The 144,179-nt window shown below is 48.7% G+C and overlaps 2 protein-coding genes across 8 annotated transcripts; both read left to right on the top strand.

Moving 5' to 3' along the window:
* Positions 1-67,549: 67,549 nt before the first annotated feature.
* Positions 67,550-73,891, top strand: LOC100272491 (uncharacterized). 2 transcript variants are annotated; one of them, XM_008674123.2, is made up of 8 exons: positions 67,550-67,992; positions 68,439-68,650; positions 68,802-68,880; positions 69,751-70,020; positions 70,790-70,947; positions 71,227-71,343; positions 73,019-73,204; positions 73,316-73,891. In XM_008674123.2, exons 1-8 carry the CDS (start codon positions 67,917-67,919, stop codon positions 73,493-73,495), a joined length of 1,278 nt encoding a protein of 425 aa, XP_008672345.1. In that variant the 5' UTR covers positions 67,550-67,916; the 3' UTR covers positions 73,496-73,891. The 2 variants fall into 2 exon arrangements, with proteins under 2 accessions (XP_008672345.1, NP_001140432.1); NM_001146960.1 differs by having other exon boundaries at positions 67,670-67,992; positions 69,751-70,053; positions 73,316-73,890.
* A 2,981-nt stretch (positions 73,892-76,872) lies between these two features.
* Positions 76,873-137,449, top strand: LOC103651144 (insulin-degrading enzyme-like 1, peroxisomal). Of its 6 annotated transcripts, none has more exons than XR_004857338.1 (26): positions 76,873-77,282; positions 77,449-77,524; positions 79,133-79,200; positions 87,838-87,929; positions 88,051-88,124; positions 88,591-88,636; positions 102,349-102,428; positions 102,964-103,083; positions 103,151-103,263; positions 103,360-103,522; positions 103,767-103,859; positions 103,966-104,051; positions 104,279-104,365; positions 104,726-104,829; positions 116,994-117,096; positions 117,214-117,309; positions 117,455-117,644; positions 117,756-117,817; positions 118,195-118,299; positions 126,018-126,219; positions 126,314-126,522; positions 135,729-135,853; positions 135,951-136,035; positions 136,135-136,221; positions 136,571-136,693; positions 136,904-137,449. XR_004857338.1 is itself a non-coding variant. In XM_008676742.4 (26 exons), exons 1-26 carry the CDS (start codon positions 77,142-77,144, stop codon positions 137,156-137,158), a joined length of 2,922 nt encoding a protein of 973 aa, XP_008674964.1. In that variant the 5' UTR covers positions 76,873-77,141; the 3' UTR covers positions 137,159-137,449. The 6 variants fall into 6 exon arrangements, 5 of the variants coding, with proteins under 5 accessions (XP_008674964.1, XP_008674963.1, XP_020406034.1 ...); XM_008676742.4 differs by having other exon boundaries at positions 88,593-88,636; positions 102,377-102,428; positions 135,984-136,035; XM_008676741.4 differs by having other exon boundaries at positions 135,984-136,035.
* Positions 137,450-144,179: the final 6,730 nt, after the last annotated feature.

The raw sequence follows: 144,179 nt of genomic DNA, 5'->3' as shown, positions 1-144,179 counted from the left end.
CATCAGTCATGCTGCGTTCAAGCAGCTGCAGATCCCAGGATCCCGACTGGGACCCTCTCACCCATTCTCCGGAGTGGGCCCTCAACTGGTGTATCCTCTTGGGAGCATCGCACTCCCGGTTACATTCGGGACTGAGGAGAACTTCCGCACTGAGAACGTCCAGTTCGACATTGCGGAGGTTAACCTCCCTTTCAATGCCATCATTGGCAGGACGACCCTGTACCGGTTCATGGCCATTGCCCATTACGGGTACTTGGTCCTCAAGATGCCGTCCCCTGCTGGGGTACTCAACGTGCGGGGCGACCGCCCCACCGCACTTGCAGCTGTCGAGAAGTTGCACGCCCTGGCGGCAGAAACCGCTCGCCCGGATGACGGAGGGAAGGACCCCTCGACTTCCTGTACCAAGGCGCCTACCAAGGTGCCTAAGGTGCAACCATCTGGAGCAGACGGCGGTCCCGTCAAGACTATCTAGCTCAGCGGGGATTCCTCCTAGACCACTCGCATCGCGGGCAATCTGGAGGAGAAATAAGAAATCGCGCTCGTCGCCTTCCTCCATGCAAATGCCGACGTATTCGCATGGGAACCGTCACAGATGCCTGGGATCCCCAGGGAGGTGATCGAGCACCATCTGAAGATCCACCCTGACGCCAAACCGGTGAGTCAGAAGCCTCAGAGATAGTTCATTGAGTGACAGGATTTCATCCGTGAGGAGGTCCGGAAGTTGCTGCGCGCTGGCTTCATCGAAGAGGTCCATCACCCAGTATGGCTGGCCAATCCAGTCATCGTTCCCAAGGCTAACGGGAAGCTTCGGATGTGCATCGACTACACCAACCTCAATAAAGGCATGTCCCAAGGACCCATATCCACTTCCACGAATAGATAAAATCGTGGATTCTACCTCTGGGTGCGACCTCCTGTCCTTCCTAGATGCTTATTCTGGTTTCCATCAGATCCATATGTCTAGGCAAGATAGGAAGCATACCGCTTTTGTAATTGTGGATGGGCTTTACTGTTATGTTGTAATGCCTTACTTTCTGAAAAACGCCTTGCCAACATTTGTACGGGCGATGAGTAAGACTTTTGGTGACCTGATTAGGGACAGGGTAGAGGTATACGTTGATGACATCGTGGTCAAGACTAAGAGAGGGTCGACCCTAGTGGAAGACTTAACCCTGGTCTTTGACAAGTTGCGGGCAACACGCACGAAGCTTAACCCGGAAAAGTGTGTCTTTGGTGTCTCCGTAGGGAAGTTGCTGGGATTCCTGGTTTCGCACCGGGGCATTGAAGCAAACCCAGAGAAGATCAAAGCAATTGAGACAATGAGGCCTCCGGCCCGAATCAAGGACGTCCAGAAGATTATGGGGTCACTGGCCACCCTTAGCCGCTTCATCTCAAGACTAGCTGAGAGGGCGCTACCTTTATTCAAGCTATTACAGAAGTCTGGCCCATTGAGGAGGCAGAACGAGCCTTTCAAGAGTTGAAACAACACCTTGTGTCCCTACCAATACTGGTAGCTCCAGAGCCAGGGGAGCCGTTGTACTTATACATTGCAGCGGCTACAGAAGTGGAGAGCATGGTGCTGGTCGCCGAAAGGACGACACAACATCCCCAGGGGAGTCAGAAAGTTCCCCTAGGAGAAGGTGGTGGTCCGACCACCACGATGGTGATGGAAGGTCAAGAGTTTGAGGGCTCAGGACCAACCGCATGGGTCCGAACCATCCAGAAGTCAGTCTACTACGTCAGCGAAGTCCTCCATGAGGCAAAGGCTAGGTACCTTGAGACGCACAAGCTTATCTATGCTATACTTGTTGTGTCGAGGAAGTTGCGCCACTATTTTTAGGCACATAGGTTGTGGTGGTGACCTACTTCCCGTTAAGGGCCATTCTCCACAACTCTAACGCCATAGGCAACATCGCCAAGTAGGGCCGCGGAGCTTGCTGAGTTCCAACTGGACTTCCAACCTCGCCACACTGTCAAGAGCCAGGTTCTAGCTGACTTCATCGTGGAATGGACCCCTTCCCCGAGCGCTCCTGGGGGTCCGGATCATGATTTGGACCCCACACCTGCAGAGCCTAGGGCTTCGGTCTTCATTGAGCCCCACTAGACGCTCTTCTTCGACGGATCCGCCCGACAGCAGGGTGGCGGTGCTGGAGTGGTCCTCATCGACCCAATCGGAGATCAAGTGAAGTACATGGTGCACCTTGAGTTCAAGGCCACCAACAACATGGCAGAGTATGAAGCACTGATTTTCGGCTTGACTGTGGGCCTATCCTTAGGGATCCGCCAGCTCCTTGTGAAGGGGTACTCCCAGCTGATTATCAAGAAGGTCCGCAGAGAATGTAGCTGCAACGAGCCCAGGCTCGCAGCTTACCTCCTCCATGTAAGGAAGCTGGAAAAGGATTTCATTGTCCTGGAACTGTAACATGTTTCTCGGGCTAACAACTCAGCAGCAGATGAACTCTCCACGAGAGCATCAACTTGGGCACTCATGCCCGAGGGTGTCTTTGAAAGACGGCTGCTGAGGCCTACCTCCCAGCCTGCCGAACCAGGCGAAGGGGCAAGATTAGCACCTCGAAGCTAGCGGTCCCGGTGGCGTTGCGCCTGCAGAACCCACCAAGGATTGTGTGTGCTACAGAGGGTCCTGCCAACCTCTTAGCGCCACAACCAGTAGCTCAGAGTGGTCCCGATGCATGGATCTCTGAGATTCGGGACTACCTGAAAGAAAATATCCTTCCTGGAGATCATGTGTCCGCAGAGCGTATAGTGCGGTTGGCTAAACGATACACGGTGGTAGAAGGGGATCTATACCGCCGTGGCGCCAACGACATTCTCATGCGGTGCATCACCCAGGAGGAAGGCCGTGAGTTGCTCACGGAGATCCATGGAGGTGATTGCGGAAGTCATTCATTATCCCGCACACTGGTTGGTAAGGCCTTCCGGCATGGTTTCTATTGGCCAACCGCTCTCTAGGATGCAGCTGAGTTGGTAAAGTCCTGCAAAGCATGTCAGTTCCATGCAAAGCAGATACACACACCGGCTCAGGCTCTGCAAATGATTCCACCCTCCTGGCCATTCGCCGTATGGGGGTGGATACCCTGGGACCATTCCCCAAGGCTGTCGGCGGGTACCGTTTCCTCTTTGTCGCTATCGACAAAATCACAAAGTGGCCAGAGGCCACCCCTGTGGTCAGTATCACCTAGGGTGTTGCTGTTGCCTTCCTCAAGTCGATTATTTGTAGATTTGGGGTCCCAAGCCGTATCATTATGGACAATGGGACCCAGTTCAAAACCTGGCTCTTCTAAGAGTATTGCGAGGGCATCGGCACCTAGCTCTGCTTTGCGTATGTGGCTCATCCCAAGAGCAACGGCCAAGCTGAGAGGGCAAACGCAGAAATCCTCAGGGGACTCAAGACATGCACGTATGACTTCTTAAAAAAGCATGGTGCAAATTGGGTCAACGAGTTGCCGTGTGTACTATGGGGGAACCAGACCACACCTAGCCGAGCTACCAGGGAGACCCCATTCTTCCTGGTCTACGGGGCTGAAGCCTGTCTTCCCCCGGAAATCATTATGGGCTCGCCACGGGTCCAGGCTTTTGATGAATCTATGCAGGAACAACCGCGGCGTGAGGACGTGGACTTCATCGACGAACGTAGATGGCGAACGGCGATCCGGAATGCACGATAGAACCAAGCGCTCAGGCGCTACCACCAGCGGTTTGTGCATAGTAGGGAGCTCAAGGTCAAGGACCTAGTCCTAAGGCGAGTACTGAACCGAGAAGGGCTCCACAAACTCTCCCCCAGTTGGGAAGGACCCTTCAAGGTGATGGAAATATGTCGATCCGGGTGTGTCCGCCTTGCCACAACAGAAGGAGTACCTCTTCCCAATCCCTGGAATATAGAGCATCTCCATAAGTTCTATCCATAGAAGCAAAACTGGGGGGTTGAGTTTTCTTCCTTTGTAACTAGGTTGCGCATATGTGTACGTCAATCTGGTGAGGCCCGCCCTCGTAAGCCCGGTCTGTTGGTCCACACCCATGTATATCAAGTTATAAGGAAAAGATTTACCCCCTAGATGTGCTTTTGTGATGGTTTTATTCTACTTCAGTTTACGAGCATTATTTTTTATCTAACCCACCCATACAGTTTCCCACCCTTGCTGGTATGATGACACCCGAATTGAGTAGCTAGGCTTGCAGTTCAGGACCCCTCTACTGTTGTAGGGGGTCCGGCAACCTGGGGTCCAGTTCTAGAGAATGGGCACTCGTCTCCTGGAGTGGTCTAGAGCTGTGTAGCTGCTTAGCATGGTTCCGTACCCTAAGCCTGCACGCTCCACCACTCTGCAACGGGTACCCTAGTATTTGGAATTGTGATCCTGTGGGTCCGGGCATACGGCTTGGCTTCCCAAGCTAAATCCTACAAGTCCTATTGCATGAACCAAAGGATGAAAGATACCAGATGAAGGGCCCTATGGGTGTGCTCCTAAAACTTCAAAGTCGAAGCTGTGTGCAGGTCCAGGTCCCAGTCCAGTGGTAGGTAGTCTCAAACTATAGAGACTACCTCCTAGGGATCGGACCACAAATTTTATCTTTGGTATACTGGTATCCAGCCTCGACACTTCGAGCCTACCTCCCAGGGGGCCAAGTACCAGGGGGAAGTTGATGACGCTACACACAGCAAGGACAAATAACATACATATAAGTTTAAATTCCAGTGCTACCTGATTAACGGTTCCTAGAATACGTTACATAACCAAAAGTTATTACAGCCGCCCCCAGCGGGACCCTCGCCTTGTCTCTATAGGTTTAGCTATTCGGCGTCGGTAGGATCACGCTGAAAGCGAGCGGCCGCCGTCTCCACGACATCTTGTACACTCTCCTAGGCAGCATCTTTTGTGGCGGCTACCGGACCATCGATCACCGGCAGCAAGGATATGGCAGGGTCGTGACTCCGGAAGCACGTCAGGACGTATTCAACCACCGCCCGACAGAGCTTGCTGTCCTCTGCCTCCAGGCAGGCACCGAGGATCTGATCCAGGCGCCGAAGGCGATCGGCGGCTGAGTCCAGCACCGGGAGGGCATCGAAGATTGACACTGGCAGCTTCGACACTGGGATGGGGCTCATCCCTAGTGGCACCAGTGCCGTGCTTGCCTCGCTGGCCCACTCGGCGATGCGCTAGACCCCGGCGTGGTGTTCTGCCTGGAGATCCTCGAGGGCCTTTCTGGTGGCCTTCATTGCCTAGGGGCCCGGCGCCGCCTGCGCCGCATTGAACTGGCGGATCTGCTCCTCCAGCTTCCTCTCTTTTTCCTCTACTTCGAGCTCGTGCTCGGCTAGCAACTCACCTCGCCGGGTGAGCATTTCTTCCATGAAGGCGAGATATGTCTCTCGCTTGGCGAGGTCCGTCTCCCGCCTGTCCAAGGACAACTCCTTCTCCTTAAGGTTTTCCTCAGCGAGGGCGGCGTCGCTGGCCTTGCCCTCGAGCTCTTGATGCCATTTCTGCAGCCTTTCCACGGCCTTCACCTGCTGGGCCCGCTGGGCTTCCAGAGTTTGGTCCAGAGCGCTTAGCTTGGCCTGGTACTCCATCGTGACGGCCTCCCTCTGGGTCACGGCTTCCTCCCTCCTAGCCACCTTCTTCTCCCTCTGGGTCGCCTCCATCTCCCTGGCACACACCCTCTGGAGGTATTTCTTGTACTCCTTGCGGTCCCGCTCGAGTTGGGACCGCTCGGAGGTGAACTGTCAGGACGTCGTCTTGGTGCGCTCCTCCAATTGGGTGCGCCAATCATTGAGGCGCTGGTGCTCAGCTTCAAGCGCCTCCCACTCCCACAAGATTGTTGCCTCAGTTTCACTGAGAACCTGGTGGGCGCGGGACAGCATGCAGGGGAGGGGGACTGGCGCCGCTTCTTGCTCGGCACCCGACTGGAATCGCCGCCCAAACACCACCTCCATCTCCTCTAGAGCAGGCAGGGGGTTGGAGCTAGATGCGCCTCCTGTGTCACCCCCAGTGTGGGGAGTGGGCACGAATCCCCCATCTGGGACCTCCTCCGCCACTGCGACGCTGCCTGACGCTGGCGCCGCCGCGCCGGACCCTCGGGTGGGGCATGGGAAGCCGCTGGCGCTGTCCTGGCAGCAGTTGGGAGTGGACCGCCGGCACCACCCTCAGCAAATTCCTGCTGCTGAGAGCCAGACCCGTCGGTGGGCCTGGTATCTGGCGGAGGAGGCGTGGCCTTGGGAGCATCGGAGGAAGAAGCCCTGGCAAACAAATGATGGGTTAAGACTTGTCGACATGATGATTAGGCTCGAAGAAAAAGGGACTACACTTACATAGGGCCCTGGACTTTCTAGTGACCCTAGAAGCGAGGCGATCACCGCTCTTGCTGCTGCTGTTGTTGCTGTTGCTACTGCTGGTGCTCCTGGTGGTGATCACCCCCGGATGGTGGTGGTGGTGGTGGGGCCGGAGGGCTGATGCGCCTCTGCGCGTCGTGGGCCTGGGAGCTGGCCTCCTTGGTCCCACCTGCAGCCCTCTGGCACTTCTGGGGGGCTTCGAAACGAGCGACCCATCAGCGCGATGCAGCCTGCGTCGCCTCTCCTCCTCTGACCCCCCGGAGCTACCTGGGGCGGAGGCACTGCTTGCAGCCCCTTTGCCCTTATCCAAGGGGCTGGGGGCCATGGCAGGATTGGCGCTGGGAGCCACACCGGCGGGCTAGGGACCCCCAGCCGGTGCATGAGAGATCCGGATCCCGCGGAGGGGTCCCGGCCGCCGGTCTGGCGAACCGCCACGCCACTATCGTCGAGGGTCAGCAACGTGGCCAAGATCGCCGTCCTCAGGCCTGGGTCATCACAGAGCGCCGGGATGTCCTGGGGGAGTATCAGGGATTCAGGGACAAAAGTCTCCCTAGTAATCCCTCCCACCAGGAGTTCCAGCTCGTCCCAGGACAGATCGGTACCTGGCCCGCTCTGGATCCTACCGATGTCGTTTGAGCCGGTGAACCAGCAGGACAGGCGTGGCCTCCTCTACAGCGGCGCGATCCGGTGCTTCAGGAGATCGCCGACGACGTGCATCGATGTTAGGCCGCCCGTGGCCAAGACCTTGATCCTGTCCAATATGGGTAGGAACTCTAGCGAGAGGGATGGCTTGGTCCTCCATTGCTTGCGGTTGAGGGCTGGCCCATTGCTCGGTAGGATGAGGCGGTCGTGGCCTCGGTGCTAGCAATCACCCAATCGATGCGCCAGTTTTCCCACCTCACACCACCAAAGGTGGGGATGTAGACTACGGGCGGATCTGGCCTTGTCTGAAAGTAGTAGGCACTGATGTGGTCCCTAGTCTTCCCAGACCTGACCAACATGAAGAAGTAGTGGAAGAGGGAAGTGCAGGGGGCCACACCTACGAACATCTCGTAGAGGTGGACGAAGATTGCTGCCTGGAGGATGGAGTGGGGCGTGAGGTGTTGAAGCTGAAGCCCGAACTCCTCCAGCAGTAGCAGGAAGAAGGGCGAAATCAGTAGCGCCAACCCGCAAGAGATGTAGGAGGTGAATAGCACAAACTCCTCGGCGGCGAGATCGCCAAGGGGGGCAGCGCCGGCACGGATTCTTCTGGCGAGCCCTAGCGCGCTCCACCCAAGCAGGCCACACACCAGATTAAGCGCTTCCTCAGCTTGAAAGCGATCAGGATGACCGAGCGAAGCCATGGCGTGTGCGGCGGCGCGGGCGTGGAACAGAGGAGCACGAAGGCAAAGGGGTGCAGCCGATTGGGAGAGAATGCGAAATTTGGGAGAGAATGCGAAAAGGTAACTGCTGCATGCGGGGTGAATCCTTTTTCAAGGAAACCTGAATCCTTTCTCAGGGAAACTCTACCGCGCGCCCCTGAAACACCGCAAGAAATCTCGTTCGACGAGCACATAGGACCCAGGCAGCCTAGTGTCTGACACGGGGGCCCGGGTCCATAAGTCATACAGTTCATGTGCCGGATTTTGGGTGCGGAAAGAGCGGGACACAAACCACCGCACACGATAGCGTGCCTCCTTGGGGCCGCTGCAGAAGACAAAATGTTATTTTAAACCAGTGTAGCGACAACGAGGCGCCCCGCTCGTGGCCCGATGAAACCACCAGGCGTGGGGACCGTGGGTCAGTCAGCCACGGGGACAGATATGGCAGTTGACGTGACTGAAGGTGGATTGACAACGGGCGCATCAGCAGACGTGCTAAAACATCGCACCAATCACCGATCAGGCCATGTTGAGGCAAAGTATAAGCTTTGGCCTCACCTGCAGGCTTGCATCCTCCCCTGAGGTGGGCCCGGGGGCCACTTTCGGTACCCTAAAACTAGGGTACCCCTTACTACTGTATAAAGATACAGTACCCACGCAACTATTCTTAGTTGCGTGGTAAAAGAGTTGTATGTGGGACCAGGCCATGATTCGCCCCAAGCCTTGGGCGACTACTCTGGGCCAGCAATAGCACCTGACCCCACCACATGGGCAGGTTCGATGCCACCACGTGTCCAGAGAAAGTGACATACTCTGAGGCATCACCAGTGAGTCCGGACCCCATGGGAAGGTGCCGGACCCCTGCATATACGGTCCGGGCCTCCAAGTTTGGTCTAGGGCCTCCACGTGTGCGAACCGGACCCCTGGAATAGGATCCAGACCCCCTGTATGGGGTCTAGGTCATCCACAGTGGGGTCCCAGGGCCCTAGGACAGGGCATACCTGGGCCTTAATCAGGATCCAGGCGGGGGTCCGGTGCCGACACGTGTCCAGACCTGATCTGGTGGGATCCGGACCTTATCACATACACTCCTGCTCCCCGCCCAGGCGGAGACCCGATGCTGCCACATGGCCTACTACGCGTGGCGTAAGCCAACGGGCGGAGCCTGACATAAAGCCTCTGGGCTACGCGCGTCTTTGCATTCATTACGGATAAGACATGTGTCTGTCCATTCCAGTGACAGGCGGCGCGCCCAGTCCATGTTGCGTGGGCCGAGCAGTTACTCACACGTTACCATAACAAGGGCAATGACTCACCATTACTCGTGCGTTTCCAAGAAAAGGGTTACTACCTATCAATGCTGCATGGACTGCAGTCATCATGACTCCCGCTGATTACTCATGTGTTACTAAGATAGAGGGAGCAACACAACGTCAAGTAAAGATCTTGGTGTGCTGTCAGCATTAATTATTCACATAATGTATTCCTTCCATTATGCTCCTGGGCCCGCATGTCGGAGCTCAGCATCCTTGTATGTACCTCCCTTAAACTATAAAATGGAAGGGACACAACGTTACAAGGGACACACTCAATACAACTTACAGACAGTGGAGGTAGGGTATTATGCTCTGGCGACCTGAACCACTATAAACCCTCGAGTGTTCATGTGTTCATCCAGAATTCACCAAACAGGCAACTGCTTAGGCCCCCTCCTCATCTTAGGATTAGGGCGGGTGCATTCCGCCACCCGGCCGGAGGATTTTACCACTGACAATAACCTTCTTTATCTCTAGGATAACCTTCTTACTCTCCAAGTCATGCACTACTAGTACTATATATTCTCCCTAGAGGCTAAATGCAATACATCCCACACATTATACACAATTCCTTCCTTCCTATATGGTATTACGAGTGTAGATTCAAACCTTGGCCTTCGTCTTCCGCTACCACCTCGGGTAGATCACTCTCCGCCGGGGATAGCGCCCTCGTAGGATGCGCCACGGATCCATCTGATCCACTGTGTTCGTCGTCGTGTTGCCAAGCACAACACCAGATTGGAACTTGCCATCAAGGCCCCGTCGGTGACCTTTGTCCATGTGATATCCTAGCCCCTAGGATGGTGATTTCCTGGCCCAAGGCTTAATAGAATTAATAGAGTATCCATACCAACAAGATGCATCTTCTTTTTCGGAAGCCTATCTCGAAAGAACCTCCACGTTAAGCGTGTTTGGCTTGGAGCAATTTAGGATGGGTGACCGACCGGGAAGTTTTCTCGGGTGCGCATGAGTGAGGACAAAGTGCGCACAAAAGACTCGTCTTGGTCTATGGGGACAATATATGATCCTAGAGAGCTGCCAAGAGTAAGTACCGTCGGTCCAGGGATTGGACGGGGTGTTACAAGTGGTATCAGAGCCGACCCTCGCGGTTTCACGGGCATGTGTGGGTTAGGGGGTTCGGGTATATGGCGCATGGCACATGTGGTCCCGAAGTGTTCACATGGCATGTCATATGACAACACTAGACACACAAACGTGGCTAAGAGGGGAGGTTCATGGATTGGGGTTGATCGACGAGGACGTCGGTCTTCTAAGGGGGTGGATTGTGATATCCTAGCCCCTGTGATGGTGATTTCCTGGCCCAAGGCTTAATAGAATTAATATAGTATCCATAGCAACAAGGTACATCTTCTTTTTCGGAAGCAAATCTCGAAAGAACCTCCAAGTTAAGCGTGCTTGGCTTGGAGCAATTTGGGATGAGTGAGGACAAAGTGCGCACAAAAGACTCGTGTTGGTCTGTGGGGACAATATATGATCCTAGAGAGCTGCCAGGAGTAAGTACCGCCGGTCCAGGGATAGGACGGGGTGTTACAGTCCACCTTTACATCGACTACCCCAAATGGATCTGACCCGTTGCACATCGTCGTGGTGGCGATTGTGATGGATAGTATCCCTATTGTCGGCAACATCACATGCAGCCATGGAGGCAGATGCGACCTCCGCTGTCGATCGGATCGCGACTTGGGTAGTCCTCGAGATCGACACATCGTGGGGAGGATGGGCCGGGCCTCGCTCCGCCCTGGTTCCACGTTGCGATCCGCTCGAGATGGCCTTGGCGCCGCGCCGCCCTTCGTCTTCTTCCCGCGCTGGTGGTCATCCCTCCACTAGGGTACCCGATGATGTACCATATCTATTATTGTTGCATCTTTTCATTTTTCCTAGTCAGAGATTGGGCTTGCATCTCCATCGCCATCGTTCGTTGGCTCGCGCGTCATCGACATAGGCTTCGACAACCCCGACTCCTTCATCTTCTCTGACTGTGCCACATGGCGTGGCTAGCGACGTGCCAGGGGGCGCCTGAGAGCACCTAGAGGGGGGTGAATACGTGATCCTGCAAAATTCAATACTAATAACACAAACTTGGTTTATAATATGTTGGTTAGATTAAATCAAGTGGTTATAAAGCGAGTTCTTAAGGTGGAATCAATCACACAGAAAAGCAACACAAGAGACACAATTTTTATCTCATGGTTCGGCCAAGTAACACTTGCCTACTTCCACGTTGTGGCGTCCCAATGGACGAGGGTTGCACTCAACCCCTTTCAAGTGATCCAATGATGAACTTGAATACCACGATCTTTTCTTTTTGAGTACTCTCCCCGTTTGCGAGGAATCTCCACAAGTTGGAGCCTCTCGCCCTTACAATGATGATCACACAAGAAGCACAGAAGTAAGGGAGGGAAAAAGCAACACACGCAAGACTTAATCCACAGCACACACACGCACACTAGCCAAGACTTGAGCTCAAAACACGGCGCAGGGAGTTCTCAACTCAAACGGAGCTCAAATCACTAACACAGCAATCCAAATGCGCGGACGCGCAGTCTAGGAGTCTTAAGATGCTTAGAGAATGCTTGGTGTTATGCTCCATGCGCCTAGGGGTCCCTTTTATAGCCCCAAGGCAGCTAGGAGCCGTTGGAGATCAACTTGGAAGGCAAATCTTGCCTTCTGTCGAGTGGTGCACCGTACAGTCCGGTGCACCACCGGACATGAATAGTACCTGTCCGGTGCATGATTTCCTTCCATATCGAGTGCAGCCGACCGTTGGGCCCTAGGACTATTTGGCGCACTGTACACTGTCCGGTGCACACCGGACAGTTCGGTGTTCCCAACCGACCGTTTGCACGGGCCACGCGTCGCTCGCTGATTGCGCAGCCGACCATTGGCCGTGAGCGCCTTTGGCTCACCAGACATTCCGGTGATTTTTAGCCGCGGCGCCTCCTCCTTTTCTCGAGAGCGACGAGTTCGTCGCCGAAGACTTGGGCACGGGCGCTGATGACTCACCGGACAGTCCAGTGATTTATAGCCATGTCGCCCCGTCGATTCCCGAGAGCAGCCACTTTGCCGCCGGGCCAGCCTAGGCACTGGTCACTGTCCGGTGTACCATCGGACAGTCCGGTGTGCTAGGCTGGTGCTGGTTTGGCTGATCACAGACACTTCTTCTTCAATCCTTTTTCTCTTTTCTTGGCCATGTCTCTAGTACTTGAATAAACATGTTAGTATCCAAAAACAATTTACTAAGTCTGGAGACATTCCTTGTTCCTTGATATAAACTTAAAACAATGTGTTGGGCATCTAATCACCAAAACAATTATAGAAATGGCCCAAGGGCACATTTCCCTTTCAGTGCTTGTATGTTGTTTCCGCGCCTCTTCATCGGCACATCGATCTTCGTTGGTCCATCGTCGCCACTACTGATTGGGACGTTCTGCCATCGGCATTGACATCACCATCGTCATCCTTGCCTCACATGCCGTCGGTTTGGCCAACAAATCGCGCGCGCGACCTCAACCTCCGATGACATATGTCGTGTGTCGCGAGTTTCTTCACCGAGCACGAGGGTTTTCGTGGCATCGCCTCCTGGGGCAACATTGCAGCCTGTTGTCGACTCTGCCGCTACAGCGCATCCTTAGCAGCAGTGCAGCTTGTTGTCATCCATGTCGTTGTGTCGCCTCTTTGGGTAGGAGTGTCGTTGTTCGTCGACGACCCCCACCGTTGCATCTACATCGTTGTTGACTCTGTCGGTACGCGTCTCATGCGCATAGTCTGTGAGTTGTTCGACACCTATGAGCTGCATTGGCAAACCTGTCGCTGGTCTGCACCACGTTCGTCTTCGAGTCCTTCGCCGACTTCAAGCACCACCGTCGCACTACAGTTGCGTTGTCGAGGACCTTCGTGGCTCTCCCGCCGCGGCAACCTCAGGATCCTCGATGCATCGCCGCACCTACCTCTTCGCCTTCTTCCAGCACAACCTTGTTGCCAGCATCGCCATCTCATCCCTCGACTACTTCGTCTACTCCACTCTGACAACTGTGAGCTGCAACGACACTCCCGCCATACCGTACCACAACCACTGTGGAGGTCTTCTCTGCTAGTCCCTTCAAACGCTGACACTTGGTTGGGGCCTTCCTGGCAACAACGACACATGCATTCGTGTACGAAACGCTTTTATAGGTGTGGCAAACCTGGACCACGCCTCGTTCACGGCGGTTTGACAACATCGTCATCAGCATAGACTTCATCCTCTACGAATGCCTCGACTGCGTCGCCGTCTTCGTCTATGGCGCCCTCCTTCTGTGCCACCATCAACCTGGCACCTCCTGGCGCGCCGCGGGCCTTCTCGTGTGCTGCGTCTATGCCCGCAACTAGTGTGGTTTGTCTTCTTCGGCGTCATCAACAACTACATCGACCACAACTACCCGATGCACGTTGACAACGGCTCGACGCCCTTGCACTCGACTATCTCGACATTATCGATACAAAGGGCTATCATATGCATGGGCTACTCCAGTCGTAGCATTCGCACCGTTGCTCCGACTGTGGAGGATATCTCCGTTGTTCTCCCGTCCGTTCGTGTTGCTAACGCTATGGCTGCAGGGGATGTTAGAGTATATTAGGTAATTTATGGTATGGTTGGTTTAGGATTGATTGTAATCTCGAGATAACCTTCCTTATATCTAGGATAATCTTCCTTATCACTAAGATAACTTTTTTATCCTCCAAATCATATACTACTATATATTCTTTTTAGTGACTCAATGCAATACATCCTATACGTTATACACAACCCTTTTCAACATATGGATCTGCTTATAAACTAATAACAAGTCTGCGTCGTAAAAGAGATCCGCTGAACAAGTTTTTTTTCTTGATTTAACACGCATGATTACCTGAGTGGGCTTCCAGGATCCTCTGATGTGATGTGATTGATCCCTTCGGCCAATAAAATATGTTACATGCGTTTGATCTGCTAGCATGGTCAGTAGCTGAGCCATCAGCAGCTCTGTACATGGAGAATTTGACGCTGTACCTTACGTTGGTTGGGTTGGAACTCGAAGCAGCCAGTGCTCAAAAGACGGCCGTCCCTACCACTCAATACATACACGTGTGCAACATGTGAGCATTCACGTGCACCTATGCATTGGACATCACCATTCACCAAGAACAAAAGGATGTAATGGTGATTCGTTGTGAGAGAATGATTTCTGAAGCAACAAATTGATAAAACCGATGCTCGATGAGACGATAAACCTAGTCTCCCGGAAGGACGACCGAACGAACAGGTTCTGGTGGTAGCAACCGACTCGGGCTAAGGGAAAACGCTTTAGGCCTTGTTCGTTTCTGCCGGATTGATGGGTCGGAACGATTTCTAACCGAATTGCTTTTCTAATTTATATAAACTTTATTTAGGGGCCGTTCGTTTTATCCGGAACGGAGGCACGGAATAATTTCTAGCTTATTTGTTTCTCTAATTTATATAAGTTTTGATCAGCTGGAATAATTCTTGGTCCATTCCTGGACAAACGAACAAGGCCTTAGGCGGAACGATTCCGGGTGCAATCCGACACAAACGACAGTGCCTTAGATTGAATTGGTTCCTTCACTTATGTCTGTTTCCATTGTTGAAAATAATAGCAATTTAAAGATATACAAATTGTGTCGGGGACCATAATTAGGGGTACCCTCAAGGCGCCTAATTCTCAGCTGGTAACCCCCATCAGCATAAAGCTGCAAAGGCCTGATGGGTGCGATTAAGTCAGGGATCAGTCCATACGAGTGACTCGATCACACTTCGCCCGAGCCTAGCCTCGGACAAGGGCAGCCGACCTCGAGGGACTTCCGTCTCGCCCGAGGCCCCCCTTTTAACGGCGGACACATCTCCGGCTCGCCCGAGGCCTTGGCTTCGCTAAGAAGCAACCCTGACTAAATCGCCGCACCGACTGACCGAGTTGCAGGAGCATTTAACGCAAAGGCGGCCTGACACCTCTATCCTGACGCGCGCCCCCCGGCAGAGCCGAAGTGACCGCCGTCATTTCACTGCTCCACTGACCGGTCTGACAGAAGGACAGCGCCGCCTGCGCCACTCCGACTGCAGTGCCACTCGACAGAGTGAGTCTGACAGGCTGTCAGGTCTTGCCAAAGGCGCCATAGGAAACTCCGCTCCGCCCGACCCCAGGGCTCGGACTCGGGCTAAGACCCGGAAGACGGCGAATTCCGCTCCGCCCGACCCCAGGGCTCGGACTCGGGCTAAGACCCGGAAGACGGCGAACTCCGCTCCGCCCGACCCCAGGGCTCGGACTCGGGCTAAGACCCGGAAGACGGCGAACTCCGCTCCGCCCGACCCCAGGGCTCGGACTCGGGCTAAGACCCGGAAGACGGCGAACTCCGCTCCGCCCGACCCCAGGGCTCGGACTCGGGCTAAGACCCGGAAGACGGCGAACTCCGCTCCGCCCGACCCCAGGGCTCGGACTCGGGCTAAGACCCGGAAGACGGCGAACTCCGCTCCGCCCGACCCAGGGCTCGGACTCGGGCTCAGCCCCAGAAGACGACGAACTCCGCTTCGCCCGACCCCAGGGCTCGGACTCCGCCCTGGCCTCTGCCGAACGATCTCCGCCTCGCCCGACCCGGGGGCTCGGGCTCGGCCTCGGCCACGGAAGACAGACTCGACCTCGGCTTCGGAGGAGCCCCCACGTCGCCCGACCTAGGGCGCAGGCCCGCCACGTCAACGGGAAGCGCCATCATCATCCTACCCCAAGCCGACTCGGGTCACGGAGAACAAGACCGGTGTCCCATCTGGCTAGCTCCGCCAGATGGGCAATGATGGCGCCCCACAAGCTCTGTGACGACGGCGGCTCTCAGCTCTCTTACGGAAGCAGGGTGACGTCAGCAAGGACTCGACCGCTCCGACAGCTGTCCCTCCGCCAAGCTCCGTTGCTCCTCCGATAGCCACGACATCACACCAGCAGGGTGCCAAGATCTCTCCGGCTGCCACATTGGCATGTACTTAGGGCGCTAGCTCTCCCTCCGCTAGACACGTAGTGCTCTGCTACACCCTCCATTGTACACCTGGATCCTCTCCTTACGACTATAAAAGGAAGGACCAGGGCCTTCTTAGAGAAGGTTGGCCGCGCGGGGATGAGGACGGGACAGGCGCTCTCTTGGGGCCGCTCGCTTCCCTCACCCGCGTGGACGCTTGTAACCCCCTACTGCAAGCGCACCCGACCTGGGCGCGGGACGAACACGAAGGCCGCAGGATCTCCACCTCTCTCACGCCCGTCTCCGGCCACCTCGCTTCTCCCCTCTTCGCGCTCGCCCACGCGCTCGACCCATCTGGGCTGGGGCACGCGACACACTCACTCGTCGGCTCGGGGACCCCCGGTCTCGAAACGCCGACAGTTGGCGCGCCAGGTAGGGGCCTGCTGCGTGCTGACGAACAGCTTCCCGTCAAGCTCCAGATGGGCAGTCTCCAGCAACCTCTCCGGCCCGGGACGGTGCTCCGTTTCGGGAGTCTTGAGTTCATGTCCTTCGACGGCAGCTACGACATGATACTCCTTCCACCGCCGCGCGACAACGACAATGGCGGCCGACGTCCCGCCCGCCGGCGGCGGAACCGACGACATCTTCCCCGCGCGGTGGAAGAACAACATTCGAGCTCGCCCCGTCCTCTCCCCCGCCGACGGAGGAGGAGGCGGGGCAACCAAGGCCAAGCGGGAGGCCGCGCTTCGTCGGCTGTCGAGCGAATCGACATCCCCAGCGCCCCGACGGAAGGCACGCCGGGCGTCGACCTCGCGTTCGAGACGAAGGCGAGCGCCGTCCCCCCGCGACACGCCAATCCCGAGCAAGTGGACGACGCCGGCGCACTCGCGGAGAGCTTGCAGGACGTCGCCCTCGTACCTGAGATGAAGGTGCAACCAGTCCCCGATGTGACTACGTCGCTCCGCGTCGACCAAAAGGTACCGACTAATTCCCATCCTACGTCTTTTCGACTCGGCCTCAACCCGCCAAGCGACCTCGCTTTGGCGGGCGCTCTCATTGAGGCGAGTGCAACCCCACTGGGGTTTCGTATGCGGTCGCCTTGGGACCGATTGACGGACGTCTCGACCTACAGGCCCTCTGGGTCCGAGGAAGATGACGATCCCAGCATCCGTTGGGATTTCTCTGGATTTGGCAACCCCAGTGCCATGCGGGACTTCATGACCGCATGTGACTACTGCCTCTCCGACTGTTCCGACGGAAGCCGCAGCCTTGACGACGAGGACTGCGGCCCAAGCCGCGAATGTTTCCACGTCGAGCTAGGGGATCCCTCCGAAGGCAACCATCTTGGCATGCCGGAGGATGGTGGTTTTCCTAGGCCGGTGCCTCGCGCCGACATCCCGCGGGAGCTAGCTGTGGTCCCCGTTCCGGCGGGGGGTCACGACCCACAGCTCGAGCAAGTCCGCGGGGCGCAGGCCAGGCTCGACGAGGGAACAGGAGCGCTTGAGACGGTCCGCCGGGACGTCGGGCAGGTATGGGCGGGCCAACCCCCGGCCAGAGAAATACGTCACCTGCCCCAGGGTCTCCAGCACCGCGTCGCCAACGATGTCAGGGTCAGGCCGCCGCCCGCATCCAGCGGGGTTGGTCAGAACCTGGCAGCCGCAGCGATGCTCCTCCGCGCGATGCCGGAGCCATCAACCACCGAGGGTCGGCGAATCCAGGGAGAGCTCAAGAATCTCCTGGAAGGCGCTGCGGCCCGACGGGCCGAGAGCACTGCCTCCCGAAGGCAGGGATATCCCTCGGAACCTCACGCCGCGACTTCCCGATTCATGCGGGAAGCCTCGGTCTACACCGGGCGCACGCGCAACACCGCGCCTGCGGCCCCGGGCCACCTCGGCAACGAGCACCACCGTCGCGACCGTCGGGCCCACCTCGATGAAAGGGTGCGCCGAGGCTACCACCCCAGGCGTGGGGGGCGCTACGACAGCGGGGAGGATCGGAGTCCCTCGCCCGAACCACCCGGTCCACAGGCCTTCAGTCGGGCCATCCGACGAGCGCCGTTCCCGACCCGGTTCCGACCCCCGACTACTATCACGAAGTACTCGGGGGAAACGAGGCCAGAACTGTGGCTCGCGGACTACCGCCTGGCCTGCCAACTGGGTGGAACGGACGACGACAACCTCATCATCCGCAACCTTCCCCTGTTCCTCTCCGACACTGCTCGCGCCTGGTTGGAGCACCTGCCTCCGGGACAGATCTCCAACTGGGACGACTTGGTCCAAGCCTTCACCGGCAATTTCCAGGGCACTTACGTGCGCCCCGGGAATTCCTGGGACCTCCGGAGCTGCCGGCAACAGCCGAGAGAGTCTCTCCGGGACTACATCCGGCGATTCTCGAAGCAGCGCACCGAGCTGCCCAACATCACCGACTCGGATGTCATCGGCACGTTCCTCGCCGGCACCACCTGCCGCGACCTGGTGAGTAAGTTGGGTCGCAAGACCCCCACCAGGGCGAGCGAGCTGATGGACATCGCCACCAAGTTCGCCTCTGGCCAGGAGGCGGTCGAGGCTATCTTCCGAAAGGACAAGCAGCCCCAGGGCCGCCTATCGGAAGAGGCTCCCGAGGCGTCTACTCCGCGCGGCGCCAAGAAGAAAGGCAAGAAGAAGTCGCAATCGAAACGCGACGCCGCCGACGCGGACCTTGTCGCCGCCGACGCGGACCTTGTCGCCGCCGCCGAGTACAAGAACCCTCGGAAGCCCCCCGGAGGTGCTAACCTCTTCGACAAGATGCTCAAGGAGCCGTGCCCCTACCACCAGGGGCCCGTCAAGCACACTCTCGAGGAGTGCGTCATGCTTCGACGCCACTTCCACAGGGCCGGGCCACCCGCAGAGGGTGGCAGGGCTCGTGGCGACGACAAGAGGGAAGATCACCAAGCAGGAGAGTACCCCGAGGTTCGCGACTGCTTCATGATCTACGGTGGGCATACGGCGAATGCCTCGGCTCGGCATCGCAAGCAAGAGCGCCGGGAGGTCTGCTCGGTGAAGGTGGCGGCGCCAGTCTACCTAGACTGGTCCGACAAGCCCATCACCTTCGACCAGGCCGACCACCCCGACCACGTGCCGAGCCCGGGGAAATACCCGCTCGTCGTCGACCCCATCATCGGCGACGTCAGGCTCACCAAGGTCCTGATGGATGGGGGCAGCTGCCTCAACATCATCTACGCCGAGACCCTCAGGCTCCTGCGCGTTGATTTGTCCTCCGTCCGGGCAGGCGCTGCGCCGTTCCACGGGATCATCCCTGGGAAGCGCATCCAGCCCCTCGGACGACTCGACCTTCCCGTCTGCTTCGGAACGCCTCCAACTTCCGAAGGGAGACCTTGACGTTCGAGGTGGTCGGGTTCCGAGGAACCTACCACGCGGTACTGGGGAGGCCATGCTACGCGAAGTTCATGGTCGTCCCCAACTACACCTATCTGAAGCTCAAGATGCCGGGCCCCAACGGGGTCATCACCGTCGGCCCCACGTACAAACACGCGTTCGAATGCAACGTGGAGTGCGTGGAGTACGCCGAGGCCCTCGCCGAGTCCGAGGCCCTCATCGCCGACCTGGAGAACCTCTCCAAAGAGGTGCCAGACGTGAAGCGTCATGCCGGCAACTTCGAGCCAGCGGAGACTGTTAAGGCCGTCCCTCTCGACCCCAGTGGCGACACCTCCAAGCAGATCCGGATTGGTTCCGGGCTCGACCCCAAATAGGAAGCAGTGCTCGTCGACTTTCTCCGCGCAAACGCCGACGTCTTTGCGTGGAGTCCCTCGGACATGCCCGGCATACCGAGGGATGTCGCCGAGCACTCGCTGGATATTCGGGCCGGAGCCCGACCCGTCAGGCAGCCTCTGCGCTGATTCGACGAGGAGAAGCGCAGAGTGATAGGCGAGGAGATCCACAAGCTAATGGCAGCAGGGTTCATCAAAGAGGTATTCCATCCTGAATGGCTTGCCAACCCTGTGCTTGTGAGGAAGAAAGGGGGGAAATGGCGGATGTGTGTAGACTACACTGGTCTCAACAAAGCATGTCCGAAGGTTCCCTACCCTCTGCCTCGCATCGATCAAATCGTGGATTCCACTGCTGGGTGCGAAACCCTGTCCTTCCTCGATGCCTACTCAGGGTATCACCAGATTCGGATGAAAGAGTCCGACCAACTCGCGACTTCTTTCATCACGCCGTTCGGCATGTACTGCTATGTCACCATGCCGTTCGGTTTGAGGAATGCGGGCGCGACGTACCAGCGGTGCATGAACCATGTGTTCGGCGAACACATCGGTCGCACAGTCGAGGCCTACGTCGATGACATCGTAGTCAAGACAAGGAAGGCTTCCGACCTCCTCTCCGACCTTGAAGTGACATTCCGATGTCTCAAGGCGAAAGGAGTCAAGCTCAATCCTGAGAAGTGTGTCTTCGGGGTGCCCCGGGGCATGCTCCTGGGGTTCATCGTCTCCGAGCGAGGCATCGAAGCCAACCCGGAGAAGATCGCAGCCATCACCAGCATGGGACCCATCAAGGACTTAAAGGGCGTACAGAGGGTCATGGGATGCCTCGCGGCCCTGAGCCGCTTCATCTCACGCCTCGGCGAAAGAGGTCTGCCTCTGTACCGCCTCTTAAGGAAGACCGAGTGTTTCGCTTGGACCCCTGAGGCCGAGGAAGCCCTCAGGAACCTGAAGGCGCTCCTTACAAAGGCGCCTGTCTTGGTGCCCCCAGCTGATGGAGAAGCCCTCTTGGTCTACGTCGCCGCTACCACTCAGGTGGTTAGCGTCGCGATTGTGGTCGAGAGGCAAGAGGAAGGGCATGCACTGCCCGTTCAGAGGCCAGTCTACTTCGTCAGCGAGGTACTGTCCGAGACCAAGATCCGCTACCCACAAGTTCAGAAGCTGCTGTATGCTGTGATCCTTACGAGGCGGAAGTTACGACACTACTTCGAGTCTCATCCGGTAACTGTGGTGTCATCCTTCCCCCTCGGGGAGATCATCCAGTGCCGAGAGGCCTCGGGCAGGATCGCAAGGTGGGCGGTGGAAATCATGGGCGAAACAATCTCGTTCGCCCCTCGGAAGGCCATCAAGTCCCAGGTGTTGGCGGACTTCGTGGCCGAATGGGTCGACACCCAGCTACCGACGGCTCCGATCCAACCGGAGCTCTGGACCATGTTTTTCGACGGGTCGCTGATGAAGACGGGAGCCGGCGCGGGCCTGCTCTTCATCTCGCCCCTCGGGAAGCACCTGCGCTACGTGCTACGCCTCCATTTCCCGGTGTCCAACAATGTGTCCGAGTACGAAGCTCTGGTCAACGGGTTGCGGATCGCCATCGAGCTAGGGGTCAGACGCCTCGACGCCCGCGGTGATTCGCAGCTCGTCATCGACCAAGTCATGAAGAACTCCCACTGCCGCGACCCGAAGATGGAGCCCTACTGCGATGAGGTTCGGTGCCTGGAAGACAAGTTCTTCGGGCTCGAGCTTAACCACATCGCTCGGCGCTACAACGAGACTGCGGACGAGCTGGCTAAAATAGCCTCGGGGCGAACGACGGTCCCCCCGGACGTCTTCTCCCGGGATCTGCATCAACCCTCCGTCAAGATCAACGACACGCCCGAGCCCGAGGCACCCTCGGCTCAGCCCGAGGCGCCCTCGGCTCGGCCCGAGGCGTCCTCGGTTTAGCCCGAGGTACCCTCGGCCCCCGAAGCCGAGGCACTGAACGTCGAGGAGGAGCAGAGCGGGGCCACGCCTGATCGAAATTGGCAGGCCCCGTACCTGCGATATCTCCGCCAGGGAGAGCTACCCTCGACCAAGCCGAGGCTCGGCGGGTAGCTCGACGCGCCAAGTCGTTCGTCTTGCTGGGCGATGAGGAGGAGCTCTACCACCGGAGCCCCTCGGGCATCCTCCAGCGATGCATCTCCATCGCCGAAGGTCAGGAACTCCTGCAAGAAATACACTCGGGGGCTTGCGGCCATCCTGCAGCGCCTCGAGCCCTTGTCGGGAATGCTTTCCGGCAAGGCTTCTACTGGCCAACGGCGGTGGCTGACGCCACTAGAATTGTCCGCACCTGCGAAGGGTGCCAATTCTATGCGAAGCAGACCCACCAGCCCGCTCAGGCTCTGCAGACGATACCCATCGCCTGACCCTTTGCTGTATGGGGTCTGGACCTCGTCGGACCTTTGCAGAAGGCGCCCGGGGGCTACACGCACCTGCTGGTCGCCATCGACAAATTCTCCAAGTGGATCGAGGTCCGACCCCTGAACAGCATCAGGTCCGAGCAGGCGGTGGCGTTCTTCACCAACATCATCCATCGCTTCGGGGTCCCAAACTCCATCATCACCGACAACGGTACCCAGTTCACCGGCAAAAAAATTCTTGGATTTTTGCGAGGATCACCACATCCGGGTGGACTGGGCCGCCGTGGCTCATCCCATGTCGAATGGGCAAGTAGAACGTGCCAACGGCATGATTCTACAAGGGCTCAAGCCTCGGATTTACAACGGCCTCAACAAGTTCGGCAAGCGATGGATGAAGGAGCTCCCGTCGGTGGTCTGGAGCCTGAGGACGACGCCGAGCCGAGCCACGGGTTTCACGCCGTTCTTCCTGGTCTACGGGGCCGAGGCCATCTTGCCCACTGACCTGGAATACGGCTCCCCGAGGACGAGGGCCTACACCGATCAAAGCAACCAAGCTAGCCGAGAAGAATCGCTGGACCAGCTGGAAGAGGCTCGGGACAAGGCCTTACTACACTCGGCGCGGTACCAGTAGTCCCTGCGACGCTACCACGCCCGAGGGGTCCGGCCCCGAGACCTCCAGGTGGGCGACCTGGTGCTTCGGCTGCGGCAAGACGCCCGAGGGAGGCACAAACTCACGCCCCCCTGGGAGGGGCCATTCGTCATCGCCAAAGTTCTGAAGCCCGGAACATACAAGCTGGCCAACAATCAAGGCGAGATCTACGGCAACGCTTGGAACATCAAACAGCTACGTCGCTTCTACCCTTAAGATGTTTTCAAGTTGTTCATATACCTCGCACCCACGCAAAGTTTAGTCATCAAGGAAGGGTCGGCCTCGCCTCGGCAAAGCCCGACCCTCCCTCGGGGGCTAAAAGGGGGGGAGACCCCCTCTGCGTCGAAATTTTCCTCGAAAAAGGATCTCTTTTTAGCAGAACTTCTTTCGTGCTTTTTGACTACTTCGAAAAGCGGATCCTGGAAACGACGGAGTACACGTAAGCAGCCAAGGCTGACCGAGCCGAGGGACTCCTACGCCTCCGGGATACGGATACCTCACTCATCACCTTCTGCGATAAGTAACTCGCGTTCGGATAAAGTGATTCCGCGGATCGAACAAGTCTTCACGTTCGGAAGCTCTTCTGCCGAGGCGGTCCTTCAAGCCTTCTCGACTGAATCGGTGACAGGGCCTCATGGACGGGCGAAAGTACGCGTAAGCGGCAAGGCCGACCGAGCCGAGGGACTCCCATGCCTCTGGGATACGGATACCTCACTCATCACCTTCCGCGAGAAGCAACTCTCGCCCACGCAAACATCCCTGTTACCGACGGAAAGTCCAGATGCTCGAAATAAGAGGAAACGAGACGCGGCTTTACAACGGAGCGAGGGTGTGTTTTCTGGCCTCGACGGCCGCAGAAGGCACACGCTACAAGACAATCTGATCCTGCAGGCTCGGGTCTTCACGCTGAAGGGGGTTGTAGCACCCTCGGCATCGACGACGCCTTCAGCGAGGACCGACCCAGCCTCGGACAGCGACGCGGTCCAGGGACTTCTTCGGGAATCCGGCCCGAGTAGGCGGCTCGGCCGGTTACCCCTGGGGCCTCGGCCAACCATCTTCCAAGGGCGCCAGCCCGACCCGAGGCCTCGGCTGATCGACTCCGACGTCGACCCCCGCTGACGGGCAACCCGGCTAGGCTCCGGCCAACCAGGGACAGCAAGATAGCCTCCTCCCACGGCGTGAAGACGGTGCGCCCGTGATCCGTCCCTCGAACGGCTCGCGCACGCGCAACGGCCGCCCCGCCAACCACCCGCCCCGTCGCATTAACTCCGCGGCGGGACAGGCGGCGCCTCTGGCAGGAGAAGCGGGCGACGCTTCGCCTTCGCCGTAATAACCGCGCCAAAAAAGGTACGCCACGTCGTTCGATTTCGTATCCTTTTCCTTTTTTCCTCTTTCTCTATCTCTTGCAACAGGGACCGGGAAAGGGGGATACCCCGAAAAGGATCCTTCTCTGTGAAGGAACCGGGCTCCGAGCCCCCCCTACTGGTCAGAGGTTCGAAGGCTGGCCCTCCGAAGGGTTCAACAGTCGCCTCAGATCGCGTGGGCCCGACACCCACTACTGGTCAGGGGTTCGAAGGCCAGCCCCCCGAAGGGCTCCATGGCCGCCTCAGGCTACTCGGGCTCCGCGCCCATTACTGATCAGTGGTTCGAAGGCTGGCCCCCGAAGGATTCACAGTCGCCTCAGACGCCGAGCGAGGGATGACCAGGGGTACGTTCGATACATAACCGAGGCTCGGGCTGCGCTCCCGAGGTACCCTAGGACATTTCCGAGACCAGCGGGAACGATCTTGTAACGGAATCCCATCGGAGGGAGGCATCGAGCCCTCGGACCCCGTCGCCAGGGGACCGGGTCCGGCAGATCACCCGCAGGTACTTTTGGGCGTGCCTCCGGGCCCCTAGCCGACCCCCAACGAACGGGGCACGGACGTCCACTCGGATCACCCGCTTGCAGCTCACCGGAGACACCATGTTCGGTGCCCATCGAGGGTAACATGGCGCTCTCCCCCCCTCCTCCTTGCGAAAAGGCGACGCAGGGGCGTATGTAAAAAAGCCGAGTCTGTCCCTGATCGTCCTCTCGCCCTGTGCGGAGGCTCGGGGGCTGCTCTCGCAAACCCGGCTCCGGCCAAACCGTTGACAGCGTCAACATACCAGCCCGAGAGCTTGGGCCCCGATCGTGCACCCGGGCTACGACCAGTTCGCATGAGGGAACAACCAGACCAGCCGAAGCATTACGCAAGGCATTAAGACCTCGAAGGAGTGAAACCACTCCTCCGAGGCCTCGGGGGCTACACCCGGCGGGTGCGCTCGCGCGCACCCACCGGAACAAAATGCAACCGAGAAAGGCTGGTCCCCTTGCAAAAAAGTGCGACGAAAGCCTCCAAACGAGTGCTAACACTCCCTTCGAGGCTCAGGGGCTACTGTCGGGGACCATAATTAGGGGTACCCTCAAGGCGCCTAATTCTCAGCTGGTAACCCCCATCAGCATAAAGCTGCAAAGGCCTGATGGGTGCGATTAAGTCAGGGATCAGTCCATACGAGTGACTCGATCACGCTTCGCCCGAGCCTAGCCTCGGACAAGGGCAGCCGACCTCGAGGGACTTCCGTCTCGCCCGAGGCCCCCCTTTTAACGGCGGACACATCTCCGGCTCGCCCGAGGCCTTGGCTTCGCTAAGAAGCAACCCTGACTAAATCGCCGCACCGACTGACCGAGTTGCAGGAGCATTTAACGCAAAGGCGGCCTGACACCTCTATCCTGACGCGCGCCCCCCGGCAGAGCCGAAGTGACCGCCGTCATTTCACTGCTCCACTGACCGGTCTGACAGAAGGACAGCGCCGCCTGCGCCACTCCGACTGCAGTGCCACTCGACAGAGTGAGTCTGACAGGCTGTCAGGTCTTGCCAAAGGCGCCATAGGAAACTCCGATCCGCCCGACCCCAGGGCTCGGACTCGGGCTAAGACCCGGAAGACGGCGAACTCCGCTCCGCCCGACCCCAGGGCTCGGACTCGGGCTAAGACCCGGAAGACGGTGAACTCCGCTCCGCCCGACCCCAGGGCTCGGACTCGGGCTAAGACCCGGAAGACGGCGAACTCCGCTCCGCCCGACCCCAGGGCTCGGACTCGGGCTAAGACCCGGAAGACGGCGAACTCCGCTCCGCCCGACCCCAGGGCTCGGACTCGGGCTAAGACCCGGAAGACGGCGAACTCCGCTCCGCCCGACCCCAGGGCTCGGACTCAGGCTAAGACCCGGAAGACGGCGAACTCCGCTCCGCCCGACCCCAGGGCTCGGACTCGGGCTAAGACCCGGAAGACGGCGAACTCCGCTCCGCCCGACCCCAGGGCTCGGACTCGGGCTAAGACCCGGAAGACGGCGAACTCCGCTCCGCCCGACCCAGGGCTCGGACTCGGGGTCAGCCCCAGAAGACGACGAACTCCGCTTCGCCCGACCCCAGGGCTCGGACTCCGCCCTGGCCTCTGCCGAACGATCTCCGCCTCGCCCGACCCGGGGGCTCGGGCTCGGCCTCGGCCACGGAAGACAGACTCGACCTCGGCTTCGGAGGAGCCCCCACGTCGCCCGACCTAGGGCGCAGGCCCGCCACGTCAACGGGAAGCGCCATCATCATCCTACCCCAAGCCGACTCGGGTCACGGAGAACAAGACCGGTGTCCCATCTGGCTAGCTCCGCCAGATGGGCAATGATGGCGCCCCACAAGCTCTGTGACGACGACGGCTCTCAGCTCTCTTACGGAAGCAGAGTGACGTCAGCAAGGACTCGACCGCTCCGACAGCTGTCCCTCCGCCAAGCTCCGTTGCTCCTCCGATAGCCACGACATCACACCAGCAGGGTGCCAAGATCTCTCCGGCTGCCACATTGGCATGTACTTAGGGCGCTAGCTCTCCCTCCGCTAGACACGTAGTGCTCTGCTACACCCCCCATTGTACACCTGGATCCTCTCCTTACGACTATAAAAGGAAGGACCAGGGCCTTCTTAGAGAAGGTTGTCCGTGCGGGGACGAGGACGGGACAGGCGCTCTCTTGGGGCCGCTCGCTTCCCTCACCCGCGTGGACGCTTGTAACCCCCTACTGCAAGCGCACCCGACCTGGGCGCGGGACGAACACGAAGGCCGCGGGATCTCCACCTCTCTCACGCCCGTCTCCAGCCACCTCGCTTCTCCCCCCTTCGCGCTCGCCCACGCGCTCGACCCATCTGGGCTGGGGCACGCGGCACACTCACTCGTCGGCTCGGGGACCCCCCGGTCTCAAAACGCCGACAAATTGATTCCGATAATAATAATATATGAAACAGCAGCATGTTTCATATATATACAACTCACTAGCAGTTCATATATTAATACTAGTGACATAATAAATATACGCATAAATATCATTACAGTGGGGTTGTCGGTGCTAGAACAACCAAGAGTAGACGTAGCAGACCGACGAGGACAACGACGTCGACATAGAGGAAGCAGATGAACAACGAGCAGTCGCGACGGCGCTTCCCAAAAACTTGATACGACACTTACCCTGTGCAAGGACACGAGGGAACGTAGGCTTCAGAGATCATGCTCTCCCAAAGGGCAGCGCAATGCTCTGGTGTAAGGAGGAGAAAGTCTGTGTTAAGGGACGATGTCTCACCATCAGTATGTACACACGACGCGGCCAAATCAGACAAGTAATCAGCCGCGTAATCACAACACTAATGTGACAATCAATCACAATTAATGCGTAGCAAAAGGAAGTCGCGCACCGCAAGGTCGGAAGCGAGAAATCGACGGAGCATTCCTGCGCATGCTGTGAGCCCGTGCCCATTGCCCCGCCCGGTCCGGCGAGGTAGGCGAGTGAGCGTGCGCGTGGGTTCTCCTTTTCCTCTCATCAATGGCTTCAACCACGTAGAGACAACTCAACTATTTAAGTTGGTCTTACTCCACCTAGAGTAGCAAGATGGTACTAAAGTTCCCACCATACCATGCATGTGTGAGTGGGCCTGGAATTTACAGAAATTATTATTTGAGCCAAGCCCAAATTCTCTAACAATCCCCCACTAGATCCCAGAGGCACATTTTATCCTCCATGTACCAAAGTACTGTTAATATACCAGTTTTTCGGTAGAGACCGACTAAGGTTGAACATCCACTTAGAACAACTAGCTAGGCTCATCCACGACTGCACAATGGACTAAGCCTTGAATTGGAAGTTTGGTGTGAACAAGTTTCACTTGGCATCTGGACTGATACTAGACTACCATTTGCCTACCCCTCGGGTGGAGCATATAAGTCATACTCTTGACTCTCTTCATGAGCTTCTTAAAAAATTAGCAAATCCTACGAACTGCGACCAACAGTTGAGCTCACATAGGTGTATTCTTACAAGAATACTCTGTAGGACAATATCATGCTATAAAGCCTCAAAACACATTATGATCAAGTCAACATACTTTACAGAGATGAGAGTACTGCATCTCCAATGGAGTGGGTTTGAAGTAAGGTGTACTCCCTCGTTGACTAATAACTTGTTCTTCCCATATCCTAATTCACGGGATCTCCGATCACATAGGTTGGGTTACCACTAAGGTTAACTCACATGAGCCTCAGTCCCATATCCTTAGATGCATTATCAATCACAGTATCTGATAGTCCTTTGGTGAAGGGATCTGCTAGGTTCTTAGCTGTCTGGATATAATCTACATCTATTACTCTGAAGCTTCTCAGTTTCCTGACAGACTTCAGTCCACATTTTACATGTTTGTTGGACTTCATATTATTCTGACTATTCTTCACCTTTGTGACCATCATTTGATTGTTATAATTTATAAGAATGACAGTAATTGGTTTCTCAACCACAAGTAAGTCCATCAACAGTTCTCTTAACCACTTAACTTCTGTAGAGGCTGTGTCTAGAGCAGCGAGCTCTGCCTGCATGGTAGATTTTGTAAGTATTATCTGCTTACATGATCTCCAAGAGACAATGCCACCACCTAATGTGAATATATATCCACTAGTGGCCTTCATCTCATCAGCATTTGTAATCCAATTTGAATCACTATATACTTCAAGTACACTTGGGTACACTGAATAGTGAATTCCATGACTCATTGTACCCTTCAGATAGCGCATTACACAGTCAATACCACACCAATGATCATTTCCTGAATTAGCTGAGAATCTACTCAGCTTACTTACAACAAATGAAATGTCAGGGTGGGTTGCGCTAGATAGATACATCAACGAACCAACAATTTGGGAGTATCTCAGATGATCTTTTCCTAGTCTTTTATTCTTTCGAAGTACCAGACTAGGATCATAGGGTGTTGGAGAAGGATTGCTATCGATATAGCCAAAGCGGTTCAACACCTTCTGTAAAGCCCAAAATTGGTTGAAAAAAAATAAATAAAATAGTAAAATAAAGAAATAAAGGTATCTATAATAGTGTCTCTAGAATTTTTGAAACTTTGGAATTTAGTAAGACATTTTTCTTTTCATAATCAATTAATGGTATTAAATTAGTTAAGTAACCAATAAATAAATAAAAGAAGGTACATCTCTTACTGATGACTTTGTTGTGATGTATTTTATCGAAAACATAAAGTTGACCACCAAAATGTTAAATGAAAATATAAAATAGGAAATGAGAAATGAAATTTTAATGAAGTCATTTATTCTTGTATAAATAAATAATAAAAAAAATATAATAATAATAATAATATTGTAAACTGTGGAGTTATATTCACATTAGTGTTATTTTATACACTTGAAAATTTGAAGTTCAAAACTTGAATTTGAATTTGAAGTTGAGAAGTAAATAGAATAAGAAAATAGAAAAGGAAAATGCCAGAACTAGTTTGGGCCGAATCCACACCTGTGGCCCAGTACCTGTTTTCCCTGCGCCTCGGCCCACTTTGCGTTTTCCCTTACCGAGTCACAGACACATGGGGCCCACTCTTCAGCTAGCTCCACCTCGTGCGCCTACCTCCGCGTGGCCTTGAAGCTTTTAACACACGGACTCGCTGGCAGACCGGGCCCTCTCGCCAGTTGCTCAGCGCGCGTCTACGCCTTTGACTTGAGTCACCGTTCTATGGGCCAGCCCTCTCAGCTGTCTCGCTCAGCTCAAATTCGTTGGACGCCACCGGATCCGGCGTCGCCGCACCGAACACACCGCGATAACAGGAAGTCCCCCGACCAATTCGCCGGGTTGTTTTGCGTCTCTGCACGCGGGACCCACGTGGTCAGGCGCTTCGTCCCCGCGGACAGAGCGCGTCCTGGAACAGAGTCCGCGCGGAGCTCACGCAGGCGGCCAACAGAATCCGCGGGTGAACGCCGTGATCGTCGGGTTCTGGATCTTCCTCGCTTGGGATAAATACAGAACGCCTACGCCGTTGCCCATCCAACGAGTTGTCGTGGGATTCCAAATTTTGCCTCTGTGTGATCCATGCGGGCAGATGGTGGAGCAAGGCAGATCCCGCCGCAGTCTACCTCCGTCCATATCGTCGGTCAGGCCTCGGTGGGCGACCCTGGAGGATCATCGGCGCACGAGGAATCTGGGCGGAGCTTCCTGGGGCCCGTTGTGGGTCTCGTTGATAGATAATTGCTCGCCATCGCTTAGCCCCGTCGTGGACCCGCCTCAAGCCGTGGGCAGGACTGCAGCCACCACCATGTGCGGTAAGAAGACCCCCGTTGTGTTCGCTTTTAACCCTTCTTCGAATTAGCGCTAGGGAATCGAAGCCTGTGCGCTTGTGCGCGGGGATGACCAACTCCGGCCATGGCGCGCCGCCGTGTTATCCCTGTGCGCCGCCGCTCGGCGGGATTTGGGATGGGGGAAATCACGCGGGCCACGGTGTCCGTCGATCCGACCGGGAGCGGCTAGGATTAGATCACACTTTACCCCTTCGCGGATCTGATTCCCTGCCGTCCGATTGTGGATGGGCGTATGTGATGGGATCGTATAGCATTGAACTCGCGGCCGTTAGATCGAGATCCGATGGTCGCGGGTTTGTATCGGTTCGTGCCTCGCATTTAATCGTGACCGTTGAAATTAGATCTGGCGGCTCAGATGCCCTCATACCCCTTCGCGGGTATATTTTGTTAAAGAGACCTCGTCAAACTTTAAAAACAACCCGCGGTCCTCGGGTACTATTTTCTGTGTCTTAGGAATCTTGCACCGAGACCCCTGAACTTTCCAGAAAATGAGGCCCAGTCCAGAGAGTAGTAAAATTAGAGAATTAATTTTGGAAATTGATTTTTAATATATAAATAATTCCAGAAACTTGTATAATTGATATTAAATTCATTTTAACTCCAAATTAATTCATTCTAGTGGCATTAATTTTGTTTTAATATTGTTTATCACTTAGTAAATTTGTTTAGTCATGAAACTTGAACTAAAATTATTCACATGAGTTATGCTATTCCAAGTACTTGATAACTTCAGAAATTCATAACTTAAAATCTATAACTCCAAAATTAATAATTCATGTTCCTGTGATCTTATTTTAATATATAGATTATTAATATGTATTTTGTTCTTATGTTTAGTGTAATGTTAATTTTGCCTATACATTGTTTGTTTGTATTGCTACGACTAGTGTGAGGTCACGAGTCATCTGAAGATCATCCTGGTACCTGGAATCTCAAGTCCCAGGCAAGTTGTGCCCTTGATCACTTCTTTTACCCACTCATGTTCTAATTAATCATAATGATCTGCATAGGTTAATTTTGATGGGACCTAATAGGTTACCCTAGTTTGTTTATCTTTATGCCTTGTTTACCACTGAACTTTTTGGGTAGTACTTGCTAGTGCTATATGTGGCTTTGGGCATTGAGATACACATTATTCATGGTTATACTTTTGTTATCCGTTGTTATTTACTGTTCATGTCAAGATCATTAATGTTAATTGGAACATAGAGCTTAACTTGAGAAACACGTGCCACCACAAGGGTTTATGGACGCCCTTGGCTGATTAATTAGGAAAGCTAGTGGAGGACTACCTTACCCGAAAGGGGCAAGGGCAGTAGGGGAGTGGTCAGTGTAGGGAGGTCCTTGGTTGATTTTGCTGTGATGGCGGTCAGGCAAGAACCCTGCATTGGAGCTTCCTATAAACTGTAGCGGGTTTTCTGAAGCTAGTGGAACTTTGTAAAGGCCTCGTAATGTTACCCTGCCTCGCCTCCTCGGTAGAGGTGTATGGGAAGTCACGATCCCTTGGCAGATGGGTAACATGACTTGTGGGTAAAGGGTACCACCTCTGCAGAGTGTAAAACTGGTATACTAGCCGAGCTCACGGTCATGAGCAGCTCAGGACTCTCTGATGATTAACTTATGGAACTAAATTCAATTTGTCATATGCATTGCATCGCAGGTGATGTTGTTACTTTTGTTCTACTATTTAATTGGGTTGGTATTTACTTATACTTAGTAATTGCTAATAAAATTTTGACCAACTTTAAAAGCAATGCTCATCTTCAACCATCCTCTTTGGTAAGCCTTACACTTCACGTGAGCTCCCACCTTTGGCGAGTTCATGCACATTATTCCCCACAACTTGTTGAGCGATGAACGTATGTGAGCTCACTCTTGCTGTCTCACACCCCCACAGGTCAAGAACAGGTACCGCAGGATGAGGCGCATGGAGGATGCTGTGGCGAGTTCGTGAGAGGTCAAGGCCGTCGTCTCCCAGTCAACTTTGGGTTGTTGGACCATTGTATCCTTATAATGTAATTATTTATTTATTTTGTACAGAACTCCTGTTATGTAGTAAAGATGTGCCATTCGATCCTGTGCCATGAATCATCATATGTGTGAGACTTGGTCCCAACACACCTGGTGATTATGTTCGCGCCCGGGTTTTGGACCCCTAAAATCCGGGTGTGACAGAAGTGGTATCAGAGGAATGTTGACTGTAGGACGAAACCTAGATAGAGATGAACATAACCATTACCTAGCTACTTACCTTACTCTGATTCTTTTCTAAACTTATCTTAATCTTTTCTCATCTATTTCCGCTTCACTCTGATTATTCTTACCTTTTATTTCTAAAGACAAATGTGGATTTCACACTTTGAAATCCTGTGCCTAAAGTGACTTTAGGAATAGGAGACCTATTCATAGGAACCACAACAAAACTATTTTTTTATATAAATATTTGTATGCTTGAATGTTTGTTCTTATGATACTTGTCTGATTTGGATCTTTGATTGAGTGTGATGAGTTGTGGAGTAATGTCCACAATACCATCTGCATATACATATAGGCAAAAAAAATTGTTTATAAAATAATTAAACAACCTATATTATCTCTTCATTAAAAAAATATAGCTAGTATCCCATATCTATCTTATCTTGGCAGATTCTATTTTACCTTTTGAGATTCATCTTATCTCAAAAGATCCTAACTTATCCAAATTAAAATATATCTAGCCTAATAGATCCATCATATCTTAAAAGACCCTCTCTTACCTTAATAAGATTCATCTTATCTTGAAAATATTTTATCTCATCCTAATAGATCTAACTGACCTCAAAAGATTCTACCTTATCCTTATGGATTCATCTTGCCCTAATAAGCATATTTATCCCACACTAGTGTAACAACCATGATCTAATCCAAAGTAATTAGATATTGTCTAGTCTAATCTGGTGATTCCGATCTAATCTAGATCCATCTAATCTAATATGATCCAATCTAAACTGAGTTATCTAACATGTTAGTTAATCTTGGTGAAATAGATTAGGCTCTACTTTTATAGTCATGTTTTAACCTAAAATTGGTGCCCTGTACTAACTTGGTCGTATACAACCAACCTGACCTACATGTTGGGTTGCATAACCTACCTAACCCGACCTATAAGCAAAACAACAAGACAGATTCTGCTTAAACTTATTTAACTCATAACCACCTACTAACCTATTTTGTTTACCTACGAAACTGCCTTAACCACATATCCCTAATTTGGATAACCACATCAAGAACGAAGACCAAAGAGGATCAACGTCATCAAGAAAGGATAAGCACCAACTCAAGTCTTCAAAGATCAAGTTGAATCGCCAGCAGAATCAAGATCCACAGTTCTGGATGAAGTATTTCCTTATTATACTCTACCTTGCCACAACCTATACTTGTCGTAACCGTACCTCATCTGACATAATAAATGGCTAGACATACATATCCATATAAAAAAACTTTAAACAAAACTTTGATTCCCAAAATCAAATGAGAAACTAAAATTCTAGACCAAACTTATTGTATCCCTTTTCTTACAAATCTCGAGGACGAGATTTCTGTTAAGGGGGGTAGGATTTGTAAAGCCCAAAATTGGTTGAAAAAAATAAATAAAATAGTAAAATAAAGAAATAAAGGTATCTATAATAGTGTCTCTAGAATTTTTGAAACTTTGGAATTTAGTAAGACATTTTTCTTTTCATAATCAATTAATGGTATTAAATTAGTTAAGTAACCAATAAATAAATAAAAGAAGGTACATCTCTTACTAATGACTTTGTTGTGATGTATTTTATCGAAAACATAAAGTTGACCACCAAAATGTTAAATGAAACATAAAATAGGAAATGAGAAATGAAGTTTTAATGAAGTCATTTATTCTTGTATAAATAAATAATAATAAAAAAATATAATAATAATAATATTGTAAACTGTGGAGTTATATTCACATTAGTGTTATTTTATACACTTGAAAATTTGAAGTTCAAAACTTGAATTTGAATTTGAAGTTGAGAAGTAAATAGAATAAGAAAATAGAAAAGGAAAATGCCAGAACTAGCTTGGGCCGAATCCACACCTGTGGCCCAGTACCTGTTTTCATTGCGCCTCGGCCCACTTCGCGTTTTCCCTTACCGAGTCACAGACACATGGGGCCCACTCTTCAGCTAGCTCCACCTCGTGCGCCTACCTCCGCGCGGCCTTGAAGATTTCAACGCACGGACTCGCTGGCAGACCGGGCCCTCTCGCCAGTTGCTCAGCGCGCGTCTATGCCTTTGCCTTGAGTCACCGTTCTATGGGCCAGCCCTCTCAGCCGTCTCGCTCAGCTCAAATCCGTTGGATGCCACCGGATCTGGCGTCGCCGCACCGAACACACCGCGATGACAGGAAGTCCCACGACCAATTCGCCGGGTTGTTTTGCGTCTCTGCACGCGGGACCCACGTGGTCAGGCGCTTCGTCCCCGCGGACAGAGCGCGTCCTGGAACAGAGTCCGCGCGGAGCTCACGCAGGCGGCCAACGGAATCCGCGGGTGAACGCCGTGATCGTCGGGTTCTGGATCTTCCTCGCTTGGGATAAATACAGAACGCCTACGCCGTTGCCCATCCAACGAGTTGCCGTGGGATTCCAAATTTCGCCTCCGTGTGATCCATGCGGGCAGATGGTGGAGCAAGGCAGATCTCGCCGCAGTCTACCTCCGTCCATATTGTCGGTCAGGCCTCGGTGGGCGACCCTGGAGGATCATCGGCGCACGAGGAATCTGGGCGGAGCTTCCTGGGGCCCGTTGTGGGTCTCGTTGATAGATAATTGCTCGCCGTCGCTTAGCCCCGCCGTGGACCCGCCTCAAGCCGTGGGCAGGACTGCAGCCACCACCATGTGCGGTAAGAAGACCCCCGTTGTGTTCGCTTTTAACCCTTCTTCGAATTAACGCTAGGGAATCGAAGCCTGTGCGCTTGTGCGCGGGGATGACCAACTCCGGCCATGGCGCGCCGCCGTGTTATCCATGTGCGTCGCCGCTCGGCGGGATTTGGGATGGGGGAAATCGCGCGGGCCACGGTGTCCGTCGATCCGACCGGGAGCGGCTAGGATTAGATCACACTTTACCCCTTCGCGGATCTGATTCCCTGCCGTCCGATTGTGGATGGGCGTATGTGATGGGATCGTATAGCATTGAACTCGCGGCCGTTAGATCGAGATCCGATGGTCGCGGGTTTGTACCGGTTCGTGCCTCGCATTTAATCGTGACCGTTGAAATTAGATCTGGCGGCTCAGATGCCCTCATACCCCTTCGCGGGTATATTTTGTTAAAGAGACCTCGTCAAACTTTAAAAACAACCCGCGGTCCTCGGGTACTATTTTCTGTGTCTTAGGAATCTTGCACCGAGACCCCTGAACTTTCCAGAAAATGAGGCCCAGCCCAGAGAGTAGTAAAATTAGAGAATTAATTTTGGAAATTGATTTTTAATATATAAATAATTCCAGAAACTTGTATAATTGATATTAAATTCATTTTAACTCCAAATTAATTCATTCCAGTGGCATTAATTTTGTTTTAATATTGTTTATCACTTAGTAAATTTGTTTAGTCATGAAACTTGAACTAAAATTATTCACATGAGTTATGCTATTCCAAGTACTTGATAACTTCAGAAATTCATAACTTAAAATCTATAACTCCAAAATTAATAATTCTTGTTCCTGTGATCTTATTTTAATATATAGATTATTAATATGTATTTTGTTCTTATGTTTGGTGTAATGTTAATTTTGCCTATACACTGTTTGTTTGTATTGCTACGACTAGTGCGAGGTCACGAGTCATCTGAAGATCATCCTGGTACCTGGAATCTCAAGTCCCAGGCAAGTTGTGCCCTTGATCACTTCTTTTACCCACTCATGTTCTAATTAATCATAATGATCTGTATAGGTTAATTTTGATGGGACCTAATAGGTTACCCTAGTTTGTCTATCTTTACGCCTTGTTTACCACTGAACTTTTTGGGTAGTACTTGCTAGTGCTATATGTGGCTTTGGGCATTGAGATACACATTATTCATGGTTATACTTTTGTTATCCGTTGTTATTTACTGTTCATGTCAAGATCATTAATGTTAATTGGAACATAGAGCTTAACTTGAGAAACACGTGCCACCACAAGGGTTTATGGACGCCCTTGGCTGATTAATTAGGAAAGCTAGTGGAGGACTACCTTACCCGAAAGGGGCAAGGGCAGTAGGGGAGTGGTCAGTGTAGGGAGGTCCTTGGTTGATTTTGCTGCGATGGCGGTCAGGCAAGAACCCTGCATTGGAGCTTCCTATAAACTGTAGCGGGTTTTCTGAAGCTAGTGGAACTTTGTAAAGGCCCCGTAATGTTACCCTGCCTCGCCTCCTCGGTAGAGGTGTATGGGAAGTCGCGATCCCTTGGCAGATGGGTAACATGACTTGTGGGTAAAGGGTACCACCTCTGCAGAGTGTAAAACTGGTATACTAGCCGAGCTCACGGTCATGAGCAGCTCAGGACGCTCTAATGATTAACTTATGGAACTAAATTCAATTTGTCATATGCATTGCATCGCAGGTGATGTTGTTACTTTTGTTCTACTATTTAATTGGGTTGGTATTTACTTATACTTAGTAATTGCTAATAAAATTTTGACCAACTTTAAAAGCAATGCTCAGCTTCAACCATCCTCTTTGGTAAGCCTTACACTTCACGTGAGCTCCCACCTTTGGCGAGTTCATGCACATTATTCCCCACAACTTGTTGAGCGATGAACGTATGTGAGCTCACTCTTGCTGTCTCAACCCCCCCCCACAGGTCAAGAACAGGTACCGCAGGATGAGGCGCATGGAGGATGCTGTGGCGAGTTCGTGAGAGGTCTAGGCCGTCGTCTCCCAGTCAACTTTGGGTTGTTGGACCATTGTCTCCTTATAATGTAATTATTTATTTATTTTGTACAGAACTCCTGTTATGTAGTAAAGATGTGCCATTCGATCCTGTGCCATGAATCATCATATGTGTGAGACTTGGTCCCAGCACACCTGGTGATTATGTTCGCGCCCGGGTTTTGGACCCCTAAAATCCGGGTGTGACACCTTCCCTCCACAAAATTAATGATACTGTAAAAGAGTAATCCCATTCTCACCCTTAATAAGTTTAATATTAAGAATCACATCATCTTCCCCCAAATCTTTCAAGTCAAAATTTTGTGATAAGAATAACGTTACATCATTTATCTCATCGAGAGTTGTCCCAAAAATCAATATGTCATTGACATACAAGCATAGGATTACTCCTTTGCCCCCACCATAGAGATAGTACACACAAGTGAGAGCACCTAGAGGGGGGTGAATAGGTGATCCTGCAAAATTAACTATAAACAACACAAACTTGGTTATAATAGGTGTTAGTAAGAACTAAAACCAAGTTAGGATGAGAAGAGAGATGGAGAGAGAACTCTTCTCTTGATTGATCTTTAAGATGAGTATTAAACTTAGGAGCAACATTAATTGAAGAGAGTGGAGAACTCAAGAAGACGATAATCACAATAAGTAAATGGACAAGTAACACAATGATTTTTTACTATGGGTTGGCCCATGCCTACTCCACGTTGTGGTGACCACCTTTGGTCAAGGGTTGCACTCAACCCGTCTCAAGTGATCCAAAGATCAAACTTGAGTGCCACAGATGTCTTCCTCGTATCAAAATCCCATTGTGAGGAATCTCCACAAATTGGAGTCTCTCACGCCTTACAAAAGTGTATATACTCAAAACCGGAGTAAGGAGGGGAGTAGAAATGCACACAAGAGCACAACACAAGAACAACACACACACAAACGAAAAGAGAGCGCACAAATCAAAACGACAGAGTTACAACTCACGAACGCGTCTAAATCTCTCTCTAACAAGTCAACATCATGGTCACAAAGATTCAGAGTTGTAAGGGTGCTTGGGTTCTATTCCATGGCGCCTAAGGGGTCCTTTCATAGCCCTAAGGGACCTAGGAGCTGTTGGAGTTCCATTTGGAAGGACCTGATTGCCTTCTGTCCGCGGGTGCACCGGACACTGCACAGTGCAACGGTCACAAAATATCTAATTGGCTACTTTCTTCTTCTAGGGGCACCGTACTATTCGGTGCGCCTCCTGACCGTTAGCTTCGGCTGACGTGTCTTGTAGCCATTGGCTGGCTCTCACACCAGACAGTCCGGTGCTCCGCATGGACCGTCCGATGAATTATAGTCGAGGAAGCCTTGTTTTCCCGAGAGCTGCCCGTTCGGCCGGACAGTCACCGGACTTTATGGTGGTTGGCACCAGACCGTCCAGTGCTACTCAGAACAGTCCAGATGCTCCTTTTTCGTGCCAACTTTTCTTTGCTCTTTTTGGCTCGACTTCATATAGTCCCTATAGCACTTAGACAAACATGATTAGTACCTAAAACAATTTACTAAGTTATATAAGCATACCTTTTTCACCCGAAACCATATAATTTTGTGGTATGCCCATTTTCAAGTCTAAGAGTGCTTTTTTCTCAATTTTCTTTAACTACATGTGCTCGTGCTCATACAAGAAGATGTCAGTCCAAAACAATGTGTTGAGCATTTAATCACGAAAACAGAATAGAAATTGCCCAAGGGCACATTTCCCTTTCAACAAGTGTCGACTTCATTTACACCAAACCCTACAAATGTTAATGTTCTATTGAACTTCTCATGCCATCGCTTGGGCGCCTGCTTTAGTCGTACAAGGATTTAATTAACCTGCAGACCTTGCCTCTTGTCCTTGTGCTATAAATCCATCAGGCTAGTCTATATAAATCTCTTCCTCTAGCTCTCCATTAAGGAAAGTCATTTTCACATCCATCTGATGGACAAGAAGACCATGGGAAGCAGACAAGGATAGTAGCACTTGGATTTTAGTTAATCTAGCAACAAGTGAGTAGGTATTAAAGAAATCCTCACCCTCCTTTTGTGTATACCCTTTAGCCACAAGCCTTGTATTGTACTTTTCAATAATACCATCTGGCCTGAGCTTCTTCTTAAATATCCACTTATCGAGAGCACCTAGGGGGTGAATAGGTGATCCTGTAAAAACTTAAATCTTAAAGCCACAAAAATTGATTGAGAGTTAGCACAATGAAATCAAGTGGCTAAGGAGAGCTCTTGTAAAACACAATAGACACAGTGAGAACCAGCACAAGAGACACGAGGATTTATCCCGTGGTTCGGCCAAGTATAACACTTGCCTATTCCATGTTGTGGCGTCCCAATGGACGAGAGTTGCACTCAACTCCTCTCAAGTGATCCAATGATCAACTTGAATACCACGGTGTTCTTCTTTCTTTACTCTTTCCCGTTTGCGAGGAATCTCCACGACTTGGAGTCTCTCGCCCTTACAATAAGGATCAAAGTGAAAGCACTAGAGTAAGGGAGGGAAGCAACACACACAAATCCACAGCAATACGCACACACACAGTCAAGACTTGAGCTCAAATGAATAGCATAAAGTTCACCACTAGAACGGAGCTCAAATCACTAAGAATGTCAATTGAGTGCGCAAAGACGGAGTGTGAATGATCAAGAATGCTCAAGGTATGCTTGGTTGTCTTCCTCCATGCGCCTAGGGGTCCCTTTTATAGCACCAAGGCAGCTAGGAGCCGTTTGAAGCAATCCAGGAAGGCAATTCTTGCCTTCTGTCGGGTGGCGCACCGGACAGTCCGGTGCACCACCGGACAGGTACTGTAGCATGTCCGGTGCTGATTGCTTTCCTATTCTGGCACAGCCGACCGTTGAAGATTTGGAGCCGTTGGCGCACCGGACACTGTTCGGTGCACACCGGACAGTCCGGTGCCCCCTTCTGATCGTTGGCTCGGCCACGCATCACGCGCGGATTGCGCGGTCGACCGTTGGCTCACCGGACAGTCCGGTGCACCACCGGACAGTCTGGTGCACCACCGGACAGTCCGGTGAATTTTAGTCGTACACCGCCGACGAATTCCCGAGAGCAGCCTTTTCGCCAGAGCCAGCCTGGCGCACCGGACAGTCCGGTGCACCACCGGACAGTCCGGTGCACCCAGACTGAGCAGTAGTTGGCTGTACACATCCAACTCTTTTTCCTTTTTGTCTTTTGTCTGATTCTAGCACTTAGACAAATATGTTAGTACACAAAAACCAATGTACTAAGTCTAGAATCATACCTTTGTGTTGATTTGCACTTTATCCACCATCTGACATAGTTTAACACTTAAACCATTTGTGTTGGCACTTAATCACCAAAATACTTAGAAATGGCCCAAGGGCACATTTCCCTTTCAATCTCCCCCTTTTTGGTGATTTATGCCAACACAACAAAAGCAACACATAGAAGTGCAACATCAATGCAAATGAGAACAAGAATTGTTTTTTATTCAAATTTAGCATATTTGGATCATTCTTTGCCACCACTTGGTTTGTTTTTGCAAATTAAACTTCAATTTCCTATCTCTAAGTCAAACACACTTGATGAGGCATAACAAGAGGTATTCCAAGAGAAGTTGATCAAAGATTCAAAAAACTCCCCCTTTTTCCCATAATCAAACATTCTCCCCACAAGAAACCAACTTTTGTCAAAAAGAGACACTTAGAGTATTTTGACAAAACAAAAGCTCTAACTCTTCTTTTTCAAAATTCTCAAGTGGTAGCTGATCCAGTTCTTGCTTTGGCCTTAATTTCTCCCCCTTTGGCATCAAGCACCAAAACAGGATCATTTTTTGCCCTATAACCTCATTGCTTCACCAAAATTGTCAATTAAGAGCAAAAGGCAATAAGACCACGGAGATGAACTTGGAGTAAGTTACCCTCTCATCGGAGTGCAGTGGAAGTCTTTCATGGTCCAAGTCCACCTTTCCCTTTCAATACACCTTTGAGACTAATTTAAGAAAAACTCAAGCACATGGTTAGTCTCAAAGGGTCAAGTTGTAGCACATCTCCCCCTATATATGTGCATCACTCACACATGGACTTTTGATGTCCGGGGATTGCTTGTACAGCTTGAGCACCGTAATCAACAAAACGCATAAAAGAACATGATCAAAGGCATAAAACACATGTATGCTATAAATCAATCCAAGTTCCGCGAATCTAAGACATTTAGCTCACTACTCGGCCTGCAAAAGGTTGACTGATCTAGAGGCTTGGTAAAGATATAGGCTAGTTGGTTCTCGGTGCTAACATAAAACACTTCGATATCTCCCTTTTGCTGGTGGTCTCTCAAAAAGTGATGCCGGGTGTCTATGTGCTTAGTGCGGCTGTGTTCAACAGGATTATCCGCCATGCGGATAGCACTCTCATTATCACATAGGAGTGGGACTTTGCTCAGATTGTAGCCAAAGTCCCTGAGGGTTTGCCTCATCCAAAGTAGTTGCGCGCAACACTGTCCTGCGGCAACATACTCGGCCTCAGCGGTGGATAGGGCATCGGAAGTTTGTTTCTTAGAACTCCAAGACACCAGGGACCTTCCTAAGAATTGGCACGTCTCTGATGTACTCTTCCTATCAACCTTACATCCAGCATAATCGGAGTCTGAATATCCAATCAAGTCAAAAGTAGACCCCTTTGGATACCAGATCCCAAAGCAAGACATATCGACTAAATATCTAAGAATTCGCTTAACGGCCACAAGGTGACACTCAGCGATCGGATTGAAATCTAGCACACATGCATACGCTTAGCATAATATCCGGTCTACTAGCACATAAATAAAGTAAAGACCCTATCATAGACCGGTATGCCTTTTGATCAACGGACTTACCTCCTTTGTTGAGGTCGACATGTCCGTCGGTTCCCATTAGAGTCTTTGCGGGCTTGGCGTCCTTCATCCCAAACCGCTTGATCAAATCTTGCGTGTACTTCGTTTGGGAGATGAAAGTGTCATCCTTGAGTTGCTTCACTTGGAACCCAAGGAAGTAGCTTAACTCGCCCATCATCGACATCTCAAATTTTTGAGTCATCACCCTGCTAAACTCTTCACAAGACTTTTGGTTAGTAGAACCAAATATTATGTCATCGACATAAATTTGGCATACAAATAAGTCACCATCACATGTCTTAGTGAATAAAGTTGGATCGGCATTCCCAACCTTGAAAGCATTTGCAATTAAAAAGTCTCTAAGGCATTCATACCATGCTCTTGGAGCTTGCTTAAGTCCATAGAGCGCCTTAGAGAGCTTACACACGTGGTCGGGGTATCGTTCATCCTCAAAGCCAGGGGGTTGCTCTACGTACACCTCCTCCTTGATTGGCCCGTTGAGGAAAGCACTCTTCACATCCATTTGGAACAACCTGAAAGAATGGTGAGCGGCGTAGGCTAACAAAATACGAATGGACTCTAGCCTAGCCACAGGAGCAAAAGTCTCCTCAAAGTCCAAACCTGCGACTTGGTGAAAGGGAATTAGGCTTACACCTAGTTCCTAAATAATTTTGGTGGTTGAATTGCCCAACACAAATAATTGGACTAACTAGTTTGCTCTAGTATATAAGTTATACAGGTGTAAAAGGTTCACACTTAGCCAATAAAAAGATCAAGTTATGGATCCAACAAAGGAGCAAAAAGGCAACCGAAGGCACCTCTGGTCTGGGGCACCGGACTGTCCGGTGTACACCGGACAGTGTCCGGTGCACCACCGGACAGTGTCCGGTGCACCAGAGGACTCCAACTCAAACTTGCCACCTTCGGGAATTTCCAGAGGCACTCCGCTATAATTCACCGGACTGTCCGGTGTACACCGGACAGTGTCCGGTGCTCCAAGGAAGAGCGGCCTCCGGAACTCGCCAGCCTCGGGAAAACGCAGCGGCTGCTCCGCTATAATTCACCGGACTGTCCGGTGTACACCGGACTGTCCGGTGAACCAGCAGAGCAAAGGCTACTTCGCGCCAACGGTCACCTGCAGGCGCATTCAATGCGCGCCAGAAGCGCGCAGAAGTCAGGCACGCCCATACTGGCGCACCGGACATTGAACAGTACATGTCCGGTGTGCACCGGACATCCAGGCGGGCCCAGAAGACAGAAGCTCCAACGATCAGAATCCAACGGCATTGGTGACGTGGCTGGCGCACCGGACATGTTCGGTGTGCACCGGACTGTCCGGTGCGCCATTCGACAGTCAGCCCCACCAACGGTCAAGTTTGGTGGTTGGGGCTATAAATACCCCAACCACCCCACCATTCATAGCATCCAAGTTTTCCAGCTTCCAACCACTATACAAGAGCTAGCATTCATTGCAAAGCACACCAAAAGAGATCAAATCCTCTCCCAACTCCACACAAAGCATTAGTGTTCATTTGAGCTCTTGCGCTTGGATCGCTTCTTTTCTTTCGCATTCTTTCTTGTGATCAAACACTCACTTGTAATTGAGGCAAGAGGAACCAATTGTGTGGTGGCCCTTGCGGGAAGTTTGATTCCCAAGTGATTTGAGAAGAGAAGCTCACTCGGTCCGAGGGACCGTTTGAGAGAGGGAAAGGGTTGAAAAAGACCCGGCCTTTGTGGCCTCCTCAACGGGGAGTAGGTTTGCAAGAACCGAACCTCGGTAAAACAAATCCGTGTGTCTCACTTCTTATTTGCTTGAGATTTGTTTTCCACCCTCTCTCGCGGACTCGTTTTTATTTCTAACGCTAACCCGGCTTGTAGTTGTGTTTATATTTGTAAATTTCAGTTTCGCCCTGTTCACCCCCCCCTCTAGGCGACTATCAATTGGTATCAGAGCCCGGTTCTTTATTAGAGCCTAACCGCTCGAAGTGATGTCGGGAGATCACGCCAAGAAGGAGATGGAGACCGGCGAAAAGCCCACTACAAGCCACGGGAGCACTTCATCGGAAGAGTCCCGCACCAAGAGGAAGGAGAAGAAAGTCTCCTCAAAAGGGAAGGAGAAGAAGAAGGACTCCTCCAAGGGGAAGGAGAAGAAATCTTCTTCACACAAAGAAAAGAAGGAGAAGTCTTCTTCCCACAAGCCGCATCGGAGTGATGACAAGAAAAAGAGGATGAGGAAGGTGGTCTACTACGAGACCGATTCTTCATCGGCATCCACCTCCGGCTCCGACGCGGCATCCGTTACTTCTAAGCGCCAAGAGCGCAAGAAGTATAGTAAGATTCCCCTACGCTACCCTCTCATTTCTAAACATACACCTTTACTTTCCGTCCCATTAGGCAAACCACCAACATTTGATGGTGAAGATTACGCTAGGTGGAGTGATTTAATGCGATTTCATCTAACCTCACTCCACAAAAGTATATGGGATGTTGTTGAGTTTGGTGCACAGGTACCATCCGTAGGGGATGATGATTATGATGAGGACGAGGTTGCCCAAATCGAGCACTTCAACTCTCAAGCAACAACAATACTCCTCGCTTCTCTAAGTAGAGAGGAGTACAACAAAGTACAAGGGTTGAAGAGCGCCAAGGAGGTTTGGGATGTGCTCAAAACCGCACATGAAGGAGATGAGCTTACAAAGATCACCAAGCGGGAGACGATCGAGGGGGAGCTCGGTCGGTTCCGGCTTCGCAAAGGGGAAGAGCCACAAAATATGTACAACCGGCTCAAGACCTTGGTGAATCAAGTACGCAACCTCGGGAGCAAGAAATGGGATGACCACGAAATGGTTAAGGTTATTTTAAGATCACTTATTTTTCTTAATCCTACTCAAGTTCAATTAATTCGTGGCAACCCTAGATATACACTAATGACTCCCGAGGAAGTAATCGGGAATTTTGTAAGTTTTGAGTGCATGATCGAAGGCTCGAGGAAGATCAACGAGCTTGATGATCCCTCCACGTCCGAAGCTCAACCCGTCGCATTCAAGGCGACGGAGGAAAAGAAGGAGGAGTCTACACCAAGTAGACAACCAATCGACGCCTCCAAGCTCGACAATGAGGAAATGGCGCTCGTCATCAAGAGCTTCCGCCAAATCCTCAAACAAAGGAGGGGGAAAGACTACAAGTCCCGCTCCAAGAAGGTTTGCTACAAGTGTGGTAAGCCCGTTCACTTTATTGCTAAATGTCCATTATCAAGTGACAATGACAGGGATAACGACAAGAAGGGCAAGAGGAGAGAAAAGAAGAAGTACCATAAGAAGAGGGGCGGCGATGCTCACGTGTGCCGCGAATGGGACTCCGATGAGAGCTCCACCGACTCCTCCGACGACGAGGACGCCGCCAACATCGCCGTCACCAAGGGACTCCTCTTCCCCAACGTCGGTCACAAGAGCCTCATGGCAAAGGACGGCAAAAAGAAGAAGGTTAAATCTAAATCCTCCACTAGATATGAATCCTCTAGTGATGAAAATATTAGTGATGAGGAAGATAACTTGGAATCCCTTTTTGCCAACCTTAACATGGAACAAAAAGAAAAATTAAATGAATTGATTAGTGCTATTCATGAAAAGGATGACCTTTTGGATTCCCAAGAGGACTTCCTAATTAAGGAAAACAAGAAACATGTTAAGGTTAAAAATGCTTATGCTCTAGAAATTGAGAAATGTGAAAAATTATCTAGTGAGCTAAGCACTTGCCATGAGACAATAGACAACCTTAGAAATGAAAATGCTAATTTGTTAGCTAAGGTTGATTCTCACGTTTGTAATGTCTCAACTTCCAATTCTAGATATGATAATGTTGATTTACTTGCTAGGATTGATGAGTTGAATGTTTCTCTTGCTAGCCTTAAATTTGAAAATGAAAAATTGCTTGCTAAGGCTAAAGATTTTGATGTTTGCAATGCTACTATTTCCGACCTTAGAACTAAGAATGACATGTTACATGCTAAGGTCGTAGAATTAAAATCTTGCAAACCCTCTACATCTATCGTTGAGCATGTATCTATTTGTACTAGATGTAGAGATGTTGATATCAATGCTATTCATGATCACATGTCTTTAATTAAACAACAAAATGATCATATAGCAAAATTAGATGCTAAAATTGCCGAGCATAACTTAGAAAATGAAAATTTTAAATTTGCTAGAAGTATGCTCTATAGTGGGAGCGCCCTGGCATCAAGGATGACATTGGCTTCCAAAGGGGGGGACAATGTCAAACTTAATGCCCCTCCTAAGAGATTGTCCAACTTTGTTAAGGGCAAGGCTCCCATGCCTCAGGATAACGAGGGTTACATTTTATACCCTGCCGGTTATCCCGAGGACAAAATTAGGAAAATTCATTCTAGGAAGTCTCACTCTGGTTCTAACCATGCTTTTATGTATAAGAGTGAGACATCTAGCTTCAGGCAACCAACCCGTGCTAAGTTGCCTAAGAAGAAAATTCCTAATGCATCAAATGAACATAGTCTTTCATTTAAAACTTTTGATGCTTCTTATGTTTTGACTAACAAATCCGGCAAGGTAGTTGCCAAGTTTGTTGGGGGCAAACACAAGGGCTCCAAGACTTGTGTTTGGGTACCCAAAGTTCTTGTTTCTAATGCCAAAGGACCCAAAACCGTTTGGGTACCTAAAGTCAAGAACTAAAATTGTTTTGTAGGTTTATGCATCCGGGGGCTCAAGTTGGATACTCGATAGCGGGTGCACAAACCATATGACAGGGGAGAAAAGGATGTTCTCCTCCTACGAGAAAAACCAAGATCCCCAACGAGCCATCACATTCGGGGATGGAAATCAAGGTTTGGTCAAATGTCTTGGTAAAATAGCTATATCTCCTGACCATTCTATTTCCAATGTTTTTCTTGTAGATTCATTAGACTACAATTTGCTTTCTGTATCTCAATTATGCAAAATGGGCTACAACTGTCTATTCACTGATATAGGTGTCACTGTCTTTAGAAGAAGTGATGATTCAATAGCACTTAAGGGTGTGTTAGAGGGTCAGCTATACTTAGTAGATTTTGATAGAGCTGAACTCGACACATGCTTAATTGCTAAGACTAACATGGGTTGGCTCTGGCACCGCCGACTAGCCCATGTTGGGATGAAGAATCCTCACAAGCTTCTAAAGGGAGAACACATTTTAGGATTAACAAATGTTCATTTTGAGAAAGACAGGATTTGTAGCGCATGCCAGACAGGAAAGCAAGTTGGAGCCCATCATCCACACAAGAACATCATGACGACCGACAGGCCGCTTGAGCTACTCCACATGGATCTATTTGGCCCGATTGCTTACATAAGCATCGGCGGGAGTAAGTATTGTCTTGTAATAGTGGATGATTATTCTCGCTTCACTTGGGTATTCTTTTTGCAGGAAAAATCTCAAACCCAATAGACCTTAAAGGGATTCTTGAGACGGGCTCAAAATGAGTTCGGCTTAAGGATCAAGAAAATAAGAAGCGACAACGGGACGGAGTTCAAGAACTCTCAAATTGAAGGCTTCCTTGAGGAGGAGGGCATCAAGCATGAGTTCTCTTCTCCCTACACGCCACAACAAAATGGTGTAGTGGAAAGGAAGAATCGAACTCTATTGGACATGGCAAGGACCATGCTTGATGAGTACAAGACTTCGGATCGGTTTTGGGCCGAGGCGGTCAACACCGCTTGCTACGCCATCAACCAGTTATATCTACACCGAATCCTCAAGAAGACATCCTATGAACTCCTAACCGGTAGAAAGCCCAACATTTCATATTTTAGAGTCTTTGGTAGCAAATGTTTTATTCTTGTTAAAAGAGGTAGAAAATCTAAATTTGCTCCTAAGACTGTAGAAGGCTTTTTACTAGGATATGATTCAAACACAAGGGCATATAGAGTCTTTAACAAGTCCACTGGACAAGTTGAAGTTTCTTGTGACGTTGTGTTTGATGAGACTAACGGCTCTCAAGTAGAGCAAGTTGATCTTGATGAGATAGGTATTGAAGAGGCTCCGTGCATCGCGCTAAGGAACATGTCCATTGGGAATGTGTGTCCTAAGGAATCCGAAGAGCCTCCAAATGCACAAGATCAACCATCCTCCTCCACGCAAGCATCCCCACCGACTCAAAATGAGGATGAAGCTCAAGTTGATGAAGTAGAAGATCAAGCAAATGAGCCACCTCAAGATGATGGCAATGATCAAGGGGGAGATGCAAATGAGGAAGACAAGGAGGATGAAGAGCAAATGCCGCCACACCCAAGAGTCCACCAAGCAATTCAACGAGATCACCCCATCGACACCATCCTCGGCGACATTCATAAGGGGGTAACTACTAGATCTCGTATTGCACATTTTTGTGAGCATTACTCTTTTGTTTCCTCTATTGAGCCACACAGGGTAGAGGAAGCACTACAAGATTCGGATTGGGTGGTGGCGATGCAAGAGGAGCTCAACAACTTCACTAGGAATGAGGTATGACATTTAGTTCCACGTCCTAACCAAAATGTTGTAGGAACCAAATGGGTCTTCCGCAACAAGCAAGATGAGCATGGTGTGGTGACAAGGAACAAAGCTCGACTTGTGGCCAAGGGATACTCTCAAGTCGAAGGTTTGGATTTCGGTGAAACCTATGCACCCGTAGCTAGGCTTGAGTCAATTCGTATATTATTAGCCTATGCTACTTACCATGGCTTTAAGCTTTATCAAATGGACGTGAAAAGTGCCTTCCTCAATGGACCAATCAAGGAAGAGGTCTATGTTGAGCAACCTCCCGGCTTTGAAGATAGTGAGTACCCTAACCATGTTTACAAACTCTCTAAGGCGCTTTATGGGCTCAAGCAAGCCCCAAGAGCATGGTATGAATGCCTTAGAGATTTCCTTATCGCTAATGGCTTCAAAGTCGGAAAGGTCGATCCTACTCTATTCACTAAAACTCTTGAAAATGACTTGTTTGTATGCCAAATTTATGTTGATGATATTATATTTGGGTCTACTAACGAGTCTACATGTGAAGAATTTAGTAGGATCATGACACAAAAATTCGAGATGTCGATGATGGGGGAGTTGAAGTACTTCTTGGAATTTCAAGTGAAGCAACTCCAAGAGGGCACCTTCATTATCCAAACGAAGTATACTCAAGACATTCTAAACAAGTTTGGGATGAAGGATGCCAAGCCCATCAAGACACCCATGGGAACTAATGGGCATCTCGACCTCGACACGGGAGGTAAGTCCGTGGATCAAAAGGTATATCGGTCGATGATAGGTTCCTTGCTATACTTATGTGCATCTCGACCGGACATTATGCTTTCCGTATGCATGTGTGCAAGATTCCAAGCCGACCCTAAGGAAGCTCACCTTACAGCCGTAAAACGAATCTTGAGATATTTGGCTTATACTCCTAAGTTTGGGCTTTGGTATCCTAAGGGATCCACATTTGATTTGATTGGTTATTCAGATGCCGACTGGGCGGGGTGCAAAATCAATAGGAAGAGCACATCGGGGACTTGCCAGTTCTTGGGAAGATCCTTGGTGTCTTGGGCTTCAAAGAAGCAAAATTCGGTCGCTCTTTCCACCGTCGAAGCCGAGTACATTGCCGCAGGCCATTGTTGCGCGCAATTGCTTTGGATGAGGCAAACCCTGCGGGACTACGGTTACAAATTAACCAAAGTCCCTTTGCTATGTGATAATGAGAGTGCAATCAAGATGGCGGATAACCCCGTCGAACATAGCCGCACTAAACACATAGCCATTCGGTATCATTTTCTTAGAGATCACCAACAAAAGGGAGATATCGAGATTTCTTACATTAATACTAAAGATCAATTAGCCGATATCTTTACCAAGCCTCTTGATGAACAAACTTTTAACAAACTTAGGCATGAGCTAAATATTCTTGATTCTAGGAACTTCTTTTGCTAACCTGCTCACATAGCTCATTTATATACCTTTGATCATATCTCTTTCATATGCTATGACTAATGTGTTCTCAAGTCCATTTCAAACCAAGTCATAGGTGTATTGAAAGGGAATTGGAGTCTTCGGCGACGACACAGGCTTCCACTCCATAACTCATCTTTCGCCGTCACTCCAAGCATCTCTCCATTTTTGGGGAGAAAGCATGAGCACCAAGCAAAAGGACTTCGTCTTTGGTATAATCTAAACTCATTTATTTTATGACCAAAGGGGAAGAAAGTACTTCGAGGGCTCTAATGCCTCCGTTTTTGGCGATTCATGCCAAAGGGGGATAAAGTATGGGCCCAAAGCAAAAGGACCGCACCACCACCAATTTCAAAAATCTAGTTTTTCAAAGAGTATTTTTCAATTGGTATCCTTTTGTGTTAAAAAGGGGGAGAAAGCAGTATTCCAAAAATGGTATATCAAAACCCTCTTGAACACTAAGAGGAGGATCTCATTTAGGGGGAGTTTTGTTTAGTCAAAGGAAAAGCATTTGAAACAGGGGGAGAAAATTTCAAATCTTGAAAATGCTTTGCAAAATCTCATTCATTTACCTTTGACTATTTGCAAAAGAACCTTGAAAAGGATTTACAAAATAGTTTGCAAAAACAAAATATGTGGTGCAAGCGTGGTCCAAAATATTAAACAATGAAGAAGCAATCCATGCAAGAATTTACATTGGCTCAATTCCAAGCAACCTTTGCACCTACATTATGCAAACTAGTTCAATTATGCACTTCTATATTTGCTTTGGTTTGTGTTGGCATCAATCAACAAAAAGGGGGAGATTGAAAGGGAATTAGGCTTACACCTAGTTCCTAAATAATTTTGGTGGTTGAATTGCCCAACACAAATAATTGGACTAACTAGTTTGCTCTAGTATATAAGTTATACAGGTGTAAAAGGTTCACACTTAGCCAATAAAAAGATCAAGTTATGGATCCAACAAAGGAGCAAAAAGGCAACCGAAGGCACCTCTGGTCTGGGGCACCGGACTGTCCGGTGTACACCGGACAGTGTCCGGTGCACCACCGGACAGTGTCCGGTGCACCAGAGGACTCCAACTCAAACTTGCCACCTTCGGGAATTTCCAGAGGCACTCCGCTATAATTCACCGGACTGTCCGGTGTACACTGGACAGTGTCCGGTGCTCCAAGGAAGAGCGGCCTCCAGAACTCGCCAGCCTCGGGAAAACGTAGCGGCTGCTCCGCTATAATTCACCGGACTGTCCGGTGAACCAGCAGAGCAACGGCTACTTCGCGCCAACGGTCACCTGCAGGCGCATTCAATGCGCGCCAGAAGCGCGCAGAAGTCAGGCACGCCCATACTGGCGCACCGGACATTGAACAGTACATGTCCGGTGTGCACCAGACATCCAGGCGGGCCCAGAAGACAGAAGCTCCAACGGTCAGAATCCAACGGCATTGGTGACGTGGCTGGCGCACCGGACATGTCCGGTGCGCCATTCGACAGTCAGCCCCACCAACGGTCAAGTTTGGTGGTTGGGGCTATAAATACCCCAACCACCCCACCATTCATAGCATCCAAGTTTTCCAGCTTCCAACCACTATACAAGAGCTAGCATTCATTGCAAAGCACACCAAAAGAGATCAAATCCTCTCCCAACTCCACACAAAGCATTAGTGTTCATTTGAGCTCTTGCGCTTGGATCGCTTCTTTTCTTTCGCATTCTTTCTTGTGATCAAACACTCACTTGTAATTGAGGCAAGAGGCACCAATTGTGTGGTGGCCCTTGCGGGAAGTTTGATTCCCAAGTGATTTGAGAAGAGAAGCTCACTCGGTCCGAGGGACCGTTTGAGAGAGGGAAAGGGTTGAAAAAGACCCGGCCTTTGTGGCCTCCTCAACGGGGAGTAGGTTTGCGAGAACCGAACCTCGGTAAAACAAATCCGTGTGTCTCACTTCTTATTTACTTGAGATTTGTTTTCCACCCTCTCTCGCGGACTCGTTTTTATTTCTAACGCTAACCCGGCTTGTAGTTGTGTTTATATTTGTAAATTTCAGTTTCGCCCTATTCACCCCCCCTCTAGGCGACTATCACTTGGGCATAACCTTTTGCCACAAGTCTAGCCTTGTTCCTTGTCACCACTCCGTGCTCGTCTTGTTTGTTGCGGAACACCCACTTGGTTCCGACAACGTTTTGCTTTGGACGTGGCACCAGGGTCCAAACTTCATTCCGCTTGAAGTTATTGAGCTCTTCCTGCATGGCCAACACCCAGTCCGGATCTAGCAAGGCCTCTTCTACCCTGAAAGGCTCAATAGAAGAGATAAAAGAGTAATGCTCACAAAAATTAACTAATCTAGAGCGAGTAGTTACTCCCTTGCTTATATCACCCAAAATCTGGTCGACAGGATGATTCCTTTGAATCGTCGATCGGACTTGAGTTGGAGGGGCTTGAGGTGCTTGTTCCTCCATAACATGATCATCTTGTGCTCCCCCTTGATCGCACGCCTCTTGATGAACTTGTTCATCAGTTTGAGTTGGGGGATGCACCATTGTTGAGGAAGAAGGTTGATCTTGCTCCTTTTGTTCCTGTGGTCGCACATCTCTAATCGCCATGGTGCGTATGGCGGCCGTTGGAACATCTTCTTCATCTGCATCATCAAGATCAACTTGCTCTCTTGGAGAGCCATTAGTCTCATCAAATACAACATCGCTAGAGACTTCAACCAAACCCGATGATTTGTTGAAGACTCTATACGCCTTTGTATTTGAGTCATAACCTAACAAAAACCCTTCTACAGCTTTAGGAGCAAATTTAGAATTTCTACCTTTCTTCACTAGAATGTAGCATTTACTCCCAAATACACGAAAATATGAAACATTGGGTTTGTTACCGGTTAGGAGTTCGTACGACGTTTTCTTGAGGAGGCGATGAAGGTAGACCCGGTTTATGGCGTGGCAAACCGTGTTCACGGCTTCTGACCAAAACCGCTCGGGCGTCTTGAACTCTCCAAGCATCGTCCTCTCCATGTCTATGAGCGTCCTGTTCTTCCTCTCTACCACACCGTTTTGCTGTGGTGTGTAGGGAGCGGAGAACTCATGCTTGATTCCTTCCTCCTCAAGGTACTCCTCCACTTGAAGGTTCTTGAACTCGAACCCGTTGTCGCTCCTTATCTTTTTCACCTTGAGCTCAAATTCATTTTGAGCTCTCCTTAGAAAGCGTTTAAGGGTCCCTTGGGTTTCTGTTTTTTCCTGCAAGAAGAATACCCAAGTGAAGCGGGAAAAATCATCAACTATAACAAGACCATACTTACTTCCCCCGATGCTGAGGTAGGCGACGGGTCCGAAGAGGTCCATATGCAACAGCTCCAGGGGTCTTGATGTGGTCATCATGTTCTTGCTGTGATGAGCATTTCCCACTTGTTTACCTGCTTGACAAGCTGCACAAGGTCTATCTTTTTCGAAAGTTACATTTGTTAGCCCTAACACATGTTCTCCCTTTAGAAGTTTGTGAAGGTTCTTCATCCCCACATGTGCTAAACGGCGATGCCACAGCCAGCCCATGCTAGTCTTAGCAATTAAGCATGCATCTAGACCGACCTCTTCCTTTGCAAAATCAACTAAATAGAGTTTGTTGTCTAGTACACCCTTAAAAGCTAATGAACCATCACTCCTTCTAAAGACAGACACATCTACATTTGTGAATAAGAAATTATAACCCATATTACAAAGTTGACTAATGGACAACAAGTTATATCCGAGCGACTCAACTAAAAACACATTAGAAATGGAGTGCTCGGATGAAATAGCAATCTTTCCTAGTCCTTTAACCTTGCCTTGATTCCCGTCACCGAATATGATTGAATCTTGGGAATCTTTGTTCTTGACGTAGGAAGTGAACATCTTCTTCTCCCCCGTCATGTGGTTTGTGCACCCGCTGTCGATAATCCAGCTTGAGCCCCCGGATGCATAAACCTGCAAGGCAATTTAGGCTTGGGTTTTAGGTACCCAACTCTTGTTGGGTCCTACAAGGTTAGTGACAATAGCCTTAGGGATCCAAATGCAAGTTTTATCTCCCTTGAATTTTGCCCCTAATTTCCTAGCAATCACTTTCTTATTCTTTCTACAAATTTCAAAGGAAGCATTGCAAGCATGGTAAATTGTAGAAGGTTCATTAATTACTTTCCTAGGAACATGAACAACATTTCTCCTAGGCATATGATGAATAATATTTTTCTTAGGCATATCTCTACCATGCACAAAGGAAGAACTTGAAGCAATCATGGCATGTGAATCATAAGCATTACAACTCCTATCATGATGAATATTTCTAGAAAATTTCCTATCATAAATAAATGCATGATTCTTTTGAGCACTATTAGCCATAGGGGCCTTCCCTTTCTCCTTTGTGAAAGTGGGAGCCCTTTGGCTTGTTAAGTTCTTGGCTTCCCTTTTAAAGCCAAGCCCATCCTTAATTGAGGGGTGTCTACCAATAGTGTAGACATCCCTTGCAAATTTTAGTTTGTCAAATTCATTCTTGCTAGTCTTAAGTTGGGCATTAAGACTAGCCACTTCATCATTTAATTTGGAAATGGAAATTAAGTGTTCGCTACAAGCATCAACATTAAAATCCTTACACCTATTGCAAATCACAACATGTTCTACATAAGAGCTTGATTTATTAGCTATTTCTAACTTAGTATTTAAATCAACATTAATAATCTTTAAGCTAGAAATAGATTTATGGCATGTAGATAATTCACATGAAAGCATTTCATTTCTTTTAACTTCTAAAACAAGAGAATTCTGCGCACTAACAAATTTATCATGCTCTTCATATAAAAGATCCTCTTGCTTCTCTAACAATCTATTCTTCTCATTCAAAGCATCAATTAATTCATTGATCTTGTCAATTTTAGTTCTATCTAAACCTTTGAATAAACTAGCGTAGTCTACTTCATCATCACTAGACTCATCATCACATGAAGAAGCATACGTAATGGTACTTCGAGTACTTACCTTCTTCTCCTTTGCCATGAGGCAGGTGTGATGCTCGTTGGGGAAGGGAGCCGACTTGTTGAAGGCTGAGGCGGCGAGCCCTTCGTTGTCGGAGTCGGACGAGGAGCAATCTGAATCCCACTCCTTTCCAAGGTGTGCCTCGCCCTTCTTTTTTTGTAGGTCTTCTTCTTTTCCCACTTTCCGCTCTTTCCTTGTTCCTGGTCACTATCATTATCGGGACAGTTAGCAATAAAGTGACCAATCTTACCACACTTGAAGCAGGAGCGCTTTCCCTTCGTCTTGCTCTTGTTGGGATGCTCCTTGCGACCTTTAAGCGTCGTCTTGAAGCGCTTGATGATGAGGGCCATTTCATCCTCATTTAGCCCGGTCGCTTCAACTTGTGCCACCTTGCTAGGTAGCGTCTCCCCGCTACTTGTTGCTTTGAGAGCAACAGTTTGAGGCTCGTAGATCGGCATTGGGCCATTCAATGCATCATCAACATATCTTGCCTCCTTAATCATCATTCGCCCGCTTACGAACTTTCCGAGTATTTCCTCGGGCGTCATCTTGATGTACCTAGGATTCTCACGAATAGAGTTTACAAGATGAGGATCAAGGACAGTGAAGGACCTTAGCATAAGTCGGACGACGTCGTGGTCCGTCCATCTCGTGCTCCCATAGCTCCTTATCTTGTTGACCATGGTCTTGAGCCTATTGTACGTTTGAGTTGGCTCCTCTCCCCTGATCATCGCGAACCTTCCTAGTTCGCCTTCCACCAACTCCATCTTGGTGAGCATGGTGGCGTCGTTCCCCTCATGCGAGATCTTGAGGGTGTCCCAGATCTGCTTGGCATTATCCAAGCCGCTCACCTTATTGTATTCTTCCCTGCACAAGGATGCTAAAACAATAGTAGTAGCTTGTGCATTTTTATGGATTTGTTCATTGATAAACATAGAATTATCCGAACTATCAAATTGCATTCCATTTTCTACTATCTCCCATATACTTGGATGAAGAGAGAACAAATGAGTACGCATTTTGTGACTCCAAAATCCATAGTCCTCTCCATCAAAGTGTGGAGGTTTACCAAGTGGAATGGAAAGCAAATGAGCATTGGAATTATGCGGAATACGAGAATAATCGAAAGAAAAGTTCAAGTTAACCGTTTTCTTTTTCTCCTCGTATTCGTCGTCCTTTTGAGAAGAGGAAGATTCGTCGCTGTCGTAGTAGACAATCTTCTTGATGCGCCTCTTCTTCTTTCCATCCTTCTTCTTTTGACTTGAGCCCGAGTCAGTGGGCTTGCCGTCTTTTGGCTCAATGATGAAGGATTCTTTCTCATTGTCGTTGACCACCATCCCCTTTCCCTTAGGATCCATCTCTTCGGGCGATTAGTCCCTTTCTTGAAGAGAACGACTCCGATACCAATTGAGAGCACCTAGGGGGGTGAATAGGTGATCCTGTAAAAACTTAAACCTTAAAGCCACAAAACTTGATTGAGAGTTAGCACAATGAAATCAAGTGGCTAAGGAGAGCTCTTGTGAAACACAATAGACACAGTGAGAACCAGCACAAGAGACACGAGGATTTATCCCGTGGTTCGGCCAAGTATAACACTTGCCTATTCCACGTTGTGGCGTCCCAATGGACGAGAGTTGCACTCAACTCCTCTCAAGTGATCCAATGATCAACTTGAATACCACGATGTTCTTCTTTATTTACTCTTTCCCGTTTGCGAGGAATCTCCACAACTTGGAGTCTCTCGCCCTTACAATAAGGATCAAAGTGAAAGCACTAGAGTAAGGGAGGGAAGCAACACACACAAATCCACAGCAATACGCACACACACACAGTCAAGACTTGAGCTCAAATGAATAGCACAAAGTTCACCACTAGAACGGAGCTCAAATCACTAAGAATGTCAATCGAGTGCGCAAAGACGGAGTGTGAATGATCAAGAATGCTCAAGGTATGCTTGGTTGTCTTCCTCCATGCGCCTAGGGGTCCCTTTTATAGCCCCAAGGCAGCTCGAGCCGTTTGAAGCAATCTAGGAAGGCAAATCTTGCCTTCTGTCGGGTGGCGCACCGGACAGTCCGGTGCACCACCGGACAGGTACTGTAGCATGTCCGATGCTGATTGCTTTCCTATTCTGGCGCAGCCGACCGTTGAAGATTTGGAGCCGTTGGCGCACCGGACACTGTCCGATGCACACCGGACAGTCCGGTGCCCCCTTCTGACCGTTGGCTCACCGGACAGTCTGGTGTACCACCGGACAGTCCGATGAATTTTAGCCGTATGTCGCCGACGAATTCCCGAGAGCAGCCTTTTCGCCAGAGCCAGCCTGCACCACCGGACACTGTCCGGTGCACCCAGACTGAGCAGTAGTTGGTTGTACACATCCAACTCTTTTTCCTTTTTGTCTTTTCTCTGATTCTAGCACTTAGACAAATATGTTAGTATACAAAAACCAATGTACTAAGTCTAGAATCATACCTTTGTGTTGATTTGCACTTTATCCACCATCTGACATAGTTTAACACTTAAACCATTTGTGTTGGCACTTAATCACCAAAATACTTAGAAATGGCCCAAGGGCACATTTCACTTTTACTTACAGCCGACTGACTTACAACCCATAGGTTGATCTATAACCTCCCATGTTCCATTTGCAGTAATGGAGTCCATCTCACTAGGGACTGCATCCTTCCAATATTCTGCATCGGGCGATGCATATGCCTCTGCCATGGTTGTGGGGTTATCCTCCACAAGGAACACAATGAAGTCTTCCCCAAAGGACTTTGCAATCCTCGGTCTCTTACTCCTTCTAGGAGCTAACTCACTATCACCTTTTTTGTCTTCAAGGGGATTTTCAATTGGCTCAATTGTAAGTGTGGGTTCAGGAATAAATTCATTTGCAATGCTAGGCAAATAGTAAGTTTCTTTCATTGGGAATATGTTCTCAAAGAAAGCGACATCCCACGACTCCATGAGTGAATCCACTGAAATATCAGACATATCTGATTTATCACCAAGAACTTAGAAGTCATGATATGGTGTGCATAACCCAAAAGGATACAACCAACTATTTTAGGTCCAAGCTTGCGTTTCTTATTAATTGGTACACTAACCATGGCCAAACAGCCACACATACGCATGTAATGGAGTGATGGTTTCCTTCCTTTCCATTCTTCATACGAAGTTATCTCACTATTTTTAGTGGAAACTCTATTTAGAACATGACATGTTGTCAAAACACTCTCCCCCACCATGCCTTTGCCATACCAGACATTCCTAACATGGCATTCACCAAGTCTATTAACATACGGTTCTTACTTTTGGCAACCCCATTAGATGAGGCGAATATGGAGGTATCCGTTCGTGAATTATTCCATTCTACGAACAGAAAAGATCAAACTCATTGGAAAAATACTCCCCACCACAGTCAGACCTAACACATTTTATTTTCTTTTCCAATTGATTTTCCACCTCACCTTTATATGTCTTAAAACATTCTAGCGCCTCATCTTTAGTTTTTACTAGAAACACATAACAATACTTAGTTGCACCATCAATTAAAGTCATGAAGTATCTTTTACCTCCTTTTGTCAAAACACCATTCATCTCACAAAGATTAGAGCGTATGAGCTCTAATAGTGTCGTGTGCCTCTTGTCTATAGCCTTGTGTGGCTTACGAGGTTGCTTTGCTTGCACACACTCTTGACATTTAGAGCCTTTGACAGTATTAAAATTCGGAATCAAACTCATACTTGATAGACGCGACATACAACCAAATTTAATGTGACACAAACGAGAATGCAATATATCAGCCACAGAATTGTTTGAATCACACACATGGTTTAGAACTTTATTACAAAAATCGGATAGAGAAAAACGAAACAAGCCTTCGCTATCATAGCCCTTGCAAATGAAGTGGCCATATCTTGAAATTACTACTTTATTCGACATGAATACTAGCTTGAACCCATCTCGGCATAGGCGAGATCCACTAACGAGGTTCTTATTTATTGAGGGCGCATGTTGCACGTTCTTTAGACGTACGATCTTCCCTGAAGTAAACTCCAGATTGACCATACCAACACCAAGAACATTAACATGTGAGCCATTCCCCATCATGACAGTTAAACCTCGCTTGACTTGGTAAGATGAAAACATGGAGATATCAGTACCAACATGAATATTGGCTACTGTATCTATCCACCAATCATTAGATTGCATATAGAAAATACATACAGTAAATTACCGTACATAGATCCGTTAGGATTGCCAATAGTTACGTTGGCAGACTTCTGCCTCGACTGATTCTTTTTGCCCTTGCGGTTCTTGCACTTCTTAGTAAAATGTCCATTCTCATCGCAAACGATGCACACAATCTCAGCCATGTTCATCTTCTTCTTATTGAATTGAGTAGTCTGATTGGGCTTATTATTCTTCTTTCCAGCATGCTGCATCATGTTGACGCTAGACTGCCTTTCGGGTGCTTTGTAGCATCCTTCACCCAAGACTTCTCTTCCACATCAAGACCAACCAACAAATCCTCAATGGAAATTTGTTGTTTTTTATGTTTTAGAGTTGTAGCAAAGTTCCTCCACGATAAAGGCAACTTTGAAATTATGCCACATGATACAAACTTATCAGGCAAGATGTGTCCGTGTTGTTCGAGTTCTCTCACAATAAGTTGGAACTCATGGACTTGTTCCACGACAAAACAGTCATCAACCATTCTAAAGTCATGGTATTGCTCCATCACATATAGCTTGTGCCCAGCGTGTGAGGCAGAGAACTTGTATTCGAGCGCTTATCATTGTTCGACAACACTCTTGATGTTCATATAAACATCACACGACTGGTCAGAGAGAACGATGAGAACACATATGACGAAAACCGTCGTAGCCACAGTAAACTGCTATACCTTTTTCTTAGATCTGAGAGGTAGTGTAGGAGGATTACTCACGACCGAAAAGATGCCATAGCTGAGATCCATAACTGGGCTTTCGTCTGCCATCTCTTGAAATTCACAACAATGAACTTATCTGGTTTCATCGCATCAGAGTAATTAGCCATCACTAAATGCCTATCATGTTTTTGGATTGTTGGAAATAATAGCAATTTATTGATGAACAAATTGATTCCGATAATAATAATACAAGGAACAACAACATGCTTCGTATATGTATAACTCATTAGCAGTTCATATACTAGTGCTAGTGACAGAATAAATATACGCATAAACATCCTTATAGTGGGGTTGTCGGTGCTAGAACGGCGCAAGAGTAGACGTGCCAGACCAGCGAGGACGATGACGTCGGTGTAGAGGAAGCAGACAAACAACGAGCAGTCCTGACGACAATTCTCAAAAACCTGATACGGTCTCTATCCCGTGCAAGGACCCGAGGGGATGTCGGCTTCAGAGATCCTGCTCTCCCAACCTCGATGGCACGTTGGCGGCGGAATGGGAAAGACGTGGGCAGCATAATGCTATGGTGTATGGAGGAGAAAGTCTGTGTTGAGTGACGACGTCTCACCCTCAATATGTACACACGACGCGACCAAAACAGACAAGTAACCAGTCACTTAATCACAACACTAATGTGACAATCAGTCACAGTTAATGCGAGAATAATTGTTTACCAAAATAGGCCATCACAATTTTATCCATGGATGCAAAAATATCAAGTAGCAAAAGGAAGTCGCGCACCCACAAGGTCAGAACCGAGAAATCATCGGACCTTCACGCGCATATGGCATATTGTGTGCCCGCGCCCATTGCCCCGCCCGGCCCGACGAGACGTGGCAAGGCGAGTGAGCGCACGCGTGGGTTCTCCCTTTTCCTCTCCTAAATGGCTTCAACAGGTGGAGACGACTCACTATTTAAGTTGGTCTCACTCCACCTAGAGTAGCAAGGTGGTACTAAAGTTTCCACCATACCATGTATGTGTGAGTGGGCTTTTGGGATTTACATGAGTTATTATTTGGGCCAAGCCCAAGTTCTCTAACATCCAACAGATTGTGCATGTGCATATAGTCATGTGAAACACTGTTTTGCACCGTACTCATCACACAGTGAAGTTTGAAATAGAAGATAAGATATAAGATAGGACGGGTAAGCTACTGGAGTCTCCAATAGACCATGCATATATTCGTGCAAAACATTGTTTTGCACTATATATTATACTATCTACAAAATGAAGTTTAAAATAAAAGATGGATTAGAAGATAGGATGGGTAAGCCATTGAAAACAGTCTAACAAAGTTCTCGACCTTTTCGAACTCTCAAATACTTTTATTAGGATCCGACAGAGCTATTTTTTAGGAAGTGACCGGCCCGGCCCTGTGAAGACCACCGCCAAAGAGGATGTCACGAAGGTGGTGATAGAGGAGGTGTGCATCGAGCTGCTCCCCATGATGCTATCGAAGATCAGGCAAGGTGCCCACGCGTGCAACGTGGGATAATAAGGCTATCTCCAGTAGCTTACACATCATCATCCCTATATTCATACTCTACTCTGCGAACAATGCAGTCTATAGTGCAAAACAGTGTTTTTGGTGATCATACGGTGAACTGTTGCACACGGTCTAAGGAGCAGGAGCACGCTGCATCCAGGCATCGGTGACGCCATTGCCAGCCTTGAGAGGTTGGGAGCATGCGATCCAATGACAAGGTTATTGAGACAATGCATTTGAAGAGGTACATTGACGGCATGGGCCTCAACAAAACGGAAAAGGGATTACTAAACCTGTGGAGGTCACCAAGCGTCATAGTAACGCTGACCTTGGCTACGACGAGGAACCTATGCCCGAGTTAGCCACGGAAAACCTGTCATGCCCAATTTTAAGCAAGGAGCGCCCACTCGGTGGTTGAAGAAGTCGAGGGCTAGCAAAGCTTCCCGTCTTGGCAAAGAATGTGTTGTCAGCAATGCGTGCCGAGCAGGTGCTATTGGAGGTCGAGGGGCACCCCACCGTCGTCTAGGAGGTGATCAACAAACGATGGCGAGAGGAGTGCGTGTTGACGGACCTAAGTGGGCTCAATGATGAGTAGGGGCAGGAAATGCATGCCGACTACGCTCCGATGACAAAGCTACAACACAACCTGCAGCTATTTGTTGACGACGATGACAATGTCAGCGATCCAGTGCAGGAAGGTGTCAGGAACGAAGGAGTCGCAAAGGATACATATATTGTGCCAGGGTTGGGCCGTTGCTCACTTGCTTGTCTAGGCCTAGTGGGCGTTATCTAGTTAATGTGTGGTCTAAGTTTGCAATATGGACTGATGTATAAATACGTGTAAACAACAATGCAAGGGATAACATTCAGATGCCTATCAGCTTGGCTCATTCAATCTCTATTTTGTTCCTTGTCGTTCTTCTTCTTCACACAACAACGGTGGTAGGACCCAACAATTGGTATCGTAGAAACTTCCTGGGCTGACTGACAACATTTGGCGAGCGACGATGGACACCACTACGGAGTCCAGTGTCATGGGGGCGTTGGAGGCTCAATCGAAGACACTAGCAACGCAGTCCAAGTTGCTGTCATAGATCTGCGATTGCATGGTGTCCCGCCCGGTTTTAGAGGCAAAACCGATTGCATAGCATATGTGTGCTAGGATTCATTTTCCACATATATTGACTTAACAAGTGTAATATATCAAAAGACAATGTAATAAAGGCGTAAAGAGAGTATAATAACATTATTACATCATCCAAACATAAATGTCTTAAATAGTTTCATCATCAAAGTACAGCGGATATAACATATGCGATCTTTCATAGGAAGATGACTGACGCATCGTTAGACTCAGTATTCGTCAACATCTTCGACAAAGTCTTCCTCATCATTTCTGATCAAAATATTAGCAAGAGGTGAGCTCATTTATGGTGAGGGCTAAGCAAGTGGGAGGAATTATGCAAGTTTAACAAGGTAGACTATGGTTAAACGGTAAGTATTTTAGTTGGTCAATATTTTATTATCAACGCCTAACATACTAATTGTAAGCGTATCCCAAAATTAACCCAATTTAAACATAAGCATATGTTTATATCAAAAACACTTAAGTGAAACTATTTAAGCAAACCATTTATAAATCATCGGATCACGGTTTATTTTTCATCTTTAAGTTTAATTATCATGTCAGGGTCTAGGTTGCTCTTAACCGTGAGCACATCTGACATATCAATTTTACATTCTGTAAAGGTGGTACAACTTTACTCTCAAGCCATGTATCCCATCTAACTTGGATTGTTCGGACCCGTAAACACTGCCGAGATGAATGGCCAGGGACCCATTATGAGGCTTTCACAAAATATCCTTAGTACAAAGCCACCCGCTAAGGTTTCCACGTTAGTATTGATGGCCTTCTGGGCGAGGTAACTTAGCCAAGACTACCGCCACATGTTAACATGAGTTGCCACCAAACCACCGCCACCCCCTCTTGCCCATCTTTTAGGTAGGGTTGCTAAGCACTAAGTCTATAAAGCTATACCAAAGCCAGAGCTATGATAGCACTCGTGGTTGCACTGTTATCCTGAGTGGTCATTCCATGTTCCATTTAATACAAAATGATCTTGTTTAAACATCGGGTTAACATCATAATACAAATTTCATTTCTGGAACAATAGTATCATTAAAGAATGACAACATAATTATTAAGTTGAGCAGTAGCACAAATTGCTAAGCATAGTATTTATCCCAGTGTAATCAAGGAATATGGTTGGTATTTCTAGGAAATCCTATTTAGGCAAATCCCATCAAATTATGCAAATATATAAAAAAATAAACATTATTATATGTATTATTTGGGTACAAACAGAAATGTAGAGGGAGAATCCACTTGCCGAGCTCAAACATGTCCTGTGGGTCGTCTTCGAACGTATTCGGTTCTTCTACCACACAGTCAACTTCTAATATAGATTCACATATCGTACATACAAAAGAAAACATTCACCAAATAAATAAACATACACCATTACATGAATAGCATTCACCATTACATGAACAAGCATATACCACACAAACCATCCTTAAGATAGTGCTTAGAATAAAACCTAATTCGTATTCATTTTATTAATCCATTATAACTCTATTTTGGATTGTCAGTAGGGAAAGTTATATGGACATTTGACTACGAAGGTATTTTACATAACATAGCTTAGAAGTAATGACTTAACCAATTTCTACAAAAATTAATTATCAATTAATTATTTCTATTATGGATAATGATATCTTTTAGTTTTATCTTTTCTTTCTAAAAGAAAATGTCATTATAATAATCAGAGGTCAAAACATTTAATAATAAATTAAATCACTGATTAGACTATAATATTTGAATTATTAAGAACTCTATACCACTTACTACTTCCGTGTTAAGAAAGTTTCCGTTATTTATTTAGTGAGCCTAAATGAACCTATGATATAAACTTCTAGGTAAATTCTAAAATTCATTATAAACAAAATTAACTATGAAATTACTTATCTAGTGTTTTTACTACTAACACATGTCTACCAAATTTTGTCGTACTTCTTTCCAATCCTAAATTCTAAAGTGATCGTAAACCAATATCATGTCTAATAACAATTCACTAATTCATCGCATATATACCCAAAAGCAATAGTTCACATACACACGCATTCCAAATCACAACATTCCCATATTACAACACAATAATTACAAAATTCATAAACTAATTCAAAACACGCTTTGAAAAATTAATCAAAATCTGGGTTGTCTTCAATCTTGGACGAACGACGAGGCACAACCGAGGACAGATGGTGGCGGACAGTCCGACGAGGCACGGCTGGGCAGGGGCTCGGCGCGGGCGCTTTCAGTGCGGGCGGGACGGCGGGGTTCGGCTCCGGCGAGGGGTGCGGGCCCAGTCCGTTGAGGCGACTGAGAGAGGGATTGAGAGGGAGAGAGCTTTGGGCGAGCTCGGTAGGGGAGAGAGCTCCGGCTCGGCCGACTTTTATAGGAAGAGAGGGCGTCGAGGAGAGGGAGGGGCCGACCGACCTTAATGGCGACGGTTTCCTCCATTGATGGAGAGAGGAGAAGTGGGGGAAGAGGAAGAGGGAGAGATGATCGTTTCTAGTGTGGGAAGGGGAGTGGCCGGGGATGGGGAAGGGGCACGGCCGGGCACGACGGGGCGAGGACGGCCCGACACAGATTGTCCGGCTGAGGGCCAGGGCGGCAGAGCGAGGGAGGCGAAGGGCCTGCGGGCCCCACGTGGAAGTGAGAGGGGGGAAACAAGGGAGAGACGGCGGGCGGTTGGGCTGCCCTAAATGAGCCGGTTCGGCTGGTTAGATTAGAGTTTCGTTTTTCTTTTTTTCTTTCTTTTTTCTATATATATCCAATAAGAATATAGAAACATATATTTTTAAATATTTCTAAAAACCATAATAATTATACCAAAAAATTTATAAATAAAATATTTATTTTTGGACCAAAGTTTCTATACTAATTGAATGGGTTTCATATAAGAGGAATTTTATGAATAAAATCATCAATCAATTATGAGCAAACAAAAATCATTCTCTAAAGGTAAATAAGATGAAACACTTAATTTAAAAAAATTTCTTTTCTATACTCTCTATTGTAATTTAAATGTATTATTTTTAATTGATGGTTTTGAGGTGTTACATCTGGATGGCCAGGATCATCACCGGAAGGCGCTTGAAGGGACAATATCTGGCAACGCTCGCTCCATCGGTGTTCCAGCGCTGCGGGTTGATGACATTGTCATATCAGCAAGCCAGTCCGACATGGCCAATTCCCTGCGGGCACATGTTGATGCGCAAGTGGTGGAGTTTGAGTCGTCCACTTGGGAGTGTATCGATGCCACGCGGGTGGCGGCTCTAGAGTCGGCTACAACGTCATTTGAAACATGGTGACCTTCCCTCGAGCATTTTATGGGTGGCATTTGTTCAACCATCGACGACGCTCTACATTCCGATGTGTCCCGGGCTGTCGCGTCTTCTGGAGCAAGAGCAACGGGACTTCTTTTGTCCAGGTGCCTACGAGTCGACGGTGCATGGACCATCGGCTGTCACAAACATTGATGACCCTTTGAGGGCACTGTGACTTCACTTACCGTCGGGAGGGGGCCTAAGTATGTCTTTACTGAGTTGACTCCCGCACAATGGTATGAACACTGCTCCTACTCCTTTCTCATGTTCCACCCGTTTGTCGTGATCATGCATAGACAATTCTGCATGACAACATTGGGGGTCAATCACAAGGGAGTCAGTCATCTCGCTTTCTAGATAGGCTACCCAAAGTGCATTTTCCGGGGGTCGATGATGATAATCCTAAGTTAAGTTGTGGCAGTCACGATGTGAGGATTATTTCACCATGTATTCGATCGACCCCAATGTTTGGATCAAAGTAGCTACCATGCATTTCAGTTGGTTAAATGCCAGTTGTCTCGCGTGTCGGGGACTAAATTTGGCCACATGATTAGAAAGCGTTTAGGGAGAAACAACATGAGGTTCTAAATAGGCAGCCTTTTCATATCAGATAAACGACTATCATTCCTAAATATGTGGAATGCTTTTCTCAGCTTGTTGATCAACTGAATGCTTATAGTCATACATTTGATCCACTTTACTACAGTATGCAGTTTATTGATGGTCTTCACGATGATGTTAAGTTTGTTGTTATGGTTCAACGTCCGCGAAATTTGGATGCTGCCTTAATTTGTTTTGGCTCAGTTGCAGGAAGAAATTGGGGACAAGAAGCATGATTATAGGCCACTTGATGTTTCTTCATCTACTAAGTCATTTCCTAACATCCCTTTGTCGTTGCTGCTGGCATCTCGTGCGTCTGCTGTTTCCAAGCCGGAGGATCCACCGTCTTTGGGGATGAGGAGAGGATTATTTATAACCACGGATCTAACTATTCCGCCAGAGAGCAAAAGAAATACTACATGGGTTCATTTTTTGGATTATTGCATTCTATTTATCATTTTCCTAAAGGTTCTATAAACTCCAAGGCAGAGTGATAGTTTTAGTTTTATGAATTTTCTGTTTTCTTTATCTATTGTAATCTTTTAATGATATATATCCAAATTTATCTATTGTTTTCCCTAAGCATCTCGGAAGGCATCAGCGCATCGCTCCGTGCATCTACAAGTAACAAGGCATCGGCCAACTCTTCCGTTCCTCCCTTGCACGTCTCGACTTGTCCGGCATCTCGGTGCGCACCTCAGATCTCTTACGGACGGAGTACGTTCATCCACCACACTCCCCGATATGGCGGACCCACTTATCAATCGATTTATGGGCCCCGCGTGGCAGAGTCAAAAGACTCGGAAGGGAGTTGGTTGGTTTTTGTTTCCTCCCCGCACCCGCAACAACGGAAACAACGGCCCCGTGGTAGCGAGGAGATCAGGAATTCAGGAGAGCAAAAGGGGAGAGAGAATGAATTGAAACGAAGGCCCGCGACGCGAGGAGCGAGGGAACTACCACCGGTGACCGGTCTCGGCGCCTCCGCGACGATAGCCTCTCCGACCTCGAGCGCGGTCCGGTTCCTCCCTGCGTCAGCACGCGAGCCCTTGGAGCTTCGAGTCAGATCCCGGCGGGCGCCCATGGTGGCTCTGGTGCCGTTGAGCCGCGCGATGTAGGGTTTTCGCGCGCCGCAGAGTAGGAGCGATGGGGCGCCGGAAGATGTCCGCGGCGGCACCGCCGTCTCGGAGCTGGTCCAACGTTGGCGGAAGCGTCATCCCGGGTAAGATCTGTGGCTTTGTTCCATGTGTGGCGTTAAGGCGCTGTGAGGTGTTGTGGATCGGATTGATTTCATGTCGAGCTAATTTAAGGGTGTTTGTTTTACCATTCTAAATGAGGTGGTGCAATCAGTCCATTTCTCAAATTTGGTGGAGTGATTCTATTCCTGGTACTAATTTGGTGGAACGACTTCATTTGCTGTACTAATTATTAGTCCGCGAGGCTGAATTATTAGCTTGCAAGGAATGAATTATTAACTTGTAAGGATTGAAGCGATGATGAATAGCGCATTCTATTCCACAAATCAAACAAAATAAGAGGAGTGAGAAGATGATGGACTAACTCATTCCTCAAACCAAACAGCCTGTTAGCTTTTGGTTTAGGCTCTAGCTGATGACTGGTGCTGTTGGTCTGTTTTCTTTTTATCTCATGTATCTACTTATTTTGCAGAACTTCGAGCTAAACACAAAACAGACTTGCAGAATTTGACGCTGACCAAACAGCCACTCAGAACATTGCATTTTTTCCTGTTAGCCATGTTACAATACTTGAAAAGATTAGCAACATATATCCTGAGTAAGGGTGGTTTCTTCTTTCTCCTAATTGTTTTATTGGTAGCTTCTGGAATCTTGCTCGTCGTTTCGGATGGTCTGCATAAGAAGGTTTGTTGCATGTTCTTCTCTTGTCTTTGTCTTAATCAGCGGGATATGGATAGTCATTTTCATAACTCATAAGAACCCATGTTGCAGTATTTTGTATAGCATCTTGGCATTGTTTTTGAGCACTAATGTTGTTTGGATGTCATGTATGCAGCATGTGCAGGAATTCCTTAATTATGCTAAATTTGTGTCGTGGTGGGTTTCATTAGGTGTGGCTTCATCAATTGGACTAGGCAAGTTGTATTTTCGCACCTCTAAACACTGAGACTCTGAAATAAAAGCACATTAATAAAATGTCACTGGAGTTTGCTTATGTCACCCTTTGGTCCTGTCCTACAAATATTTAGTTATCATGTCTTAATTGTATAGTCTTGAAGGCTTTGAAACATATGTACTTCAACAAATTAGTTAGGCAGAAAAGGCACTTTATTTTGGTTTTCATTGCTAGTGTATTAAAGGATTGATATAAACCATCCTATTCCTGCTTAGTTCGTGTTTGCAACCATATCAGACTTCATAAAGAAAACAGTTGAAGGTGGGCAGGGCACCAATCGCCTGATTACATATCAAATACAGACAACAGGTGAAATAACGGGCACTAGTTTGCAGTGAATAGTGGCTTCACTGTTTACCTTTTTTATGCCATAATTATTTGCTTCTCAATATCTAGCTGTCACATGATCCAGATCCTTGCCAGTTTTTTGTGAATGGTTCATGTTTAACTGATTCTTCATCTATTTCAGTACACTAGATTTAGTTACCCTACAACAATTTACTGTACTTGCACCCTTTTTTGGGCTGCATGTACCTACCTGTCTATGCAGAGCAGCGACATCAATAAAGTATGCAGAAAGCTGATGCCTTCTTTCCCTTATTTGGAAAGTTATTTATGGCCTCTGTATATTCAGTTAGTCTTGAGACATTACTCTGTCATGCTTCTATAATGTTATTTGGATCTACCACATTGAACAGCCTTTTTTTCCATATACAGGGCTTGTTAAAGTTGGAAACTGGGACATGTAAATTTGGAATGCTTTATTGCTGCAACTGCAATAGAGAAGAAAACTCATTTTCTAAGCTGATGATTTGAAATTTAAATGCAGGTTCTGGTTTGCATACATTTGTGCTGTATCTGGGTCCTCATATTGCTCTGTTCACTATTAAGGCTGTTCAATGTGGTCGAATTGATCTAAAAATTGCTCCATATGATACCATACAGCTAAAGGTTGGGCCATCATGGCTTGACAAGAAATGTTCAGAATTTGGACCACCTGTGTATCCAGCATCAGCTCATTCAGTTAGGATCCCAGTCTTCGACCTACTACCTCAGATACAGCTGGAGGCAGTTCTTTGGGGAATTGGGACTGCGCTTGGTGAGCTCCCTCCTTATTTTATATCACGAGCAGGTAAATTTGCAATGCCTTTGTTTTTTGTCTAAAATTAAGTAGTGATATTATTATATAGAGGATTGGGCCTGGTGCAGTGGTAGATCCTCCACCTGGCCCTGGAGTCTCAGGTTTGAACCAGCCTCGATGCAATATTGGCAAGGGAGCTGTCTATAAACCTTCTCCAAACCCTACCTTTGTGTGAACTTTCATCAGTGGGTGGTATGCCTATTCAGTGACATTCTATGCTATATTCCTCGACCACTTATGCCAATTGCTGTACAGAAGTGTTACTAGCCTTTCTATTGCTTCTAACTGTTTTTTTCTTCAAAAACAACAGATAAATCTTCCACACAGTTTTACTATGTAGCATGCTGGCTCGCTGTCACTTCATTCATTTAACTTTAACTTCATGTCCTTTTAGAGGCCCCTGAATATTTTTGCATAATTAGTATATGCTACATTGCTATGTTGAGTTTTCCTCCTTAAATTCGTAAAACTCATTGTATAACTGAATAATAGATCAATGGGATAAGGCCGTGGTCATTTTTCTTGACATGCTATAGCTGATTATTTAGGTGGCATTTGAGGTTCTGTGGAGCTTCAATCGTGTGATGGATTTTAGGAAAAAAACTATTTCTAGGAATGTTACCATGAGTTCTTGGGGTGAATTGGAAGGCTAGTTGTGGCATTTTATTTATGTTCTTTTAATTGGTTTAAGCTGCCTAACCTAAATGGGTGTTGTGTCATGTTGCAGCTCGCTTATCAGGAAGCGAGTCAAAAGCTGTTCAGGAGCTTGATGCAGCTACTTCCAAAGAAGATGGGCCAGTAGCATCATCCCTTAATCGAACCAAGCGTTGGCTTCTCTCTCACTCCCAACATCTCAACTTCTTCTCTATCTTGATTCTTGCTTCGGTTGGTCTCCTGTCTTCCATCCTCTGTTACCAAGTTCTTCAGTGTGGATATTTTACACCTGTAATTTATGATATTTGGCTTTGTGTCTTCACAATTGATCTTTTTTGCACCTTTGGATCATGTGCAAGCTTTAGCTCCACATTTAAAAGCTGTCTAGATAAAATGACACCAACAAATAAGCGTATGGAACATTCCCTATACATCAGTTGCCATAAGTTTCTCTAAAGGATTTTTATTCTATTTTTAAAAATAATTGCCTAATTTTAATGCTCTTATTAGGTTCCAAATCCACTCTTTGACCTTGCTGGTATTATGTGTGGGCAATTTGGTGTGCCTTTCTGGGAGTTCTTGTTTGCTACTTTGATTGGGAAAGCCATCATCAAGACTCATATTCAGGTGATGTATCTAATCTCATACTGTTATCTTATAATATAATAGCGAGTAGTTATGTTTATTGTGATTTGTTTGTGCCTTTGTTCTACTTGTTGCCACACACTTTACTGTTAGAATTTGTTCATTCTTTTGGAGAGATTTCCAATGATGGTTAGTGATCTTTTTAACCTTTGAGAAGACATTCATCTAGGAACATAATTAGATGGAAATGTTCTTCCATGTTGTATAGTTGTATATGCTTGTATGCCATCATTCATATTAAATTGGATTCAAAATTTGAAATCTTACTGTCTGTCTGAGAAAAAGTCAACAACGTAATTAGATCTACATTGCCAGTCTTGTTAGGACGTGCACATGTTAGGCCTTGAAAGCTTAGCCCTTTGGGTATAATTTCAGCACAAACTATGTCAGAATTCTCATGAGTTGCTTTGATCTATTAGTAGGTCTAGGAAACGTGCACATGCGTTGCAAGAGAACCCAACACGTATAGGAATCAGACTATATCTTCGAAAAATGCTAACTTGTATGAGCATGGGTCATACGCTCAGCGTTACTCGTCCTACAGCTCCTTGTCCGTCATGTACACACACACACACACACATCTCCTGACTGCCTTGATAAAAAAACTCTCGAATAACCTCCCGCTTCTTTGGCGTACTGTCAATCTTCTTCGGCTGTGGATACGGAGGAGCAGGACTGCTGTGTTGCTGCCTCCAATAATCCTGGTTCCACCGCTGACGCGGAGGACAAGCAGAGTTGCTACGTCGTTCATGTGACTTACCATTTTGCATGACCCCGGCTGCTTGGCCTGGCCCTGCGCCTCTTCGTCATCCCTGTCGTGTGGCGATCACTGAGATCATTGCTTTCCTGTCAGGTTCCAATGTCAATCTTTCTGTTGAATGTTTTCCTTGTGGACATGGATAAAAAAACTAGTCAAACACTTTGTATTTGGATCGGAAAGAGCCGTGGTCAGTTAGTTAAGAGACCAGACAAAAAAGTCGGGATAGAAATCTTGTAAAAAAGGAATTGGGAGTCGATGTTCGCAAGCTGAATGTGAAAACAAGAAAAAAAATGAAACATGAACAGAAAGTGGAAGAAAGGAAAACAAATAAGCTGCAAAAAATAGAGAAATGAATCTGAACGTGGAAAAAAGGGACACGACACCAGCCTCTAATGGATCGTGGAAAAAAGCAGAAACAAAACATGGAAAAAGCAAGAGACAAAAAAAAAGAAACTGGAACATCTGATTCTGATTTCCACCATCTTCATAGCTAGGAAGGGCCAGACCAAAAAAAAAGGTCAGAAATTTCGCCTCTTTAATATTAGGTATAAATGAACGCTCATTGAGTTGTGTCCTGTTTATTTCTCTACCCCTAAATAATTCTTGAATTCCTACTTGCAATAAAACTAATGACAGTTCAGTAATGGGATACACTGTGATGGGATTTGGTTTGATTCTGTAGGTTTATTCGGTATCCGCAGTAAGAGAATATAAAACCACTGAATATTAAATTGAACTCTTATTCCTGAAGCGTTCACTAAGATTAATTGTGATACCTCTCTTGGTTAAAGTTATTATGACACCTGACTTCCTGAATTTTTGAGTCTTTTTGTTTTTTGTCAGGTGGTTTTGACTCCAATAGTGGTCTAACATGCATCATTTTTCCTTCTATCGCAGACACTATTTATCGTGTCCCTGTGCAACAATCAGCTCTTGTATCTTATTGAAAAGGAGTTAATCTGGATATTTGGTCACGTTCCTGGGTTTTCTGCCACCCTTCCGTCTGTGATTGCCAGACTCCATGCTGCCAAGGACAAGTATCTATCACCACCAGCCCCAGTCTCACCGTCATCACAAATGGGGGTCAGTACCTTCGGTTTCAATCTGTGACCGTTTGAGCTTTAATGACCTGCCTTACTTGCCTTAATTATTCGTCTCATTTTCTTATTGGTTCAATAATTGTACCATGTACAGGAGAAACAGTGGAATTTCTCTTTTACATCTGTCTGGAACTCTATAGTGTGGCTTGTGCTTTTGAACTTCTTCATTAAGATAGTCACGTCAACAGCACAGGATTATCTCAAAAAGCAGCAGGATACGGAGATGGAACTTATTTCGGATTCCCCGATCCAGGACCATTCTAAAACTAACTAGTGGCGCAGCTAGTGGTGTTTATACACAGCTGCTAGCAGCAAAGATTCTCCTCTGTAGCTTAAGCCCCTGCAGATGATTTCAAGTTCCAACAATTAGTATTAGTAGTTATTCATCTGCGCAGTGGACAAAAACATGGACACATGGTCTTGGTTAACTTGTCAGTTGACGACCTTTTGTCATTGAGCCTGTACCTGTACTGGCAGCTCCTGTTGGAGTCATTCTGTTTATTTTCGGACATCTACACGGATAAACAGTAGGAATTGTTTATGGAGCACGGTTGGCTTTTTTTGAAGTGAAGAGCACGGTTGGCTTTGTGAGATGTATCATTCATACCTGTTCCTATGTATTCTGGGAACTTGAAATGCAATAGAAACCTGGGAGGATTTAACAAGGATACATCATTGTGTCATTACTATGTGCATGTGGTTTGCAATTTGCACCTCTTCCGGAACAGGTGGTGAATAGTCTCTGGCAGAACAATACGAATCATGTTGCACTTGTGGACATGGTGGCTAGTGAGTGTTATTTGAAGTGCGAGGTACGATTTGCACCGGAATTAGCGCTGACCAGTGAAAAACTCTGACGCTCAATCAGAGGGCATTCAAATCAACGTTTTCAAGGTATATTCTGGCCAATCAGCAGGTACATGAACAAGCGAAGATACGAGTTGTCGAGTAAAATTTCGGCGTTCAGCTCGTCGTTTACTGCCGCCCTGTGATTTGTCATCCAACGAAGCACACGTGCAGTGCAGGCGTGCAGCCTCGCACTCTGGAGTCTGGATCTCGTGTCAGGTGGAGTGCGAATACACAACTCAGCAGAAACCATGTTAAGCAAACAGTACGTATCTACCGCATCCTTTTGTGCTGTACATATGGCCGAAACGGGACTTGTTAGGAGGAGGCGAAGACCTTTACGTCCACGGAACCAAACAACTGTGACATGATACAATACAAATAGAACGCGCGTGACGTATTACTGGCAGGCGTAGTGCGGCACTACGCCGAAAGTTGTAGCAGAGATCAGTTAAAATTTTCCAAAGTTATTAGTAGCTCTCACGCGGGGAGGGGTGAGGACAGTAGACACCACGTCCCCGGTTTACAAGGCGTTTCTAGCACGACCGCTACCTCGAGCTGTCTTTTGCATAAAAAGTCGCTGCTCGAGCTGTCTTTTGTGCAGAGGCTGAAAGCAACCAATACAAAAGAACGACCGCTACCTAATGCCGTGCCTAAGCGTCACTGTTTAGTCCAGACACCGTGCCTAAGCGTCACTGTTAGGTACAGACAATTTTCATACTACGGAGTTGCTCCACAGCGCTTCAGCGTTTAGCTGCTGGCAGCCAAAGGCTAGTCTCAATTCTCAAATACTTTGCTCGCGCTGATCGATCGATAAATTTGGAAGGAACAAAATTCGGGCATCTCAGAAACGCGGCAGCACAAGCAAAGCAGTCTCCGTCGAGTGTCGACAATCAAGCAAGAGGACGGGAGGATTGCAGAATAAGAATCGAGCTTAGGTTGTCCTCTTTTCAGCTTAGGGGATAAATAGACCGTAGCCTTTGTTATAAATGAATAGACACAAATGAGATCAATCACAGAGAAGACATAGATTTAACATGAAAAACCCCTCTAAAGCGAAGAGGAAAAAACCACGGGCGTCAGCCAGCAACTTCTCACTATTTTCGGCTGGTTACAGATAGCATGAGATTTACAATTGAGATAATTATCTCCTTCAGCTTACAAAGATATTTATAGAGGTGAAACCCTAAAACGATCCGTACCGCCCAAGCCTCCCGGCGACGGGCCTTCGCTTCGCTCGCCAACTTGGCCGCCTTCTTCAGAATTTGGATCACAAACTCAACAGCCTTTACCAGACATGTTTTTTGTAATCTACTGGAGTATTCCCTGAAAAGGGTTGTCGCATAGATGAACTATGTTTTCTTTGCAATACAGTATGAACTATAAAAAAAAATACACAATTCTAAGTCTATCCATATGATCATATAAAACATTATTTTATACCGTTTTGCGTTATAAACTGTATTATTCGTAGAGTAGAGTTTAAATATAAAGATGAATAAACTGACGACGGAGATAGTCTACTCTTCTCTATATCCAAGAAAACGCATTCAGAGGAGAAAAGAGAAGGACAACGCTCTTCCGAATTCACATCAAGTCACTTCCAAAACAACAACAGCAACAGAACAGTTTCCAGTTTCCTCGAAGATTCGCTATGCACGACCTGCCAAGAACGAAGGAGAAGCGTGTGCCCAGTGCCACCGGTCGTGCCACGTCAGCCGTACAAGGTGATGCTGCTGCTGGCATGGACTCGAGCGTCCACCACACAGATTTTTCGTGGGAAACACGGTGGTTCTGGTTTCCCCGGTGGAAACGAGGCTGAGTCGGCGAGTCCCCGAGCCTCCGTCGTCGTCCGGGTCTCCGGAGGCGCAGCCGCCCTGGGCCCCGCCGCTGGAAAAAGGCCAATTCCGATTGATGGCGGATGGCAGTGTTGAAGCCTTGCAGGTCATTCGCGGGCGTGGAAAGGGATTTTGCCATGACGCGCACACTCGCGGCGGCAGCGAACGGTTACTACTTACTTGGCACGTCCTTTTCGAGAACGTCATAGCAGAGCACTTCTGCTCAGAGATGTCAATGGGGAATTCCCCACCGGGTTATAGCATCCCATACTCATCCCCATCATGTTTGATCCATCCCCATACCCATCCCCATACCCATCATGGGTACAAAACTCATCCCATACACATCCCCATTCGGGTTTCGGGTCCCCAATGGGTCCCCATCCCCAATTAAGGGATAACTAGGTACTAACATGTAGCACAAACAATTTAGATTTCAGACATCACTACATCGACAAGCATTCATACATGAACCATGATCCATTCATCTATCCATCAGAAAAGACATAAGTACTTTGGGACCGATAGAAAAAAATGGAGAAATGGAGTTTTCTCACCTTCCTTGGTCACCATCTGAGTTCGTTGGTGCCTGAGAATCCATGGTCGTCACCGTCGTCTGGGCAGGGCGTAGCATATGGCTGGTTATTTTAGGGGTTTGTTTTTTACTGGTCTGCTAGTTGCCTTGTTGGGATAGGACCTGGGGCCTGGTGCGCTGTCGTGCTGGGCTTGGTGGCCGGCTCGACCTCAACTTATTCATACAAACACGACAGATGTACACGTATGAAATACCCATGGGTAATCGGGTTCGGATTATTGCTTCCCAAACCCATACCCGTTTACCCAATGAGTGGAGATTTTGTTCCATATCCATACCCATGGGGACAATTTTCGTCCCATACCCGTACCCTAATAGGGGAATTCCCCACGGGTTGGCGGGTATCGGGTCCCCCATTAACATCTCTACTTCTGCTTCTGCAGCCGGTGCCGCCAGCAAGACATCCGGACCGGACGGATGGCCCCTGCGGCCCTGCCCGTGGGCGGCTGGCCTCTGAGTGGTTGAGTCCCTTCACTATGCTAGTATAAAATTGACAAGAGACAAAAACTAATAGCCTCTCAAGTAGTCTTGGCCCCTAATCCAATCCAGCTTCCACCATTGCGAGAGATCATCAGAGGATCGTCTCCAGTCGAAGCGAAAAGCGAAAAGGAGAAGGGGCGGGGGATTGCGAGCCTGTGCTGATGGCGGCGGCGGCGGTGGCCGCGGCGGGGAGCAGCAATGTCGAGTTCATCCGCGCGCGCAGCGACAAGCGGGAGTACCGCCGCGTGGTGCTCGCCAACGCGCTCGAGATCCTACTAATCAGCGACCCCGACACCGACAAGGTCCGTCCCCTCCTCCGGCCGCTGTTCGCTTGTTCTGCTCCTCTCCCGCGGAGCGCCGCGATAGCGAGGAATGCTCGTGGGCTTGCCTTATCGATCATCTGGTTTCCGGGACTGATTTGGTTGTTAATCTCTCTCTCTCTCTCTCTCTGCTTCTCGTGATGCTCAGGCGGCGGCGTGCATGGAGGTCGAGGTGGGCTCGTTCAGCGATCCGGAGGGACTTGAGGGCCTCGCGCACTTCCTCGGTGAGTTCAGTACTTCACTCCTGGTCTCCTCAGCCTCCCCATCCCCTCTCTCATCTCGCTTTGCTCGTGTCCAACGCTTTGATTTCTCCTTCGATTTGTTGCGTGCTCGTGCTGATCGAATCATCAGTCGAATTCGTGTTGATTCGTGGAGTGAGGATCTGGTTTAGCCGTATAGGGCTCTAGCCAATGATTAGGTGGGGATTGCAAGCTGCACCTGGCCACAGCGCGGCACTTTCGCCCTGCGATTCGCTCGATCGCGTGCGGCCGCGCGGGCCTGGCGTGGATCCCCTTTTGTGATCCGGCTGCGGTCTCGAATTGCCACTTGACGAATCACGGACGGAGACGCCAAGTTGGCTACTAGAGTTGCCTTTGTTCGTTCGCTTTCCTCGGTCAAATGATGACGTTGCGTATTTTCAGTCCAAGTCAATGGATGTTCCTTTTGTAACTCGGCGTGTTCTGTCCGTCGGATCAAACAATTGACGGTTTGGATGTACAGTGTAGTAATGATATAATCAGAGCTAGAGAGCTGTGGTTGTTTTTGAGAGCGTCCACCCATGATGATTGATCCTACATTCCTACGGCCTGTACTGTACATGCATCCCTTGTGTCCCAAGCTTTTTTTTGGTTCATGGCCCAATGGTAATGCATCACTTTTCTCAAATCTTAATGAGTTGGCTAGTTGACTATGCTTTGCTACGATTGTTATATATATCATATAAATAATTATTGAGATATTTATTCAAATATAATTATTGTTTATTTCTAAACACTAAAGTATATGTGGTCTGATTGTTAGTCTAAAATTTCTAGAGCAGAATGATGTGGTTCCCGTGCTCGCTCTGCATTATTTTTTGCGTGGTTGGCTCGAGTGCCAGGGCGAGCCACGGGGACATTGTTGAATCGCATGTATGGAGCAATTAAAAAATTGTTTACTCAGCACAGGACCGTGTTCTCCAAATAAATCCAAAAATTGCTCCTAAACCTTCCTGCCTGGTTGGATCTTGGCAGCGAGTGTTTGGTTTTTAGGACTAATTTTAGTCCCTCCAATTTATTCTATTTTAGTTTCTAAATTATTAAATATAGAAACAAAAACTCTATTTTAGTTTTTTATATTTAATAATTTAGAAATTAGAATAGAATAAAACGAAGTAACTAAAAATTAGTTCTTATAAACTAAACACCCCCTTATGGCCTTATGTGATGGACGGGGACGGTTACAACAGTCCGTGCAGACCTTTATGTGCTGACTGCAGCGAGTGGGTGAGTTTCTCCAGTCACGCATCACGGCACAAAGTAAAGTAGCACTGTGGTACGCACGTGGGACTACCAATTACGCAAGCACTGAGCACTTGCAAGGCAACCTGGCGTGGGGGTGGGGCGCTGATTTTTGCACGATCTGTTGCTCAGTTGCTGTATCTTGAAGAGGCAACGTTGTCTAAAAAGATGTTTGGTGTATACCACATAACAGAGGCGTTGAACCAAAATTCATTTTCTTCTAACCATAGTCATAATTTCTTACCATCTGTTGTTATCTTGAAAATACGCTAATCTGTTTCTTTGTTTTTTCCTTGTCTTGGTATTGAGTTATTACCATGGTCTTGCTTACAGAGCACATGCTATTTTATGCCAGCGAGAAGTATCCTGGAGAACATGAATATACGAAATATATCATAGAGGTACATTCTATTCATCAAGTTCAGGCTCATTCCATTTTGCAAAAAAGAAATCACCCACTGAGTTTCAACAATTGACACAAACATATGGATTTGGATGGGTTTAACTCAGTTGCAGTGTGCTCTGTATGACTTTAGAAGCTGAGCTTGTCACAATGCAACCCGAGTTAGAGAAAAGACGAGAGGAAATGCTTTTATTAGGTTTGCGATGACAGACATGTTACCTATGAAACTGCGCCGAATGAAGCTCTCCACTGTGATAATCTTTTTCAACCAAGATATCATTTCTTTTTTGATTATGTGGCATTTTGGAAAGATAAAAATAAAATCTACTGCTGTGAACGGCCTAAGGTTGTACCAAAAGGCCATAGGGGCATGGTGGTTAGAGTATAACTCAAATGGTTCAACCTAATTACAATACATGAGTAATGCCAATCCGTAGAATGTTGGCAAGTTAGTTTTATAGAACGACTATTAGACCTGTTATGTCTTTGATTCTTTGGAAACACCAGAATAGATGTGTCTTTGATGGAATATCTCCTAGTATTTCTGTAGCTCTCAGTCAGGCAAGGGAGGAACAACATTTGTGGGAAATGGCTGGAGCTAAAAGACTCATTTCTTGTAGTCACCAACCTTGTTTCTTAGCTGGTGCTAGATAGTTTTTTTTATCTATTTTTAGACCTCCTTAAGAGTTTTTTTATCTGGGTCCATTTTGGACTTTTCTTATTTTCTTCTCAATATAATATGCAGTTCTCCTGCGTGTTCGAGAAAAAAAGACTTGTTATATTGTATAGTGCAGGATATATTTTTTCCTCAAACACGCATGAGAGGTACGTATCATTATATTAAGAAAAGAATAAAAAGTCCGAAATACAACAAATACAAGAACTCTTTATGGAGGCCGAAAACCGAGAAACATAAGCAAACCCATAATAAGGAAGAAAACTAAGCCACTGCTACTCTCCCAAAAGGCTGAGAAGGCCAAATGGTACTCAGCCCGTAGGCTCCAGCTAAGCACCACAGTATAGCATCTTCCTTGATGTCATGTCATATAAGATCATAGATACAGAAGGATACAATCCCTCAAAGATGCAGGCATTCCGGTGCTTCCACAACCACCTAGCCACCAAAGAATTTAATCCTTTTCTCTTGGCAGATGGCACAACTGCCTCCGCTGCACACCACCAGTCTTGAAAAACTGACATATCTGGAGATGGTGAGAAAATTGGAGACCAACCATCTCCAAGATAGAAAACCAAACTTGCCTAGCAAAATCGCAGCTAATCAGCAGATGTTGAACCGTCTCATTGTCCTGATCACAGAGGGGACAACTTTCGGGATAGTCCATCCCCCGGCATGCAAGGCGATCCGCAGTCCAGCACCTATTCAGTGTGGCTAACTAAACGAAGTACTTGCACCTTGGTGGCACCCAACTATCCCACACCCTATTGGCTGGTTCAAACAAAATTGCCCCCTCAAAAAACGATCATAGGCTGATTTGGAGGAGTAAACCCCTGCTGAAGAAGGGAACATACATGACGGTCGGGAATATCTGGTGATAACTGAATTTCGCGCACAAGGTCCCAAAGTGGGAAAAACTCAATAGAAGCCTGCCGAGAAATGTCTCCTCTAATGTCCTAAGTCCAACGATTAGCATCGAGGGCATCTTTGACTGTACGATGTTTGAGGCATCTCTTAGGGACTGCAGAAAACAGATTGGGCACCAGATCAGCAATGGTTTTACCATCTAGGCACCTATCATCTTAGAACAAAATAGCAGCACCATCTCCAACTATGGAACGAATATAAGTCGCAAACAGGGCTGCAACACAAGGATGAACTTGGATGTCCAGTTGGAAGCTCCGTGCCACCTCATCCAAGATCTCATCAGCGATCACCACCGGTCTTGTACCCACAATCACGACCAAGAGGGCGCAACGCAGAGAGGCTTCGTTACGGGCGGCAAGGTCCTCTGAGAAGCCGATGATGCAGGAGACCCTCTCTGAACCCGCCGTCGCCACGGAATTGGCCTGATCAACGCTCAACGGAAGGCACCGTCATTCCAGAGTTCATAGGAGAAAATTTGGAGCTAGACGACTAATGTGGCTTCCCCTGACCTCCAGAACCACTACTCTGCTTGCTCCGTTGTCACCGCCACCGAACGCCCAGAGGGGGCCCGCCATAAACAGAGTCGGCAGTAGAGCCGAACAAATCATTCAACTGAGGTGAGAGATCCCCACTGGCGGTGTAGAGGCCGGCGTAATGCGTGACCACACCGGCATGCGGCGAGAAGCACCAACGCACGGGTAGGATAGACATTGCCAAACCGAGCCTTTTTCACGAACAGCGGAAGCCTTCGCGACATGAACAGGGTGACGAACAGGGCACGAAGCCACACGATGCACAGGGATACGGAGCCGCATGCGGAGTGCGCTGGAGTTGGTCTTAGAAGACTGACTTTGAGGCCCATCATAGTAGGACCATCGCCTCCCAGGCCCCAAGTCCTAGGAATCTCCCTAGCCCTAGCCAAGGGAAGAGTCTGATACTAAATGACATATTATAGAAGTGCCTAGATGTGATGAGTCAGCTCCTAGAAGGCCTGGTGACCTTCAGTCCTTAAGGGGGTGTTTGAGAGTGAAGTTTTTTCAAAGTTTTGGAAGAATACTGCAGTATTCTCAAAAACTGTAGTATTATATACCAAAAGGTGTTTGGCAAGCCAGCTAAAATCTCTGTTTTCAAAACTAAAGTATTACAAATACTGCAGCTCTTTTGAAGTATTCTAAACTTAGGTTTATACCTCAGTTTTCTCTGTAAAACGCAGCGCGCGCATCTCTCCTGCGTGCAAAAAAATACTTTGCTTCCAAACACCTCTATGTAATCAATACTGTGGTATTCTAAAACTGTAGTATTTTAAACTGTGGTATTGTCATGACTAAAGTATATTGTAGTATTTCAAAAACCGTGGTTTCCAAAAACTTTGTTCCCAAATAGGGCCTAAGACAGCTTATGTTGTAGGGCACTAACCAGTCCTCGGAGCATCCTAAGCCCTAGGACACTTGTAAGCATATGTCCTCGAGGCCCCTTGTGCCCAGGGCACTTATAAGCCTTAAGTCCTCGAGACTCCTCGTGTCCTAGGCACTTATAAGCCGAAGTCCTCAGGACCCTAAGGCACTTATAAGCCTAAGTCCTCAGGGCATCCCGTGCCTCGCGACATTTGTAAGTATAAGTCCTCGGACCCTTCGTGTCTTGGTGCACTTATAAGCATAAGTCTCTAAGGCCCCTCGTGTACAAGGTTACTTACGAGTCTAAGTCCTCGGGGTTCCTTATGTCCCAGGGCACTTATAAGCCTAACTCCATGGGGCTCCTCGTGTCCTGGAGCACTTATATGCCTAAGTCCCCAATATAGATGGCAATGGGCATGAAATGCCAGTGCCTGCAGCTAACAAACCTGATGGTTGTGGATACCAACGTAATTCTGTGCCCACGATGATTATGTTGTCTGAATATCTGAACCTTGGGATCTTCTGGCAGGAGTGGAACTGCAGAAGATGTTTGAGATATACATCGATGGAGACTCTCCTCATCAGGCCAATACTCTAGCAAATCAGCCTTTATAATCCTCTTCAAGGATCCATAGTCTTTGAAACTTGGGAACACATATGGAAATCTTGGGCACCAAACAAATGCAAATTCTTTATGTGGCTGGTGTTACACAATAGATGTTGGATAGTAGATCAGCTAGCCCGACGTAACCTACCTGTCATGGGGCGATCCTCCCCACCACTCCCTCCACCCAAATCCATCTCTTCACCACCATCTGACGCAACCTCATCAACCTCTGCTATGGGTGCTATGGCGGAATCCAATACATCCAACCTAGTCACCATCATCCAATCCCTTATAGCAATGGTGGAATCCGTCAAGCATTTAGTCGCCGAACTCCAGCAGGATCGCCGAATCGAGTCCTCTGCCTTGGGCGGGAAGGGACAACACACCGACGATCATCACTAGGATCCACCCCCGCGATTCCAGAAGTTGGACTTCCCAAATTATGATGGCAAAACTGATCCATTGGTGTTCCTTAACCGATGTTAGTCCTACTTCCATCAACAACACATCATCGACGAGGAACACGTGTGGATGGCCTCCTACAACCTCGACGACGTTGCCCAACTGTGGTTCATCCAAATAGAGCAAGACGGGGCACTCCATCATGGCACCGCTTCCTCCAAACTCCTGGACCTATGCTTTGGACCCCCCTGCGTTCAAACCCGGTCGGTGCCAGGGCAGATCTGGAGCAGGCCCGATCTGATATCCTCTAGCTCCATGATCTACTCACGACAAAGGTGGAGTCTGACTACCGATTAGCGGCGGCAATGCGACTAGAGGCGGCTGCACGTGGCTTCCTAGCGCGACGTCCAGTGCGGCAAGTGGCGGCAACGGCTTACCGTCTTCAGGCTGCGACATGCGGCATGCGACTTTCTGGCGCGACGTCAAGCACAACAAGAAGCGACGCGGCTGCAGGCAGCGGCTTGCCGTCTTCAGGCTGCAGTACGTGGCTTCTTGGCACAACGAATTGCATCGATATTGCGCATTGAACAACACGCGACACATGGGGAGGCAAGGCCTTCAACAGGGTTGGCCGATCCTCCACTCCAGTTCACCGTCCTGATCCATAGCCATGTGGACAACAAGAACACGTGTGGTTGGGTGGCGCTGTCTATACTGGAACTCGTGACAGCTCCGGTCGTAGGACTGGTGAGCTGCCACGTCTTGGCCTTTGCAACCTGGACGAGGTTGTTCCCATGGGATCCAGGGGGACCAGCCTTGGCATATGTTAGGGTCTTTATTTTATTTACAAATAAATTAAAGCCGAGATGTAAAAGGCTTCTAGTTAGGGTTGCACTTTCACGTGCAGATCAAGTCAGACCACAAGGCTGTTGCCATTCACCCCATTACAGCTCGAGGACGAGCTGTCTTCGAAGTGTGGGGGAATGTCATGGGGCGGCAGCCCAGAGCATGGAGGCCATAGAGATAGGCTCAGGGTTATGATTAGTGGATAAATATTAGATTAGATAAGATTGAGTTAGTAACTTGGAATTAGATTAGATAAGTTTGAGTTAGTTACTTGTGATTAGATTAGATAAGATTGAGTTTGTTACTTGGGGGCCAAGTCTTACTATCTATATAAGGATGGGTTGTACCTCCTTAAGGGAGAATCAATCAATGAGGAAGAATTAGTCCCAGACCTCTCTAATACTCTAGTCTCCCCCAAGCTGACTCTGCACGGCTATCTTCTCGGTGCTGTTTATCCCCTTATGAACTAGGATCCATAACACTACCTCATTCGGCTGCTTGTCTTCTATGCGATCAGCAAGAGAAAACAATTGTTCATCTGCTCACTAACTGTGTTTTCGCAAGACAGTACTAGTTCCTTCTCCTCAATTATTTTAGCTTGCAAGACCTGGCGCCTTCTTTTGAAGATGAATCATTTGCTGAGTGGTGGAAAACTCAGAGTCAGAGAGTCAGGGTTGAAATACAAAAAGGTTTCAACTCCATAGTCATGCTGGGCTCCTGGTGCTTGTGGAAACATTGAAACATGTGTGGTTTTGATTGATGTTCCCCTAGCCTGGAAAGGGTGCTTCTGCCTGCAAAGGAAGAAGCGCAGTTCTGGAGCTTAGCTAGGGCTCGTGGGATCTCCTTACTGACAGCCCTGCAGTAGGATTATCCCAGGTGTTGGTCGTTTTGCGTGCTGGTGTTTTAGTTTTGCTGTTGGTAGTTTTTAAGTTTGTCCCTTTTCCCCTGATTGTTTGCCACTCTTTTTAACAAAAGATGTGGCGATGGTGTGGGGTTGTACTGGGGGTTCTCTTTTACGCCTTTTTCCTTTTAATTACAAAGATACACAGCTCTCCTGCGTGTTCGAGAAAAAAAATTATATGCCCACGGACAAGGATAAAGGATACAAGGATAAATCCAGTGGATATTCTTTAGCGGGCAATAAAAAATAGTAGCCGCACCCGCATATCTGCCAGACCCACTCAACCAATCTGCAATGCATGAATGACTTAGATGCAATATAAAAATGTCTTAGAATCTGTGAGTTGGAAAGAATGACTTAGGTTCAACTCTATGGTAGCAGTTATGATTTAGATGTAAATACAATATCTAAAATACTGGAAGGACTTGGATGCGATATATAATGTCTTAAATATTGTGAGTTGGGAGAAATGATTTAGATTCAATTCTACAATGCATGATTGACTTAGATACAATGTAAAAATGTCTTAGAAACTGAGTTAGAAATGAGTTAGATTCAACTTTGCAATAGTAGGAATGACTTAGATATAAATAACATATCTTAAATATAGAAATTTAGAATGACTTCGATGCAACATATAAAGTCTTAAATACTATGAGTTGGAAGGAACGACTTAGATTCAATCATGCATGAACGACTTAGATGCAATATAAAAATGTCTTAGAAATTATGAGTTAGAAAGAATAACTTAGATTCAACTCTGCAATAGCAGAAATGACTTAAATGTATTAAATTTTCTTAAATATTGTGAGTTAGAGGGAACGACTTGGATGCAACTCTGAGCTTGTTGGTCCAATCCGTTAGATGTTGTAGACCCGGAAAAATTATGTCGCTTCGATGTTTGGTTGTTCTGATTGCAAACCATTGGGTCTATCACCTGAGGTGACAAATAGCATACCTATATATGTACATATATATATAGTTTATTTGTGCTATGCACATGTATTTGCTAGCAAATGGGCATGCCCACGTGCATGCAATGCCCGCGGATAGAGTGCACAGGCACAATTGTTTGCCCGTGGCGGTTGGCGGGCGCAAGTGAAGTGCGGATCCTCGCTTGCGGGTGCGTGAAGCCGATATCCGTACAGATAATCCAGTTCTCATCTGTATTCTCTGAGGCTCCTCGTGTCCCAGTGCGCATATAGGCCCAAGTGCCCAGGCCCCCTTATGTCCTAAGATAATAAGGTAACGAGTGCTTGGGGCAGCCCATCCCCCGAGCACTAATGACATTTGGCCACTCAGGGCCCTCCGCTAGCCTCGGAGCCCCTAAAGAGTCCCCAGCCTCGTACTGTAAGGGCAGTCGAGACTCGGGCCATCTAGGACCCACGGGTCCAAAGAAACTAAGGACTTAGGACAATTAAGTGTAATCGTGTCACAAACAAGGATGTGATCAGGGCCCATCGGGGATGGTACGACCTTGGGAAAGGGGCCCCACACCAAGGCCCTGCAAACTATTCCTCAACGATAGCTTAATGGATAAGTCTCGGATACAACACATTAAATGTGTAATGGACGATATTATAGGCCTAACAAGTGTGATGTAGCCACGAGTTAGACTGCAGGCTAATAAAGATCACTATACAATGCATGCATCGACCCTATTAGCCACGCGCACGCATGCGAAGTGTACCCTAAAGTATAATGAAGTACAAAAGGCTACACCTACTACCAGCTACAACGTACCAAATGGCATGGAACCTGATGCATGTAGACGTGATATGTCATACCTACCCTTGTGGCAGGTATGCTAATCGCCTCGGGAAGGATATCACTAACAATGTGCCACGACCATGGGATGAGCCCCGGTACCACTCAAGAATGAGATAAGATTGTAGTTGGGTGTAGCTAGTGGCATCCGAGGTTCATATAACCTCTCTCCTCCCTTGAATTATAAAAGGGAGTGGATGATCAACATTTAATGGCATTGTGAATTAGAGTATTCAATTTGATCTGACCAAAGTAGTTCTAGTTAGAGGTAACTAAGCTTACCACATACACTCTTTATCTAGAAGGAACACATAAAGGTGGATTAGGACCATTAGGCTAGAACTCCCAACACAGGCATGAGTGTGGGGGAGCTAGAAGGTCTTAATGCTTATTGATGTTTGAGCTTATACTATTTTCCTTCTTTGTGTTCGTTTACCAATGATTAATCAAAGGACGTAGGGTATTATGTACACTGTGGTATGAACCTCTCTAATTGCCTGCGTGCTGGCTCCCAGTAGTGCCTAGGTCCAACACAAATATCGACTTATGCCTTGCTCCCTCCAATCTCTCTTTCTAGCGCCGTTGGTATCCTGGTGTTGTTACACAATGGCACATACTTTGTGTTGGATGTGTAGCCATAAAAGAGGGGATAATGTCTGTAACGATGGTATATGTGATAGGCTAGGTGTAGGACCAATTGAAGAAAAACTTGTCAACACTGATTCAGATGGTTTGGATGTCTAGTGGAGACCTCTAGAGGCACCAGCGCGTAGTGTGATCTTAAGGCGTGATAGTGATGAGAAGAGGGGCAGGGAAAGATCGAAGTTGACATAGAAATAGGTAGTAAAAGAAGACTTGAAAGAATGTAATATACCCAAAGATTTAGTGATGAATAAGACTGAATAAAAACCATCTATCCATGTTTCTAAACCTTAACTTGTAGCTTCCATTAGGTTTTAACTCTAGCCTACCCTAACTTGCTTGGTACTAAAAGGCTTTGTTGTTGTTGATTTGTTTAGAAGTTGACTAGGCATCTTATATTTTAATAATATCCCTAGGCACTTTTAATGTACTGATCACAATTTTAACTATTTAATGTGATGTCAAAATATCAGCATGGTGGCTCTTACAATGCATATACAAGCTCCGAGACAACGAATTTCTTTTTCGATGTCAATGTGGACAATTTTGAAGAAGCCTTAGATAGGCAAGTTTCTTAAACAATATTTTGTTCTTAATTAATCTAAGTTCGATAAATTGGTGAGTTATGATTTGCGTTACTGCATAGTTATTAATTGAATAAAAATATGGTTATCCCTGATGCACAGATTTGCTCAGTTCTTCATTAAGCCATTGATGTCACAGGATGCTGTTCTTAGAGAGATAAAAGCTGTGGATTCTGGTGAGCAGTTGTGTTGTGCATGGTGACTATTTGCATTTGACAAGGCATATTCTTCGATTTGTGTTCCTATTAAAACAAATAGTAAGCCATTGATTTTCAAAATGTAAGTTGTTTTAGTTTTGGTCTAAATCAAACTTCGTTATCTTCGACGAAGTTTATAGAAACATGCACTAACATTACAATATCAAATAATTGCACTACCATGACATATTCCATGGTGAATTTAACAAATTTAATTTGATGTTGCGAATGTTGGTGTATTCTTCTATTAACTTGCTCAAAGTTAGAGAAGTTTGACATAGGGCAAATTTAAAATGACCTTATTTCTCAAAGCAACTAGCTCTGGCGCTTGATTATTTTTATACTAGTCTGAGCTAACAACCATAATATCTTTATAATTTGGAAATGTTTTATTTACAGTAAAATATCCACATTCTGTCTAACTTTTCTATTTTATTGACCTTAGAGAACACAAGAAAAATTTGTTGTCTGATGGCTGGAGGATGTATCAGGTACTTGGAAGTTCAGCATTGTCTGTTAAAGATACATCAGTTAATAATTTTACATCATGTGGCATCTCTCTATCAGAAACTATAGTCAGTAGTGTTTTAAAACAAATGGCAAGAGCATTGCCTTTCAATTAAGAAGAAATAGAAGTGTGATGTACAAGAAAGGGTAGCCAAACCACGTGACGCCTACAAAATAGGACACCTGCATGGCTAACCTATCTGTGCGATGTGGCAAAGCACAAAAATTACATGAGTCATCGTTGCGAGCATCGTTACGACCAATAACTCCGATTTTCCATGGTAGACCATAGACGACAAGGGGAAGAAGGGCAGAATGCCCAAGTAAGCCTCACACAGATGTACAAAATGACAATGTGAAGAATGGAATTAGGGCTTCAGTGGATCAATTCAATCTGATAGTGAATTATCTCTTGGCGAAACAATATAGGATAGCGTAATTTGAGAACGTGATGTCCCAGGCGCGTCCCTTCCCCTCCCTTCCCGCGCGTCCCTTCCCCTCCCCTCCTGATGCCTGCACTCTCCAAAGCCTCACGCCGGTGCCCACTCCGGGGCCGGTGACCACCTTCCAGGGTATCGTCGTCGCCCCTCCCTCCTCCCATTTAGCCCCCCTGCAGGCGTCCGCTTCCATTCCCTACCCACATCCTTCTCCCTCTGTGTGTGGCTTCGTTCAAGTCTGGTGGAAGGTCCAAGCTCGAGCGCTGGCGTGCGAACAGTCCCGCTGGTGGCGGCTCGAGCAGCCTCGCCGGTAGCGCCTCCTCTGGCCCTTCCTTTCGAGACGTGGTGTTGCTCTCCCGGCTTTCCTCCCTGGACGGTTTGACTTCCAAGTATGGGCCTTGGGCGCCTCTGATCAGGGAGCTTCCGGTGGCAGGTTTTCATCCGGCGTCCGAAGGGGGACCTGCGAAGGCCGCCGCTGTTGCTGATGTGGCAGACAGTGGAGTCCCGGCGTTCGAAGCGGCTACGTCTGAAGGCCGATCGGTTCCAGCGTCCATTGCCTAACATTTTTTCCGGTAGGTGCTTCAACTGTCTCTCCCCAAGCCATCTAGTTCGGGATTGCCGATCGAAGACAAGGTGTTTCAAGTGTTGTGGGCTTGGCCATAGGGCGTCTCTCTGTCCGGTGGCTCCTGTTCGTGCTCCGGCTATTTCTTCTGCTCCCAAGCGAACGATGTGGTCTCGTCTTGGGGGTGTCGTCCCAGGCAAAGCTTTTGTTTGGTCCTGTCTTCAACACCGGCAACCTCCCGAGCCCTCGCAGTCTGTCTGGAGCAGACTTTCTCCTCCGATGTCCGGCGGTCAGCGCCAGACGAGGCTCGTCGATCATCCTGCGGCGTCTCTGTGTGGAGGAGGAAGGCTTCAGTGGTTTCAGACAAAGTCATCCAGCATTTGCATCAGGGGATGGCTGTTGATCATGCTGTGGGTGCGGATGTCACCGCTAATAGGGGCCTCTCTCGCTGTCGTCACTCCTGCAAGAGGCATAACCCCCCCTCCACCAGAGATGATAAGCGTCGGGATCATGCGCAACCCCGTCTTCCTAGCCAAGCTTCCGCTCCTCATGTTGCCTCTGCTTCTCCGGGGTTGTCTCACCCATGCATTCTGGGTTGGAATCATGCCATGGCTATTGCCGAGGAAGATCTTCGCAAGGCACTGGTAGTCTCGGTGATCAGCAACCATGACTCGGTCTCTGAATTGGAAGTGGCATCTATGCTTTCGCCAAGGTTGGAGACCACTGAAGACTCCCTTGTTCTCCATCGTCTATCCCCGAGTAGTTTCCTTCTCGTTCTCCCGTCTGAGGATTTGGCACAAAGGCTTGATATGAGGTGGTCCATTCAGCGGGTTGCGACTTTCATAGTGGTCTGCAAGCGTTGGTCTAGATTTCTCAACTCTTCTGGTGGAATTCTTCCTCAGCTGATTGACTTGGAATTAGAGGGCATCCCAGTGCACATGTGGGAGCGGTGGAACACTTGATAAACCCGTTTGCATGGCTGTTCAGGGTGCACTCAGATACCTCTGGCCTAAGTGACCTTGTTTCTTTCAGATGCTCTGCTTGGTGCATTGATACATCCTTGATTCCGGAGTCACGGGAGCTTTGGATCACTGAGCCTTTGCAGGCGCCTGATGGGGATTCACAAGGAGTTATATCTTTGGTTTATTCAGTGAAGATCAGATGGTCTATTCCTCCATCAGCTGCTTCAGCTCCTTTGGCCTTAGCCTCACTGTCGTCGCCTCGTGATCATGATGATAGCCTTGGGTCACACCGGTGACCTCCGCCACACTCCCCATGAGACGGACCTCGTGGAGACATCAACGCTTCCAGCTTGGGTGAGCAGGGGCAACAACGTCCGGCCAAAGAGAGGCTGGGACCACAAGTCTTAGATTCCAAACAGGCGAATCCTAACTCTTTTAGGCTGGAGAATTTTGCGAGTGGTCCTTGCTGCGATCACAATGAAGAACACTGTGCGGGCCTTGAGGCTCCCTCCGAGGACGCCTCGACTCCGGTGCACATTTAAGAGCAAAGCCGACATGATTCCGTTTCTAAACAGGCGGATCCTAATCACACTAAGCAGAAGGTTTTTACTGGTGATATGTCCTCTGATCCATGTGGCGTTCACCATGCGGGCCTGGAGGCTCCCTTCGAGGATGCCTCGGCTCCGATGCACATTGAAGAGCAAACCCAACATGTTGATTTTTCTGATCAGGCGGATCTTAATTCTAATGGGCAGCAAGATTTTACTGGAGATTTGTGCTCTGTTCCAAGTGGCATACACCGTGCGGGCCTTGAGGCTCCCTTCGGAGATGCCTCGGCTCCGGTGCACATTGTGGAACATTTCCATCAATCTGTTCCAAGTCAGTCCTCTGCACCATCAGGAACAAGGCTCATAGAATGCAAGGGGTCTTAACTCTACTGCAAGACAGAGTTCTGTTCGCGGTTTTATTGAATCCCTGGGAGTTGACATTGTTTGTTTGCAATAGACTAAGATGCAGGAAATTACCAGAATAAATGTGTTAGCCATTTTGGGAGTAGACTTTGAGCACTTTGTGTATTTACCCTGTCTGGGTGCCAGCGGAGGAATTCTTGTAGCCTGGAAGTGCCATTTGCAAGTCACAAGGCTGAGTAGAGTGGACACTTTTAGCATTTCTGTTCAATTCAAAAACTCCAATGGGCAACAATGGTGGTTAACCAATGTTTATGGTCCCCAAAGCAATGAAGATAAGATCAGAGCAAATCAGAGCAGAGTGTCATGGGCCTTGGGTTGTTTCAGGGGACTTCAACCTAATATACAAAGAGGAAGACAAAAACAATGCTAATTGCAGTAGAGCCATGATGGGGAGATTCATGAAGTTTATAGATGATAGAAGCCTTATTGACCTGCCTCTAATTGGGCAAAAATACACCTGGTCTATTCACCAAGTGTCTCCCACATTGGTCACATTAGACAGAGTCCTGTGCTCCAGTGACTGGGAAGATATTTTCCCCAATAACCTCCTCCAAAGTGCTACCTCTGAGGACTCTGATCATTGCCCCCTTGTGCTTGGTCTGAAGAGCAACTGCTTTGGCAAAAGGAGGTTCCATTTTGAACCCTTTTGGCCAAAGTTGGATGGATTCCAGGAAGCTGTCAGTGAAGCTTGGTTGTCTATCGATGATGGAGTCTACCCATGGCCACCTCGACGCCGGTGACGACCACCACCACCGGAACCGCTGGTGGTCGCACTGCTCGACATAGGTGTGGATGAAGCTAGACGAGTGGGTTGTCCCCTAAAGGTAGAGCTGTAGAGTGCATTAACTAGTGTCCCCCCATTGGTGATCTCCTCGAGGATAAGGTCGTTGTGTACCTTCTGGAAGGAGGAAAAGGGACCGATCGATTTATCTAGGTTCATAGGTGATCGTAGCGTTCGTTGATGCCTCGGTGATGGTTGAGTACGAGCATACGATTCGAGACAGGCTCTCCCAAATCACGGAGAGAGTCTGTCATACCCTTCATCTGGCGACAATATTCGGTGATCGAGAGGTCACCCTGGATGAAAATATGGAAAGCAACATCTAGGTGGAGAGCACGAGCCTCGCGGTTGTCGATGAACTGCCCCTCGATGGCAACTAAAGCTTGGCTGGCCATGCCACCATGCTCAAGAACGATGTCCTGGAGCTTGATCGTGACTGTCCCAAGGATCTAGGAGAGGACCACGCTACCCATCCGAATGCTAGGATGGGACAATGAGTGAAGCCATGTCGGTGAGGACGTGGTTGTCGAGAGCGTAGCACTATGGTGTGAAAAGACGAGGTCGCACTAGCATGCGTAGGAGGAGGTCCGGTGGAGGACAACGGGAACCAGGGACCAGATGCTCTAGACACCGATCGTTTGGGCAATGATGGTCGCCTCGTACGTAGGAGGGGTGACTAGGTTGAGGACTTGGTACTTTGGGGGTGGATCGGCTGTGGAGGAGGGCCCTGCGTCCGGGAGCTGCCGTGCGAGGGTGACCACAGCCGCGCACTCCTGGTCCCAAGCGTGGGTCGCGGCACGCTCCAGGTCAAAGGCCGCAACCATGGCGCTACGGTAGCCTTGGCAGCCTCAATGGCAGCCACGAGGGTGGAGTGGTCGACGACGACATTGTGGGGGAAAGGCTTAACAGCGGTAGGACTAGGATGGAGAGGCCAAGATGGCCACCCTGGTCGCCACAAGCATCAGTGGGACAGGAAGAGGCGATGAAGTCACTACCTGGTAGAGGGGGTGGATGTAATCAGCGCAGATCGGAGTGGTGGACAGGGCACCGAGGGATGACACGATGCTAAGGTTGGGCGGGGCGCCCAGTGCAGCGCCAGGTCCAGGGAGGCCAGCGCTAGGAAGCCAGACGCGAAACTGTTTCTAGGATGGGTCGAAGGTCGAAGACAGAGAGGATCAAAGGACAGCGGATTGGGTAGGATATCATGCACGGTCGCCGGACCCGACACCGGCACAACCACGCTGGGCGGCTGCGGGGCCGATGCAGGGGGGAGGCGGCAGATGGACGACCAAGACAGGGGCGCCGCTAGCCACCGCAACCCATGAGCGAGCAGGGAGAGAGGAAGAGGGAGGGGAGAGGTTTTTTTTTTCTCGAACACGCAGGAGAACTGCGCATCATTATATTGAAAGAGAGAAAGGTCCGAAATGGACCAAAGTACAAAGCCATAACAGGCAAAAATAAATAGAAAATAAAACAGTGCAGCCTCATGCACTAGGAAAAGCCCTAGCCCCCCTAGCAAATGCAGCCAGCAGCCCAAGACTCGAACTAGATAGTGTTTTATATGGCGGCCCCTTCGGCTCCTCGGCTCTCCGCCTCCCCCTCCCTCCTCCTCCGCACCGGCGCCCACCCCCTCCCCTCCCTTCCCACCAGCCCCTCGCCGGCGCCCACTCCGGGTCCGGCGACCACCTCACCCTCCCCAGTGGCGCCGGGTTCCCCCTCGTCCTTGTCTCCTCTGGCTCGTCCTTTCGTGCCGGCTGGCCGTTCCAGGACGCAGCGGTGGGCAGAGGTGAGTCCAGCCTCTGTTGGGACGACGCCGGTTTCCAGGCATCGGTCGTTCAGGGACGTGGCCCTGCTCCCGCCTCCTGGTGCTGCTCAGCCGGAGCCGCGGCGGGAGCCCCCCCGCCCGGTTTTCAAGTTGGTGGCCCGCCCTGCCTCGTCCAGTAGGGCACCGAGGCCCTCCCCTGATGCTGAAGGCTGGGTCGAGGTTCGCTCTCGGCGTCGTCCGCGCGGGCCTCCGCCTCCCCGTCGATCGATCCCCCAGGATCTCCGGGGAAGGTGTTTCAATTGCATGGCGCCCTCTCACAAGGCGTTTGAGTGCAGGCGCCCGGTGCGCTGCTTCACCTGCAGGTCCTTAGGGCATCGTGCTGCATGGTGCCCGACCCGTCCGCAGGTGCCCCTCCGCAAGTCTGTGTCGGTATGGGATCGTCTCGGTCCGCTGCCGGTTGTGGCCAGGCCACGGTCTGTCTTGGGTGCCGGTGCGACAGCTCAGGTGCATGTTGGTGCTGAGGGGCGGCGCCACCGCACGAGGGGCAGAAGGTCTAACCCTCCCTTGGTGCTGGAGTTGTCTGCTCCTCACGCTCCGATGCCCGCTGAGGAGGGAACATCCCCTCAGTCCCTAGTTGCAGACATTGCGTCCGCACCTCGTGGTTGCGTGCTGGAGCGATCGGATGCAATTAGCAGGGAGGAGTTCAGGTTGCAGCGCTGTGCCTTGTTTGTGGTAATCACCGGTTCACGGCCTCGGGTGGCTACAGAGGTTTTCGCGGCTGAGGTGGCAGCTGGGTTTGGATTGCTAGAAGACTCCTTCTCAGTGCACCGTTCTTCCCCTGAAGATTTTGTTTTGATCCTCAACTCCGAACAAGCAGCGGTTGAGGTGTACAACAATGGTTCGGTGTTCAATTCTCCCTCCGGTTCGTTCAAGTTCATCCGGTGGTCTGGGCTAGCTCACGCGGAGGTGGTTTCGTTCCCATCTTTGGTCATGGTTGAGTTCGTAGGAATTCCCGTGCATGCTTGGGAGCTAGCTACGGCGCAAAATCTGTTGCGTGATATCTGTTCTGATGTGGAGCTTCATCCCGACACAGTCAATCGTTTCGATTTTTCTTCGTTCAAGGTCTTCGGGTGGTGCTATCGGCCGCAACTCATTCCGGCCTCGTTCGATCTCCTCATCCCGGAGCGGGTGTTTGGTTCGGGAGGGTCTCCCGCGGTGAGGCGCTTGTTGCCCTACTCGGTGACGGCCTCGGTTTCTCGCGTTCCCCTGGCGGAGGCTGCTGTTCCGCCTTCTTTCCCTCCGGCGCCGACGTCTGCTGGAGGTGACAGGGAGACGGGTTCTCGCCGGCCAAGGCTGGGGCGGGGTGCGCCGGTGAGGCTTGATGGTTCTTCTTCGGCGGTTTCTTCGGCGGCTTCTCAGTCCGGGCGGAGGCACGTGCATGGGCGGCTTGTCCTCGCCCCTATGCATGGGCGACACGTGGCCTCTGGCCGGTGGCCGTTGCATGGCGGTGTGCAGGGCGGTGACGCTCGTTTCCTGTGACCGCGCGTGCTGGCCCGGAGGAGCGTGGGCGGGACCCCATTGATGGTGGTGCTCTTTTTGGTGGAGTCATTCTGGCTCCCGAGGTGGATGCTGTGGTCGGGCGTACTGAGGGACCTGGCTCCAACGGTGGTTCGAGCTAGGGTCCTTCGGTCGGTTTTCCGTCCTCGTCGGGTGGGCCGGACCGATCCCTGGAGTCTGTCGGGCCAGTTCGGCCTTTGGAGATTGTTGGGCCGGTGATTGAGTTGCATTTGGGTGGGTCCGGTGTGGACTCTGGCGATCTGCGCAGCACTTTTGTTGGTGGTGGAGTCGCTCCGTCGCCGGCTGCCGGCGCTACTCCCGTGGCGGCGAAGGCCGGTATGGTCCCCGCTGTGGATGCCGGCATGATCCCTCCGTCGCCGACTGCCGGTGCTCCTCCTGTGACGAAGGATGTCGGCATGGTCCCTGCTGCGGATGCTGGTTTGGTCCCTCCGTTGCCAACTGCCGACGCTCCTCTTGTGGCGGGGAATGCCGACATGGCCCCTGCTGCGGTTGGGCCCCCCTCTTCCTTCCCTGCTCCAGGAAGTTGCAAGCTACCGCTAGAGCTTTGCAAAGTTGGAGTGCGAAAACAGTGGGCTGTTTGAAGCTGCAGCTTGAGATGGCTAGGGAACTCCTTCATATGTTTGAGATGGCTCAGGAGCTTCGGGTTCTGTCTCCTGCGGAGGACTGGTTCCGGCGTGCTTTGATGAAGCGCATTCTTGCGCTCTCCTCCTGGACTAGATCTGTGGCGCGACTTCGGTCTCGTGTTACTTGGTTGAGAGTTGGAGACGCCAACACCTCTCTCTTCCATGCTCAAGCAAGATTCAGGAAGAAGAAGAATTTTATTGCTTCCCTAACTACCACCGAGGGTGAGGTCTTGACTTCACACGATGACAAGGCTACAACCCTATTCGACTTCTACGATGGTTTGCTAGGTACTGCTTTTCTGAGGGATGTCTCTATCAACCTTGATGAGCTGGGGTTGCAGTCCTTTGATCTTGAAAGCTTGAATGTGCCTTTCTCGGTTGACGAGGTTTGGGACACAATCAGATCAACCCCGTCTGACAAAGCCCCGGGGCCGGATGGTTTCACGGGTCGTTTTTATAAATCTTGTTGGTCTATTATCAAGCTTGATGTGATGGCAGCTGTCTCACGTGTTTGGGATTGCAATTTCAGAAATTTTGGGCTGCTCAATTCAGCCCTCATTACCCTTTTGCCAAAGCTTGAGGGTGCTGCCCTTGTGAAGGACTTCCGTCCGATCAGCCTCATACATAGCTTCGCCAAGCTGGTAACAAAGATGATGGCAAATAGGTTGGCTGGTCACTTGGGTGCAATGGTTTCACCCAATCAGACGGCTTTTATCAAAAAAGGTTCATTCTTGACAACTTCATATTGGTGCAGCGTACGGCCAGATATCTCCATCAACAAAGACAAGCTCGTATCCTCTTCAAGTTAGACATTTCTAAGGCTTTTGATTCGGTGTCATGGCCGTTTCTCATTGAGGTTTTGAGGAAAATGGGGTTTGGGCAGATTTGGTGTGATGTTGTATGTGGACTGTTGGCTTCTTCCTCCACAAGAATTTTGCTAAATGGCGTTCCTGGGGAGATCATTTCACACCAGAGGGGCCTAAGGCAAGGAGACCCACTATCCCCTATGTTGTTCATTTTGGTTATGGATGTTCTGAACTTGCTCATTCAAAAGGCTTCCGATGAAGGGTTACTTCAGCAGCTATCTTCTGGGACTTTACATCACAGGCTTTCTCTCTACGTGGATGACGCAGTGGTTTTTCTTAGGCCGGTGGCTTCAGACATCAATTTGGTCCTGGAGATCCTTCGGCTTTTTGGGGAAGCCTCGGGGCTCAAGACCAATGTCCTGAAAAGTAGTGTGTTCCCCATTCGTTGTACCGAAGATGATTTGATGCGGGTCCAAGCTTCTCTCCCCTGCCCCATTTCTGATTTTCCGTGTCAATATCTTGGACTGCCCCTGTCCTTGGGTAAGCTTTCAAAGGCCCAGTTACAGGCATTGGTGGACAAGGCAGCTAATGTTCTCCCAGGTTGGAAGGCCGACCTGATGACAAAGGCGGGTCGTGCTGTTTATGTTCAGTTTGTTCTCACAGCAAAAATGATTTATGCTGCGATGGCTTTGGACCTCCCTATTTGGACCATCAAAGCTATTGACAAGATAAGAAGAGGTTTCCTTTGGAACGGAAGAAAGCAAGCCAATGGTGGTCACTGTTTAGTGGCGTGGGGTAAGGTCACTAGGCCTAAAGTTCTGGGCGGCCTCGGGATCACTGATCTTTGGCTTTTGAGCGTGGCGCTTCGAGCTAGGTGGCCTTGGCTCCAGAGAACCGATCACTCTAAGCCTTGGTCGGTTCTCCCTGTTCAGGCCTGTGGTGCGGTGGAAGCCTTGATCAATGTTGCAGTTGTGTCTCAATTGGGTGATGGACAGGATATCCTCTTTTGGAAGGATCGATGGCTGACTGGTAGAAGCATCAGTGAGGTGGCGCCTGAGGTTCTTGAGCATGTACCTAAGTGTGTTGTTTCCAAAAGGCTGGTAAAAGATGCTCTAACAAATCTGAATTGGGTGGCTGATATAAGGGGTGCGCTTTCAGTTAGGGCGCTTGCACAGGTTTTGGATCTCTGTGACTTGCTGGAGGGCTTAGTTCTTCAACCTGGGATTCCTGATAAGCATTCTTGGAAGTTCAGCGCGTCGGGGGATTACTCCTCTAGTTCTGCCTACCAGGTTCTTCTCCTTGGAGCTGTTGAGTTTAGGCCGGCTGAACGGATTTGGAAGACCTGGGCACCAAGGAAATGCAAATTTTTTATGTGGCTGGTTGTGCATGATAGATGTTGGACAACTGACAGGTTGGCAAAAAGGGGAATGGATCATCCTGTCTGCTGTCCGCTTTGTGACCAGGCGGATGAAACTATTAATCACTTATTGGTCGAGTGCAGCTTTGCGAAGCAGTTTTGGTTCCTTTTCCTTCGGTCTGGGGACTTCCAGGTGCTCTGTCCCTCTGCAGGGGATGGCTGCTTTGACTCTTGGTGGGAGAAGAGTGCCGAGGTGGTGGGCAAGCCTTTGTCGGATGGTTTCAACTCGCTGGTCATTTTGGGTGCGTGGTCGATCTGGAAACACAGGAATAGGTGTGTATTTGATGGTTGTAGCCCGAATGTTGAGGTCGCCCTTTCGGCAGCTAGGGAGGAGTTGATGTGCTGGCGTTTGGCTGGCGCTAAAACTCTCTCTTTCTTCCATTTAGAGGAGCTGTCTTAGGCGTTAATGGTGGTGTGAGTTTGTAAAACTGTTGTTCCTGTTTTGGGGTTCCCCCCTTTTTTTCTTCTTAATATAAAAATACGCAGACCTCCTGCGTATTCAAGAAAAAAGCAGCCCAAGACTCTCGAGCTGCTTCGCACCAGCCATACACCAGCACTCCACCTCATCCAAGAAAAGCCTCTGAATGGTGCTTAATGACGGGTTGACACCATCAAATACCGCCCTATTGCGATGCAGCCATAAACACCAGGCCCCCAGGATAATGAGACTATGGAAACCTTTTCTGATATGTTTGGGGACCCTCCTATGCACCTTGCCCCACCAATCCACAAAAGAGTCCGCCTCCCTAGTAGGCGTAAGATGTCCCATCCTCAAAGCTGAAAATATAACATGCCAAAATTGTCTAGCGAAATTGCAAGAGCACAAGAGGTGCAAGATAGTTTCCTGCTCTTGATCACATAGTGGACAGACCACCGGGTGAGGTAATCCTTTCCTCTGAAGTCTATCCGCAGTCCAACATTTATTCCTTATCGCCAGCCAAACAAAAAATTTGCATTTGGGGGGTGCCCACGACTTCCACACCCATTTCCATGGCTGGAAAGTAATAGCTCCCATAAACAACGCCGACTAACAAGATTTGGAAGAGAAAACACCAGAGCTCGAGTGCACCCACACATGTCTGTCCTCCTCCTGATTAAGCACCACTCCACTTAAAGCATCCCACAGCTGCAAATACTGATGTAGACCAATCAAAGATAAAGGATTCGTGATATCGCGAACCCATTGCCAATTATGCAACGCCTGAGCAACAGTTCTCGAACTAAAAGGCTTGCTGCTCACCATATTAACAACTTCAGGTGCAAAATCCTGTATCCTCTGCCCATTCAGCCATCTGTCTGACCAGAAAAAAATATTGGTCCCATTCCCAACAACAGAGATCACCGAAGCATTAAAAAATTGTCTAACTTGCTGCTGCACAGGGATACTCAAACCAAGCCACGGCCGAGTTGGATCAGTCTTCTCCAGCCAGAGCCACTTAGCCTGCAGTGCCCAACTCATCAATTGCAAATTAGGAACACCAAGACCCCCTAAACTTAGTGGCCTTGTCACACTTTCCCAGGGAACAATACAACTTCCACCATTCACCTCCTTTCGCCCTTTCCAAAGAAACCCTCTTCGAATCTTGTCAATTGATTTAATAACCCATTTGGGAATTTTAATGGCAATAAGGAGATAAATTGGGATGGCTGATAAGACAAACCGCACCAATGTTGTCCTTCCGGCCAGGTTCAATAAACGAGCCTTCCAGTTAGGGAGTCTGTCTGCAATTTTATCTATCCACATCTTAAGATCATTTCGCTTCAGCTTCCTGTCTGAGATTGGCAGCCCCAAGTAAGAGCAAGGAAATGAGGCCAAACTGCACCTCAGCACATTGCAGCCCTCTTGAACCACATGCTCCTCACATCTGATAGGAATAGCATAACTCTTATTCATATTGGTAACCAATCCAGAGGCTGACCCAAAACAATTCAGAATTAATCTAACACATTTCAGATCTTCCTCAATAGGTTTAACAAACAGGACCTCATCATCAGCATAGATAGAAAGCCTATTACGGACTCCTGCCCTTTCCAAACTATGCAGCAATCCCCTACATTCAGCAGCCCTAAATAGACTGCTAAGCACGTCCATGATCAGCACAAACAACATAGGGGAGAGAGGGTCTCCCTGACGAAGACCTCTCCGATGCTTTATATGGATTCCAGGAGACCCATTTACATTTAATAACACTTGCGTAGAAGCTGAAGCCAGCAGATTTGAAATCAAATTGCGCCAAATAGGACCGAAACCCAGGTGAGATAAAACTTCAAGAAGGAAAGCCCACGATACTGAGTCAAAGGCCTTGGAAATGTCAAGCTTCAGAAACAGGCTGTCAACCTTTCTCTTGTGAAGGGATTTAATCGATTGTTGGACCAACATAAAATTATCATGAATCGATCTACCTCTGATAAAAGCACTTTGATTAGATTCTACCAATTCATGCAGACGAGGGCCCAAACGATTAGCGAGTAATTTTGTGACCAATTTAGCAACACTGTGAATTAGGCTAATTGGCCTGAAATCACCAGCCGACGAAGCATCCATCTTTTTAGGAATCAAAATAATGTAGGAGGAATTCAGTTGTCCCAATCTCTGAACATTACCCTGGTGTATGATAGACAGAGCCGCCAGCAGATCCACCTTAATGATACTCCAACAAGATTTATAGAACCTCCCTGTAAACCCATCAGGCCCAGGAGCCTTATCAGACGGAAGGCACGCAATTGTGTCTAACACTTCTTTCTCCGAGAAGGGGCACTCAAGATCACTGAGATCCACGGCCTCTCTGTGACAACTCGACAAATTAATAGTGCTTTGCCTCTGAAAATCAGCACCCAAAAGACCGGAAAAAAATCCATCAAGCACCTCCTGCATATCCTCATGGTTAGAGACCACTCTTCCTTCATCTTCTAGATATGAAATGAAATTTCTTTTCTTCCTGAAACGAGCCTGCATATGAAAGAATTTAGTATTTGCATCCCCCTCTTTTAGGTACTTAATCCTGGACCTCAATCGTGCAATTGTTCTTTCCATAGAAGCATAAACAAAACAATGTTGCTTCAGCTTTCCAATCAGCCAAAACTCATCTCCTGACAAAACTCTAAAGTCCTGTGCTGATTCCAACCTATGCATCACCTCTCTAGCAAGACCCAACTGGTTACTCACATTTCCCACCTCTCTATGCCCCCAGGACTGCAGCTGTTTAGCAAGCCTTCTGAGCTTTTGGGACAGCCTTTCCAAAGGGCAGGTTGCCAACATTGGCTGATTCCATGAATCAGCCACCACCTCATTGAAACCAGGGAGCTTGGGCCAGAAACCTTCAAAATGAAATCTGCGCTTCCCTCTACAATCCTCTCGAAATTTGAGAGTTAAAGGGCAATGATCAGAGCAAACAGAGGCGTTGCTATACAGCAGACAATCAGGGAAAAAATCCTCCCAACTAGAAGTGCAAAAAACATGATCAAGCTTCACAAGGGTGGGATCCTGTCTCTGGTTCGACCAAGTAAATTTTCTGCCAATCAAAGGAATTTCTTTCAGCTCCATGGAGTTAATTAGGCTCCTGAAATTACCCATCAAAGACCTATTGATGTTGGAATTATTCTTATCCTCGGGCTTGAAAATCAAATTAAAATCACCACATAAAAGCCATGGTCCAATACAAACATCTCTGTGGCGCTGACCATATTTTGCATTATCAAAGTTTTGGTTCTCTTAAATATCATGGTTTATCAAATTTAAAAGTTTACAAGTTATGCTTCCATATTATGAGAACACCAATATAACTTTTTTGTAGCTTCAATTTCATTCTTTTTTCCTCTCAGCTTCAAAAGCATTTTGCTTCAAAGGATCACCCTTACCACAAATTCAGTACAGGTAAGAATGCTCTATGTTCGGATAGTTGCAGTGGGTGCTCATTTTGGCAGCTCATTATCTTTGTTAGTTGTCATTCTCTATCATATGTCTCATGCCAAAACATAGGTCTAATGCCTGGCCTTGGTAGTGGTCATTCTCACATGGGTTACAAAGCCGCTGTGTATGGATGAGACAGGGGTCGAAGATTTTCTCGATTTGTATGAGATCTTCTTAATGTAATACTCAGGGACTGTTTTACCTTCCACAGGTCGAGTTTTATATAAGCATTTAGGCCTGGCTGCTTCAGTAAACAACATAGCTACAATAACCAACTTTCTATCAGTACCTTTTCCTCTTTCTGGCACACACGGAGCTGCGATTCATTCATTAATATAAGCATAGATCTCAGATTGTTACAATTCAATTCAAGCTAGCAGTCTAGGGAAATCTTCTGGACATGCATTGTTGTGTATTCATGGGAACTTTTAATCCCAAATATTTAATAAGTTTTGGATTTGTCATTTTGTTTTTTCTAATTTTCCATTTAATATATCAGGAAGTTGGGAAACACTAGAAACTAAACCAAAAGCGAGGGGCCTGGATATCAGACTTGAACTTCTGAAGTTTTACAAGAATTATTCAGCAAACGTTATGCACCTTGTTGTTTATGGAAAGGGTAAGTATTGCAAATTAGTACATTGGAGTACATAAGCCTATTTGTTACTGATAAAATGATTTTGTAGAGAACCTCGATTGCATTCAGGGCTTGGTTGAGCGTATGTTTAGTGACATAAAAAACACTGATCAGAGAAGCTTGAAATGTCCAAGTCATCCTCTTTCAGAGGAACATTTACAGGTAGAGGATGGACTGCTTAACAGTTCTATTTGTCAGTGCATTTGACAGTTCTATTTGTTAGACGCAAATGTGGGTGATTTCTCATATGTTATACAGCTTCTTGTCAAAGCACTGCCAATAGTAGAAGGGGACTATCTAAGAATTATATGGCCAATAACACCTAGCATCCAGTTTTACAAAGAAGCTCCTTGCCATTATCTGAGTCACCTCATTGGACATGAAGGCGAGGGGTCCATCTTCCATATTATAAAGGAACTAGGTAAGTTTACTTCCACAGTTGGTTGTTGTACTTAGGCCATCTCTAGTGGAGCGTGGACATGGACCCGCAAAATACTGTTTTGCACTGTTTACAGAGCGGAGTTTGAAATAGGGAGTGAGATAGGGGGTGTGATAGGGAGGCTGCTGGAGATAGCCTTGTGCTTTTGCTGATCTTATCTACTTGAGATATACTCATGTCATTCTTTACTTGTCAACCTGTAACATATCTAATCTGACTACTGTAGGATGGGCCATGAACTTAATGGCTGGAGAGTGCAGTGACAGTAATGAGTATTCCTTTTTCTCAGTAAGCATGAGGCTCACTGATGCTGGCCATGGTCAGTTTTGATCCATATTTGCTTAGCTGAACTAGCATAACTATTTTAATTGGATGCACTTTGATATTACTTAAGCCTTTTATGCTGCAATTATTGTACAATGTAGAACGCATGGAGGATATTGTTGGGTTGATCTTCAAATATCTTCATCTATTAAAAGAAGACGGAGTCCATGAGTGGATATTTAATGAGGTAATGGAAAGGGTCATGGTTTACATATTAAGTAATATTATATTCAATGAATTGCTTATTTTCATGTTATGTTTTTCTTTCACAAAATATTTAGAGGCTGTTTATTGCCAATACCGGTTGATAAGTCATAACATCAACTCTTCTGCATGTGGCTAGCATCTTGTGCAACAAATGAATTGATTTGTTCAGTTACACAAAAAGTAAATGCTAATATTATCATTTTCTAGCTTGCGGCGATAAATGAAATGGAGTTCCATTATCAAGACAAAGTCCGCCCAATCAACTATGTGATGCGCACTGTCTCAACTATGCGGGTATATTTCGCTACAACCTTTAACATGGTCCAGTTTTCACCGTTATTTCTAATGTAAATTTATCTTTATAGGTAATATATTGTCTTGTATTCTCTTTCATTGACAACACTAATCAACAAACATTCTACCGAGTACAATTTCTTTATTGTGTCAGAAATCTGTTGAACTGTAACTTCATATGTTCGTTATTATCCTTAGACCTCAGTTTCAAATACAACCATTGTTTTTTTCTATTTTCTTCTGCTTAATATATAATGGGGCGCAGTTCTCCTGCGCGTCTCGAAAAAAAAAAACTGTAACTTCATATGTTCGTTATTATCCTTAGACCTCAGTTTCAAATACTTGTAAGCTGTATTGCAGTTGTTCCCACCAGAAGAATGGTTGGTTGGAGCAGCATTACCATCAAAGTATGCATCACAGAGAATAAATATGATACTCAATCAACTAATACCTGAAACAGTAAGGTACACTCTGCAGTCTGCCCTCTATGTCATTTTTTTTTCTCGAGAGCTACGTCTCATTATAATTATATTAAGAAGAAAGGGATTAAGGTCCAAGAGAACCAATACAAAAGCCACCCTATGGTAGCCAACAACAAGCATAAATAAAAGGATCCATAGGAAAAGATACAAGTATTTGAATTGCACTATCTTCAATATGAGGGCACTAGGCCCAAGAATATACACCGATACAATATATAGACACGAACAAGGACTATATATAAGATTGAATACAATTGTTACTAACCTTGGATTAGAGAAAGAGCAATTAGTCCTTAGGACTTGGAAGAATATAAAGCACATGTAATATATGGGCCACATGGGCCTTAACTCTCCCCCTCAAACTCAAGGTGGAAGGGGAGGATCTGAAGCATTGGGTTTGATCAAGTTGAGCCGATGTTGTTCTCTTGTTTGTGCTTTAGTGAAAACTTCTGCAACTTATATTTCTTTTTTTTTTCGAATACGCAGGAGAGCTGCGTATCATTGAATTAAAATAGAGGAAAAACGGCCTGAGGCCCAGGACAAACAGAACACACTCAAAACAAAAACACACACTCACACCCACAAAACACACACAATACAGACACATACAACCCACTAACACCCCAGTCTTTCAATAGGCTTCAAGACTCTCCTTTATCTAGGGTTGAAAAGAGAGTGCAGGTTCCTGGCTCCAGCAGCAACCCACAATCTCATCTCGTCCTTAAATCCGTCTTCTAAGGTTGAAAGGCAGGGTCGAGCACCATCAAAAACACACCATCAGCAACTTGTATTTCTGAGGGCACATGTTGAAGAGCAATAGTTTCTGATGACAATGAGGCCGAGTAAAGAAAATATCAACACCAATATGCTTTGTAAGTTCATGCTTCATAGGATCATTGGCAATTTGAATGCGCCAGTGTTGTCGCACAGAAGAGGTGTAGGATTATCACAAGAGACACCAATATCAGTTAATAACCATCGTAGCCATATAACCTCAGCAGCAGTAGTAGTAGCAAGAGCTCGAAGTTCTGCTTCTATACTAGATCGAGATACAACAACCCGCTTCTTAGATTTCCATGCAATAGGAGAGGAACCAAGAAAAATACAATAGCCTGTAACAGAGTGGTGATCAGTGCGATCACTCGTCCAAGTGACATTTGAGTAAGCGTAAAGCCGAAGAGGACTATTTCAATCATAAAATAAGCCTCGAGAAGTTGTTCCCCTTAAGTATCTCAGTACACGAAGCAAGTGACCATAATGGACTGAAGTAGGGGCAGAGACAAAATGACTCGGAATATGAACATGTGCAATATCCGGTCGAGTGATAGTAAGATAAACTAGACTGCCGACTATATGCCGATATCTGATGGGATCCTGTAGTGGTGAACCATCATTCGGACAAAGTTATAAGTGAATATCCATGGGTGTTGCAGCTGTGCGATTATCAGTAATACAAGAGCGGGCAATAAGTTCTTGAATGTATTTGGACTAAGAGAGATAATACCCTTTTGTAGATTGCAATACCTCAATACCTAGGAAATATCAGAGAGGGCCCAAATCAGACATCTTAAATTGCTCATTAAGATGTTGTTCCATTTGAGAAATATATTCTAGATCGCCCATAATTAGCATGTCATCAACATATAACAATAGCAAAGTGCGCCCTTTCGAAGAAGAATAAAGAAATAAAGCAGGATCATGATTACTAGGATAGAAACCAGCAACCCTTATTATAGTGATGAACCGTTGAAACCAAGCACAAGGAGTCTGTTTAAAGCCATATAGAGCTTTATGAAGGTGGCAGACATGTCCAAAAGGAATATCAACACCTGGAGGGGAGGGGGGTCTTCATGTAAATCACCATGAAGAAAAACATTTTGACATCCATGTGAGAGATAGTCCAAGAAGAAGCTGCAACAACAGTCAAAGTACGCACCGTCATCATATGTGCAACTGGTGCAAAGGTTTCATCATAATCGAGCCCTTGAGTCTGCTAAAAACCTTTGGCCACAAGATGAGCTTTATACCGCTCAACTAAACCATCAGATTTGGTCTTAATCTTAAAAACCCATTTGCATGTTATAGGTACTGCATGAGAAAGTAGAGGAACAAGATCCCAAGTACTCATACGGTCAAGAGCATCCAACTCCTCTTTCACAACAAGTTGCCATTCAGGAATTCCAGAAGCTTCCTGATAAGCGGGTGGTTCAGCAACTAATGTCGCAACACATGAAAAGCCATAACGACCCGAAGGTTCAGTGGTACTCCCTGTCTGATCACTCCTAGCAAACCGTTGTTGCTCCCCTCAAGAGCGGATATCTCTACCACCCTAGATATTCTTCATTTATTCGGAGAAGCTTCTAGCCTTCATAAAAACGAACAGAAATCTAATGTTTACCCCATCCGGTGTTCTAAGGAGGATTTATTGGTGGTCCAGAATTTGCTGCCGTGTGAGTTATCAACCTTCCCTATCGGTATCCGGGTCTTCCTTTGTCCTTGCGCAAGTTAACTAAGCAGTAGATCCAACCAATTGTGGACAGAATCACAGGTCAGCTCCCGAGTTGGAAGGCTGATTTAATGACAAGGGAAGGAAGGAGAATTCAATTGTAGCACGTCCTTGATGGCCCACTGAGATTTAGCTTCTTCCATAACTGACATCGCATGGGTGCCATCACTGCCACCCTATTCCGCGCGGTCCTCAAGACCGCGTGCCTCAAGTGACGAAACTTCTGCATTGTCTAAGGCACAACACGACCTAGGGTCCCCCACAAGGATCGAGGGTGTCACAGTATCCCCACAACGGTCCCGACCAACAGCCTCCATTGGACCTTGTGCCGCCCGAGAACCCAAGCGTTCATGGACTAACCGCCTATTACCACTCGCCTCACCGGAGCCGCCATGCGCACCAGGAGAGGAAGGACGACCACGTCTCCGTGACGGACTCATGGAGTCATTCCCCGACGCTGAGGAAGAAGACCAAGCCGCCCTAGCTAGTAGAGACTCGGTCGTCATAGAAACTGAAACTTAGATCATGTAAGAAAGGAGACGTTTGATCCCGCTAGCGCCTAGGACATCAGATTCTCGGACAAGAAGCTCAAACTCTCTCGAAATCAACTCCGGCCGACCACACCAAGCCGAGACCGAGAGTGACAAGAGGTCATGGCAGCCAACATCTTGCTGCAACAACTCGACACTCGAACAGAAACCCCCAAGCAAATTTTTAGTCGTAGGGAGTCCCCGAGCATGGAGCGGGATACCGCGAAGGACCACTAAGAGTTTGAGACATGATAGAGGAGGGAAGCAGACTCAACATGTGCAAATCTTGACATCGCATAAACTTCATATAACATGTAAGGTTGTCAAACACGACTCCATTATTGAAAACTTGAAGGGCAGCTGCTTCGCTGGGGAGCAGCAGTACAAAATCCTCCGGAGACGTCCGGTGCACCGATAGAGAAGCGAGCTCGAGATCAAACCCTACTGCAACCTCTTCTGCCACCAGCTCAAGCGTGATCATGGACTTTTTGCCAATAATCAACACAAACATGGCACGTCGAAGATCAACTTCCTTACGAGATAGTTGATCCGACCTTTCCAGGAAGCAAGAAGAAGGCCCATAGGGGCCAACAACGCATTCCTTCGAAACTACCACCACCTCCAACCTCAACGGCGAGGGTAAAGGACTTGAAGAAGGCTCCTCCGGCTTAGTAGAGGCAGGAGCCACAGGCTCTGAAGCACCCGCACTGGAGCTCCTTGAACGATGACGATGACGATGTCGTTGGCCCCGCCGAGCTAGCACCGGCCATACTAGACACCATTGAAGCAGGTTTGTCCCGTACCAATGGGGGTGAGACACGCCTCCAGACCGAAACCCTATGAGGCTGAACCTGAGGCTGGACCTTAGTACGATGAACAGGGGGGTACAGAGTGCCCAGGCGATCCCAGACGGAACCACGAACCACAATCCTCTTCTCCGACCACAGAGAGGCGCCCCTACTAGGACAGGGAGCAGCACGGTGCCCCAACGCGTGGCAAGCGAAGCATCGTGTGGGCTGACGACTGTTAGACTACCCGTCTAGGGTTTGTGCTATTCCCCGTGTAATGACCATTATACCCCTGTGTAATGGGCCTTGGCCCAGTTACTCTCCCTATTTAATACCACTCCCAACCCCTGATTAGGGTATGGGATCCTATTCTAATATGGTATCAGCTTAGCTTAGGTTTAGGTCTTCTCCCTGCCCAGCCGCCAGCCGCCAGGGGCTCCTCCCTGCCGCCGCCGGCTCCCTGCCCAGCCGCCGCCGGCTCCCTGCCCGGCCGCCGCCGGGCTTCCTCCCTGCGCAGCCGCCAGGAGGCTCCTCTCCTTCTCCTGCCGCCTCCCTCCAACAGCAGGCGGCCTGCCCTGCGCGCCCGGCGCTCCCCAGCGCCCGACGTCCGGCCCTGCGCTCCCTCCAACAGCAGGCGGCGCGCCCCAGCGCCCGACGTCCCGCCCTGCGCGCCCGTCGACAGGACTCGCCCCAGCCGCCGGCGTCCCAGTCGCAGCAGCGCCCCTCCCCGACCCGTCTTCGCCTGCCCTGTCTCCGGCCGTCGCAGCAGCGCCCCTCCCCGACCCGACGTCCTCTACTGCGCCTTCCTCCCGCCATCGCTCCGATGGCCGCCATGGACGACATCACCACTGCCTCCTCCGGCCCAGGCACGCACCTCCCCGTCGCCCCTGCTGCGTTCAGCAGCGAGCTCGCCCATGGAGGGGCCCCCTACATCGCCGGTCTCGGGCCACTTCATGCCGCTTCCCCGCTGCCCCTGCGCCGCGGCTCCCCGCCGGGCTTTCCCGCCCTCGCTTCACCAACCTGGAGCCACACAGTCGCGCCCTCCGCACTCCCCGCCACCGACCCCCCGCTCGTCGGCACCCTCGCTTCGATCCAGGCCGCAGTGACGGCCTCGCGGGAGCGCGAGCGCGCCGCCTCCCTCGCCCTGGAGCGTGAGCGTGCCCTGGGCGCCGCTCTCACTACCCAGATGGCCACCACGCAGCGTCTCCTCGGCCGCCCACCGGTCGCTCCGGTGGAACCCCCGGAGAACCACCGCGACTCTGACCTCGACGCCGACCTCATCGCTGCTCTCCACACTCAAGCCGCTGGTCTGCACAACATCCGGGCCCTCGTGTCCGTGGTGTTAGATCCGGCGTCTTCCCACTACCCCCGCTGGCGAGGACAGGTCCTCCTCACGCTACGGCGGTTCGTCCTCGACGATCACGTCCTCGTCGACCACGACGCTCCACCGCCTCGCTCCTGGTGCCTCATGGACAGCGTTGTCCTCTCGTGGCTCCACGGCACCATCACCGTTGAGCTGCAGGACATCATCCGCGATCAGGCGGATACTGCACGCCAGGCGTGGCTCGCTCTCGAGGACCAGTTCCTCGGGAATCGGGATGCGCGGGCGCTCCACCTCGACGCCCAGTTCCACCTGTTCTCTCAGGGGGACCTCTCCGTGGGAGAATACTGCCGCCAGATGAAGGGCCTGGCTGACTCTCTCCGCGATCTCGGCGAGCCAGTTGCCGATCGTACCCTGGTGCTGAACCTCCTGCGTGGCCTCAGCCCCCGCTACGGCCACCTGAAGGCTCTCATCAAGCGGAGCGTGCCCTTCCCCACCTTCCACGCCATGCGTAACGAGCTTCTCCTCGAGGAGCTCACCATGGCGAATGAGGCACCCACCCCTGCCTCGGCCCTCTACAGCGCTCCTACCAGTGGTCAGCCGCCTTCAGGGGGCCCGGCCACCCGTCCTCCGTCGACTGGGGCTCCCTCCCGCCCTCCACCTGCCGTCCCGGCGGCCCCTCGTCCGACTTCCACGACCGACGGGGGTCGTCGCTCCCGCAAGGGCGGCCGTGGGAGCGGCGGCTCCTCTCGTGGTGGTCCTTCCGGCCGGGGTGGCGGCCACGCGTGGCCGTCATTCTACAACCCCTGGACCGGGACCATCGCCATGTGGCCGGGCCAGGCACCGAGTACCCCCCGTCCTCCGGCGCCTGCCCTCCTGACTACACCGCACTACGGCACACCTCCTTATGGTGTTCCCGTCGTGCCCCAGGCTCCACCCGCGCTCCTGCCCCCGGGGACCCACACCTCGACGCCTTGGTCCCCGCCGGCTGGTGGTTGGGACAGCACCTCCCTCGCTGCTGCTTTCAGCACCATGGCGATGACCCCACCCCCCTCCGACTGGGTGATCGACTCCGGTGCCTCGTACCACACCACCCCCACGGCAGGCACGCTCTCTCGCTCTCATCCCCCACTCCCCTCTCACCCATCCTCGATCGTCGTTGGAAACGGTTCCACTCTGCCAGTCACCTCAGTAGGTGCCTCGGTTCTTCCTGGGCCGTTTTACCTCAACGATGTTCTCGTAGCTCCCCACATCACCCACAATCTTCTTTCTGTTCGTCGATTCACTACTGACAACTCCTGTTCCATTGAGTTTGACCCCTCTGGTTTTTCTGTGAAGGATCTGGCCACCAGGACCCTTCTCGCCCGCTGTGACAGCTCGGGGCCTCTCTACACGCTCCAGCCCTCCACCGCCGGCGTGTCTCCACCTCCTGCCTTGGTCTCCACCACCTCCTCCACCACATGGCATCGACGTCTCGGCCATCCTGGACCCGACGTCATGACCAAGATTACCAGTAGTCTCGATGTTTCATGTAGTAGGGGACATTTTGAGGGTCTCTGTCATGCTTGTCAGTTAGGCCGACATACTCGTCTCCCATTTACTACTTCTTCTTCTCGGGCTGAGCAGGCTTTTGATCTGGTTCATTGTGACCTTTGGACCTCCCCTGTACTCAGTCTTTCTGGTTATAAATATTATCTGGTGATTTTGGATGATTTTTCCCATTTTCTCTGGACCTTCCCGCTTCGGTTGAAGTCGGACACTTTCACCACCCTCACACACTTCTTCACCTGGGTATCCACTCAGTTTCGTCGCCCGGTCCGTGCTCTGCAGTGTGACAATGGCCGCGAGTTCGATAACAACGCCTCTCGCTCCTTCTTCCTCACTCATGGCGTCCAGTTGCGTCTCTCGTGCCCCTACACTTCTGCCCAGAACGGCCGAGCCGAACGCATGATCCGCACCACCACTAATATGCTCCGCTGTCTCCTCTTCCAGGCGTCTCTCCCTGCCAGCTACTGGGCAGAGGCCCTGCATACTGCCACCCACCTCCTCAACCGTCTTCCCTCGAAGGCGGTACGCCACCCTACCCCCCACTTCGCCCTTTACGGCACAGCCCCTTCCTATGACCACCTTCGCGTGTTCGGCTGTGCCTGCTACCCTAACACTTCCGCTACCGCTCCACATAAGCTTTCTCCTCGCTCCACCCGATGTCTATTCCTTGGCTACTCCCCTGACCACAAGGGGTACCGGTGTCTGGACCTCACCTCCCACCGCATCATCATCTCTCGTCATGTCGTCTTTGACGAAGATGTGTTTCCCCTAGCTGGCTCCACCCCACCCACCGATCTTGACTCCCTCCTCGAGTCCGATCCGATTCCTCCTCCACCTTCGGCTCCCCGTCTTGCGCCGTTACCTGCTCCTCGTGCGGCCCCCACAACCTCTTCCGCGCCACGCGCGGCCCCGTCGACCCCGCCTGCGCCACGCGCGGCCCCGTCGACCCCGCCTGCGCCACGCGCGGCCCCGCCAACCCCGCCTGCGCCACGCGCGGCCCCGTCGACCCCGCCTGCGCCACGCGCGGCCCCGTCGGTCCTGCCTGCACCACGCACGGCCCCGTCGATCCCGCCTGCGCCACGCGTGGCCCCGTCGACCCCGCCTGCGCCACGCGCGGCCCCGTCGACCCCGCCTGCGCCACGCGCGGCCCCGTCGACTCCGGCTCGATTCGCCAACCCCGCCCTCGTCTACCATCGCCGCGGCCACGCCACTACCTCGGCACCCCCCGACACGTGCCCATCAACGAGCGCGGCCCGCTTCGCCGACCCCGCCGTCGTCTATCACCGCCGTGAGCCGGCCCCTCCAGCCGCTCCCGACGTTCCGGTGGCTCACTCCGAGTCATCCGTATACCACCCGGTCGCCATCCATCGCGACCCCGGGCACGTCCACCCGATGGTGACTCGACGCGCTGCTGGCGTTCTCCGCCCCGTCGACCGGCTCATCCTGGCAGCCGCTACGACCAGCACTCCTCCCGACGCTTCCCCGGTACCCTCCTCCGTTCGCACTGCCCTCGCCGACCCACACTGGCGTCGCGCTATGGAGGAGGAGTACGCGGCCCTCTTGGCCAACCACACTTGGGACCTGGTGCCGCGTCCACCAGGCACCAACGTGGTCACCGGCAAGTGGCTATTTCGCCACAAGCTGACCTCAGACGGCTCCCTCGACCGCTACAAGGCCCGTTGGGTCCTTCGGGGCTTCACCCAGCGCCCCGGAGTGGACTACGACGAGACCTTCAGCCCTGTCGTCAAGTTCGCCACTGTTCGCGCCGTCCTCTCCCTCGCCCTCTCCCGCGACTGGGCGATCCATCAGCTCGATGTCAAGAATGCCTTCCTCCATGGCACTCTGACGGAGACTGTCTACTGCAGCCAGCCCACCGGCTTCGTCGACGCTGACCGTCCGGACCTGGTTTGCCGGCTGAACCGATCCCTGTACGGCCTCAAGCAGGCGCCACGGGCTTGGTACAGCCGCTTCGCCTCCTACCTGGCCTCTGTCGGCTTCGTCGAGGCCAAGTCGGACACGTCCCTGTTCATCTACCGGCGCGGCGACGACACCGTCTACCTCCTGCTCTACGTCGACGACATTGTGCTCACGGCATCCACCGCCGACCTCCTTCAGCGCACGATCGTCGCCCTTCAGCGGGAGTTCGCGATGAAGGACCTGGGGCCCCTCCACCACTTCCTCGGCATCACCGCCGAACGTCGGCCCCAGGGTCTCTTCCTCCACCAGCGCCAGTACGCCATCGACATCCTGGAGCGGGCTGGCATGTCTGACTGCAAGCCCTGCTCCACGCCTGTCGACACTCAGGCGAAGCTCTCTGAGGACGACGGGCCTCCGGTCGCCGACGCGACGTCCTACCGGAGCCTCACCGGCGCGCTCCAGTACCTCACGTTCTCCAGGCCCGACATCGCTTACGCCGTCCAGCAGGTGTGCCTGCATATGCACACTCCGCGGGAGCCCCATCTCACTGCGCTCAAGCGGATTCTACGCTACCTCCGCGGCTCCCTCGACTACGGTCTCCTACTCCGCCCATCCCCGACGTCGGAGCTCGTGGTCTACACCGACGCTGACTGGGCTGGCTGTCCCGACACGCGCCGGTCCACCTCCGGCTACGCCGTCTTCCTGGGCGCCAACCTCGTCTCTTGGGCCGCCAAGAGGCAGCCCGTCGTCTCTCGCTCCAGCGCTGAGGCCGAGTACCGTGCCGTGGCCAATGGCGTGGCCGAGGCCTCCTGGCTGCGCCAGCTCCTCCACGAGCTCCACAGTCCCCTCCAGCGCGCCACCCTCGTCTACTGCGACAACGTCAGCGCGGTCTACCTCTCCACCAACCCCGTGCAGCATCAGCGCACGAAGCATGTGGAGATCGACCTGCACTTCGTCCGCGAGCGTGTCGCTGCCGGTGACGTCCGCGTTCTCAGCGTCCCCACCACGCTTCAGTTCGCCGACATCTTCACCAAGGGGTTACCGTCGAGTGTCTTTTTAGACTTCCGATCCAGTCTCAACATCTGTACAGGATAGAGTTGTGACTGCGGGGGGGTGTTAGACTACCCGTCTAGGGTTTGTGCTATTCCCCGTGTAATGACCATTATACCCCTGTGTAATGGGCCTTGGCCCAGTTACTCTCCCTATTTAATACCACTCCCAACCCCTGATTAGGGTATGGGATCCTATTCTAATAACGACAGCAGGCCACATGATGTTCCTAGATTACATGAAACAATCCCGAAATGAATCGCCTACAAAAGGACTGTCCAGGAAGCCTTATTAAATAGGAGAAGAATTTCAGATATTAAAGGAGCTCTCTCGGTTGGAGCTTTAGTGGACTATCTCCATCTTTGGGATTTACTCTCAGATTTTGAGCTGCAGCCCGACACGGAAGACAACCATATTTTCGGCTTAGCGTCAGATGGTAAATACTCGGCAAAAACTGCTTATGTTTTTTTTTCTCAGGTCTGATTTCCTTTGTCACTATAAAAAGGTTTGGAGAATTTGGGCCCCGACAAAGTGTCAGTTCTTCCTTTGGCTCGTAGCTCAAAAGATGTGTTGGACGGTTGACAGAATTTTTTTATAGAATATGCAGGAGAGCTGCGTATCATTTATATTAAGAAGAAACTGTGTTTAGAAACCCTACATCATTCACTGAATACAACGCGCCAAACCGCGCTAAAACACAGAAGACTAAAAAACTAGAAAAGGACTAGATCATCCAAATAGGTGTCCTTTGTGGCTTAACAAGCTTGTCTGCTGTCCAACATTTTTTAAACGCTGCTAACCAGAAGAAATCTTGTCCATCCTATAAAATGTCCCCTTTGTGATCAAGTTGAGGAAACCCTAGATCACATCCTTGTTGCCTGCGTCTTCACAAGAGATTTTTGGTTTTCTTGGCTTGGCCGTTTTGGTTTGCAAGACCTTTCACCGCAACCTGAGACAGTCTCCCTCTGGGGCTGGTGGGAGTGTAACAATGCAGTTGTTGGGAGTCTCATTAACAAAGGATTGGACTCTCTTATTACTTTGGGAGCTTGGACAATTTGGAATCACAGAAACAAGTGTATCTTTGATGGTCTAGCCCCCAGTTTGGCACAGGTGCTTAGGCAAGCAGAGGAGTAGTGTGGTTTATCGGTGGCTGCTGGAGCCAAGGGTATTTCCCTGCTGTTGGCAACCACTCAGGTGCTGAATGGGGTGGTGAGTCAGTTGTAGATCTGTTTGTGTTAATGAGTGTGTTTAGGTTCCTTAGTTTTTGGCCTCCTTGATGGGGTTTGTATTAGAGTTTGTCCTTTTCTCCTTAATATAAAGACGCGCAGTTCTCTTGCGCGTTCGAGAAAAAAAAAAGGTGTCCTTTGTGCGACCATGAAGCTGAAACGTTGTATCATCTTCTAGTGTCTGTGTTTTTTGCAAGGGAATTCTGGTTCTTTTTGCTGAGACTGTTTGAACTGCAGAATTTAGCCCCATAGCTGGTTCTTTTTCCTCCATGGATTGGTGGGAGGAAGCTTCAGAAGTGTCGACCGGTCTCATTAAGAAGGGTCTCAACTCTCTCATTATTTTGGGTGCTTGGATAATGTGGAATCACCAGAACAAATGTGTTTTTGATGGCTGGACACCCAATTTAGCTTTAATTCTTAGGCTTAGCTGGTGAGAAGGATGTAGGAGATGGCAGGAGCCAAAGGCTTCTCCTATCTTGCAGCCCCCCTACCTGAAGCATAAGGATAGTCTGGTGTTTTGTAGTTTATAGATGGATCAACTTTTGTATGCCTGTTTTTGGCCTCTGTAAGGAGAGCCTTGTGCCTGGTCTATTTTAGACCTTAATTTTCCTTAATATAATGAGGGGCAGTTGTCCTGCGTGTTCGAGAGAAAAAAATCTTCACCAATCCATGAATATTCTCTTCGCCACCTGGGGACAAAATCCTGTAGTCCCACTTGTATGAACCAAAGAAACCAAAATTGCCTTGAAAACACACAACCAACCAGCAAATGGTCAATGATTTCCACCTCTCGATCACATAACAGACAACGCTCCGGGTGATCAAGACCTTTCTTGGCCAACTTTGTTCATATGGAAGAAGCGGCACTTTGGGTGGGGGGCAGGACTTCCAAATTTGTTCATATGGTTCAAACAAGACTGATCCAACCAAGAGACTTTCGTAGGCAGATTTCGCTTAGTATTTACCATTGGTGGCCAGCCTGAAGAAATGAGAGTCCCTTGCTTCCGGATGTAGCTGAAACTGCCTGAGAAGATCCCAAAGCTGCAAATATTCAAATTTGCCTCGACGAGGACTTGACCTCAGTCAACTGACTCTTACAGTCCATATAGACAATTTTGTTAACTCTTTCTGTGAAAATGTTAATCCCAGTAGCTGATTGTTCCACTTTACTTTCATAATCAGATTTATTTTCCATGTACATAGCCCATTGTACCATATGCATTTGTTCTTTCTTTTATGCAATACTTTCTCTTTATTTAGAATATTCTGGGAGTCCAAAAAATTTGAAGGATCTACGAGTTCTGCTGAGCCCTGGTATAACACACCATTTTCAGTTGAAAATGTCACTCCTTCAGTTATACAGGTTCATCTTTTCAAAAGTCCTATTTTCTTGTATTCCCTAGTCTTATTGAATTTCATCTTATTTCACCTAAGCTGCTGATGTGCTAACATATTGTTATTGATTTTCTCTACTTGACAGGAATGGATTGAAAAAGCTCCTACTGAAAAACTCCATCTTCCAAAACCTAATATTTTCATACCAAAGGATTTATCTCTTAAAGAAGTGCATGAAAAGGTCAGTTTTAGAGTGCCGCAATGCTAACACCATTGTGCTTTTTTACTCGAACATGGAGGAGAATCATCTGCGTACTCATATTCATATGAATTCTTGGGACCTTGCATAGTAAATAACCCTAACGAAAAGAACAATGTTTTACCAGGTTACTTTTCCAACAGTGTTAAGGAAGAGCCCACTTTCACAGTTGTGGTATAAGCCTGATATGCTGTTCTCCACACCAAAGGTTCACATTATCATTGATTTCCACTGTCCATTATCCAGCCACTCCCCTGAAGCAGTTGTTGCTACTGAGCTCTTTGTTGATTTGTTAGTAGATTATTTGAATGCTTATGGTAAGCAGGAATCTGTTAATTTGGTGTATTTTTATATTTTCCCATGCATAACAATCAATTTAGAGAGTACTGCTGACTTTAAGTTCATGTATACTATCTTCTTTTTTGCAGCTTATGATGCTCAAATTGCTGGTTTATTCTATTCAATATATGTTACTTCAGCTGGATTCCAGGTATTTTTAGTTACTACTATGACTTATATCTTCAGTGCAGCAGTGTTATCCTAAATGCTAAATTTTAAACAGACAGTCTCTTTCTGTTTTGACATTATTTGGGCTAAACGGCCATTTAAATGGGCAAACCAGCCGTTTAAACAGGGTAAACATCCGATTAAATGGAAACGGTGTACCACGTTATAGCGTTTAAATGGTGTGTTAACTGGTTAAATGACCGTTTAGTCGAATAGTGTCAGTGGGTACTCCTAACAGCTATATGCTTCACATTTATAATTATCATGCTGACGGTCGCAATTCTGATGTAATGTGAAGTTACTGGTATTATGCTAATTTTTGTTTGAACTGTCCCATTTAACTTTCAATGTTTATTAAAGGTTTCTTTAGGTGGTTACAATGACAAGATGAGAGTTCTCTTAAATGCCATACTAGTGCAAATTGTGAAATTTGAAGTTAAGCCAAACAGATTTTCTGCACTGAAGGTAATATGTGGATCTTATTACTTCCATTATTGTTCCCTCTCATAATATTTCTTTCATTATTGTTTCCTTCCATAACATTTCTAAGCCGCATTTAACCTTACAGCTGATGTGTTATGTCAGATTTAAGCTGTTGACATGATATCTGGGAGTCTGAAAAAGTACCAAGGTTCCACAAAAAATTGCTATTTTGTCACTCCCAGTGTGGGCCCTTTGCTATTATGTCACCCTGTGTCTATGACTTGTGGGACCGTTTGTGTCTATGATTTGTAGGTCTAGTGGTAAAATAGAGAAGCCCACAACTGAGAGTGATAAAATAGCAAATGGCCTGTTATATGAAAGTTACGGCAGGCTTCCAAAGATCGTCTAGCTAAATAGAATGTTTTTGTACTTAAATTTAGTTTATACAAATGGAGTGATCTAAAGTAACTCTTTTAGAAAAAAGAAATTGACTTTATTTTGGTGTCTAATTTATGCACCAAACGTCCTAACTGTAAACATATATGGCTATGAAGAAGTGATTGATTATGGTGAAAGGTATAGGCTACATATATATAGGTAGGACTGCACAAGGTTTATAAAAACACCCCAATCACTGCAGATCCTTGCCTAATGAGCTCACACACCTTTCCTAATCTGCTGATATCTCTTCCCTAATCTGCCCTAGGTGCATGGGATGAGATTCATGCGGCTAGAGACATATTCCTTACCAACACTAACTATCCAGTATTACAGTCTTAGTCAATGGCAACGACTGCTATGCAAGCAGTGTTTCTGTGCAAGCGTGCAAGCAAAACATCTGATCCATTAGATTACGATCCAACCACAGATACATCTATGGTTTGTTAGGGGTTTTTTTATAAAGATTATTGAGCGGGTGGTGGAAGGGTTTAAGTATTAAATGTGACTTACAGTTGGATCACGATCTAATGGATCAGGTGATTTGCTTGCACGCTTGCACAGAAGGACAGAGATGGTAACAAATGTGACCTCCCTTCCAAATCATAGATTGTTTTAGCTTTTTTGAATGTATCTAGATTCTAGAGATATTGTATATCTAAGCGCATAGCAAAAACTATGCTTCTAGACAAACCAAAACGACCTATAATTTAAGATGGAGGGAATAGCTAACAAAAAGAAACCATGATTTGTGCAGTAAAAAAAACAAAGTGTACGGTATTAAGCATAGATCCTACCAATCAAGCCCGCACCTAAGATTTTGAGGCCCTTGTGCGAAACACCAAATCTAGCCCCCAGAGAAATACAAATACTTGGTATGTACTCCCTCCATTCTAATTTTTTCCGGTGCTCTGCTTGGTGTTTGGACATGTCTCTGATTCCAGCTTCGAGAGAGCTATGGATTGTTGAGCCCCCTTATGCCGTTGAGGGTGAAGTCCCTGGTAGGAGAACGTTGATGTACTCAATCCGCATCACTTTCTCCTCCACCCTTCGGCAGGATGGATCCAATCCTACCCCTCAGGCTGTTGAAGCTGATGGTGATGACAGTCGGTATGTGCAGCAGCGACTACCCCATTCAAGATCCCCTCCGGCACGTCGAGGTGCCGATGGTGACGGCCAGGAGGGGGCCGTCTTTCTGTTTACGATCGTTTGGGTCCAAGAGATGGCAGTAGGAAGCATCAGGGTCAAAATCTGAAGAGGTGGATTCGAGGTGTCCAGTGGGATTAAAAGAGGGGATCATTTCTCCTGGAATGAAGAAAAACCTTGTAGATGATCATCAATCTCGTGGAGACATTTCATCTGTTGATTCGCCATCCATCTGCCTGTCCCATATCGCGGAGACACATTCTAAGGCATTGGTGCATATTTCATCTGATATTGAGGAGGCTGATACCGGGATTCGCTCAACCCCTGCTATTTTAGGTGCTATTTATGTATTGGAGTCTTCAGTGCAGCAGAATTCTGACGCTCTGGCTCCATCCTTGATGGCCGCCCCTGAGGCTTGTTCACCGGCAGGGGCAGGGTCTCCAGTTCGTGCGCTTATCCGAGGCAATTCTGGCCTTGTAGATGAGCTCGCTGATGTTGAGCTGCGGACGTCTTCTGCGGTCCCTTCGTCGTGTGCCCCTGAGGTTGTCCTGCAGACGTCTTCTGCTGCGACACCTTCGTCGAGACTCGAGCGCCCTTGTGTCCATTCCGGGTCCTCAGGTTTTGGTCCCAGCCCATACCTCTACATGTCTGAGGGCTAGGCCTCAGGTTTTCAAAGTCTACTCAAGAAGAAAGGGACATATTATGGAACCTGTGGAGCTGGATTCTCTTGGGGTCTCGGATGCTGTGGATCAGACAGAATCCCTTCTGGACTCCTTCAAACAGACCATCACTAGGAGAACTACGGCTCTATTGGCTGCTCCTCAACCGCAGAAGAGGAGAAAGAAAGTTGTGTCTGCTGATTTCAAGCCACGCAGGAGCAGAAGGGTTGCTAAGCTACCACCGGATCTAGGCAATGCTGTGGCTGCTAAGGTGTGTAGACAGCTGGGTTTATGTGATGATCAGGATTCTATATCCCTCCAGGATGCTACCAAATATGCTAAGCTCTTCGAAGTTCCGCTCTCCAGGGAGCATGTGGCTGCTTTGGCTGCCCTCTTTGGATGGGAGAGCGCTCTGGATGGGATGTGCCCTGCGAGCTCCAGGCAATGGATTGATTGCTGTTCTGTCAGGTCATTTTTGCTCCATTGTATCTTATCAATGGTTTCTCTCAATTTCTTAGTTTGGAATGTTATGGGCTTGAATGATAGGTCCAAGAGGGATTGTGTCAAGTCTCTTGTGCTTAGTCTTAAGCCTTCTATCGTTTGTCTGCAAGAAATAAAATTGAGTTCTGTATCTGTTTATGATGTGTTGTTCATCCTGGGTGCTGGTTTCAGCAACTTAGTGGCCTGGAGAGACAGAATGTTTGCCTCTTCGTGCAGTTTTGTGAAAGATTTTTCTGTCTCAGTTCAGTTCCACGAGGAGGATGGACCCAAATGGTGGTTCACTGGGGTTTATGGGCCTCATCAAGACAACCTTAAGGCCTAGTTTGGATACTCTAGTAATGAGGTGGATTGGAGTGGATTGAGACGTATTGAGAGAGTATTTGATCTATTGGGGATTTATACCCTCTCCAATCCCTCCAAAACACTCTAATCCTAAAGTATCCAAACTAAGCCTAAGGGTTTGTTCTGTTCTACCCCAATCCATATGGATTGAGGGGGATTGAGGGGGTTTCAATCCCTAGTAAGCCAAAATCTCTTCCAATCCGTATCAATCCCCTCCGATCCATATGGATTGAAAATAACCGAACAAGCCCTAAGGGGGTTTTCTTGGAGGAGTTGAGAGGTGTTAGAGACACATGTGGTGGACCTTGGCTGGTTGCTGGGGACTTTAACCAGATATACAGTTCTGAAGACAAGAATAACAACAACATTAACAGAGCCTTGTTGGGCAGATTCAGGAGGTTTGTCAACGAGGTTGAGCTGAAGGATATACCACTTGTGGGCCGGAAATATACCTTGTCAAATGAGAGGGAAGCACCCACTTTAGGCCTTGTTCGTTGTGTCGGATTGTACCCGGAATCGTTCCAGCTAATCAAAGTTTATATAAATTAGAGAAGCAATCTGGTTAGAAATCGTTCCGACCCACCAATCCGGCACAAACGAACAAGGCCTTAGTTAAATTAGACTATATGTTCTGTACAAGCCAGCTGGGAAGATTTATACCCAGATTGTATTCTTCATAGTAATGCTTCTGAGCTCTCTGATCACTGCTCTCTCTCTCTCTCTCTCTCTCTCTCTCTGAATCTTATGGAAGATGTGAAAGGGAAGAAAAGGTTCCATTTTGAGAGCTTCTGGACTAAATTTCCTGGGTTCTTAGAGATGGTGGCAAGTTCTTGGGAGCTGCCGGCCCAGGCCTTTTGCCCATTAGAGAGGGTGTCCCTGAAATTTAGAAGGCCTGCTAAGACCTTGCAATCTTGGGGACATAAGAATGTTGGCAATGTCAAAGAGCAGCTGGCTTTCGCTAGAGAAATCTTGCATAAACTTGAGATAGCGCAGGACTTGAGGCTGTTGACGACAGGGGAGTTGTGGCTGAAAAGAAGTCTGATACGTCATTGTTTAGCTCTTGCTTCTCTGGAGAGAACTGTTGCACGCCTCCGTTCCCGTATTAGATACTTAAGGGAGGGGGATGCTAATACGTCTTTTTTTCATATGCAAGCTCGTTATCGTAAAAAGAAGAATTTCATTTCCAAGCTCTTGGTTGGGGATCATGTGGCTACCTCTCATGAGCAGAAGCAAGAGGTGTTGTTTGATTTCTATTCAAATCTTTTGGGGATAGCCAAACCGAGGGAACTCACAGTTGATTTGGAGGCCTGCCATAAGAGGGACATTGATTTGAGTAGTCTTGATCTTCCGATCACAGAAGCGGAGGTGCAATCGACCATTGCTTGTCTCCCGCTTGACAAAACACCGGGGCCCAATGGTTACATTGGAAGGTTTTATAAGTCTTGCTGGCAGGTTATCAAAGCGGACCTGGTGGCTTCTCTAATCTCCCTGCACCAAGGAAATGCTAGAAAGTTGGGGGGTTTTAATTCAGCATATCTTACCCTAATTCCCAAGAAAGTCGAAGCAGTATCACCAGGGGATTTTAGGCCTATTAGCCTTATTCACAGTTTTGCAAAGTTAGTTACTAAGATCATGGCTAATCGTCTTGCCCCTTTGCTCCATAAGTTAGTGGAAGTAAATCAGAGTGCTTTTGTTAAGGGGAGATCAATCCATGATAACTACTTGATGGTGCATCATACGATCAAACATCTTCACAAGAAAAAGGTTGCTAGTCTGTTTCTCAAGCTGGATGTTACGAAGGCCTTTGATTTGATCTCTTGGGCCTTTCTGTTAGATGTCTTAGTTCATCTGGGTTTTGGTCCGAGGTGGTGTAACTTGATTTCCAATCTGCTTTCCACCTCTTCCACTCGGGTTTTGCTGAATGGTACTCCGGGAGATCATATTAGGCATATGCGGGGCCTGAGACAAGGTGACCCCCAGTCCCCTATGCTGTTTATCATAATTATGGATGTGCTTAGCAGTCTTTTAAAGAAGCTGAGCGGTGCGGGATGCTGCAGAGTCTTGACAATGATAGAATCAAGTCAAGGATTTCAGTATACGCTGATGATGTGGTTTTATTTATTAAGCCACAGGATCTTGAATTGAGGTGTACTAAGGTTATTCTTGACTGTTTTGGGGAGGCCTCGGGGTTGGTTGCCAACATGCAAAAGAGTTGTTTTATCCCTATTGCTTGTAATGATCAGGCGGTTCAGGAAAGTGGTTCCTTACTGCAGTGCCCTTCAACAACCTTTCCATGCACCTACTTAGGGCTACCCATATCCAACAAGAAGCTATCGAAGGGTACTCTAATGGTTTGGGTTTAGAAGGTAGCTGATCGTTTACCTTCCTGGAAGGCTCCCTTCTTAACTTGGCGGGCAAAACTGCTTTGGTTTGTTTTGTGCTCTCCGCCATTCCTATTTACCTCCTTATCGCCATGAGTGTACCGAAATGGGTGATCAAGGCGATTGACAGGGTTAGAAGGGGAGAAAGGAAGTAAATGGTGGCAGTTGTCTGGTGTCTTGGGACATTGTTACTAGGCCCCTTTTCCTAGGAGGGCTGGGTATCCCAAATCTGCATTTTCAGGGATTAGCACTGCAGGCAAGGTGGCTTTGGCTGCAGAAGACTGATGCCAGCAGGCCTTGGAGGGACCTGGACCTTCCCATTCACCCGCAGGTCAGGAAGTTCTTTGCCATCTCGGTAGTTTTGTCTGTCGGAAATGGTGCAAACACCCTGTTTTGGTAAGATCGCTGGTTGGAGGGGTGTGCTGTTTCTGAGGTTGCTCTAGATGTTTTTCAGAAGGTTAATAAGAAAATTGTGGGTTCTAGGACGGTGGCTCAAGCTCTTCAAAACAGTTCCTGGGTGCGAGATATTAAATCACATCTTTCCTTTGTTGGGTTACAACAGCACCTCCTTCTGTGGAACGTGGTCAATGAGGTTGTTTTGAAGGTTGAGGAAGATCGTCATTCCTGGAGGCATGAGGCCTCAGGTCTCTACTCTTCTAAATCCTATTATAAAGCCCTCTTCACGGGTGCCATTACCTTTGAACCTTGGAGAGGTTGTGGAAGACTTGCCCCCCCCCCCCCCAAATGCAAGTTTTTCTTATGGTTGGCTATTAGGGAAAAATGTTGGACTACTGATAGGCTACAATCGATAGGTCTACCTCACCCAGTTGCTTGCCCCTTATGTGACCAAGTCCATGAAACAGTGTAACACATCTTAACCTCTTGTGTTTTTGCTCGTCAATTTTGGTTCAATATCTTCTCCCCCTTTGGCTTGGGGCACCTGACACCAAGTCCCGATGCCCCATCCTTCGTTGATTGGTGGCGGGATGTTAGTGGCAAAATCACCAAGGGAAAAAGGAAAGGTTTTAATTGTGCTATCATCCTTAGAGCCTGGTGCCTTTGGTTGCAGAGAAATGGGGTTGTTTTTTAGGCGGAGGCTCCTTCTATTCCCATGGTGCAGCAATGTTTCCTAAATGAGTTAGTTCCTGGGTTATGGCTGGGGCTAAGCACCTTAGTAATCTTGGGCTGGCTGAAGCTCTGTGGGCAGCTGAGTCAAATTAGTTTTGGTCTTTTTATTTTCATTTTGTTTTGAGGCCTGCATGATTTAGCTTTGTTGCAAGGCAGGTTTTCTTCTTCTTTGTTTCTTTTCCTTTTGTTTTCAGCTCTTTTTGGGCTTGTACTTCGGTCCTTTTCTGGACTTTTCTCCTCTTAATTTTATGATGCGCAACTCTCCTGCGCGTTCGAGAAAAAAAATTATATGACATTTTGACTTTTGTATATACATTAGTTTTGCTATGTATCTAGACATAATATATATCTAAGTGCATAACAAAACCTGTGTATCTAGAAATGCCAAAACGTCTTATAATTTGAAACGGAGGAAGTAGTTTCTAACTCTACAAAATGTGGAAAAGTAATGGACCTCTTTGTTTCATGTTTCACAAATAGAACAAAGCTAAATTGAGAACAAGGTGAAGTTTAGGGTAACCAATAAAGGGTGTAAATTTTGAATGTGATCAAACCTTGACGTGAATTTATTGACATGAGGTCAATAGAATTGAAGCCTTAAGCATCCATGTCTAGGAGGTAAAAAGCCATAAAGATATTACACATTGTCCAGAGTAGTAACAATGTGGGCTTTGGTCGTATGTGGAACCTAATCCATACTTTGGAGCATATTTAGGCTTGACGTAACTGGACTTAGTGACTAATTAGTGATTGGGGTCCTTAATTTGGGGGGCCTGGTGCTATCGCGCACCTTTGTCTAGTTTCAAGGTTTAAATAGGTCTAGTAAAAACAACATATGATACTAGCCGGTTAGGTGCTTGGGGTCTTGCTCTGTTTTTGTTTTTTCAGGATATTTCTATAGTTTGTTCCGTACTAGGGGTGGACCACTTGGTCCTCCCCGATGTTTTATCTTCTATTTTAATGAAATGGCATGCAGCTCTCCTGTGTCGTTCGAGAAAAAAGTTTAACTGTATTGTGATGGTGCAGTGTTGTATGCATTCATGCATAGCAAGTGGCCCATGATTATGATGAAATAGAGCAATATGCATGTTTTGAAAAAGGCTGTGATGCTATCGATTTTCATTATTTCTTATGAGTAATTACTGACCAATATCTTAAATCTCAGGAAACTTCTGTCAAGGACTACCAGAATTTCAATTTCCGACAACCTTATTCTCAAGCGTCATACTATGTCTCTTTGATATTGGGAGATAAAAAATGGCCTGTAGCTGAGAAACTTGAAGCTCTTTCTAAGCTTGAATCAGATTATTTTGCAAAGTTCGTACCACACCTACTGTCAAAAACATTTTTGGAATGTTATGTTCAAGGTTTGGCATTTGTACCAATCATAGTGTTAATTTATTTATATGAGCCTTGAGTGGAAAAATATTTCTAAGTACATGTTTACAATTCTCCTTGTAGGGAACATTGAACCAAGTGAAGCAAAATCTATCGTAGAAGAAATCGAAAACACTATATTTACTACGCCCAATTCTTTGTTCAAATCCATGTCTCCATCAGAATATCTGATTAAAAGGGTCATCATGCTTGAAAATGACTTGAAATGCTACTACCAAACTGAGGGATTAAACCAGAAGAATGAGAATTCATCAGTTATCCAATATATTCAGGTATAGATGTCTTATGTCCTTCTGTGCAGTAAGGGCCTGTTGCTTTGTGAACTGAACCTGTCTGGTGCAGGCAGCTCTCCCAGGTGGGGCTGGATGAAGCTGCCTGGCTGGTGCTGTTGGAGCTTGTGTTCCTGAGATCGTAGTTGTATTCTATAGGAGGACGGGAACCAGGACCCCGACACTTGGGCACCCTCATCTTAGGGGGTTAGGTTTGGAGGAAGGCAGGGATCTGGAAGGGGCGCGGTACTATTCACGCGTGATCAACAATACACATTTTAGGGAAAATTTGACAAGATAATTGTCTGCTTGAATCTTTATTCATCATCTAAGGGCCTTTATATAAGCTGTATATAACCCACACGTATCCATCTACTTAACAAACTAATCTGCAATATTTTAGAATACTAATCTAGAAAAACAAGAAAACTTAGCCATGGGGACTTTTTTTCTCGAACGCGCAAGAGAGGTGCGAATCATTATATTAAGAAAGATAAGCAAGGGTCCAAAATAGACCAGTACAAGAAAGACCACCTTACGTTGGCCAAAAACAACAGTAAAGAAAGGAGTCCATTTCAACTCCAAAGAAACTACCACCAAAGAACTGTTTGGCATATTGGATGACGACCATAACAGGTGTTGCCTAGCATGTTATAGAGGATCGGCCTCAACTAGATAATGATTTGATTTGCTAAATTCCAGGAACCGCCCCCTGGAACATCTCTACGTGCAACCGCTCCGAGATCTCGCACGTAACGTGCGCGTCCATTACTCTCGGTTGACATGGCAGTCTAGCTGTGGTATTCTATAACCAAGTAAACAAAAGGCAAGAAATAAATTGTTGTTTAGAACACGTCACGACGCGATCGCGCATCGTCACAAGTCGCGCGTTAGTTTTTTAGTGTTGTCTTTTTTCTGTAGGGCTATTGGGCCCTTGTATTGTTCTCCTTCTATCTTTTAATGCAATGATACGCAACTCTCCTGCATGTTCGAGAAAAATTTCGTGAGCGCGCGCGTGTGTGGTCAGTTCATAGCAGACTCTATAGCCTTTCGTGTATCACATGTGTAGAGCAGTGCACTCTCACATATAAATTGGTTATCTCTTACCTGGATAAGCAATAGGGGACTAAAGCGCCTCATGCCACCCCTCACACCATCCTGTCTCTTTTATTTGAATTGGGCCACCCACAAGTGGGCTAAATAGGCCAAATTCTAATAGGGGTACCTGCTGCTGCGACCACGCCAGCAGCACAATACCCCGGTCGCTGTCATAGGGCTGGCGCTCGCTTCTCCTGACCCCGCCCCACTATCGCACAACCTGCTCTCTTGCACGGTGATCCGGCCACTGCGCTTTCTCTGCTCCCACTTTTAAGTCCTCTCTGTTCGGGGCCTTGTCTGTTGCCACACCCTCTTCTGCTTTCGGCTTCGGATCCACCTTCTCGTCCGCGCCATACTTATTTGCCGAAACGCCCGCATCTTCGCTAGAACAACCTCTACCTTATTCGGCGCTGCTACCCACATTTCAGGCACCTGGGCCATGCTCAGACGCCTCTCCCAACAACCTCGGCCGACACCGCACCCTCGGTCTCCTCTGATGCCTCCCTCGTGGAGACCTGCTCTCTCGCGCCGTCATCATCGAGCTCGCCGCGGATTCAACACTCCTCACGCCACCTCCTCGTGCCTGCTCCCTGGACGCCCGTCCTTCACCATGCCTCCCTATCGTGTTTGTGTGTCTCGCTTCACGACAACCAGTTGCTCCGAGGCATGTTTGTGGCATTTGATCGGGACATGAACCCGGTTCTCCGGGACTGCGTCAAGTTCTACCATCCTTCAGTCCTCGTCCACCCTCAGAAGGACCACCACGCTCCAGGGTTGTTTGTGTTCCGTGGTGCCGAGATTGTCTCCATGACGATCGAGGCCTTGCCGTCACCACCGTCCATGCTCACCGTTAGCCTGCTCGCTACTGGCGACCTCAACGCCCATCTCAGAGGCTCTGTGGGGTTGCTCCCCTGGCTCCTTCATTGTACCTCATGTCACCGCATCCTACTCCTGCTACTCCCACCGACTGGGTTGGTGACTTGGTGCCTTGTACCACACCTAACCTTCACCAACCTGGCATCGCCTACGCGGTCCAGCAGGTGTGCCTTCACATGTACACCTCGCGGGAGCCCCACCTCACTGCTACGAAGCAGATTCTTCGCTATCTCTGCGGCAGACTCGACTACGATCTTCTTTGGTCCTCTCTGTCTTCCATGTTCGTTGTCTACGCCGACATTGATTGGGTCGACTGCCCCGATACGTGTCAGTTCGCCTTCGGCTACGCCATGTTATTGGGCGCCAACCTCGTCTTCTGGTCCTTGAAGCGACATCCCATCGTCTCCCGCTCCAACGTTGAGGCCGAGTATCACGTTGTGACCAATAGCGTGGCCAAGGCTTCCTGGATCCATCGGCTGCTCTAGGAGCTTAATAGCCCTCTCACGCGCGCCTCCCTCATATACTACAACAACATCAGCATGGTCTACCTCTCTACCAATCTCATGCAGCACCAACGCACGAAGTACGTGGAGATCGACCTTCACTTTGTCTGCGAGCGTGTCGCCGTTGGCGATGTCCTCATCATCCGTGTTCCGACCACTTCGCAGTTCACCGACATCTTCACCAAGGGACTTCCATCCACAATGTTCTCAGAGTTTTGGTTCAATCTAAATTTGTACAGGCTAGAGTTACGACTCCGGGAGGGTGTTGGATTACTGTATCTGTATCTGTGTAGTTGGGCTTTGGCCCAACCCATACTCTTGTAATATACACATGCCTACCCTGATTTAGGGTTTAGGGACTCTAACAATAGAAACTAATACCAAATACCCGAACACAACAAGAATTTATTATAAGTCAGAGTGACTTAAAGGAGTCTTCTCTGAACCGTAGCCAATATAAGAATTAAACACCGTCACTGGTTCAGTCTATCTGATTTTCTGATTGTATATGGAATGTGTTAGAGTATATGGCTAGGCCCATGTGCCAGGCCCATGTAAGACTATATTGCTACCCTCTAGGGTTAGCCCATCTATTGAATCTATCATTTCTAGCATGGTATCATCGAGCTAGGGTTTCCTCCTCCCTACAGGCGCCGCCGCCCCCTTCCCTCCTCCCTGCAGGCGTCGCCGCCCCCTTCCCTCCTCCCTGCAGGCGCCGCCGCCCCTTGCCCGCGGCCCTGCTGCGCGCCGCGCCTCCTCTCGGTCCCCGCGCCGCGCGCACCTCCTCCGCGTCCGCGCGCCGCGCCACCGTCCGTGCGCGCCTGCGCCACGCTGTCGTCCTCGTGTTGCAGGCGGGACGCGCCTCCAGCGGGCGCGCCGTGCTGCGCCCATCTCCCCTCACGCGGCCGCGCCACCGTTCCCTCCCTCGCGCCGTCGCGCGACCTCCTCTGCGCGCCTCCTCCGCGCGCCGCACCTCCTCCCAGTCCGCGTGTGCGCGCCGTCGTCTACGTGCTGCACCTACAGCGGGCGCGCCGCCTTCCCCCCGGCGGCCGAGCCCTCTTTTCCCCCGCCGGCCGTGCCCTGCACGCGCGTCTCTGTCTGTGTGCCCTGTGGGCGAGTCGCCGCGACCGCAGCCCGCCTTCTCCCATGGCTGGCGAGCAGCGGCCACTCTCACCCTCCGTCTTCCCTCCCCTCCGGGCCGCCTCCCCTGGCAGGCACGCCACTGCCGGGGGTTCTGTTACAGGGGCTTGGGGGTTGCCTGCGTGGGGGGCGGGGCCCTGCGACGCCAGTGGGATCCTCCTCGCCGCTGCGGGCACCGCCACGGCCCTTGCTGCTGTGGCGGATGTGGTTCCCGCGGGGGTTGCCAGTCCGGCGGACCCTCCTCCGCCAATTCCCCCGTCGCTTGTCGTCGATCCACCTCCGGTCGTTCATCCGCCGCCTCCACCGGTCGCCCACCAGGGATACACCGTCGCCGCCCTCACTGCTGCCCATGCGGAACACGCGGCACGGCAGGCCCGTCTGCGGGAAGCGGCCCTCGTGTGGAGCGCGAGCGCGAGGCCGGCGACGCTATTGCTGCTCAGATTTCTACGGCGGAACAGCTCCTCGCCTCGCCTGCAGCCCACGACGGCGGGGCCACCTCCTTTGACACCGTCGGCGGCGTTTACGGCGTCCCGCCCGCACCGACCGTCGGAACCGGGCCCCGCACCATCCCCACGGTGCTTTGGCATGACCCGCTTGTGGCTCAGCTCCACCTCCAGGCTGGGAGTGTCCAGAACATTCGCCTCATGGTTCCTGTCGTCCTGGAGCCAGAGTCGCCGTCCTACGCACACTGGCGAGACTTACTCCTCCTCACCCTTCGCCGCTACGCTCTGGATGACCACGTCCTCTGCGCCCCCACCGGCGTGGCGCCGACTGCCGCGTGGGTGCGCCTCGACAGCATCGTGCTCACCTGGATCGTGGGGACGATCTCCGGTGACCTCCACAGCCTCCTCCGGAACCTCCCTCACGCTCGGGCTGTTTGGCTTGCCATTGAGAGCCAGTTCCTGGGCAACGCCGAGGCTCGGGCTCTCCGTCTTGACGCAGTGTCAGGAGCCTAGCCGTTAGCGCCCGGCTTTAGTACCACCTCGCTAGCCGGAGGGGGCCGTGGTGAGCTTATAAGTGAGATTTCCCCTCCTCTCACAGCCCGGGTTTTGAGAGCGAGTGAAGGGGCTCGCTTGTGTTAGCCCACGAGCGCCGGGAAATGCCCAAAGGTGTAGCGTTGAGTGGGCTAGACCGGGAAGGTCGCTGACACGCAGCCTTCCGCACCTTCGTCCAGGGGGACCTCAACGTCAGTGAGTACTGCCGCAAGATGAAGGCCCTGGCGGACTCCCTTGGCGATCTGGGCTGCCCCGTGGAGGACCGCAACCTAGTCCTCAACGTCCTCCGTGGCCTCAGCGATCGCTACACTCACCTCCGGTCGTTGATCCTGCGCCAGCGCCCCTTCCCTACTTTCCTCCAGGTCCGCGACGACCTCGCCCTGGAGGAGATCACTCTGGGTGCTCAGGCTGCATCGATCTCCGGCCCGAGGTCCTCGTCCTCCTCGACAGCACTGGCGACTTTCACGCCGACCCGTCCTTCTACTCCGCCACAGTCTGCCCTTGGCCATCGTCCTCCCGGGCCGAGCATGGGCGGCGAGGGTTGTGGTGGCGGAGGTGGGGGGGTGGTCGTCGCCGCCGTGGTGGCGGCGGTGGCGGTGGTACTGGTGGTTCCGGCGGCGGTGCCCGTGGCAACGCACCAGCCCCGGGACCCCAGCAGGGTGTGCCTTGGCCCACTTTCCACCACCCGTGGTCCGGGCGCATCTCCATGTGGCCATTCCAGGGGCCAGGTTCTGCGGTTCGTCCCCCGGCGGCCATGTTCGCTGGTGCGCAGCCGGGGTTCGCCCTCCCCTCTCCGTCGCCCTGGACTCCATCGCCTGCCACTTCGTCGTGGCCCACGCCGCCGACCCCTCCTCCGTCAGGGCTGGTTCGTTGGGACGCGGCCGCCCTGGCTGCCTTCCAGACTCCCACTCTGACTCCGCCGATGGGTCCCGAGTGGATCGCGGACACCGGTGCTACCTACCACATCACTTCTGACCCTGGTATACTCACCTTTGTTCGCCCTCCTTCCTCTCTTCCTTCGTCCATCATGGTGGCGAATGGCACGTGTCTTCCTGTCACATCTGTGGGTGCCGCCGGCCCTCCCGGCTCTTTTCGTATTCCCGATGTTCTTGTTGCTCCTTCTTTGGTCCACAATCTTCTTTCTATTCGTCGTTTTACTGCTGATAATTCTTGTTCTGTCGAGTTTGACTCCTCTAGTCTTACTGTGAAGGACTCGGCAACTCGGCGCCCCTCCTCAGATGTGACAGCACCGGCCCCCTCTACACCCTTCGGCTTCCGCACGCTACATCTTATTCGTCTTCGTCACCTGCCAAAGTTGCTGCTTTTGCTGCCACAACGTCTTCTACCACCTGGCATCGTCACCTTGGTCACCCCGGACGTGATGTCTTGATGCAGCTTACTCGTAGTGCCACTATCCCATGTACTAGATCACATGATGAACATCTTTGTCATGCGTGCCAGTTAGGCCACCATGTTCGTCTTCCTTTTTCTTCTTCTTCCTCGCATGCTACTCATGCCTTTGATCTTGTACACTGCGATTTGTGGACGTCACCTATTACCAATATGTCAGGCTACAAATACTATCTTGTGGTACTTGATGATTTTTCTCATTATGTGTGCACTTTTCCTTTGCGTGCCAAGTCTGAGACTTTTCCCGCACTCCGCCACTTCTTCGCCTGGGTGTCCACTCAGTTCGACCTCACCATTTAAGCCGTTCAGTGTGACAATGGTCGGGAGTTCGATAACTCCACCTCCCACGACTTCTTTCTCTCCCACGGGATGCAGTTGCGGATGTCTTGCCCGTATACCTCCTCCCAGAACGGCAAGGCTGAGCGCATGATCAGCACGACCAACGACACCATCCGCACTCTTCTTCTCCAGGCACACCTCCCGGCCCGTTTCTGGGCCGAGGCCCTCCACACTTCTACCTACCTCCTCAACCGTCTCCCTTCCACTACGTGCTCGGCCCCCACTCCTCACCAGGCACTCTTCGGTTCCCCTCCGCACTATGACCACCTGCGTGTCTTCGGGTGTGCCTGCTACCCGAACACCGCTGCCACTGCTCCTCACAAGCTAGCACCTCGTTCCACCCTCTTTGTGTTTCTCGGGTACTCCCTGGACCACAAGGGCTACCGCTGCTTTGACCTCTCCTCTCGCCGGGTCCTCATCTCTCGCCATGTGGTGTTTGATGAGTCCGCCTTTCCCTACTCCTCCCCCACCACACCACCCTCCTCCGATCCTGCCCTTGACCTCTTCACTCTTTTTCCGACTGACGCGGTGGTCGCGCCACCTATACTTTCTCTCTCTGCAGGTACTCGCTCACCACCTGTCGGTCCTACTCCCGGCACGGTGCCTTGCCTGGGTCCTGTGGTGTCGCCTCCCCGCGGAGCCCCGTCTCCGATCGGCCCCGGGTCGAGCGGGGGTGGTGGGACTGCACTGCCTACGGGGGCGCCGGTACCAACCCCTCCGGCTCGCTTCGCCTAGTCGGTGCGGGTCTACCAGCGCCGACTGCCGCCGCCGGGGTTCGCACATCCACCACCGCCGCCACCGCCACCGTCCCCACCGGTGCCTTCTCCTCTGGCGGCCACGCCGGTGGCCCAGTCCCCGCCAGGGACACCTACACCTCCGCCACGGCCACCCGCGGCGCGTGTCGAAACGCCGGTGTACCACCCACCGCTCCTTCACCGCGACCCGCGGCACGTCCACCCGATGGTGACGCGACACGCGGCTGGTACCCTGTCGCCCCGGGTCCTGGCTGCCACGACCGGCGACTTGCAAGTTTCTTCGGTACCCACCTCCGTCTGCGCCGCCCTGCTGGACCCCCACTGGCGTCGGGCGATGGAGGAGGAGTACGCGGCGCTCGTCGCCAACCAGACGTGGGATCTCGTGCCCCGTCCGCCCGGCACTAACGTCGTCACCGGCAAGTGGATCTGGACGCACAAGCGGCGGGCCGATGGTACCCTGGAGCGGTACAAGGCTCGTTGGGTCCTTCGGGGCTTCACTCAGCGCCCCGGAGTTGACTACGATGAGACCTTCAGCCCGGTTGTGAAGCCGGCCACCGTCCGTACGGTGCTCTCACTGGCCCTTGCTCGCTCCTGGCCAGTTCACCAGCTCGACGTCAAGAACGCCTTCCTGCATGGCACCCTTACCGAGACCGTCTACTGTTGTCAGCCGGCAGGGTTCGTGGACTCCTCACACCCTGACATGGTCTGCCGGCTCAACAGGTCCCTCTACGGCCTCAAGCAGCCCCCCCGGGCGTGGCACTCCAGACTAGCTACGTTCCTGGTGACCCTGGGCTTCGTGGAGGCAAAGTCAGACACGTCTCTGTTCGTCCACCATCATGGAGCCAAGACTGCCTACTTGCTTCTCTACGTGGATGACATTGTACTCACCGCCTCCAGTCAGTCACTTCTTCGCCGCCTTGTCGACGCGCTTCAGCGGGAGTTTCCGGTCAAGGATCTGGGCGTGCTTCACCATTTCCTGGGAGTCACTGCTGAGGCTCGTCCCTCCGGACTCCTACTTCACCAGCGACAGTACACTCTTGACATTCTGGAGCGAGCCAAGATGATTGACTGTAAGCCCTGCTCTACCCCAGTCGACACGCGGGCGAGGCTCTGTGAGGCCCAGGGTGACCCAGTCGAGGACCCCACCGGGTACAGGAGTCTTGCTGGTGCCCTCCAGTACCTCACCTTCACCAGGCCGGACATCTCCTACGCTGTGCAGCAAGTCTGTCTCCATATGCACGACCCCCGGGAGCCCCACCTCGTGGCTCTCAAGCGCCTCCTCCGCTACCTCCGGGGCACCGTCGACTACGGACTGCTTATTCACCGGTCTACCTCCTTCGACCTGGTCGTCTACACCGACGCTGACTGGGCAGGGTGCCCAGACACTCGGTGCTCCACCTCCGGCTACGCCGTCTTCTTAGGCGGCAACCTGGTGTCCTGGTCGTCGAAGCGCCAGCCGGTAGTCTCCCGCTCGAGCGCCGAGGCGGAGTACCGTGTCGTGGCCAACGGCGTGGCGGAGGCTGCCTGGCTCCGGCAGCTCCTCGCCGAACTTCACAGTCCACTCTCCAGGAGCACCTTGGTCTACTGCGACAACTTCAGCGCGGTCTACCTCTCCACCAACCCAGGGCAGCACCAGCGGACCAAGCATGTAGATATTGATCTACACTTCGTCCGCGATTATGTCGCCGCCGGTGCTGTTCGGATCCTCCACGTCCCGACCACCTCCCAATTTGTTGATATATTCACCAAGGGCCTTCCGTCCTCGACCTTTGCCGAGTTTCGCTCCAGCCTCAACATCCGTAGTGACTAGTTGCGGCTGTGGGGGGATCTTATGGTGTAATGTACATCTGTGTAATGCACGTCTTTCTTTTGAGTCCAGTCTGTGAACTCCGCTGCGACGGAAGTTCAGACTGCGGGGGAGTGTTAGAGTATATGGCTAGGCCCATGTGCCAGGCCCATGTAAGACTATATTGCTACCCTCTAGGGTTAGCCCATCTATTGAATCTATCATTTCTAGCAGAATGTACCTTGCTAGGGAACATTCAAACTAACTGTAAGGATCCCAAGATACTAAGTAGCTTTTATATTTTCAGGTGCATCAAGATGACGCCATTTTGAATATCAAACTTGAGCTGTTCTCTCTAATAGCAAAACAGCCAGCCTTCAACCAGCTACGAACTGTTGAACAACTTGGGTATATAACAAGTCTTTCTCTGAGGTATATGATTGAGGTTTTTGTTACACGTACTGCTTGTCAATTTCTCCTTTTAGGAATAACATGAAGATTTAGTTGACATTTGAAATATATCAATTAGATCTTAGCTTGCAATGATTGCCACATTCTACAGATCCGACTATGGAGTCCTGGCACTCCAGGTTGTTATCCAGTCCACAGTAAAGGTACACACGTGAACCCAGAGTAGTTTTATTTTCTTTTGTTTTATTTTTTAAGAACCTACAGTAGTTGTTACTCCTGCTGATATTTTGTTGGATGCCTAGGATCCTTCATACCTCGATGTTAGAGTTGATGAGTTCTTTAAGATGTTTGAAAGCAAAATCTATGAACTCTCCGACAAGGATTTCAAGGTTTGTGCCTTTGTTTTTTCATTCACAGCTAATCATTTTTTCTAGTAAACCATGTGCTTTGCAATGCAAAATTGCTGTTCCTTTTGTAAGTACACCATGCAACGCTTTTTAACATCTCCGCCATTGGATTGAACGAAGCCACATTCACCACAGGACTTGCTGGATCAAAAGGATGGGAAACTATGGGTTAAAAAATGAGAAATACGACATGATATTCTAAGTTTATCCTCATTTTTTATTTTACTGTAATATTGAACTATTGGTATGCTCATAACCAAATAACACTACTTCATATCACTGAACTAAATCTTTTGTGATTGATTCATTGATATGGGCGTTATTGTTTCAGAGAAATGTGAAATCATTAATTGATTCTAAACTGGAGAAGTTTAAAAACTTATGGGAGGAATCTCATTTCTACTGGGGAGAGATTGAGGCAGGAACTCTGAAGTTTGATAGGGTCGAGTCTGAGGTAAGTGTTCTCCTTTCAGCAACAATGCGTGTAAAGGAAATTGTATCTAGTATAAAGCAAGCAGACTGTAGCCTTTTAGTAAACAGATAATAGTGTAATAGTTGAAAATATTCACAAAATTTTAATTGTCACTCCCTTATATTCAGAGGAAACAGAAATGAGAAGGTTGTGCCAGTAATTGCCAAGATGCTTTGCTAACAAATGTAACAGGTCGCTATGCTAAGAGAGCTCAAGAAAGAAGAATTCATCGAGTACTTCAACCAGTATATAAAAGTGGACGCGCCTCAAAGGAGGACACTAAGCGTGCAAGTCTTCGGCGGCAACCATTTGGTAGAGTTCAAGAAGGCAATCAACGAAGCCAACCCGCCCAAAATGTACAGAATTACAGACATATTCGGCTTCAAACGATCGAGGCCGCTGTACAGCTCACTCAAGGGAGGTCCGGGCAGGATCACCATGGACTGACAGCCGGCAATAGCATGCCTTGTTTTTCATGTATGTAGTGTAATGGCCAGTGCATACGAATGATGAATTCGATTCTGAATCCTGCTCCTGCATCAGATTCGGTTGCATGATTGATCTATACTTCACTGTGGGTTTCACGACCAGCGTGTCACTTTCTGGGCAAAATCTAGGGAGCTGTATAAAGTCATGTATGTTCACATGTTTGTTTGCGTTTCTTCTCACAGCTATGCAGTTTGTACAGTTACATATCCACAGTGAACTAGAACTAGAAGCGCGTCTTCTACACACCAATATACAGCTTGAGCCTGGCTGACCGTGCCCGACGCCGGCCGAGAACCGTCAAGGTGCCGTCATGCGCACATGCACCACCGGCCGTCCGGTTTCAGCACGCCCCGGCGTGTTCGCAAACGCCCGCCGGCGCCCCCACTCGAAGCCGTTGCGGTGCCACCGGCACCTGAACGAGCCCCGGTGCGTCGTGGGCGAGCACACGCAGTAGTAGTGCGGCGACGCCTGGCGCGCCCGTGGCACAGATGGTGGGGGCGACGGTGCCACGGTCGCCTGCTGCTCCCGCCGCCTGACTGCGCAGTCCGGCGGCAGAGGCGGCAGCCCTGGATGGCACATGCTTCTAGGCTACAAAAGGGTGATGCGATCGGCAGCTCCACCAGCTATAAAACAGATGGCGCCGAAGAATGGAATCGGGTTCTGGCGTTTTCGGATGGTGGGAGATGACTAGACGTGGGGAAAGGGCGGGGAATATGTGTGGGCTAGGGTGGTAATGTATGGTATGGTAGCCCGCAGGCGATGGTTTTTGCGAGCTGGTGACGTGGAGGGAAAGGTTGGGGCGTGGCCGCCTGGGAGAGGACTGGAGAGTGGAGACGAGAGCGTTGCGCGCGCGGCGTCGGCTGGGATCGCGTCATGCTGATTTGCTTTGGTTCTTCTGGCTTCTCTCACGGTGATTTGCTTTGGTTCTTCTGGCTTCTCTCACGGTCCACGCGACCGGGGCGCGTGCCGGGCCAAGACAGATAGGACAAGATGGTACTCCAGAACACAACTGCACAAGCACGTATTACTTCCATCTTCCCGCAGCTTCTTTGCTACTTCGCGGCAGCGTTTCTTATCCTCTCGTTTCACCGGGCAAGTGGCGTGGTTGGCCCGGGGCCTCCGGCTTGCAAATTGGCCTCCTCCAACTCCTTATCCTCCACCATATGTTGAAGCCTTGATTCTGCAGCTTCCCAGTCCCTGACACAGGTGAGTGTTTCACAGTTTTAGAGTTCAGCCCCTTTGGAACAAAGGAAAAGTAAATGAATTTTGGAGAATTGAAATCATATAGGAAAATTTTATTTGTAGTCCTTTGGAACAAAGAATTGAGTTCCCACAAATCCTATAAAATTCCTATTGGATTGCTCATTGTAGTGAGATTTTAGAAGATTTCTAACAAGACGTCCAACCTCTTGGAAACTTTCCTTTTTGTCTATCTCTCTCCTCTAATTCTTATGTTCTTCCTGTATTGCATCCAAACACTCTATTAAGAAGTTTTTCTGTATTTTTAATTCATGTAGGATTGTAATTGTCGTGCAACTCCATTCCTCCGTTTTTCCTATTCCCGTATTTTACCAATCCTGCATTCTAAAGGGGACCTCAGTCTCTGCTGCCGTTCCTCGACGATCCTACCAATTGTGCCGAAGGTAAACTATGAAGAAATGGTTGAAACAGGTATGATTAAAATGTATTTATCAAGTATTGAAAGGACGGGTAAGTTACTTTGTGTTTATGACACTAGTCCGTGATGTTGAACTCCTCATCTAACTGGGTGACTATGTAGAGCTATTGTCGGATGAAATTGGTTGAATGATATAATTTATTAAATATGATGTCAATGGTTCATTTGGGAGACTCGAGAGACAAATTTATTTGGGGGCCCCATACAGATGGGCTTTTCTCAGTGCACTCAATGTACACTCTTTTAATGAATACTCCTCCTGTAAATCATAATTTACTTTAGAGTCTAAAGTTTCCTCTTAAAATTAAAATTTTATTGTGGTATTTAGGCAAGGGACTCTCACAAAAGACAACTTAGCTAAGCGTGGTTGGAAAGGTAGGTTGAAATGCAACTTTTGTAATCAAAATGAGACTATTCAACATCTGTTATTTGATTGTTACCTTGCTAGAAATATTTAGATATTATTTACTTTGTCTTAAATTTAGAGAGGCCCAATAGTATTAATCATATAATTGGGTCTTGGAATGCTAACAAAGGAACTGCGCATAGGAAAAAAACTCCTAATTGGAGTGGCGGCAATGTTTTGGTTTATTTGGCTATGTCGCTATGATGTTGTCTTTAACTTTAAGCCAAAAAACCATCAATTACGCAGATTCTTTTAAGGAGAACATACTGGCTCAGATTCTAGAGATTGTTGCGAAAAGAACAATCTCAACATGAGGTCCTTGCGATATGTTGATCTTTAGAGGTGGTGGATATGGAGATCTTTGCAAACCATGGATGGAGGTCTAACGCTAGGCTAGAGGGAGCTTGATTCATGGATGTTTTTTTTCTGAGAATCTTTATGATGGATGTTTGTCATTTTTTGATTTGTAGGCCGTATGCAAGAGATTGCAAAAGGCGGGAACATTTTGTTTCCATAATAAAAAATGTCACGGTCTAGATAGGTTGCAAGTTTAGAACTACCACCACTGCTAGAAGCAGAACTTGTTGCCTGTAGAAGGTAGCGGTAGGAAAGTAGGAACAATCCAAGAAAAATCAAGATTAGGAGGAAAGGTCGAACAACTACCTCCAAGCATACCAGTATCATCGTCATCATCAAAAAAATCATCCCAAGCTATTCTTTCTTATTAGAAAGGGTTGGAGGGACAACCTTTTTCAACCTGACAAAACCATATACTACATCATTTTTATTGTATAGTTTAAAAAGGAGAGTTATAGTATCTATCAACTTATTATTATAATCTATATCCATGAGAGAAGTTAACTTCCTGGCTCTTGGTCATAGAGTCTTTGTTATGGCATGGCCTACATATGCAGTGGTTTATGGAGCTCATGTGGTGAGCTACATGCAGTGTGAATGGTTGGCAAGTTCACATAGCTTTGAGGGAGTTGTTGTGTTGGCCGCACACATCGGTTTATAACCATGCATCTTGGTGCTTGTAGGACCGTCCGATGTTTGGTGTGTGGCTTCTTTATGAGGAGGAACGTTTGGCGAAAGCCCTGGATGGCATTAGGTGGAGCTAATGGTGGTGACACTTTGGGTATTGTTCCCTTCCTTGAAAGTGTCATCCAAATGCATCTCCTCATCCTTCTAGATTCTTTTGAGTAAACTCTACCTATGGTTCCTAGATAGATGACAGTGACGATCAACATTGTTTCCTTACTTAAGGTGTCACCTAGAGGCCATGCACCATCTTATTGGATGTTGTTTCGCATGATACATTGAATGCTAAACTACAAGCCTCTAGTTTTTGGCAAGCCATCCTTTTTCGGGTTTGCGACTTGCTTGTGGTCCTACGATGCATCTCTGACTCTCATAGGGGTGATATGTAGTGATGAAGTCGGAGGTACTTATGTTCTAGGTGCAACAAATCTTGGCAACGATGACACAATGCTTTCACTTTATTGTGAGGTCAAGGCTTGGTGCTAGTATGTGACGACGTGTCAAGGTCGTGTCAAGGTCATTGGCTAATGGTTACCGTGGGAAATGTGGAGTTGCTTTACTATGTGTGGTAAGCTCAACAACGATGATGTGTGATGGGCTCCCTTGGGTGTGTGTTTTCTTTGTGTGCATGTGGGTTGCTTAGGATTTGTTGTCTTGGCTGTCCTTTTCTGAATTTTCCCCAAACTTTATGCCTTACTAATAAATCGTGTGTCTATAAGGTTTGTAAGCCTAATCTTTTATAAATCAGGTTAATTTTATCTTGTTAATTGAGAGACTCTTTGTACCATTGTATGAAAAAGCTAAATCTAGCTCAGGATACAGACATGGACGTATTATCACTTGACCAACTATAGAGCACAAGTACGTTACTCTCTTCGTTCTATTCTAAATTATAAGTTGTTTTTAATTTTTTTACATGAAATTTCCCAAATTTGATACGCATCTACACATGTATAATAGCAAAATCTATGTAAAAAGTTGTAATGACTTATAATTTTGAACAATTTGCTAGACATTTTTTCTTTCGAAAGAAAAGAAATCACCGAACATTCCATGGTGACTTTGGCCTTACATCCACAAGTTTAATTCACATAATTTTAGCTGGTAGTGAAACACTATTGAGTAGAGATGTGCATCCAAAAAATACTGCAACACAACACAATATAACCAAACAAAAAGCGTTCAAATAGGTACAACAGTACAATTCAAAGGGAACATGAGAAAAGAGAGAATGGAAAATAGATGCTATAATTTTGAGAAAACATACTCTAAATTCTTTTATAGGCACACAAAAAGTTATAAAAATTAATTAATAATTTCTAAATATTATAATACAAACTCGATCTAATTAATATACTATCCAACTATCATGAATTTGTAAATATAAACAATATAGAACAAAATAACTAAAATATAAAAATAAAATTAAGAAACTATGGCACATCAAGCAACGCCTTATTAAAAGAATCTAAAAAATATTAGCCTCAAAAGTAGAGAAACACCTTATTAAAATCCCAAAAATGAAGATATTAGTTCAGAAAACCCTTGAGGAAAAAACAAAATGAAGATATTAGTTCCAAAAGTAGAGAAAACCCTCGAGGAGCTATTTTATGGTGTTATGATGATTATGGAACACAAACTACCAAAGAAGAAGTGTATATCATGGCTGCAGGAATTGTTTGATTATGTCATGGTTATGGAACTTAGAAACCACCAAAGTGAAGTGCATGCCATATCTACCAGAGTGATTCAAATATTGCTGCCTCAAACTTAAAAATTATGATAAAAGAACAAAGAGATAAAGCGCCCTTAGGAGAAAAGCACAAAGAGAAGGTCGAGGAATCCACAAGTACGGGTTCCAAGTTATACCGATCCTATAAGAGGAAGGATGAAAAGGATAAGAAGATGAAGAAGGTGGTCTACTACAAAACCGGATCATCAACGACACCATAGACCTTAAGTAGCGATGAATCCACCTCCAAGAAACGCCATCAACAAAATTCGATTAAATCAGACTTTACTTGTACCCCATTCAATTATTTTCACATTCCTTTAAATAATACTACTCCCTTGCTTTCGGTTCCACTCAGAAAACTAGGACACTTTGATGGTGCTCTTAGTGGAGTGACAAAACGAAAAGTCGGAGCAAATCATCCACCGCAACTCACAAGGCACCACAATACTTCTTGCTTCTTTGTGTAGGGATGAGTACAACAAGGTGAATGGGTTGGAAAGCGTCAAGGAGATTTGGGATACACTCAAAATGGTGTACAAAGGTGACAAGATCACCAAGATCACGAAGATGGAGCTCCTAGAGGTGGAGCTTGGGAGGTTCGCCATGAACACAGGAGAATGGGCCTTAATAAATGTACAACCGACTCATGTCCATGGTGAACGAGATCAGGAACTACAGAAGTAAGAAGTGGATGGACAACGAAGTTGTTAACCTCATGCTAAGGTTGTTTACTTCTTGTAATGCTACTCTTGTTACCTTAATCCATGAGAATCCTAGGTACGAGAAGATGACTCTAGAGGAGGTGCTTGAAAGTTCCTTGGCCATGAGATGATGGTTAAGGACTCCAAGCACATTGAGGATTTGGCTCAAGGAAACGTGACCACCATGGAGCCACAACCGACCGCCTTGAAGGCCACAAGTAAAAAGGAGGAGCCCCAAGAAACAAGGAAACTATTGAAGATTTGGGGCTCGACGATGAGGAGATAGCCCTCATCATCAAAAGCTTTCGACAAATCCTATGGAACCAGAAGGACAAGGACTACAAGCCATGTGTCAAGAGAGCGTGCTACAAATGTGGTAAGACCGATCATTTCATCACTAATTGTCCATATGCAAAGGATGATGATGACAAGGAAGTGGACAAGAGAGGAAAGAAGGTTGAGAAAAAGAAATTCTTCGTCAACAAAAAGAAGGGAGGTGAAGACCAGATCGGCATGGAATGGGACTCGGACGAGGACTCCTTTGACGACGATGAAGGCATCGCCACACTCGCCTTTAACAAAAGCACCATTTTCCCCAAGGTCGACCACACATGCCTAATGGCAAAGAAGAGTAAGAAAAAGGCACGACCTACAACTTCTCCTAAATACACTTCCTCGGATGATGAATCTAGTGATGAGAAGATATGAACAAATTTTTCAAGGGCCTTAGTAGGGATAAAGTTGCTAAAATAAATGAATTGATTAAGGTTGTCAATGAGAAGGATGGATTCCTAGAAAAGCAGGAGGATCTACTCATTGATGAGACAGAAAATTGAGGAACTTGAGAAGGCACTGGCTCATGAGAAAGAAAAGAATAAAATTTTGACCCATGAGCTAAAAGTTTGCAATAGTTTAATTTCTAGTATCAAATGTTCAAATGATGATCTTAATTCTAAGATTGATAAATTTAATATTTGTCATGCTTCTACATCTTCCATTGAACATGTTTCCATTTGCACTAGATGTAGAGATTTTAATGTTGATGCTTTTGTTAAGGGTAAGACTCAAATTATTAATCATGATCATGCCCATGTTTCTCATGCTCATACTTCTCGGGCTAGAAATGTTCATGCCAAAAATGCTTCACACGCTCATCATGCTCTTGTTCATATGCAAGAACATCTCATGTTAGGCGCAATGATTCATATGCTAAAACTTGTTCATGTGCCTAAGACTAAGGTTAAGAATGCATTAAATGGTCCTTATATTTCATATCATATTGTAACACCACAAATCCATCAATTAAAATAATACATTTAAAACTTAGTAGAGAGTAAAGTAAAAAAAATTAATCAAATGTTTGATTTTATTTGTCTTTAGAGAATGATTTTTGTTTTCATAATTGATTGATGATTTTA

The sequence above is a fragment of the Zea mays genome, chromosome 3 (genome assembly GCF_902167145.1).
Source record: "Zea mays cultivar B73 chromosome 3, Zm-B73-REFERENCE-NAM-5.0, whole genome shotgun sequence".
NCBI classification, from domain to species: Eukaryota; Viridiplantae; Streptophyta; class Magnoliopsida; order Poales; family Poaceae; genus Zea; species Zea mays.
Note: the sequence above shows the minus strand (reverse complement) of the source record. Positions and strands in the feature narration are given on the sequence as shown.

Excerpts from the sequence above, each read along its gene's own strand:
- LOC100272491 (NM_001146960.1), top strand. The coding sequence starts at position 67,917 with ATGGGGCGCCGGAAGATGTCCGCGGCGGCACCGCCGTCTCGGAGCTGG. Across the intron at positions 67,993-68,438 it reads TGGCGGAAGCGTCATCCCGG|AACTTCGAGCTAAACACAAA; the intron begins GTAAGATCTGTG and ends CTTATTTTGCAG. Across the intron at positions 70,948-71,226 it reads CTATCTTGATTCTTGCTTCG|GTTCCAAATCCACTCTTTGA; the intron begins GTTGGTCTCCTG and ends TGCTCTTATTAG.
- LOC103651144 (XM_008676741.4), top strand. The coding sequence starts at position 77,142 with ATGGCGGCGGCGGCGGTGGCCGCGGCGGGGAGCAGCAATGTCGAGTTC. Across the intron at positions 117,097-117,213 it reads TCACTCCTTCAGTTATACAG|GAATGGATTGAAAAAGCTCC; the intron begins GTTCATCTTTTC and ends TCTACTTGACAG. Across the intron at positions 117,818-118,194 it reads TTACTTCAGCTGGATTCCAG|GTTTCTTTAGGTGGTTACAA; the intron begins GTATTTTTAGTT and ends TGTTTATTAAAG.